Here is a 126,596-nt window from a genome sequence, read left to right as displayed (position 1 = left end):
AACAGACTGCGGAATAACCAAAACAGACAGAGATGAGATCCCAGTGGAGACAGAGAGGCAGGGCATCTGGGATTGTAGAGACCTGCCAGAAGGAAGAACCGACAACATTCCTTGACCTGACGCAGCGACATGGTTTATAGCCTCAGCTACCTCACCTTGGAACGCGCCCGCCATAACTGCAACCTCCACTTGAGCCAAATAGTCGTGCAGGGCATTTACTATGCTCTGTTGCATAGACTTATACCAGCTGCTTGCAATGCCTGTGCGAGCCTTACCTCTGACGTCTTCCACGTGATGGCATATGGCCGGCATGTGGCCTGCGGCACACTCCCGTCCCGTCCTAACTAACACCAGCATCCGGGGGTTAAATCTTTATAAATTAATAAATATAAATTAGTTTATTAATTTGTATAACATTTGGTTCATCAAATTAAAAAGTTATTAGTTTAAATTTTTAAAAATCTTGTAAAAAATTGAAAGTGGAGTTATGTTTAAATAAAAATGGTTTTTCTTAACATTATAAATATACAATTTAATTTTTTAAAACATTCACGGGCCACACAATCTTGGCCCTAGACTGAGCCTAACATCATATATCATTTCTAGTGAGAAGCAACCATCGTTGTGATGTCACGAAGCAACTGCCTAACATGTGTACTATATTTGTTTGCAGTTTCACTTCGAAGAAAATCTGCAAAAACATTAATCTCTCTTTGTTTTAGTTTCCTACGACTGCTTTTCAGAAGTTCAGCTATAATAATTAAACCGAATCGAAGGTGAGATGTTTCGAATCTAACCCCTGCCACAACAAATTCCACCATTCTAACAATATCTTTGACTATGTCCAATTCTTGAAGTCTTTTCTTGTGGTTCACATCTTTATAAACTTCAGAATCTTCAGCCTTTGCTAATGCTTCAATTAATTCCAATGCTCCGTTAAGTGCTTTACCAATACATGAATGTGCCTCTCCACGTGGGGAAGAAATTATATGTTGTTGATCACAACGAGAAATGCAAAGTATTACAAGTTTCACGAGAACATCCACATAATTGTCAAAAAGGAGCAAAGTGAACCTCCTCCACATCCACACTACTTCCAGGATCCCCGTCCCATTGTGGAGATCGTCATTTATGATTTCATCCCTCAAATTGTGGTGCCCTGACAATTTGAGAGTAATTTCGATGACACAAGGAACTATGGTTGTTTCCTTGTTTAGAAGAGGATAACTGATATTGTGATAAAACATTTGATAGTAAATTTTTAGGACCATGCTCTAGATTTTCAAATACCTATATTTTCCAAGATAAGATAGAATATGTACAAACGCCAATATTGATTCTTCAGGTATTGTCAGCAAATCCTCAAGTCTAAAGCCGACTATATCCACTATCCTTCTCACTTCTCTGCAAACTTCCTTCGTTTCTTCACTTAAAGAGTAGGAACACTGTAGCTGTGTATCGACCACCATGAACAAGTATTGGTATCCCCAGATTAACGAAAACAGTTCCTTGTTTGATTCCCTGTACTCGCAATAAAGACGGATCAAGTTGAGCTTCTGCCACACTGGATTCCAATCCACTTCTTTCTTATTTTCCTTCTCCTTCTGAGAAATATAACGATGACGGTACACCAAATCCTTCAGCAGACTTGTCATTTCAGTCTGGTTTAAGAGTTTAGTATAATCCAAAATTACCTGAAGCCCTGGGATTCTGTTTTTGGTGACGTATCGCTGCATCTCTTGTCTTAGCTCAATCTAGGGGATGACATTGTTGATGTGGAAGGGGTTGATGGCATCATGTTTCGTCACCAAAATTGTCTCCAATTTCCTACAGTTGTTGTCACCTGGGCAGGGTCTTCTGCAAGAAGGAGTCGAATGGGATCGTAGGCAAATTTTTGGAACACAAAATCTAAGTATTTTTCCATAACACCGTCTGAAGCCATTTTGCAATCCATTGGTGGATATGACAATGATTGGAGATGATGTAAATGATATGCAAATGATTAGCAGATCATCGGTGGTCGTTTTGATCAAACGGGTTTTTTAAATAAGGATATAAGGTATTAGCAGCATGTAAGTTCCACACACACACACACACACACACACATATATATATATATATATACTACCTCATACATAGTTGTTCACCATCGAGATGACACATAAGTTAAAAGAGGTGACAACATATCAATTAATGCCTCAAACTCATATATCATGTTTCTTTACTGCATTTAACTTGGACTACTTTGTCACATGCATTCATCTAAAATCATCTCATAAAACCACTAACAGAGTTAAGTCTGCTCATGTATAATTGTTACATGCAATTCATTCAATCATTCTCATGGCTAGGGAAACTTTCTCTCATATTCAAATAAATTACAACATGGGGGATAAGAAACCAACATACATAACATCCCACACATATGATTCCAACTAGATTAGAAGTAAGAGAATAACACTTGGAGAGTAGAGCACTACCACCCAACCATGAATCAAATCTGATTCCCCTCGAGTTAAGGTTCTTGCCATGGATCAACTACCTCAAATTGATCTATGCAATGTGTATTTAATACCCTCTTGCATGATATAGTTTCATTTAGTGGCGTCTCACTTTTAGTGGAATGTTTTATCCATTTGCCTAGGATTTTCTTAGAAAAACACACCTTTCTCTCCCACGAGGATTTTCCTCATAAAAGATTTCCTTTCTCTCCCGCACAACTTTTATGTTTTTTTATTGACAAATATTTATCTCTAATCCATCCAGCTTATCTAGAATTGAATCTAGAAGCTTTATCATGAAATATTTATCCTATCCCATTCCTCAATGGAATATGGCAAGAATCTCACCTCTTGGTGTCTTGCTTTTCCAAGTGATTAATTAATTTATTTATTTCATAAGGTATTTAATTTTCCTATTACACATCAAACCTAGCTTTTCTCAGCTTAGGTTTGCAAAGTTTGACCCACAAGGGAGTGGTGTTACATACTCCCCCCTTAAATTTACACCATCCTCGATGTATTACATCATCTTATACTGTATTTCCTTGTTCACAGGTAGTTGTCTTCTGAATCCATGGGCTCTCATGACCTTACCATCTGATGCAAATATTCTGATATATATATATATATATATATATATATATATATATATATATATATATATATATATATATATATATATATATATATATATATATATATATATATATATATATATATATATATATATATATATATATATATATATATATATATATATGTTACAAGGAGCACATATCCTTCCATTGCTACATGTAACATTTGTGTCAATCAATTTGTAAGTGTTTTTAGATGTAAAACTTAACTATGTTTACCACAATTAACATCATAATTGATATACAATACTACTATCTCAGTAGCTATGACTTATATTGACCACCATTTATTTTAGTTGAAGAAATGCATGCTCCCCCATTGCATTCTTCTAAGCCTTTGTGTTCTTTCCGAACACCTACTTCCTGCAGTTTCTCTGCATACAACAAGTCATCTGGTACATTTTCCAAATAAATATATATAAAATATCATAACAGGTTAGTTTACGCATAACCATCATAATCATATGTTCTTATCATAATCATAACCACATGTATACAAACTGCAATTAAACCACTGTTACTTATCCTTGAACCACTAGTTAGCTTCTTTCTTCTATACATACTCTAGGTTAGTTTCCATGCATACAACCACCCAATGTCTTCGTGCATACCTGCACATATTGCGTATACACACACAAAACTATATATGTCATATACCATCCTACAATACTTGCACTCATACTGGTACCATATGTATCGCTTGTACATAATACCATCTGTACCACTGGTAAACTATACCAATGTCCATAACATCACCTCCATGACATATATTTCCTCCACATGCTTCCAACCATGTTAGTATTATGCTGAAAATTCCTTTATCTATTTGTATTACCTTTAGGTAAGTGGAACAAACCGTGCTCAATTTATTCATAAGAGAATAAGGAATTTCATGGACTTGTTCCATTTCTGCAACCAGTTAAAAAGTTTAATGTCATAGTATTCAAGTACTTTTATTTAGCAAATCATTTTCGTGTTTCTTGTCATTGCAACACAATATCAGCATAATAGTATCCTAAAAGTAATCATGCATACTACAACTTTATCATACCCATAACTTTTAGTTTTGGGTTTAAATCAGTCACCTACACAAGGTTTTAACAACAATGGAATATGCCTTCTACTTAGTCATAAAGAAAACTATGATACTCAGTCAATCATAGATATTTGAACTCATCTTAGCTTGTCTTCAACTAAAAACAAAATTGGCTGGTACATAACAACTATTCCACACTTAAACAATTCATGTCATATGATTTACTATGGCTTTTTTGTACTTCTTCCAACACCTTGTTGGTTATGATGAATTTAGTGTAGGTATAAACTCCATTGAATAACCGGTAGGCACATGCATACATCTCCCATCTAAGATTTATAAGTGAAAGTTATAATATTCGCAAGTTCACATTCTTTATGTTATCTTATGTGTTATTTTACTACTAACATCAAATCTTTAGATTATCATGAGCAATAATTTTGCAAAACCTTTTTGGTTTACCAACTCTTTGTTTACTAATTCAGAGTCATGTTCTAAATCTAGTGTATAAAATCAGGTTGCTCAAATTTGTCTAAAGCACTAAGAACCGCCATATGTACTATGTTTATATAGAGTAGAAGCACACTATTTATTTTACTCTTATTACTTCTCACAAGAAGTACATTTGTCAGATCTCAATTCATTTTTCAAATTGGAAAGGTTCATGTTTGTGAGATGTTACTTGCAAAACCTCATCTGTATCTACATAAACATGTACATTAAGGTACACCTTTAAGCTGAAAAGTTTTACACATTAGTATTGAAGTGAATTGTTGAGAAGGTGCTCATAAGCTTAACACTATCTTTCTACTATCAACTAAGAAGCTCCAGGAATTTCTTCTAGATTTCCATTATGTACGTACGTTAGATGTACTTTTGGTGTCAGTCCATTGACCTTCTTATCATATCATTATGAATGTATGATGTCTTTTTTAATATGTATATAGTATGTTGCATTACATTTATGCACACAATTGACAATCTCATCCCTTACTTTAGGTCAAATTTTCATTTGATATCTAAGTTACGATATTGCTTTACTCAACTAGAATCCCATAGGTTCCAAGCTATGCATGTTAAATTATCTATACATCATTTCATAATAAGGTTTTGTTTCCACACTTAATGTGTAATTGGAATACTTTCTTATTAGAATGATTCATCCATCGGCCAACCATATCCAATGTGTGTTACATCATTACGTGCATTTTCATTGATCAAGACAACAACACTAAATTGAAAGACAATTTTACAATTCCTAGTCTTATATTGCATAGAGAGACCTATCTTTCATACCTCATCCTTTCTTAGGATATTTTAAGCATCTCTTTATTTTCTTAATTAGAACCCTTATAACTCATAATTTGATTTTGATATGGGTAGAATAAGATGATGACTTATTACTAAAGTACATCCATGAGTTTGTATTTAATTGCACTTTTCCCTTGCATAACAAACATGCAATCTCAGAATATGATTTTAGTTATGAGTAAAATGATATGTTGACGATATCATTACATCCACCAAATAACCATATCGTTAACATAGGTGTAATGATTAAATTTCCACTTTTCCTTTATACATAGACACTCACTTAGAGGTTTGTTTAATTATTTTTAAGAGAAATATAGTTTGATATTTGACCTTTATGGTATCTAACCATAATCTAATACACCACATATTCTTCACATACATAGTAAATTTCCACTTTGGTTTTATCCTAATTCAGTTTGTGAGAATTGTGATTCCTTCACGCATGAAGGCATATCCATGCAGCTCATTGCATCCCCACAATGAGTCCTACATGCAAGTCATACATGTAAATGTACAACTCAAGCAATCATATTCTTCTCATATATGCATTACTTGTTATCAAGATTTAATATTGCATTAATATGCTGGCCATTCCTTACCATGATTATCAATTATTTAACTATCCGGCTATGCATATTTGCAAGCATCTCTTTTCAATCATGATATAAAGTCATTGTTTCCTCATAAGAGCATTCAACCACAACTTAAGTTTTGAAAACTTTCACATTGTATAATAAAATTTTTAAGTTCCTTATCTATGAGGGGACACAATAAAAGTAACTTATTAACATTAATAAACATGTTAATTCTTCACTTTGGCACTGCTCTATGCATGCAAACATACCAGAGTAACTCCTGGTAACCATATACCGGATATGCTCCCCGTACGCATCATCTCATCCTCAATCTATAATCAAAGCCTATTTGCTAAAGGGTCTATATGATATTAGCAATAAGTGAAACATAAAAAATACTTATGTTCACCTTACGTATGACCACATTACATGCGAGACTTCTCAATGTATCAAATCAACATCACTCTCAAATCAAGGCAGCAATAACATTCTAAATCAACAAACCATGAACCACTCCTCATAGACATATGTAATGATTAGCAACATAGAACACCACTAGAATTTTTAATTCAATATTTTAATACCATAATCATACTTTTTTAAAATCAGCTCCATCAAAATTGTTTTAAACCACTTGTACATCATGGTATAGAGTTTTTTTGTGTTCCTAAAGCATTCAACAATACTTAGTTTCTAGAATTCTCATATAATTGTAATGATTGATACCTTCTCGTTTCCTCATCAAGCCTCACTATACCTCTTTCAAAATATCTTAAATCTATTTTTAAACATGAGATATGCTAAAAGTAAACTGGTGCACACGCTTATGCGCAGTTTACTTTCACCTCAGATGACCTCATGTCATTTAGTCTTGTACTATCTACTTAAAAATAATTTTCCATGCTAATTCAAAACAATATCTTTACACAAACTGTGACATGAGCACAATAATTCAAAACAGTATTGCAAACTGTGGTTTATACATGGAAAATTTAAAACATGTGCATCCTGCTCGCTCCCGCTCGAATTCCTCTACTAGGTCGAGGCACAAACACCCAAAATACAATAGATCCTGTTATGGAAAATTTATTATTACCATTCACTTGCTCCTAAGGTTCTGAACCATGAATGAAACGAACGAGGTAATATGTAATAAAATAAAATTGAAGGACGTGAGCGCGTTTACTCATCGTGTTGACAACAATAACGATGTGGTCCATTACATGCCCCAATAGTCTTGCCAAAACATAAGTTGAAATTGGAATTAAATAATATATTTTCCCACGCATCCTATGCCAACCAAGAAAAAATACCCAACAATAATGTAATGATGCAACAAAAAAGATGTCATGCATGCAGAAAACAACTCAAATTTAATTACCTTCTAAATTTCTATTTTTACGGGACCGAAGGTTTCCCGGGACATTGCCTATGTTCCCATTTTATTTTGGTGTGGTGGACAGAAAATAGGAGCATCTTCTCCACTTCTATAAGAATACGATGGAGGCGTTTAATCTTGGCCATTAATACGGCTTTTGCCAACTGTTTTTCTCCGTAAACCTATAAGGAAGCACCCGAGATCATGTCAAGGGAATGAAGGCACGATCAACATCATCTCACACTCACGGAGAAGAGTAAGTAGCCTCCTCCTTACTGATCATTCAATTTCCCTCAGCCACTTAATCTCCTTATGTTTTCACAACAATCATGCTTGACACACCACAATAAACAATCACACAGCTAGGGAACAATTTTAAAATTTTCAAGACAATCTGTGTGAGGATCAAGCTGGCTCACTTAGTTATGCGTAGCCTCAACGCATCGAATGATAGAGCACTTGGTTGAAGGTTGGGATAAACATCATCCTCTCTTCCGGATTTTATCCTGTCATGACTGTGTTTATCGCTTGTGATTTTACGGATAAGTTAATCCAACTAAGGGTGATGATGAGGAAAATCATCATCCCAACCCAATGCCTTCAACTCAGTGGATAGGTACTTACAGTCGACCAAAAGGAAAAAACCGAGCTAATTCACAGACAACAAAAGGAAACAACCGAGATATGACTTTTATTCCATCCCTCTATGTAAGGGTATCGTTTTTCTTTGTTGCCAAATCTATCTACCATTGCACGCCTCCTATTCGGTGGTAAATCAACTTGACATGCAGTGTTTAAAAATGGAAACATCAGTAGTGAGGATTTTTCTCCATTCAAGTAAAGGGTTGTTGCTTAACACTACCCATAAACCATGGGTCTAAATGGGCGAAGCTGTTGTAATCCATCTCTTTCCATTCAATTTCTGTTATTTCCCAGGTATATTCACAATGGGAAAAGCATATCAAAGTCCATGCACCTCACCTATTTCTTAGTCTCAACTATGAAGATTTTGAAGATGAGGAGATGTTTCATACTTCTTAGGCAGAGTTCAATTGAACAAAGATAGAATTTACATTTTTAGAATTAGATATTTACTCTTATAAAATCTGTTGATTTTCTTGTTTCAAGCCTTATCTTATTTCCTTTTAGTATTTATAGAGCCTTTTTCATTGGTGAAAAGCGTCGAGAAATGGTGAAGACTACATGTATTTTTAAATCAGTTTTGAAGTATCAACTTTTTTGAAGACCGATTTCAGTTTTAATGTGTTATAAGCTATGAGGTTTATGTAAGGAAATCATTTTAATTAATTAATGGATGCCTCTGGTATTTCTCTATAATTTTGTTGGCTTCATGTGTGATTTGTATTAAACGCCTACGTGTGTTTTGCGTTAAATGTTTTTACATGCAGAAGGGTATCGTTTTTTAACTTGTTGGGATCCTTCTCTAAGGATGAGATTTCACCAATGAAAATTGATGAGACCCAAAAATGTACAATTATTTGGGCTCATTCAACCTCCTAATTTGGCTTAGTCCACCATTCTCATTTGTTTATTGCATGTTTTTTATTATTTTTATGTTAATAGAGTGAATTTGGTTAGTCATTATGCCAACAAGTCTAATGGGTGCTTTGAGTAGCCTTTTTGGTCAACTTGGAGACAAAATTGAAGGTCTTAATGAGCACTTGGCAGCCAAATTCGTGGGAGAACAAGCTAGAGGATTTGTAGGAAGGTGTCCCTCTCATTTATGGGCCCTTACCTCGAATTCTCCACCATCAACTCGGAGTTCAAGGGCCACCGAATCAATCAACTCAAGGGCAGCCAAGCAAGTCAAGCTGGACTGCTGTTAACTACAAGTCTTGGGCAGGCAAGTCCCTAAATTTTAGGAGGACTGTTGGGTCCTCAAATTGTATAAATAAGAGGGCTTAAGACCTCATTTTAGCTGGTCATTTTTGGGATTAGCTAGTTAGTCAATTTGGTTAGTCATGTTGTAGCTCTGTTTTTGCTCTTTGTAAGCCAGTTTTGGCATGATGTTAGACTCTTGATTATTTAATAAAGGCAGACAGCTTTGGATCCAATTCTGAGTTTTTAAGGGAGCTATAGCTCTCAGGTTAGGGCCCAACCTGAGAGCAATAGACCTCATCTTCCTTGTATTGTTACTTGTTTCCTTGCAGCACTTTATTTCCTTTGTTTTGACATGCATTTAGAATTTACAGTCTGCTGATTTGATTTCTTTTATGTGATTGAGTAGGATTAGTTTACAGTTCAAGTGCTTTTAGTTGTTTGGATTAGAGGAGGAGGATTGTAATTCATTAGAGACAAAAAAGGGTTGATAGTGCACTCGCTGCCATCTCTGTGTAGAGATTGGGGGTGTGGGTTGTACCAACCACCAAAAACGCAGTTTTTTTACCTTTATGCAAGCTGCAACATAGTTATTTTAATTATAGATCCATGCATGCACTCTTTCTCCACTTTAGTTCTCTGTTCCTGAGCCATCACACGCCTCATTTCCATCCTACCTATTCACCCATACACTTCCTTCACTCTTCCATCACCCAAAACTCCAACCACAGACCTTCCTGTAGAAATCCCGAGACTTCCTGTAGGATCCCCTGCAGACATCCTGTAGAAGCCTGCAAACTCGGTTGCTGAGCATCTGAACGTGTGGAACTCCTGTGGAATGATGTTAGGGATCCCCTGGAACCTCTCCTAGCCCCCCTGACCTTTCCCAAGTTTTCCTTCCCTTCGCACCACCTCTGCACAACCAAACCCTAATAAGAACAAAATCATAATCACTCCATCCACTTAAGCAAAAATACAAAAACAATGTTCTTTTTAATGAAAATAGTTTGAGTTCATGCATTTCACATCATTAGAAGTAATGACATCATTTTTAGACATTTTCACTCTCACTATTGCATCATAGAGGTTAAACTAGTCAGATTAGGGTTTACTAGGGTTTCCATGTTTTGGTTGGCTTTCAGTTCATTTTTGCAAAGTAGATTAATTTCCTTTGAGATAGCCTTCGTCCATCATTTAGAAAGCTTCTTCTGAGAACATATAGAAGTTGGCTTGAGCCCTAGCGGACTTGTGCCAGCTGACCAAGTGACAGCTGCGACAAGAGCTAGTACTTGTGCATACAACACCGTCGCTTCCAAGTTTGTACGAACTACCGGGTTGATAAAATTAGAGATAGGAAGCCCCAGGAGTTGTAGCATTATTGCTACAATACTGGAGCCCACCATCTGTCACACGGAATCTGTCAAGGGTGCGGACACGACTGACCTTCCTAGAAGTCTAAGACATTCTAATGACAAACAAGACAAAATGGAGTGATCTTTCTCTAAATACACCTTTTACAACATGAAAACTACAAGTGTTTAGGCTTACCTTATTCCAAAACGCTGTTGTTGAAGTCCGTTCTTGACGATCCGGATGAGCTCCTCCTTCAAGTCAATTCCTGCAACCACAAACAATCAAACAATTACCAAGCACTTGCATTTCATATAATAAAACATATATTCAACATGCAGACCAAGGAACACATGAAATAACTCATTAACACAAGCTATTGAGAAAAATAAACCAGTTTGTATTAATAACGAAACAAAGAAACTCTTACAACCTGGCCTTGGTGTTGTGCAAATTCCTCCCAGGGTCCATCAAGGGTTTTCCTCTACTTTGACAAAGCTCACCCTCTCCCAAGTAGAATCAAGTGAAGACAATCTCTCCTCACAAAGGCTCTAATGGAAGACCTAAATCCTGCAGCATTTACCCAAAGAAAATGTATAGCTCCAACCTCCTCTCCTTCTGGCTCAATGCCTTCATTTATAGTGCTGTAAAGAGGTTATTCAGGTCCACTATCAATGGGATCATCCCCCTCTATGGGTGGGATAGCTCCCTTATTGATGGGATAAGTTCCCCCTTAATAGAGATACATGAACCAACTGGAGGCGCATCCATTTCATCAAACCGACCTCTAGAATGTTCTAGAAGTAACCACAAGTAACTTTTTCAAGATAAAACTCGCGCATTTTGCCTTTTACAGAGGGACGCACCTGTCCCTTAACATACAGAGCGTCTATGGACGCGGATTTTGTGAACATGGTCAGCGTCCCCGCAGGTAAGGCTAGAGAGAACCTGCGACCCCAGAGATAAACATGATTTTTACAAGACTTTCTCTCTTCTTTGAGTTTGAGATGGATAACAGAGGCATGAGACTTGCCTAAGAGGGTAGCATGACTTGTTGATTGGAGCCATACTAACTGTAAGTAGTCAAGGTGACATTTTTTAGTGTAACACCATCCTTTTGGCGTCGTTGCTGGGGAAGCGGCAGAGTATTGGTGATTGTTGCTATTCTTCTATTTTCTACTACAACCTTCTGCTCAGTAGTTTATTTCATTTCCATTATGCAATTTCATTTATGCAAAATTAGATTAGCATTTCTTGCTTTCATAGATTAGCATTTCAATTCCGCAATTTCATTTCTGCAAGCGTAGATTAGCATTTCAATTCCGCAAGCGTAGACTAGCATTTCCATTCCTGCAATTTCATTTGAGCAAAATAGATTAGTCCTTTCCTGCTTTCATTTCAATTCCGCATTTCCATTTTAGCAAGATAGTTAGTTGCAGTTCAATTTTTTCAGTTTTGCATGTAGAAGTAGAAAAAAAACAAAAATCAACCAAAAATATTTCATTTCATGTCTTGTAGGAGTAGAGATAAGTTAGAAAAATGATTGCACAACCCCCCACTGCTTCACACAGCCTTCGCTCTTCTTCGATGGCTGTGACTAAGAAGAACCCTTGGGTGGACATCAAGGCATATTTAAAGAACCTCTAGGGGAGAAGAAGAAGGAACCATTCCTCTGGAGCAAATGGCTACAAGCAGACATGTTGGGAGCAATCCCTTATCCAAAGATGAATTTGAAAATCAGATCGAAGGTTTCAAGAGTGATATGAGGCAGTTTCTTGCCATGCAACTGGATACCTTGCGGATCCAAAAGAAGCAAGAAGAAGCCAAGAGGGTTTTGGCCATTTTTTGTCCTAGGTGCACTCGAAAGCATCCTAGGAACGAATGTCCAATGCACTCTCTAGAAGTGTGTTTCATCTGTGAAGAATACCATCCTACAGATCAGTGCCCTTCCTTGCCCAGAATCAAAGCTGCATACCAGAGAGCCAAAGGAGCCACTGAATCACTCTGTTATATGAACCAAAGGAGGCCACATGGACCCATACCCTACCAGCAGGGAATGCAAGGTACATCCCAGACCTATTATGACCCCTATCAAACCACTTCCATACCCTATTGGGGTTCCCCTGCTCACCCTTCATGGTTCATATTCTCCTTGTTCCTTCACAGATCCATATTATGCCCTACCAGTTGCTCATTCATTTCACTCTTATGCTCAGCCACAGCCTCAGTGGAATGCACCTTATCAGGGGTGGAGGCCCTAGTACATCTCTCACCCCGCTCATTTTTCTCCACCACCTGCTCATCCACAACCATCGCCTCCTCCTCCACCAAGGCAACCCCAAATGCCTACCCAACCACAATGCCATCCATCTCCATCTCAATTTCACACCTCCACTCAACCACCCGTACCACCATTTCCAAAACCATGCAATGGAGTAGCTCAATCCAATTGCAAAGCTGAGGCACAACATGTGCAAATGACTCCTCTTGAGCTCAATGATCTTCACCATAGCCCAGGAAAAGCATTGCAAAAAAGAGATCATCTTGAAAGCATTGAAGGATCACATCCAGCAAAAGAAGATTCAGAAGAGGAGATCAAAGAACCATGGGCTGCACTCGATGAAGAGAAGAGATCAGAATCAGAGATCGAGAGAGTTTCCTCATGGTTACCATCAAATCCTCCATGTACTCAAGAGAAAGATCAGCAAAAAGAGGAAGATGAGAAGGTCATGATAGAAGGTGACATGAAGAATGATCCAAATCAGCAAAAGAACCAAGGATATCAAAGCTATATTGAGATATGGTTTCAGAAGGTCACTAAGTTGCAGCAATACTTTCTTCCTCGGCTTTGTTTGATCCCTTCAACGCCAGATCATTTGGTCTCTGAGATCTGGATACTTGTCCAAGCATGCATTTCGAGCCTTCACATCGTTTTTTCTCTAATCTCGATGTGCACATGGCTCCATTGGAAGTATTCTTATACTTGAAAATGATTTTGTTTTTCAAGTAGGGTAGGGTAGAAAAAAAAAAAACAAAAAAAAAAGAGAAAAAATGAAAATAAGAGAAAAATAAAAATCTAAGGTGAAAACCTCCTTGGAGGCGCCTTAGATTGGCTCATTGATTGAAAACCTCTATGAGGCGGTCAATGGGTTGAAAAAAAAAGAGAAAATAAAAGGGAATAAGATCTTTGGGTGAAAACCTCCCTTGGAGGCGCCCAGGGCAGACAATTAGGGTGAAAACCTCCATGAGGCGCCCTAGTTGTTTTTCAAAAAAAAAAAAAAAGAGAAAAAGAAAAAGAAAAATAAAACTAATTTCCATTGGCTAATTTCAGGTTGCAGCAAGGACGTTTCATGACAGGAGGAGCACTCAAATCAAGGTTAAAGGAATCTTTCTTGTGCCTTCTATAGGAAGCTCTGTATTTCTACAGGAAACATCCTGTAGAACCTTTGGACGAGCCAAATCCAATTTCAAAAGTGAATCTAATGGTGGGAATCGGTTGATTAGGCCTACAAGCACTTGTGTGTCCATCCCTTGCCTTCATCCATCATTTTTTCCACCTCCTTGTGCTTCTCATTGTGCTTCTACAGGAACTTCCTGTAGAAATTATGGGAAACTAGGCATGCATTTCAAAAAGTAGTTTGGCGAACATGGTAGCTTCCTCAAGGGTTCAGAAGTCCTCATGCAATCTTCCAACTCCTCCTCCATCATCTCCATACCTGCATCACAGCCAAAATTCATTTTGTCATACCATGCAAACACATGCAAAGTGCCTTGAAGCAAAAATCCATAGAGCAACATTTTTTTTTGCCATAACTTGAAAACCATGCATCCATTTGACAAACCGTTTTATGGGGAATTGTACAAGGTTGATGACAACAGGCCTGAGCAGTTTCATGCAATTCCGGTGCACGGTTTCCAAGAAATCAGCCTCCATCACCATCAGCCATTTTTGCATTTTCTCCATAACCGTACATCCGTTTCAAAACCTGTTTCATGGGGAGATGAACATGGGTGATTGTAACCTACCCAAGCAGTTTCAGCCGATTTCGATGCACGGTTTCCGAGAAATCGAGCTCTGAAATCTTCAACCATTTTCCATTTTTCTCGAAATCCGTGCATCCATTGCTCACGAATTTGCTATGGGAGATGCATAATGATGGTAAGAACATGCTCACTGAGTTTCAGATCAATCCGATCTACCGTTTCGGAGAAATGGCAAAAGGAAGTTCTGGTTTTGTGACCATGCAGCAGCAGCAGCTTGAATGGGCAGAGTTGAACGTGGAAACGATTGCATGCAGCTTAGATCCAGCCAGAGGACACCTGCACAAGGAAAAGCAATCAAAAATCATTAGCCAAGCCTCATGCAATCAAAGGATCCAAGCATGCAGCAGTAGAATCAGAGCATGCAGCAGCAAGAAGCTTCACAAGCAGCCGTTTGGCTTCAGGTACGTGACAAAACCTATTCCTCTATTGCATGAATCTAATTCAAGAACTGCATGAACGAATGGAGTGATGGAATTAAGCCACGAATTTAGGAAGGTTCACTTGATGTCCAGTTCTCTAGCAAGTCACGCAGCATGCATGGGTCAGCCATGCACGTGAAAGTAAAAAAACAGACAGTATGGGCAGTCTAACTCGAGTGCAACTGAATCGATGAGATTTCAAGCAGAGAAAAAATAGTGACCACTGCAGTTCATGATTGCAAAACAGTCGCATAAGCCAGCACACGTATGTGCCACCTCACTCCAGAAATCACGCAGACATCACTGAGCGCTCGGCTTAAATTCAAAGACCGTTAGTCAACTTGCACTTGCATCATGTTCACTCAAAGAATACATCCTCTGCTTCCACAAACGGCTTAATCTATCGTCCTCTGCTAAGTTTCCTACTTATTTTCGAATTTCTCTAGTGCATCAGGCTCACCCAAAGGCAGAATCACGTTCTACAGGAAACGGGTGAAGTCTTCTACAGGAAATACAGCATAGCCTTCTGGAGCAGTCTGACAGAGATGGAGGGTACACGACAAGGTGGGATGAATGAAAATCCAAGAGACAATGATGTTGGACACAACACAACTGTTATTGCATCTTTTCAAGAAAAACATGTTGATTCTGGACAGTCAAAACAGCCTATTTCAATTCCAATATTGGGAGAAATAAATGAAGATCATGCAGGGAGATGTGTAACAGAGGCTACTCAGCAGGATGTTTTGCAAGGACCATCAACATCCTCATTGGATGAGAATGGCAATGAAGACACAAGAAAATATGCTGCTGGGAAGGATGTCGTGATATCTAACTTGCAAGGGTGTCGAGGACCATTGGTGGATGAACGTATTGAGATTATGTCATGTGGTGAACTGAACTGTTGGACAAAAATGAAGAGTTTTGGCCAAAGATATCAGTCCTTCTAACAGTGAGGAAGAAGAGCAGAAAGGGGGAGAAGATGAAGGCTGCCACAGCCCAGCTGAAAAGAAAATCACCCACAGCCAAGCAGGACACAGTGAAGCTTGAAGAAAGGTAGGCTCAAAAATACCATTTCCATGCATGAGATTTTAAAGGGTGGTGAACTAGCTTGGTTGAAATAGGGACAATTAAATCCAGTCTGCCTGTGGGTCAAGAATGGTGGTTTGCTTGTGGGATACATGGAATTTCTTTCAAATCGCTGCATCACATTCTCTTCCAAGGTTCCTGTTAACAAATGCTCCACATGATAATGATAAACCACTGTAACGCTCACCTGTGCACATATAAACTACTTTTTTTCTTTTTGTGGCTGTTATATGGTTAGTGTGAAAAGTAGCTCTAAATCTATCACTGAAGAAATTACAAGCTCAGCATACCTGAAACGCAGTATCCCGGATGGACAAAGAAGACTGTGTATATAGTGTAGAAATAACAAGGGTTACATCTCGGCTCTATATTCATATCTGTCTAGACAGATCAAGATCTCAATGAAGCAGTGATGAATGATGATGAAAAATGTGACACTGTCACACAGGTATTCTCACCATGCCTAGCAGCACAGTTCAAGAAGAAGGCACCCTCAGCCACGTAGACCAAAATAGTTGACATAGGACCTTCTATAGGAAGTCTGGAAACGGAGCAACAAAGGGAGAAATCGCCTGAGATTTTGGCCAGGGAGGCGGTAGCAGTGCTAGATGCCCTAAGCACATCTCCAAGGCAAAAAGCGAAGCAAAAAAAAGGGAGCCTTCCATGTACTTTAAGGCAAGAAGGAGCATGTGGATAAAAGCTGGCAGACCCTAGCCACAGTCAAAGGAGCCAATTACAATTGAGGACACCACAGCTAAACAAAAGGAAGAGTCTCCTTCAAAGGGGTCCATCATCTATGAATGAGGAAGCTAAAAACCTTCACCTAGAGAGAAGCAAATCAAGGTGATGGACTCAAAGACTGCTTCTACAGGAAGACAGAGAACAATTAGCAGACTGTTTCTACAGGAAGACAGAGGACTGTTTCTACAGGAAGCCAGCGAACTGTTTCTACAGGAAGTTTGAAAATAGGGAAGCCAAAGGAGGAATCGGCCGAGATGTTAGCCAAAGAAGCCACCAGGGCCATCAAAGACGAGGAGAGAGATTGGTTGCTCAGAGGATGAGCAACACTTTCAGTAGGGGGGTGATGATGAGCCCCAAAAATGTACAATTATTTGGGCTCATTCAACCTCCTAATTTGGCTTAGTCCACCATTCTCATTTGTTTATTGCATGTTTTTGATTATTTTTATGTTAATAGAGTGAATTTGGTTAGTCATTATGCCAACAAGTCTAATGGGTGCTTTGAGTAGCCTTTTTGGTCAACTTGGAGACAAAATTGAAGGTCTTAATGAGCACTTGGCAGCCAAATTCGTGGGAGAACAAGCTATAGGATTTGTAGGAAGGTATCCCCCTCATTTATGGGCCCTTACCTCGAATTCTCCACCATCAGCTCGGAGTTCAAGGGCCACCGAATCAATCAGCTCAAGGGCAGCCAAGCAAGTCAAGTTGGACTGCTGTTAACTACAAGTCTTGGGCAGCCAAGTCCCTAAATTTTAGGAGGACTGTTGGGTCCTCAAATTGTATAAATAAGAGGGCTTAAGACCTCATTTCAGTTGGTCATTTTTGGGATTAGCTAGTTAGTCAATTTGGTTAGTCATGTTGTAGCTCTGTTTTTGCTCTTTGTAAGCCAGTTTTGGCATGATGTTAGACTCTTGATTATTTAATAAAGGCAGGCAGCTTTGGATCCAATTCTGAGTTTTTAAGGGAGCTATAGCTCTCAGGTTAGGGCCCAACCTGAGAGAAATAGACCTCCTCTTCCTTGTATTGTTACTTGTTTCCTTGCAGCACCTTATTTCCTTTGTTTTGACATGCATTTAGAATTTACAGTCTGCTGATTTGATTTCTTTTATGTGATTGAGTAGGATTAGTTTACAGTTCAAGTGCTTTTAGTTGTTTGGATTATAGGAGGAGGATTGTAATTCATTAGAGACAAAAAAGGGTTGATAGTGCACTCGTTTCCATCTCTGTGTAGAGATTGGGGGTGTGGGTTGTACCAACCACCAAAAACGCAGTTTTTTTACCTTTATGCAAGCTGCGACATAGTTATTTTAATTATAGATCCATGCATGCACTCTTTCTCCACTTTAGTTCTCTGTTCCTGAGCCATCACACGCCTCATTTCCATCCTACCTATTCACCCATACACTTCCTTCACTCCTCCATCACCCAAAACTCCAACCACAGACCTTCCTGTAGAAATCCCGAGACTTCCTGTAGGATCCCCTGCAGACATCCTGTAGAAGCCTGCAAACTCGGTTCTTGAGCATCTGAACGTGTGGAACTCCTGTGGAATGATGTTAGGGATCCCCTGGAACCTCTCCTAGCCCCCCTGACCTTTCCCAAGCTTTCCTTCCCTTCGCACCACCTCTGCACAACCAAACCCTAATAAGAACAAAATCATAATCACTCCATCCACTTAAGCAAAAATACAAAAACAATGTTCTTTTTAATAAAAATAGTTTGATTTCATGCATTTCACATCATTAGAAGTAATGACATCATTTGTAGACATTTGCACTCTCACTATTGCATCATAGAGGTTAAACTAGTCAGATTAGGGTTTACTAGGGTTTCCATGTTTTGGTTGGCTTTCAGTTCATTTTTGCAAAGTAGATTAATTTCCTTTGAGATAGCCTTCGTCCATCATTTAGAAAGCTTCTTCTGAGAACATATAGAAGTTGGCTTGAGCCCTAGCGGACTTGTGCCAGCTGACCAAGTGACAGCTGCGACAAGAGCTAGTACTTGTGCATACAGCACCGTCGCTTCCAAGTTTGTACGAACTACCGGGTTGATAAAATTAGAGATAGGAAGCCCCAGGAGTTGTAGCATTATTGCTACAATACTGGAGCCCACCAAAAATTACATGGTGAGATTTCAATTTTGATATTACTATATTAATCAATGCAAAAGTGTTTCTATGAAAAATTTGCATAGTATGTTTTGATAATTTAGTTAATGAGAGAGTCTTATATTTCATATTGAATGAGGTTTTATTTTGTAATATTCATCTCATTGATGGAGATTTGTTTTTGGTATTTAAAAACATTGGATGATTTTTTGGGATACAACTTCATGGAACTTTGGGACACCTCTTCATGGAATTTTTCCTCTAGATGGCATTGGATTGTTTGATGGAGGGTTTTGGTTGGGTGAACCTCCCTTCTCTTTGGATGATTGTGCTTCTTGATTTAGTGCTTTTCTCAAATATTCTTGCCTAATTGATCACCCCTTGGTTGAATTTAGTTGGTTATGGGGCACACTATCTCATTATGATGCGCTTTTGGTATATATACGTTTATGGAATTTGAGTTACATCTTGTTCTTATCTAGTGGTTATATCCCCACAAGTAATTAGATGATGGTATTTGCAAGTAGATGTTTAATGTTTTGTGGGGTTTTCTAGTGACATGCCCATAATGATGATGTATTATTATTGTCACTTGGAGGGGTGTTTTACATGTTCCTCTTATGTTGGATGTGTGGTGGGACATACTTCATTATTTGATGGGTCATAATTTCTACCGTCTCCTTCGCTTATGACCTTGATGTGGTTAGATGATATGTCTTGTCGTAGCGCACTTTGCATTTGTCCGACTTCCATATGTGACATGACTTAATATTCTAATATTCATTGGCCACATCACCTAGGTGGAAATTTGTTTGATAATGTGAAGTTCAGTGTGTATGCAATTGTTTCAAATATGAAGTTAGAATGGAAGGATAATACACACATATTTAATGGAGAAACCCCCTCCTACATGAGTTTGGTTAGTTTTTACCATGTTATAGTCCATTCTAGGTGTGTTGTAATTTCCTGAAGGAAGTTACAACTTCCTTGCCTATAACCCTCTACTACCCTTACAATTTTAAGATAACAGTACACCAAATCCTTCAGCAGACTTGTCATTTCTGTCTGCTTTAGGAGTTTAATATAATCCAGAATTACCTGAAGCCCTATGATTCTATTTCTCATGATGTATCATTGCATCTCTTGTCTTAGCTCACTCTTGGGGATGACATTGTTGATGTGGAAGGGGTGGTGGGTATATTGGTTGATGGCATCATGTTTCGTCACCCAAATTGTCTCGAGTGTCATGCGGTTGTATAGTAGTTGGGCATGGTCTTATGCATGCAGGAGTCAAATGGGATCATAGGTAAATTCTTGGAACACCACATCCAAATATTCTTCTGGAACACCTTCTGAAGTAATTTTGCAATCGATTAGAGGATATGATTAGCGGAGATTTAAATGATATGCAAATGATTAGTGGATCATTGGTGGTCGTTTTGATCCATAGGTTTCTTAAATAAGGATTTAAAGTATTAGCAGCGTGTAAGTTCCATATAAATTAATTTTTTCGGCTTCATGTGTGATTTGCGTTAAACACCTATGTGTGTTTTGTATTAAATATTTTTACATGTGGAAGGGTATCATTTTTTAACTTGTTGGGATCCTTCTCTCAGGATGAGATTTCATCAATCAAAATTACATGATGAGATTTCAATTTTGATATTACTATATTTATCAAGGCAGAAGTGTTTCTACAAAAAATTTGTATAATATGTTTTGATAATTTAGTTTATGCGAGAGTCTTATATTTCATATTGAATGAGATTTTATTTTGTAATATTCATGGGATTATGGAGATTTTTTTTTGTATTTAAAAACATTGGACAATTTTTTGGAATACATCTTCATGGACCTTTTGGATACATTTTCATTGACTTTTTCCTCTAGATGGGTGAACGTCCCTTCTCTTTGGATGATTGTGCTTGTTGATTTAGTGTTTTTCTCAAATATGCTTGCCTAATTGATCATCCCTTGGTTGTATTTAGTTGGTTATGGAGCATGCTATCTCATTATGATGTGTTTTTGATATATATATATATATATATATATATATATATATATATATATATATATATATATATATGTTTATGGAATTTGTGTTACATCTTGTTCTTATCTAGTGGTTATATACCCACAAGTAATTATATGATGGTATTTGCAAGCACATGTTTAATGTTTTGTGGGGTTTTCTAGTGACATGCCCATAATGATGATGTATTATTATTGTCACTAGGTGGGGTGCTCTACACGTTCCTCTTATGTTGGATGTGTGGTGGGACATACTTGATGATTTTATGGCTTATCATTTCTATCGTCTCCTTCTCTTATGACCTTGATGTGGTTAGATGATATGTGTTGTTGTAGTGCACTTTGCATTTGTCTGACTTCCATAGGTGACATGACTTAATATTCTAATATTCATTAGCCACATCACCTAGGTGGAAATTTATTTGATAATATTAGGTTCAATGTGTATGCACTTTCTTCCAATATGAAGTTAGAGTGGAAGGATACTACACACATATTTCGCACTGAAACCCCCTCCTATGATTTGGCCAGTTTTACCATGTTATAGTTCGTTCTTCGTGTGTTGTAATTTTAAACCTTGAAATGTAGAAGGTGCATTGGTAAGGCAAAAAGGCATGACCAAAAATTCATAGTGATCCTCATGAGTTATAAAAAAAAAATTTGAAATGTCTTTAGTATTCATTCTAATTTGATGATATCCTAAACGAAGATCCGACTTGGTGAAGTAAATTGCTCCAAGTGATTCATCCAATCATTCATCAATGACAGGAATGGGGAATTTATCCTTAATATTAATCTTGTTGAGCTCCCTATAATTCAGACGTATGCACCATGATCCATCCTTCTTGTGTACCAATTCCACTGGAGTAGAGAAAGAACTTTGAATAGGTTGAATTATACCAACCTCTAACATTTCTGCAACCATACATTCAATTTCACTCTTTTCGGCATATGTATATCTATAAGGCCTGATGTTTAGGGAAACACTTCTTGGAATCAGATGAATAACATGATTATGATCAAGAATAGGTGGGAGGCCTTTGGGAGTCTCAAATACCTTTGAATGATTTTCCAAAACGTTTTGGAGATCTTGATAAATAGATGATTTCGATGTGGGAACCTCTAGTGAACATAATTGTGCAATAACACCCCAGTGTTATTTCTTTAGAAGCTTTGTCACAATGTTAGAGATGATTATATTTCTTAGTTTCCCTTTGATACCACTTAATTCAACTTCCTTTCCTTCCCAAAAAAATTTCAAGAAAAGTTCTTGAAAATTAAAAGCTATCGTACCCAAAGATTGTAGCCATTGGACACCTAGTACAACATCTGCACCACCCATTGGAATGGAAAGCATTGAATTATTAAAGACATATTATCCCATGGATAGCTTGATGTTATGGCACTTTCGAGAGAAATTTATGGTTTGTCCATTTAAAACCATTACTTGACACTTTGGTTCTAGATACAAGAAGCAATTCAATTCCTTGGCTATCTTACAATGAAAAAAATTATGGGTACTACCTTAATCAATCAACACTCTTACCTTTTTATTCTTGATATCCCCTTCTATATTAAGAGTTTGAGGAGTGGTAATTCCTATCAATTCATTACAAGATATGATCAGATTCATTTCTTCTTTCTTTGGGATTGGTTCCTGGTGTATATCCTCTTATTTTGACATTTCTTGTTCCTCTTCTTGCTCCTCTTCCCCATATATGTAAATTAATTTGTTCCCAGCACACTTATGACCTTTAGTGTATTTTCTATCACAATTGTATCAAATCCCTTTTTCTCTTTTTTCTTCCAATTGTTGTGGTGTCAACCTTGTAGGTGGTGAAAGTTTAGGAGAAACAACACTTCCATCTTTATAGTTGTGAGTGGTAGGTTGTTGGGTTCCTATAATACTAGTGATTACCCCATTAATGTTGTAGTTGCACCCCTATTAATATTTTTGTGCCCCTATTATCCCCATATTGTTATTACTGTGCCCCATAGAATCCCTCTATTGTTATTTTTGTGGCTTTATATTATTATTGTTAGGTCGGTTGGGTTATATTGTGACTCCTTAGACTCCTATATATAGAAAGGAGGTTTTGTCATTTGAATCATCGAAGAATTGTTCATTTATGTAATGTAAAGGAGGTTTCCCCTCGAAGAGGCTGAATTCTAAGGCGTTGATCTATCTTTTCTATCTTTTCTTGAGCTGGTTTCATAACATTTGGTATCAGAGCTTTGGATTCTAGGGTTTCGCTGCTCCAAACAGGTCATCGTGGAATTTTCGCTATAGCTTTTTTTTCTACAACGTTTCAGAAGCTAAACAAAAAACCCATTTGAGAAGAAATCGCACTGAATCTCGGGTCTAAATTTCAGATCTTTTCGCGCTATATTTGCGGAGATATGAGTTGAGGAAGTTGGTCTTTTTGAAAACTCCTGAATTTCATTCCAAACAGGTGACCTGGGGAAATCGTCATAACTTTCTCTCCGAGCATCGGATTGAAATTTCATCAGAAGGTAAAGAAAGAGGATAGACTTTAGTTTCTTTTATATCTTTTGCAGAGCCAAAGGTCGAAACAGGGACACGTGGCATGTCGTACAAGTTCGCTCTACTGAACTGGTCTATAATCAGGTCACTGTGGGAGATTTGACATAACTCTTCCTTGGAGAATCCAATTGGGATCAGACTGCTGGCAATGGAAAGAGGACACAGAGGGCTACTATAATTCACAGTTTCAGTATTGGATGATCCAAAATTACAGAGATACATCAGAGGCAATATCGAGCTCCTACAAAGTGAAAAAAAGGTGTGTAGATTCTTTTAATTTTTTTCTTAAGATTGGTTTGAAAATTTATTTTGAAGGAATTCAAGGGACATAGTAGAGCATTATTATCGATAACAAATTCCCTGAGGAAAGAAAATGCAAACACCTAGTAAGCAACCTGAAAGCCCTAGCATGACTCATGAAGAAGAGGAAGAAATGCTACATGATATATCAAAATTACAAGAACAAGTGCAACAAATGTCACGCTCACAAAAGCTAACATAAGCTAAGATAAATGGCGTGGAATCTAAGATAAAGGGCATGGAATCTAATATGGATGATTTGAAGATAGATTTGAAGACAGATTTGAAGACAGACATGGCAGATTTGAAGACAGATTTGACAAATTTTCTACAAGAAATACTTACTAATGGTGAAAAGGTTGTAAAGGAAACTCATGATGTGAGCAAAAGAAATGTTAATCATGATTTAATAGACTCTAATGTGGGATCGAAGACCCACCATATTCCAAAAAACGATATGAGGAAGTTTGATGGCAAGGATCCCGCAACATGGATATTACAGATGGAGCAATTTTTCGATCTCAATAATGTGCAAAACACACAAAAGGTACGTATTGCAACTTTATATTTGGAACCAAATCAGTTTGTGTGGTATCAATGGCTTTTATCTCGTAAAAAAATTATCACTTGGGCAATTTTTACGGAAGAATTGACAGCACATTATGAGGATACAAAAAGCAACACTTTTTTTAGCCAATTGATAAGTCTCAAACAAAAGGGTTCAATAATGGAGCACATTGAGGAGTTCCAAAAATTGAACATAAGGGTAAAAGATATTCCAGAGAAGAATAGGATTTATTTGTTCATAGGTTCTTTAAAGGATAATATCCAACATGATGTTCGCCTTTGGGAACCTGATTCATTAAAGAAGGCATTCAGGTTAGCAAGAAAAATGGAAAGCAAAATTATGGCAACCAGGAAGCATACCACTCACAACTATAAAGATGGAAGTGTTGTTGCCTCTAGTCTTCCACAACCTATAAGTTTGACACCACAACAATTGGAAGAAAAAAGAGAAAAATGGATTTGTTACAGTTGTGATACCAAATACACTAAAGGTCATAAGTGTGCTCAGAAGAAATTATTCTACATAGATTGCGAAGAGGAAGAAGAAAAGGAGCAAGAAAGGTCAAAAGAAGAGGATATACTCCAAGAAAAAAGCCTAGATAAAGAAGAAATCAATCCGACCATATCTTGTAATGCATTGGCTGGAATTACCACTCCTCAAACCATCAAGATAGAAGGACAAATCAAGAAGAAAAAGGTAATAGTGTTGATTGATTCAGGAAGTACCCACAATTTTATTGATTGTAAGGTAGCAAAAGAATTGAATTGCTTCTTATATCCAGCACCAGAGTGTCAAGTGATGGTTGCAAATGGAGGAACAATAAATTGCTCTGGAAAGTGCCATAATATCAAGCTATTGATGGGAGAATATGTATTGACTAGCCCAATGCTTTCCATTCCAATGGGAGGTGTTGATGTTGTACTAGGAGTCCAATGGCTACAATCCTTGGGTACAATAGCTTTTAATTTTCAAGAACTTTTCGTGAAATTTTCTGTGGAAGGAAAGGAAGTTCAATTAAGGGGTATTGCAAGGAAACCAGGAAAGATAATAAGCTCTAACGGTATGACAAAGCTTCTAAAAAAGGAACAAAGGGGTGTAATTGCACAATTATGTTCACTAGATGTTTCCACATTGGAATCATCTATTTCTTCAGATCTCCAAAAAGTATTGAACAATCATTCCAAGGTATTTGAGACTCCCAAAGGTATCCCACCTATTCATGATCATGATCATGCTATTCATCTAATTCCAGGAAGTGTTCCTCCAAACATCAGGCCGTACAGATATCCCTATGCCCAAAAGAGTGAAATTGAACGTATGGTTGCAAAAATGCTAGAGGCTGGTATAATTCAACCAAGTCAAAGTTCTTTCTCTGCTCCAGTAGTATTAGTGCACAAGAAGGATGGATCATGGTGCATGTGTCCAGATTATAGGGAGCTCAACAAGCTCACTATTAAAGATAAGTTTCCCATTCCTGTCATTGATGAATTACTGGATGAATTGCATGGATCAATTTACTTCACCAGGTTGGATCTTCGTTCAGGATATCATCAAATCAGAATGAAGACTGAAGACATTCCGAAACAGTATTTAGAACTCATGAGGGTCATTATGAATTTTTGGTCATGCCTTTTGGCCTTACCAATGCACCTTCAACATTTCAAGGCTTGATGAATTCCATTTTCAAACCATTCCTTAGAAAATTTGTGTTAGTATTTTTTGATGATATACTAATCTACAGTAAGTCTTGGAAGGATCATGTTGAACATGTTGACAGGGTGCTACAACTATTGGAGGAGAAACAATTATATGCAAAAAGATCCAAATGTTTCTTTGGAGTACAAGAGGTGGAATATCTGGGTCATATTATATCTCATGAAGGAGTTAAGGTAGACCCTAGAAAAATTGAAGCCATTAAGGAATGGAAAATCCCCACATCCATAAAGCATCTGCGAGGATTTCTTAGGTTGACAGGATATTATTGCAAGTTTGTTAAGCATTATGGGAGAATAGCAGCACCTCTAACAACATTATTGAAGAAAGATGCATTTTCATGGACTCCAGAAGCAACAAAGGCCTTTGAACATCTTAAAGAGGCAATGTGCCAAGCATCGGTCTTAGCTACACTAGACTTCACAAAAACCTTTATTGTGGAATGTGATGCTTCAGGAAATGGAATTGGTGTTGTTTTAATGCAAGATGAAAGACCCATTGCTTTTGAAAGTCGTCCAATCACGGGAAAGTTTTTACACAAAGCTATTTCTGAGAAGGAAATGTTGGCAATACTCCATGCACTTAAGAAATGGCGACCCTACCTAATGGGAAGACACTTCAAGGTAAAAACAGATCATGATAGCCTTAAATACTTTTTAGAATAAAGATTATCCTCTGAAGAGCAACAAAATTGGGTCACAAAGATGTTGGGTTATGACTTTGAAATCATCTACAAAAAAGGGAAGCAAAATGTGGTGGAAGATGCACTCTCAAGAAAGGATGAGGACGTGGAAGCATTGTTGTGTACCATTTCTATTATCCAACCAGATTGGATAAATGAAGCAAGGGAGGAATGGAAGAATGAAAAAGAAGTGTGGGCACTTATTCGAAAGTTACAACAAGATTCCAGTATGTCAGATACATTTAGCTGGCAAAATGATTCTTTATGGTACAAAGATCGCTTATACCTCTATAAGAATTCCCAACTAAAACAAAAGATTCTTATGGAATTGCACACTTCTCCCTTAGGAGGGCACTCAGGATTTTTAAAAACTTACCACAGGGTTAAGAAGGAATTTTTTTGGGATGGCCTTAAATTGGATATTCAAAAGTTTTTAGTGGAATGTTTGGTTTGCCAATAAAATAAAGTTGAAACAATTAAGAGCCCGGGTCTATTACAACCTTTATCCATTCCAAGCCAACGTTGGGAGGAGGTTTCAATGGATTTTATCACAGGTTTACCCAAGTCTGAGGGAAAGAGTGTCATCATGGTGGTAGTTGACAGACTTACCAAGTATGCACACTTTTATGCATTATCACATCCATTTAAAGCCAGTACAGTATCTACTGCATTTATGGAAACAATTCAAAAGCTACATGGAAACCCAAAGATTATTGTGAGTGACACAGATCCCATTTTCACTGGAAATTTTTGGACAAAATTATTTTCTTGTCTTGGTACTCAGTTAGCTCATAGCTCATCTTATCATCCTCAATCTGATGGGAAAACTGAGATAGTAAACAAATGTTTGGAAGGATATCTTCGTTGCTTTGTATTGGATAAACAGGCACAATGGGTCAAATGGTTGCCTCTAGCTTAATGGTGGTATAACATTTCCTTCCATACAACAACAAAAATGACCTCATTTATGGCACTTTATGGATATCAGCCACCATCCATCACATCATATTTAAGAGAAAATTCTAAGGTTCAAGGAGTGGAACATCACATCGAACATCAACAACAAGTCCTCCAACTCTTAAAGGATAACCTCGTGTTGGCACAGAATAGAATGAAACAATAGGCAGATCAACATCACAGTTAAAGAAGTTTTGATGTAGGTGATTGGGTATTCCTACAGCTACAACCATATAAGCAAATGTCCCTCAAGCAAGCTAAGAAGGATAATAAATTATCACCAAAGTATTATGGTCTATACAAGGTGTTGCAAAAGATTGGTACTATGGCATACAAATTGGAGCTTCCTGCAACTTATCGATTGCACCCAGTTTTCCATGTTTCATGTTTAAAGAAGGTTATAGGTGACAAGCTCCCAGTTCAAACAATATTGCCAGAACTTGACGAGGAAGGAAAAATTATATTGGAACCGGAAGTAATCACAGAAACAAGAACTCGACAGCTACAAAATCGATCAATTTCAGAGTATCTTATCAAGTGGAAGAACTTATCTGCTGAAGATTCCACATGGGAGGATGAGAATTTTATACAGAAGCATCCAGAACTACTCAAGCATTGAGGAAAACACTTTTTTGAAGGAGAGGGGCATGTTGGGTCCCTATAATACTATTGATTACCCCATTAATATTGTAGCTTCACCCCTTATTAATATTGTTGTGCCCTTATTATCCCCATATTGTTATTACTGTGCCCCATAGAATCCCTCTATTGTTATTTTTGTGGTTTTATATTATTATTGTTAGGTCGGCTGGGTTATATTGTGACTTCGTAGACTCCTATATATAGAAAGGAGGTTTTGTCATTTGAATCATCAAAGAATTGTTCATTTATGTAATGTAAAGGAGGTTGCCCCCTCGAAAAGGCTGAATTCTAAGGCGTTGATCTATCTTTTCTATCTTTTCTTGAGCTGGTTTCATAACATAGGCTTCCTTGTTGCCATAATTTTGCTTCCCACTTTTCTTTCCAACCTGAATGCCTTCTCCAATGAATCAGGTTCCCAAAGGAAAACCTCATGGTTGATGTTATCCTTTAAAATCCCTATGAATACTTCAATCCTATGCTCCTCTGGAACATATTTTACCCTTATATTCAATTTTTGGAAATCTTCAATGTGCTCCATCATTGAACCATTTTGTTCGAGATTTATCAATTGGCTAAAAAATGTGTTTCTTTTTGTATCCTCATAATGTGCTATCATTTCTTGTGTAAAAATTCTCCAAGTGACAAATTGTTTACGAGAGAAAACCCATCAATACCATACAAACTGATTTGGTTCTAAATATAAAGTTGCAATGCGTACATTTTGTGTGTTTTGCACATTATGGAGATCATAATATTGCTCCATCTGTAGTATCCATGTTACATGATCCTTTTCCATCAAAACTCCTCATATCGATCTCTGGAACATGGTGGATCTTCAATCCAACCTTGGAGTTTATGAAATCATGATTAACATATCTTTTGTTCTCATCATGAGTTTCCTTTACTATCCTTTTGGAATTAGTAAGCATTTCTTGTATAAACTTTGTCAAATCCATCTTCAAATCTTCCATGTTGTTAGAAAATTATATATTACGGAGCAATGGAACACATAAAATATTGCAGAAATATAAACACAGAAAAACGCACAAAACAAGAGAGACACAGATATACGTGGTTCACCCAGTTTGGGCTACGTCCACCCCGAACAGCCAGTCCTTCCTTTCTATTATCCAGCAAAATGAAGAGACACAACCCACATCAAATCCGTTTTAATATCCTCTGTTTTCTCTCACAGTCTCACCTCTCTGTTTCTCGCTCACAGAATACACATCTATCACACAGCCTCAAATACAATACCCTCATACAAAGAGAGGGGTTGCCTTCTAGGGCAAAAAACCCTAAACTAAACATAATTTCTACCGTCAGATCATCCGCCTAATGAACGACCCAGATTGACTAGAAATTACTATACTTTTACAAGGCAATTTTACAGCTGTTTTTAGCTTCGGGGGCGCAGCTAACATTTTACGGGCGGCGTTGCCGCCCCCATTTCGAACTGGGGTCCTATGTGGCAATACCTTTGAATATAGAAGATAATCAGGCTCCACACCCAACAATCTCCCACTTGGAGACTGATTGTAGCAACTCCACCGCTGCTCCATTTGTTGGACAATGACTCCTCTTTGGACCTGGCTGTTTCTCATCTTCATCGTCATCCTTGAAGACCAACTGAAACTGAGCATATTCTCAGTTTCATCCTGGTTACAACTTTTGTTAGCATATCTGCAGGATTCTGGCTAGTGTGTATCTTTTCCAACTTCAACTCTCCATCTTCCAACACTGATTGTATGAAATGGTACTTGAGATGTATGTGTTTAGTCCTGGAATGAAATGCTGAGTTCTTTGCAAGATGAATGGAACTTTGGCTATCACTGTATAATGTGCCCATATCATGCTCCTTACCCAATTCACCCATAAACCTTTGTAACCAAATCATTTCTTTACTAGCCTCTGTAGTAGCAACATACTCTGCTTCTGTTGTTGAAAGTGCAACAACACTTTGGATTTTTGAAACCCAACTGACAGCTGTTCCTCCAACAGTAAATGCATATCCTGTAGTGCTCCTCCTGTTATCTCTATCACCTGCCATATCTGCATCAACATATCCTTGTAGGGAGATGTTTGAACCACCAAAGCATAATGCTTGATTTTTGGTACCTTTCAAATATCTGAGAATCCATTTCACTGCCATCCAATGTTCCTTTCCTGGATTGTTCATGTACCTGCTTACAACTCCCACTGCATGTGCAATATCAGGCCTTGTGCAGACCATTGCATACATTAAGCTTCCAACTACTGATGCATATGGAACTTTAGACATATAATCCATGTCTTCTTGGGTCTTTGGGCACATTTCCTTGCTAAGTTTGAAATGGCTAGCAAAAGGTGTACTAACTGGTTTTGCATTGTGCATGTTAAATCTTTTCAACACCTTTTGTATGTACTCATTCTGAGAAAATGTTATTTTATGATTTTTCCTGTCTCTAGTTATTCTCATACCAAGGATTTGTTTCGCAGCTCCCAAATCCTTCATTGCAAATGAATTTTCCAATTTTCTTTTGAGCACATTTATTTCTTGCATGTTAGATCCTGCAACAAGCATGTCATCTACATACAATAACAATATAATATAGTTGCCATCATTTTGCTTTTTCAAATAAACACAATGATCAGAGTGACATCTAGTATAACCTTGTTCAGACATAAACTTGTCAAATTTTAGATACCACTGCCTTGGAGCCTGTTTTAAGCCATACAAGCTCTTCTTCAACCTGCACACTAGTTTCTCCTTCCCTTTCACCTCATATCCTTGTGGCTGCTGCATATATATCTCTTCCTCCAAATCCCCATGGAGAAAGGCTGTCTTTACATCTAACTGCTCAAGATGCAAATCTTCAGCTGCTACAAGACTTAAAATAGTTCTAATTGAAGTCATTTTAACAACAGGAGAAAATATTTCATCAAAATCAATACCTTTCTTCTGTGCAAACCCCTTCACCACAAGTCTAGCTTTATACCTCTGTTTTCCTCCATCTTCTTCCTTCAGCCTGTAAACCCATTTATTCTTCAATGTAGTTTTTCCTACAGGCAACCTGACTAAATCCCAAGTCTGGTTATGCATTAAGGAGTCCATCTCTTCTTCCATAGCTACCTCCCACTTCTCCGTGCTTTCAACCTGCATTGCTTCTTCATAACATTCAGGTTCACCGGAATCAGTCAACAATAAATAATATAATGAAGGAGAGTATCGTTCAGGGGGTCTACCTATCCTGGTATATCTTCTAACACCACTTTTAGGTGTTTGGAGTGCCTGTTGCTGTTGTGGTGGTTGTTGTTGTTGTGGTTGTTGATTATTATTATTTTCAGGCACCTTTACTTTTTCAGTGATTTCATCAAGAACTGTGTATTCCTTGTTTTCCTTTTCCTGTTTCTTTTCCTGCAACTGATTCTTATACAAGACCTTTTCATTGAATATTACATCTCTTCTCCTAATGATTTTGTGATTTTCGTAATCACATAAGCGATAACCAAAATCATTAACACCATATCCAATAAAGGTACATTTCTTTGACTTTGCCTCAAGCTTTGTTCTATTTTCTTTATCAATATGGACAAAGGCCTCACAACCAAAAGGCTTTAAAATAGAGTAGTTTACCTTTTTACCTGTCCATGCTTCCTCTGGAACACCACCATCCAAGGAACTTGAAGGCCCTCTGTTTATTAGATAAACAGCAGTATCTACAACATCTGCCAAAACTGTAAAGGCAATCCTGCATGCAATCTCATGCACCTTGCACGCTCCATGATTGTTCTGTTCATCATTTCTGACACACCATTTTCTTGTGGTGTTCTTGGAACTGTCTTCTCTCTGCGAATTCCATGCTTTGAACAGTACCTATCAAACTCTTTGCTGCAATATTCACCTCCATTGTCTGATCTAAGACACTTCAATTTCTTTCCTGTCTCAATCTCAACCAAAGCTTTCCATTTCTTGAAAGTATCAAATACATCAGATTTATTCTTAATACAATAAATCCAAGTTTTTCTAGTTGCATCATCAATAAAAGTAACATAATAACGAGAGCCACCGAGAGATGATACCTGAGAAGGTCCCCATACGTCTGTATGCACAAGCTCTAATTTTTCGTTCTTCTTTTCTTTCCCAACTCTGAGAAATCTGACTCTCTTCTGTTTTCCATAAATGCAGTTCTCACAGAAGTCCAAATCAACATTCTTCAAACCCGGCAACAAGTTCCTTGAGTGAAGAATCTTCATCCCCTTTTCACTCATGTGTCCGAGCCTATGATGCCATAATGCTGCATCTGCTCCTCTGGAAGTTAAAGCATTAACAGAGTTAGAAATACCATTGCATAAATACAATGTACCAACATTTTCTCCTTTCGCTATTACCAGGGCTCCTTTAGTGACCTTCCAAGCTTTATCTGTGAAAGTTGTCACACAACCTTCACCGCCTAACTGCCCTGTTGAAATCAGATTTTTCTTTAGATCTGGAACATGCCTTACCTCCTTTAATAGCCATTGGTTTCCATTATGTTGTTTTACAAGAACCTTACTCATTCCAACGATTTTACAGGGTTTATCATCACCTAGACGAACTTGTCCAAAATCTCCTTGAACATAGTCATGAAAGTATTTCTTATCAGGTGTGGCATGGAATGAAGCCCCTGAATCTACCACCCAGGAATCAGTAATATTTTCGAAAGAAAGAATCAAAGCATCTTGTAACACCTCACCTGACACATTTGCTTCATGATTGTTTTCTTGTTGTGCATCTCCTTCTTTTCCCTTCCGAGATCTACAGTCTTTCTTTAGGTGTCCTTTCTTTCCACATTTCCAGCACACTATCCCCGATCTGGACTTGGATCTGCCTTTCCTTGATTTACTACGATATCATGAGCTCTTTCCTCTTTCCATTTTTCTTCCTCTAGACTCTGCACTCAAAGCATTTCCCGATGTCTCACCGGAGCTTTTCCGTCGCATTTCCTCGCTAATGATAGCACCGACAATATCATCAAACTTTAAAGTACTAGATCCAGAAACGGAGTTACTAATGGCCATTACCAAACCATTCCAACTTTCTGGTAATGAGCACAAGAATAACAGAGCTCTAACTTCATCATCAAAGTTTACCCCTACAGAACTTAACTGACTTGTAACTGTATTAAAATCATTTAAATGGTTTGCAACAGATCCACCTTCCGACATATTCATATTAAATAACCGTTTCATAAGAAATACCTTGTTTGAGGCCGAGGGTTTTTCATATAGTTTAGACAACGTCTGCATCAAACCCTCTGTCATGGTTTCCTTCGAAATGTTGAAGGCGACTGACGCAGCAAGGCACAACCGTATTGTTCCGAGTGCCTTTCTATCGAGAAGGTTTCATTCTTCATCTTTCATACCCGTCGGCATCTTTGTTTTTCCGCCCAATGGTAGGTATAGATCTTTCTGATACAGATAATATTCCATCTGCATCTTCCACAGCGAGAAGTTTTGGCCGTTAAATTTCTCGACCCTAAACTTACCATCTTCCGCCATTGCTCCCACTCGAACCAGGAACCCTTCTTTCCTACGATTTTATCAGCCAAATAGACCTTCGGCTCTGATACCAATTGTTAGAAAATTATATATTACGGAGCAATGGAACACATAAAATATTGCAGAAATATAAACATAGAAAAATGCACAAAACAAGAGAGACACAGATATACATGGTTCACCCAGTTTGGGCTACGTCCACCCTGAACAACCAGTCCTTCCTTTCTATTATCCAGCAAACTGAATAGACACAACCTACAGCAAATCCGCTGTCATATCCTCTGTTTTCTCTCACAGTCTCACCTCTCTGTTTCTCGCTCATAGAATACACATCTATCACACAGCCTCAAATACAATACCTTCATACAAAGAGAGGGGTTGCCTTCTAGGGAAAAAAACCCTAAACTAAACACAAGTTCTACCGTCAGATCATCCGCCTAATGAACGGCCCAGATTGACTAGAAATTACTATACTTTTACAAGGCAATTTTACAGTTGTTTTTAGCTTCGGGGGTGCTGCCCCCGAAACCCCCCGCCAGGGGGGGTCCCAAAGGTCGCAGCCGCCCCCCCTGGACCCCCCTTGCAGCGAACATTTTACGGGCAGCGTTGCCGCCCCCATTTCGAACTGGGTCCTATGTGGTGATACCTTTGAATATAGAAGATAATCAGGCTCCACACCCAACACATGTTTCCTTCAATTTTTTCTTTTGTACCATCCATCTTAGCTTCCACACCCTTTGAATTCCTTCAAACTAATTTTTCAACCAAACTTATGCAAAAATTTAAAAACCTACACACCTTTTTTCACTTTGTAGGAACTCGATATTGAACCTATTGTATCTTTGTAATTTCAAATCTCCAAGGTCTGAAATTGCATCTTGAAGTATCCCTATTATTCCTCTGTTCAACCCCACAATTTTAATCAAGATTGGATTCTCCAAGGAAGCATTATGCTAAATCTTCCACAATGACCTAATTATAGGTTAGTTCAGTAGATCGAAGTTGTACAAATTGTCACATGTCATTGTTTCTACCTTAGGATCTGAAACTAATACAAAAAAAAACTATAGGTTGTCCTCTTTCTGTAACATTTTATGAAATTTCAACCTAATTCCCAAGAGAACGTTATGATGATTTTTCCCAGGTCACCTGTTTGGGATGTAATTTGGGATCTTGCAAAATACCTAAATGTATTGGACCATATCTCCGTAACTATAGTGCAACAAGATCTGAAATTTGGGTCCAAGATTCATTAAGCATTTGTATAAAATGGGTTTTAATTTAAGAGTCTGAACCTTCATAGAAACAAACTTATAGTGAAAATTCCATGATGACCTATTTGTAATGGAATTCTAGATCTTGCAAAAAAACTAACATCCTCAGACCATATCTCTGAAACTATAGCGAGACACGATCTAAAATTGGACTCGGGTTTCAAAATGATATCGGCACAAATGGGCTTTTATTTTAGCTTTTTAAACATCGAAGAGAATCATTATATCAAAAATTCCACAATGACTTGTTTGGAGCAGCGAAAACCTAGAATCCAAAGCTCTAATACCAAATGTTATGAAACCAACTCACAAAAAGATAGAAAATATAGATCAACAACATCAAAATCAACCCCTTTGAGGGGGAACCTCCTTTACATTAGATAAATGAAAAAATCTTGAATGATACAAATGACAAGACCTCCTTTCTATATATAGGAGTCTAAGGGATCCCAATAAAATCAAAGCCTACATAACAATAATATTTTAGGCGCACAAAAATAAGAGTATCGGGCTTCTATGGGGAATAATAATAACAACATGGGGACTATATGGGAACAATAATAAAATAAGGGGTTTGCACTAATAACAATAAGGGGTTACACTAGTAGTATAGGGACCTAACATGCAATGTTATGTACAATGCGGTACAGATAGTATTGTTTGAATATCACATATGCAGTGCTGCTTATATATGGTGCTATGTACATGTTGGATATGCAGTTTTGTGTACATATCATATTGTGAGCATGATGGATATGCGGTGTTGTGTGCATGTTGTACATATGATACTATTTACATATGGCTTTGTGTGCATGACTGTACATGTGGTGTTGTGTGCATGTGGTGCTGTGTACATGTTTTACATGTGGTACCATGTGCAGGTGGTGTTGTGTGCATGTCTTGCATATGATGCTATGTACATGGGGTGTTGTGTACATGTCGTGGATGTGGTACTGCGTACATGTGGTATTGTGTACACGTTGTATAGGTGGTTCAGTGTACATGTTGTGTTGTGTGCATGTTGTGAATGTGGTGTCCTGTACATGTGATGGTGTACACATGTTGTGCATGTGGTGTGGTGCATAGGTGGTACTATGTACATGTTGTACATATGGTACTAGTGTACATGTGTTATTGTGTACATGTCATACATGTTATGTTGCAGGCATGCAGTACTATCTATGTGCATTATGTAGTCATGGTAGCATGACATGTGTATTTGTTGTTTTGTACTTTGTCTATGTATATGTATTGTGTTGTGTTTTACACTAGGTGTAGGTGTATGTGTTGTATGCCAGATATAGGTTCATGTATTGCATGATGTTGTATGTCATGTGTGGTTGTATGTGTGTGATGCAATGCACACATGTGTATCTTCACATAGTTGAGCAGAAGGCACTGGGTATTTATTGGGTGTGGCAACAAATTTGGTGTATGTACGTAATAAGAACAAAGATAGAAGTAAGGATTGATGAAGGATAAGTATCGGTGTTTTATTTCAGTTTTATTACGCATGTGATTTATTTTTTTTATCTATGATGATTGGGTTTTAATCTAACATGATGTGATATGTTTACGCATGATGATTTGGTCAAAGATACTAGTTTGACTTGTTGTGATAGGAAGTAAACATGATTGCAAGTGTACCTTATTGAAGTATTCAAGCTTCTGTGGTAGGATTTTTTTTATTAGAAAAGGAAGATCCACAGATGTAGAACTTTATGATTATGTTTCAGAGCCACTAACTGGTTCCATTGTCGATACTTTGATTGTATATGAAGAGCAGAGATGGAACATATAGTAGAAGTACAGGGAACTATAAAAGCCGACTAGAGGATGAAGTATATAATAAAATATGTGATAAAATAAAAATTTTAGGGTTAATGGGATAGTAAAATTAATATGAGGCTCTTTAGGATGAGAAAGGATATTAATAAATTAGTACATATAATATTTTTTTATAGGAAATTTATATTAATTTATAATTTATTACTAATAGGAAATTAATTTGTTATTGTAACATGATATTGGAGATTATTAATATTAAGGGATTTTGTTATTAAGCGATTGAAAGGGATTATTTTATATTATAATTAATATGGCAGACGTATATATAAGATTGATCATATGGATAAAACAAAATTAGCATGAAATATTTATACATAAGGAAGAAAAAGGGGTTGGGGGTGGGGGGGGGGGGGGGGGGGTGGGTAAGAGAAAAGAAATCAAGTGGGTGAGAAGGGCGGAAAGGGAGGAAGATGTGAAGAATGGCAAAGGAAAACTAAGAGTCAAAAAAAAAAATTATAGAGTGAGGGGAGCCAATTGTTATTAATTTCAAGGCCATTATATCTATTAATATTGTTAGGTGTTTCTTGATTTCAATAGCTTCTCTCATTTGACGCCTATAGTAATTGTTTTCTTTAGCTAATATCTTGGTGTCTTCTAGGGAAATGTGGTGTTTATAATTCTTTTCCTGTTCAGGTAATGAAAAATTTATTGTTCTTTTGTGTTTAATATTTGCACTGTGTGCTCTAATTCTGATTTTTAGAGAGCGACCAGTTTCACCAATATAACATTTCCCACAAGAGGAGTCAACTTTATAAACACCTTTGAATTGAAAATTATCTATGTTATCCTTAACTTAATTCATTGTTTGTCTAATAGTGGTGGTGGGTTTAAAGGAGGGCATGATATTTTTATGTTTTATAGACCCTAGCAATCTTATCAGTGGTTCCCTAGATGTAAGGAAGAATTGTAGTTTTCTCAAGTTCTTGAGTTTTAGTGTTGTTATTATCATGACTATCCATGGCCTTTTTGATGGAATTCAATATATATTTTCTATTGTAACCTATATTAGTAAAGACTTTAATCAAGTGGGTCTTCTCATTATATTTTTTATCTTCACCACAAATCTTGAAAGCCTTGGTGGCTAGGGTTTTGATGACACCTATATTTTGAGCAGGAAAATGATGATAATTAGCATGAAGGTGATTTTTTGTGTGGGTCTTTTTTCGGAAGACATTATGGTCTAAATAGCCATCAGGTTTTCTTATGGTAAGAATATCAAGAAAATGTATGTAACCATTTTCTTCAGTTTCCATGATGAATTGGATGTCCTTAGAGATGATTTAAAAACTTAGCAAGATCTTACTTCCCATGTTTCAAAACAACACTAGTAGCATCCACACATCTTTTCCAAATTTTTGGTTTCAAGTGGTAGGTGTTTAGGGCTAGGCTTTAAAAAATTTCCATATACGATTTTGCAACAACAAGAGAGAGGGGGAAACCCACTGCAACTCCATTGGTTTGTTCATAATATTCACCTTTAAAGCTGAAGAAAGAGGATCTAAGGCATACCTCAGCAGGCTTAGCCATCTCAGGTTCAACTACATCTCTAATCCATTGGATAGCTTTGTTAAGGGGGATTTTTATGAAAAGTGAAACAACATCAAAACTGATAATGCATTCTTCAGGATTGAATCTTTTATTTTTTAAGAATTTAACAAATTCACTAGAATCCTTGATCTGGATTTAAACAGGAATGCAAAAAATTACAAAGATAACCATAAATACAGAAATAATACTGAAATATGCTCACAAACATAAATGGAAATAAATTAGCTCGGGCGATAGTAGCTTATGTCTAAGGAGAGATGTCGTGGCTACATGGCTCTTAACTGTCTTACAATGAGGCTCGAAGGCCTATTTATTGTTGAGAAACAATAGAAAAACCTAAACATAAAAAACCCTAACCCTAGGGGATGAAGCGCCAAACTATGCGCCTCATTTTGGGTAAATTGGTACATCAACTTCCTGGGTCGTAACTTTGGCATACGATCTCCATTTGACCCACCAAATACCTCGTTAGAAAGATCTATCCAAGGAATAAAATTTTGGGAAGAGAAACATCTATCCATGGACCCATGTTTCTCTCAGGTTTCCAAAAAAATGTTGTTTACGACCTCAAAACAGCTCCAGAAGTCTAGGACCCGAAAAACTGCCAAAAATAGTAAATAGTGCTACAAATAAGGAAACTGAAATAGTGAAAGAGACAATGGTGCAGTTATAGGTGGAATTGGCGGGTGGCCACCAATACACCTGGATCATTCCTCCCCCCTTAGGAAGCAATGGTCCCCATTGCGTTGAGTTCCTCCATGGGATGAAGAAACTTCTGCTAAACTTGGTCCCTAGTGAGCCACTTGCCTTGGTGAAGGAGTTGGCTTGCTTTGACAACTCGATATAGTTGGATCTTCTACTGGTGAGTGTGATTGATCTGCGTCTCCATGATCCAATCAGTTGCAGCGTGTTCCATGAAATCTGGATTTAACTCTGTTAGTGTGAGTTGTTCTGCAATGTTGGATGTGTCTAGTAATAGTGGAAAGTATGGCCAAAGGCAGTCCAAATTAAAAACTAGGTGCAGGCCAAGGAATGGGGGAATGTTGAGCTCAAATTCATTATCTCCCACAGCCTTGGTAATGGTGTGAGGATCATATCAGAGTGTTCTGAGTTTCCATAGGCTTCAGTAAGGCTTTCCTTTTGCAAATGTAACCAGAGTTTGTCGCCCACCTGAAACTTGTGTGGCACCCGATGTTGATCATGTCACTGCTTGTACTTGGCATTTTATTTCTCCAGAATGTCATGGACCTGCTGGCAGATATGTTGGATGTGCTCAATGAATATTTTTTCCTTATCTGTTCCAGACTGAACATGATTCGAATCTACCTGAGCAGCTGTAAATGGCATGGCCACATCAATGGGACATAGTGGCTAGAATCCCCAGCCCACCTTAAAAGGGTTGTGGCTAGTCAAGCTGTGGAGATCTCAGTTATAGCTGTGTTGTGCACAGGGGAGGCTCTCATCCCATGTGCATGGATGCTTTGAGTTGTACATGTGAAGAACATGTATGATCATCCTATTGAAAACCTCTTTCTAGCCATCAGTTTCGGGATGGAAGGTTGTGGACTTAGTGAGTTTGGTGTCTAGCATCGACTAGAAACTAGACCAAAATGTACTGAGTAACTTGTTGTCTTGATATGAGATGATAGAATGTGGGATCCCAAAGTGTACCCACACTTTTTCAAAGAATATTTTAGTAGTGGCTTCTGTTGTGATATTCTTCTTGCAAGCTGCCATGATGGCCATGTTTCAGAACCTGTCGATGACCACAAAAACATGGTCATTTCCATGCTTAGTGGAAGGAAGGTCTAACATGTAATCCATGGATATGGATTCCCATGGTTGAATAAGGGTAGGCAGCGGAATATAGAGGCCTTGCTTATTGATGGTCGGTTTGGCAATGGCGCAGGCAGTGCAGGATCTGATGTACATTCTGACTTCCTGTCGAATATTCGGCCAATAGAAATACTTCTGCAGTACTGCCACCATTTTCTCTACCCTAAAATTCCCAGCAACCCGACTGTAGTGTGCTTCCCAAATTATATTGGCACGCTCGCTTGAAGGAACACAAAGGTGACCCAAGTGGCATAACATGGCATCCCAGAGGTGAAAATTTGGAACATGCTGACCCTCCAAGAGTGTCTGGTATGTGTGGCCAAATTATGGGTTGCTCTTGTAGATAAGTGGTCAATCAGAAGTCTCGTGCTCACAAGAGTTGAGCACGGTGGTTAACGCCATGATTTGTGGTTGATTGAGGCAATCTACAACATTATTGGTGCTGCCCTTCTTATACTTGGTGTTCACATGGAACTGTTGTAGGTATGTGGACCACTTCTAATGGCACTCATTCTCTAACTTCCCTTGCATATGTATGAACTACAGGGGCCAGTGGTCTGTGTTGATGACCATTTCCTTCCCCAAAATGTAATGCTTCCATTGTCAGTAGGCCTGCACAATGGAATACATCTCTTTGTCATAAGTGGGATACTTCCAAATTGTGTCTAAAAGTGTCTCACTATGATGTGCCTCTAGATTCCCATGTTGAGTAAGGACTACCCCAATAGCATAGTTAGAGACATCTATCTCAATCTCAAATGGTTGTTGCAAGTATGGTAATGCGAGAACTGGTGCCGAGCAGAGGCAATGTTTCAACTCTGTGAATGCCTTTTGTTGAGATTCAGACAAAAATAATTTTTCTTTCTCTCCTCCCTTGGTGAATTGACTCAAGGGCCAAGTGATATGAGAAAATTCTAACATGAACCTGCAGTAGAAGTTGGCAAGACCTAGAAAACTGCGGAGCTCTGTCAGAGTGGTTGGACATGGCCAATCCCAAATGACTTGGATCTTGGATGGATCCACATGCAGCCCCTATTCATCAATAATGTATCCCAGATATTGAACTCGAGTCATGCCAAAAGTGAATTTCTCCAAATTGGAAGATAACTTGTATTGCTATAGTGTTTGGAGAACCTGTCGGATGTGGTGGAGGTGCTCTTCCTAAATTTGGATAAAGATCAGGATGTCATCCAGGTATAACACTACAAATGAGTTGGTGAATGGCTGCAAGATGTCATCCATTATCCTCATGAAGGTTGTAGAAGCATTCGTCAACCCAAAAGGCATAACCAACCATTCGAAAAGGCCCTTCTTGGCTTTGAGGGCAGTCTTCCACACATTGGAGGGTTCGATTGGTACATGGTGATATCCTGACTTCAAATCAATCTTGCTGAAATATTTTTCCCCCTGCAGTTGGTCCAGAAGGTCATCAATCTATGGGATCAGGTACCTATTCCGAACAATGATCTTGTTCGGTGCCCAATAGTCAATACAAATTCTCCAAGTCCCATCCTTCTTTTATACCAACACGATTGGGCTCCCACAGGGTGATGAACTTGGTCGAATGTTACCTTTCTGCAACAGCTTCTGAATCTGCCTCTTGATTTCATCGTTCTCTAGAATGAAGCACAGATAGATTGGTCCATTGGGTAGCAACACACCTAGTGTTAGATTGATGGAGTGCTTGACCTGATAATGTAGAGGAACCCCTACGGGGTAGGTGAAAATGTCCTCGTACTCCTCCATGACCTTGTCCATCTGTAGTTGTCGTGTGGAGGGGCCATGTCTAGAGGTCATGGCCACTGTCTTCTTCTTTTCTTGAGGGCATATCATCAGGAAAACAACTTTTCCCATTTTGGAAATGAGCTTACTGCATTGTTTTGTAGTAACCAAAGAGATGGTGGTAGTGTTATGTGGAATTTTGCATCTATGGATAAACACAACTTCCCTAATTGGGTAGATACACTTAGAACAACAGAATTAAAGAGTTTAACCTTTTCTTATAGAAGATACATAAGACAAGGGACCTACTTGTTATCTTTCGCTTCCCTTTGTCTCCTTTGAATATCTCTCGTCGCTCCTTCTCGAACTGAATCCACTCGATCAATGCCTACAATCATAAATAGAGGACAAAAACCAACCAAAGCAAGAGACCTATCTACTATAAGTAAATGGAATCGAAAGCATTTACACATATAATCATCATACATGAAGACAAGAATATGGGAAAAGGTGTAAATAACTTTATTAATTAGAAGGAAGAGTTACAACCAAAGAAGTCCGATCCCATGTCACTCATCCAGCTTGAGTTCCATCCTTCATCACACCAAAAGAAAAACACTCCAGTAGCATAACAATACTTGCTTATAATCTAAACCCTCAAACCAATAGTATCTCCTTACAATTCTTCAAAGTCTAGCCCTTGATCACTATTATGAGTGCTCAATCTATAGGGAAATGGAGGTGGTTTTGTCATAAATTGGGCATTGAATGGCTTTCCAATTTGGGAGTTAGTTTCCATGGAGAAAGGGATGAGAGGATAGCAGGTTATTTGATTCATTACCCATCCAATTTCAAGCTCATAGGAGAGGATAAGAGGTGGGAATCTTCTAGAATGGTCTAGAATGTAGGAATATTCCCAAAACCCTATAAAGATTTTCCTCAATCTCGCCTAGCGCAGGTCAAAGTGGGCCTAGGTGCTCTGTAGAGTAGGCTTGAATGGGCATAAGTGCTCTGCAGTGCATTTACCCCTGACCAAGGCTGCACTGGTCCCTCAAGGAGTCATTTCAAGATGTCTTCAGGCCAGGAAACTCTCAGGAATGATGGCATTCAATGTGATGACTTGTCTAGGGCATTGTTGTGGGGAAAAGTATCCGATGCGGATGACCCTATCCCTACTCTAAAGGTGACAGTCTTTAGCAACAACTGAAAGTAAAGTTTTGATGATTTCCTTTATGAAAGTACAGAGAGAATGAAGAAAGATTAACCAACCTGGTGTCTTTCGCTTAGTCGATCCTTGTCCTCTCTCTTTGTCTCTTGTTCCCAGCTCTTTGCTCTCTTTGCCGGTCCAGCTACACACAGATCCTGCACAAAACAAGAGAGCAAACTACAAGATACATGTACTCATAACTGAAGCATGGATTAGGATGAATCAAATATACATGTAAATACAATACATCAATGCAATACAAGTATATAGGAGAACATGCAAAACTTTATTGATAGAAGTAACAGGGTTCTGAGAAGGTTACAACCAATGATGGCTCCAATCCAGCAGCACCTCCCCAGCAGCAAGAACTCTCCTCTTCACCTCTAGTAAAACAATCACCCAATAGCTCTAACTGTAAACCAACAGCACCTCCTTGCTTTACACAAAATTCCAGCCTCCTTAGACCTCATAGAAGAGCTCTATATATAGGAGAGAAGAAGAAAGGATGAGTCAGCTTGAGACTGACATGAAGCTGCCTTGTGTCCTCTCCCTCTTCAGTTAAACTTCAGTCCTTGAGTCCACTTGGAGATCCTTGCTTACACATGGTGATCAAGTACCTCTTACTCATCACAGGGCGAATCTCATGAACCAAGTGTCAGTTTGGAAGCTTCCTGGGCAGTTGACACCTTGCAGGATGACTGTGCCACTTGGCCAATCTCGCCCAGCGCAGGTAGCCTTCATTAATCTTGACTTCCAGCGCAGGTACAAGGAGGGACAGTTGCATTCCAGCGCAGAAGCTCAGTGGAGCAGCTGACATGATCCAAAATAAGCCTGTTTTGAAGTGTTTTCAGGTGGAGAACTGATTGGAAGTGTTGTTGTTTGATGACCTTGTTCTTTTAGGGGTAAGAAAAACATGTTTAGGGACTGAGGATCCCTGTAATTATCGACATTTCATGCTCCATGATGCGAGGCACAAAAATGTCTATAACAGTTGCCCCCTAAAGTATGAGGCCGTTTATCGGGTGAAATGCTTTATCTAGAGGGTCCGAAGTTCGTTCCAGTGCTGAGGAGGAGCCCTGTAATACAATACAATACAATACATTATTTTTCATTCTATTTTCATGATCTAGCTGAGGCGGGCATTCCCATGCTCAGCTTTTATAAATACATTTTGGTACATATGACAGACGATCGTCTGAAGGTAGACTGATAATTTTCTGCTGAAATTATCATCCTTTGAGTAGGATGATCATCTGCTGCAATGATGTACATGGCAAATGCTTTTATATTTCCTGAATATATATCGCAGCCCGGATGGATGAAACTAGATCCGGGGTCTTCAAACTCGTTCGATCTTCACTCTAAGTACAAGTCGATCCATGTGAGAATTGCGCTGAAGTCGAACATGGAAAGACATCGCTTGATTACCGGTCAATAATGAAAACCGTTAACAAGCGCGAGAGGAATCACCAATAATGACGATGACCCTCAAGGTACTGCAGTACAATTCACGTGGCGTGAATAAAGGACTTGGCGTCGAACGCCACGCAAAATCTTCTGGTCGAAGGTCATTGATGTATACCTGTCGCCGGAAGTGAGAAACTTGCCATTGAGGCATGCAAGCTTCAAAGTACTGATGGGGGTGTTCCTAGATCAACTTCTTGGATAATGAGCTGAAGTCGACAAGAAGCGATCCGTCAAAGGAGGGCCTTAATGAATCCCACATCAATGACACGGAACGGAGCTAATGATTTTAGTGGAGGTGAAAACAAACTGTGACATATGATTCAGGGTGGCGATCATGAATGGATGAAGGATAATGTATGGCAGTGGATGGGACACGGTTGACACTTTCAGAATGACCCCTCTTGAACATATAACGACACTGATGCGATGGATCGGTAGCATTACCCCAAATGTGGATGGTTTGGCGAGGACCATGGTGATGAGACCGGTGAATGAAACAACCCAACCCGATGTGGTACGGAGGAAAAGTGTCATGTTCAAGAGTGACTTGCTACCATTAAACTTTGATGTTCTCCCAATTTTTCCCCAGTCATTTCTGACCAGTACCTCTTTATTTTTGTCAAGCTTGAGGAGGATAACATATGCTTGTTCTATAACCTGCCCTTCGGGCAAGCCCATCGCTATGATTTAACGAGCCTAGCGATAGGGAAACTCGTTCTCGTCTAAAGACAAGTTTGTCGCTATTTAATCATTTTAACGAGTCTAACGACAAGGAAAACTCGGTCCTTTTCATTTTTAGAGAGTCTGAAAAGGTACAGAAAGTCAACTCCATGATTCCTTTTTCGTCATCTAATCCCTTAAGTCCGAAAAAGTATAAAACAATACAGAAGGGATGGCTGTTCGGTACTTTTACGAGCCGAACAAGACAAGCGCTCGATCTTTTTGTGCAATAATCCCTCAGGTCCAAAAAGATTAAAATCTAGAGGAGGGATAGCTTTCGGTCGTTTAACGAGCTAGAAGGCCAAAAACTCGGCAAACTTTTCATATTTTACGAGTCAGTGAAAAGAGCTCAAAGAAGACTCGTCTTTTGAGGAACGAGTGATAAACAGGGATAGCAACTGATTCCAGGTACAAATTGGAATTTTCCAATCACGGTAGTGTCACAAGGATGGCTAGGTGAAATCACTCTTCGCAGCTGTTCCTCAAAATAGGTAAACACACATATGGGGGTGAACGATCGGCCAAATGAAATGGAGGTGATGGATGAAAACACGACCAAGGCTTTTAAGGCTTATAAATTTACGATCGCAATGGTTATTTACCGAGATAGGTTCATTTTTTAATGAGCTTGAACTTTGGCGGAAAAACTCTGCTCACACTTTTCTATTTTTTAACGAGCATAAATTCCGTGGTAAAACTGCTCGATTCATGGTCAAATTTAATTTTTTACTTTTACTAGCTTTTCTCTTTTCAAATGTAGTACTTCATCTTCAATTGCTGCAACAAATTTTGTTAGAAATGGACAATATTTGCATGAAAACGAGATTATAACCCTAATATTTAACTTTAAACTGTGTAAAAAGTCATAAAAAGGGTTTTTTACCTCTCATTTACCATTTCATTTGCATTTTGCTTGTTGGAGCTCTGGAGGTGCCTCTTCTTCCTTGATTTTCACCAGCTGATTCCGGGAGATTCTGTGGACGATTTTCGGCGCCGTTTGGACCAGGTAGGAGCTAAACCTTAGCCCTTCACTTTCATGGTTTCCTTTTTCAGTTTCATGCATGTTTTTCAGGGTTTCTGAGCCCCAGGGGTTTCATCAGGGCGCCCTGGCATCAGCGCAGGTTCCCCTTTCGAAAATTGCGCTGTATTTCAGGCAGCCTTAAGGCAGACTGCCTTACAGCGCAAGGGGAAGCCTCTCTGCCTGCGCTGGGCCTAGAAAAGCTGACCTTGCATGTGTTTTTTGATGATTTTTTCGCCAGATTTTCATCAAAATCAGGAACTTACTCCTTCTCTTGTTTGCTTGCAGGGAACTTTGAACAAAATGTCCCTTACATGGCGAGAACGAGAACATGAAGCAGAGGACATGGTTGCACTCCATGACCCAGTCACGGTGAACGCGCTTCGGAACTGTGGCCTGCTGAAGTTCTTCCGTATCTCTAGCATGAGAGCACAGATTTCTTTACTGCAGTATATGCTTGATGCTTGGGATCCTGTTAACCAAGTATTCCAGATTAGGGGGAAGTCTTTCCCCTTGACCATAGAGGACATGTACTTCTTGACTGGGTTGTCAAGGCGGGGTGCCCCCATTTCTTTGTCAGGTACGGCTCGAGGGACTACTTCCACCAGAGACTATATCCGTCAGTATTGCCGGGAAGGTTCACAGCCGAGCAAAGACGGCAAGATCAACATCCGTGACATCACTGACAGGTCTCTCAGGTCCATTCTGTTTACTATTGGTAGGATGGCCGGTAGCGCAGCTTTACATGTTGCCAACAGATCTTATATGCAGCACGCCTTGGAGTGTCTCCAACCGAAAGTGTTTAACTGGTGTGATGCAGTACTTGTTCAGATGAAAAGTCAATTGACCAAGGTAAAGGACGGGGGGCTGAAGAACTTTGGATTTGGTTCTATTCTGACTGCCTTTGTCTTGGAGAAAATCCCATTGATGCAACCTCAGTACATCTTGCTTGATGTGCCTTCTCCGACCGAGCCACGCATGCAGAGGTGGGTTGACCATATGTCCCGGCATGCTGGTCAACCTCATATTACATTCACTGAGTCCTTCTTTAGGTGGTTCGAGCGTCAGGAGATGGCATTTTCTGAGTATCCATATGTGGGTATGGACTACCGAGGTGATCCGGACTTGGTGCTTCCGGATGGCGAGCAATGGGGCGCTATTGGTAAAATCTCTGACCATATCACTGTTTATTGTTTTTATTCATGATGTTTACTGTTCAAAACTGATCAAACTCTTGGGTGCATGCAGATGTTGGTCCTGTTCGTCCAGTAGCTCGTCCACGATCGCCAGTTGCTGCCCCAGCAGCAGAGCCTGCTAGGAGAGTTGTTATTCGCGACCTTGGTGATACTGAGATACTTGCAGCTGTGCAGGAGCAGGTTGAGAGCCTTACTCGTGGTCTTCCGGATGTACAGATTGACGAGTTACCTTTACAGTTGCAGCGGCACACTATTGGCGTGCCTAGACGATGGACTCGTCTCTTGCGCATGATCGCACAGACCGTGACGTACTTTCATGAGCACCACTAGGCTAGGGTGCCCCCTAGCATCTTTTTGAGTTCTAGGTCATATGACCAATTTTGTTTTGATTACAGCACATTATGTACAAACTATAAACAGCTTTATATATTTTGATTTTCGGAGTTTATTTCAGTTTATTTGTGATCCACTTACATAGCACCGATGCATCTCTTTTTATATATGTTGTAAATGTCTATCTAATACATAGTTTGCTAATGAATCTGTTAATGTGTTCAAGTTTCTGGAAATATGTTGGTATTGAATTGAATCAAACTCTCTTTCCAAAATCTTAACTCTTAGAAACATACGATAAATAGCTGGATTGCGGACTGAATATATACCAGTGAGTTGTAGTATCACAAGTTGTGAGTCTAGCCTGACAATTAGTCGGCGTATACCATGAGCGATGGTATCAGAGAGGAGTTCAATCAACGCACTATACTCAGCGATATTGTTCGTTGATCGTCCAATACACACACCTCTGAAACTCACTAACTCGCCGCTTGGATCAAAAATGGCCCAGGCTGCGGAGGACAAATTCCGCGTACTACGACTCGCTCCGTCGGCATATCCCACATATGTATCAGAATAATTCGACATCTGCAACAAACGAGAAGGGTGGATTACTAAACCGAAACAAACATTTTAGCGAAAACAAAATACAACAAAAGCACTCAGGTTACTATTTAGGCATAGTAACGCTTGAGGTACAACCCGTTACGGGGTTGCGCCAGTGGTATTCCGTCATAATCCATTAACTCGTAGGCTCCTTTTGCTAACACCCTTTTAACAATATAGGGACCCATCCATAAGGACTGAAATTTTCCTGCTCCTAATTTGTCGGATTCTTGGTCGTAAAGCAAAACCAAGTCACCCTCAGAGAAGTTGCGAGGTTTGACATTTTTGTCGAACTGTGCTTTGACTCGTTTCTTATGGGCCTCGTTCGCCAAAGCGGCGTCACGACGGTTTTCATCCAACTGGATCAATTCCAGGAAACGAGCCTCTTCTTCTGAGGTTCCGGGGAGGAGGTCAATTGCGAGTTTAAGAGACGAAATTTCGCACTGGATCGGTAAGACTGCCTCCAGGCCATACACCAATTGGAATGGTGTGAACCCAGTGGCGTTCTTTACCGAGGTTCGGTAAGCCCATAATGCTGAGTACAGGATTAGATGCCATCTTCTTTTGTGAACCCCGATCATCCTTTGCAACATACGCTTCAGGACCTTGTTGATTGCCTCAACTTGTCCGTTGGCTTGTGGATAATATGGGGTAGAGCTGTCGTGAGATAGCCCTAGTTTGGCAGCTAATTCAACCATCATGTGATTGCGAAAATGCGATCCATGATCTGTCACTATAGCTTGCGGAACGCCGAACCTGGCGACTACATGATTGAAAAAGAAAAGGGCAGCTGTTTCACCAGTGTTATCCAATGTAGGCATCGCCTCGGCCCATTTGGTAAAATAGTCAACAGCGACTATAATATACCCATGCCCCCCGGTCGAGGTGGGGTTACATTGCATGAAATCGATGCCCCACTTGGCGAAGGGCCCAACAGCAACTATCGGCTGTAAGGGTGCGGGTGGTCTTCTGGTTTTGCTATCAAAGATCTGACATGCATGGCAACTTCTGACAGCTATTATGCAATCTTTAAACATAGTTGGCCAGAAATATCCTGCTCGTAAGATTCTTTGTGCTGTTGCATATCCAGATTGATGCCCCCCGCACGCGCCTGAATGACAATCATTCAGGGCTTTTTCGGCCTCCTCATGGGTAAGGCACCTCCTCAGAACCGTATCGACGCCACGACGGTAAAGTGTATCACCGACGATCATGTAGTCTTTAGATTGGTATCGTATACGTTTCCGTTCCGAGTGTGAGGTATTAGGCCTAAATTTTTGGGTTTGGAGATAAACAATGATGTCTCCATACCACTCATCGCTTACTGATATCAGAAACAAATTTTCATCCACGATTGACTCTTCTGATGTTTCATCGTTGGACGACGATGGGAGATCGCATAATAATTCCGCGAAAACTAGAGCTTTCTTCGATTTGGATTTTACAAAATCTAAATCAAACTCTTGAAGGATGGCTATCCATTTTGAATATTTGCCCCCAAGCAACTGTCGCGACAGTATATATGTCATGGGATTGCAATCTGACAGAACGGTAGTTTTCCTAAAGAGGACATAATGTCGAAACCTTTGAATCGCTTGAACAGCAGCAAGCGCTAGTTTTTCAACATAGGAATATTTACTTTCTGTGTCATTTAAGTTTTTACTTAAATAATAAATAGGATGTTCAATTCCATCGACTTCTTGCACTAAGACCATCGCAATGGTCGTATCTGCTGCAGCTAGATACAGGTTAAAATCTCTTTGATAGTCCGGGGCGTACATTAATGATGCTCTTACTAGAGAATCTTTCAGAGCGTCAAAGGAAGCTTGCGCAACCTGGTCCCAGACAAAAGGTACATCCTTTTTCAAAAGACGAGTATAACCTTTGGCAAGTTCTGCGTAATTTGGAATGAACCTCCTCAGAAAGTTTGCTTTCCCTTGGAGTTTCTGAATCTGAAGCAAATTTGAAGGTGGAGGCAAATTAATGATTGCCTGAACCTTACAGGGGTCGAGACGAATCCCATCCTTAGAGACCACAAAGCCAAGTAAACGACCAGAACCGACGCAAAACACACACTTGTGCGGATTGAGTCTTATCTTGTAATGTCGGCAACGTAGAAATATTGCTCTCAAATGCCGCGGATGATCAGTCCGCTTCCGCGAATGAGCCGGAAGATCGTCGAGGTAAGGTTGAACAATGTTCTTGATGTCATGGAAGGCATAATTCATTGCCCTCTGAAACGTCGCCCCTGCGTTCTTTAAACCAAAGGGTAATTTTCGATAAGCGAATGTGCCCCACGGACAGATGAATGCAGTCTTAGACTGGTCCTGTGGGCGGATATTTATTTGATTATACCCGGAAAATCCATCCATAAAGGAAAAGATTTCACATCCGGCGCATTCATCAATTATCTGGTCGATGAAGGGTGTAGGGTAGTTGTCCTTTGGACAAGCTTTGTTTACATCCCTATAGTCGACGCACACTCTTATCGTCCCTTGTTTTTTCATAACAGGGACAATATTCGATACCCAATCGGTTAGAGGAACCGGGTAGATGAATCCAGCATGGAGAAGTTTTTCAACTTCTGCCTTAATGGCAGCGGCTTTCTTCGGATGTACCTGCCGAAGCCGTTGTCTTACTGGTTTGACATCAGGATACATTTTAATCTCATGTTCAACTATGCTCGAGTCAATGCCTGGCATTTCATCATATGACCATGCAAAGACATCTCTAAATTCGCGAAAGAGAGCACTATATATTTCCAGTTCTGAAGGGGAACAACTTTTGCCGACATGAATATTCTCAACAACATCAGATTTTGTCGAGATGTTTATGGCTATGGTTTCTTCAATATTGGATAGGTTTCTCTCTGAATCCACCGTATTTACAGTATTTGTTAGGAATTCAAACACTGAAGGGTGGTATAGGTCGTGATGAGTTTCTTCTTCACACTCTGGAAGAAGGGAACGATGGTGGTGATCATTCCATGGTGCCCCCTCAATCATCATTGATTGTAAGATTCCTTCGTCAGTCCCATGAACTTTTGACCATGGATCTAATGGGGTACCATATTCTTCGGACCTATCTACCCAAACGCTTGACGAGCGTTCATTTGGGCTCGCCTCCCATGCCTGAAACATTGATTGCTACAATATTTCAATAGGGCTAGGTGGCAATACCACTTGATGATCCATGACGACTTTGTCTTCTGCGACCTTCGATGAAGATACCATGTTGCATGTTGCTACAAACGGGATATTCCCTTCATGGAAAGGAGGTGGCAACGTGAAAGTTCCCATCATTGTGGGATCTTTTAGCAAGCCTACTCCTATATCTTTTATTGAATGGTCGCTCCCATGGATCAGGGGAATGCTTCCAGTAACTTGTGAACCATTAGGGAGGAAATTCTGTTGGTCGACGATCGTAATCCCTCCTTCAAACGGGAATGCGATCTTCCTAAAATATGTCGACACTACAGCTGCCATGGCATATATCCATGGTCTTCCCAGTAGGATGTTATAGTCAAGATTGCCATCAATGACTTCAACATCAATCTCCACTGTTTTTCCTCCTAGTTCAACCTTAAAGTTATTTAGGATACCGTACGGAGTGTACGACCTACCGTCAAATGCTTTCAATGTCGTCGAAGATCGCGACAAGGTTGGAGATCCAAGAGTTTTCCAGCAACTCATCGACATGATACATGTCGATGCGCCCTCATCAATAATCGTTCTATGAACAGTTTTGTTGAGTGCTTTCACTTGAATAAGGAAAGCTAATTGCGCTGGTAACTGAGGATCATATCCTTTGTGATCAAAGGATACAAGATTGGAATCTTTAGGATCCACTCCACCAATTGCTGATAACAATGCCTGTCTTTGGGATGGGCAATTTTGTAGTACCTCAAGAGTCGACATAGCAGATGGCGATTGGGCCAAATCCTCCACTATATTATAGTGTTGCGCCGCTCTGGCGCGAGGGTTGAATGTCGACTTGTGGACTACTCCCTTAGGCGGCTTTATTGTTAATTCATGCGTGAGGGGGGGTACAACTTCTGCCGAAGTTGTTGTCGAACTACTGGGTTGATCTTTCCCTTTGTCGTTCGACACCGGCGGATTCCCATAATCTTTATTCCTAGTCGAGATCAAAGCATCATTTTGCTTAGAAACCGACAACATAAGCACTTGAGACGGAGAAGCATTTCCACTATCAACCATATTTTGACCTGGGGTGGGAAATGGATCAGTCAACACAGCTGAAGTTTGGGAACTTTTAAAGAACCTCTTTAACTCAGCTTTGAACGGACAGTTCTTTGTCGAATGATTTTCATCGCATATTTGACATGGAGGAAATTGTTTCCCTTGCCCAGGAGGGTTTGAAGAAGTTTTTTGAGGGGATGACCCACCTTGTTTCTTCTTCTTCCCTTTGTTTTGTTTCTTCTTGCTTCCTGGTTGATTGGAGTTTTTGTCTTTATCCGTAGATACAGCATTTACCTCCGAAGCAAGAATCTCTTGATTTGCTTTTTGATTCGAAGTCTTACGGGCTTTCTTATTTGAATCCCTTGTCGACTTAGCGTTTGCAGTTCCAATCACGCCATCACCGGCATGAGAGTCACTATTCGATCCGGGAGGAGGAGGGATTGAAAATTCCGGTCTGGGGGCATCAGGTATCTTATCATAGAGCGTGCCCGACTGAGTATACACTAAGTCCAAATATTGAGCACGAGCAATCACTTGCTCTTCTGTTACGACACCTCCCTTGGCCACATCTTCTGTTATTGCCGGCAGAAGCGACTTTATAAACCACTCAGCTAATAGCTGATCTGGAACATAGGTTTTTACCATTCTGCGACGACGACGCCACTCATGTATATGATCAGATATATGTGTGGCTGTTGTCTGCTTGAAATTGGTCAAGATCTCTGTCCCAGTTTCGTACCTTATAGGTAACTGAAAGTGTGTTAAGAAAGTCGTGGCTAGGGAACTAAAATTGTCGAAAGAGGCTCTAGGTAATTCAATATACCATTTGGCCGCCGGACCAGTCAATGTCCTCTGGAAAAGACGAAGCCTTATCGAATCATCATTCAAGGTATTCGACGAACACCACAGATGGAATGTCATCACATGATTCGACGGGTCTTCGCCCGGATTTCCATTGAATTTAGGAATGTCCGAAGGAAGTTTGTGAGGAATCGCTGGCCACCAATGGGCATAGGCGATTGGATCGTTCGTCAATCGATGTAAATCTGGTAATTCTAAGGTCGCCACGAATGGCAACTGCTGATTCAGGTTTGGCGAGGCGTACCCAGGATATGATGGAATCGCCTGAGCAGTAGGTCTTTGCACACCAGTATAATGCAACTGATGTTGATATGACTGATATGGTTGGTGGGCTTGGCCACTGTAAAGTGGTTGGTTTAACCCATTCTGAATATAGGGTTGCCCACTATTTGCAAAGATCTGTTGCTCAGACCCCTGGTACACCTGTTGAAACTGAGGTTGTTGGTATTGCACCATCCATGGTTGTGAAGCCATGTTTTGTTGTGCGACACTAACCGACGGACCAAGATGCGGGGTTATGGTTCCCGTTTGTATCTGTGTCGTCCCGGCAGTTGGCGATTGTGGTTGTGTTGCAGGGTCAATAGGCTGTTGCATTACAACTTGGGGTTGACATACAACAGGCATCGATTGAACTTGCGACACGGTTACAATTGCTGGCGTCGTCGGGATACTAGACATAGGTACACATTGTTGCATGGAATATACAACTCTTGGTTGTTGGGGTAACATAGGTACCCAACCACTCGTCGTTACTTCAGTCAAACCTGAATGTGGTTGAAAACTGCCGTATGGGTATCCCCCCGAAAGGGGAAGTGAAAGGGCATATTGCCCCCCATACGGTAACAATCCGGAGCTCAAGGGTATAGATGGCCTTTGAGGACTGGATGGCCCAAACTGATTCCCAAAGGGATCAATTTGTCTAGTTTCAACATAAGAATTACCGGGTATTATACCGGAAGAACAAACTGGAACAGACCAAGTTGTCATAATAGTCCCTGGGTGGACTCCTTCTAGCTGATGAGAGCTAGTCGGGACGGCTGGTATGCCGGCAAACATCGTTGGATTGGCAGCAGGAACTTCTGCTGTCGCTGTGTCGTTTGGCACAGTTCTAGATGTCGACGGTTGTTCAGACATTTTAAGTCTATCCAATAAACTTCCTAACGATTCTTCAGGAACTTCTGGTGGCGATAGACAAACTTCTGATGCAGAAGGAAAAAGAGGGGTACCTACTCCAAAATGAATTGGAGTATTTGCTTGCTGGTCCTCTACGATTTCCTCTATTGCAATCAGACCAGGAGGAAGAGGAAGACCGTCAGGTCCGTAAAAGATTTCTGGTGCCGAAGAAGGGGTTGCTTCGACAGCGACAGTCGTTTGAACAACAAGACTCTGTGGACCGGTTTCAGATGGAACTGGTTCAGTTATGCAAGTACTTGTCTTCAGACTAGGATCAGTACAACTGTCCTTCTGTTGCTGTTGAACTTCTTCAATAGAGGCAGGGATTCCAGAAATATTGGGAGTGACCAGAATCTCAGATGTTGTTGGAACTTCCGTTCTAACTTTAAAAGGAGATTTTGACCTGGCCAAGCGAGTTCGCTTCGTCCGTACTACTCTCGGTTCCGGAGACAAAGGCGGTTGACTCGCAAGCCTCCCTGAACGACGGGGTTTTAATTGACTTTCCTCCACGGTTGCGGATTACTTGATCAACTAAAATACAAAAAGGGGAATTATGTTTCCGTATTGAATGAATTTTATTAGACGCTTTTAGACACAACTTTGCTTTTTCATGTTTTAAGAGTCGAGAAAAAGCTAAAGATGACTCTAGTCGCCTTCGATGTATTAACGAGCCCGAAGTGACAAATGCTCGGTTGGACCTTTTCAGTTATAGAGTTTGAAAAAGGCCAAAAGAAACTGCTCTGGAGATCTAGGCAGAGGGTGTGCCAAACCTTTCGCGAAACCACAGAATACGTTTTACGGTACGGGTGGTCGATCTTCGTGAATGCTGTGTTCACTGCATCGCGATCAGTAGGGCGGTCGACACGGCTTCCTAAGGATAAAGGATAATTGCCTATAGGGGTCTCCCAATATACGCGACGGTACGCGGGAGAACAAGTCCGTATTAGTGCTATCGTCCCTCAGGAGGAATCACCCACCTTCGTAGAGATCGACAGTCACTACGTTTAACGACGCCGGAACACGTCTCTACCTAGACCTCTACTGTGAGCGTTATGTTACAATGCATTTTTAGATTCATTCAATATATTTTAAGTTGATCTTGTTTATCAGTTTGTCTTTCAGGATCACCACGAGATGTATTGGTACAAATTCCTAAATGCAGCTAAAATGATAAGCAAGCTTTCACAATCTTTTTAGCTTTGAAAATCCTAACTACTGAGGGGAGAGAAAAACAATATCTTTCCACACAGAGCACAAAGCACAAACTAATGCACTTTCTCCTAGATCAGACACACAAACTTATCAAAAATGCAAATGCAAGATGCATGTATTTCTTTTCTTTTCCTTTAATGTTGATGTAGACAAAAGGAAAAACTGTTGTATGACTTTCGAATTCAATTTGAAGCGTAAACAAACAAGCTTTGTCTAAATGAAAAGACGCTCTACAAGTACTTGTTTCAACACTCAAAATATATGAATTCAAACCATAAAGTGAAAAACAAACAAACTCAAACAGCCATGAACAGTAATAAAACTAGCTCATAAGATCACAAAGACACTTTTACAGTTCAGGATCTAAGAGGTCACAGCTATACTGGTTCGCTTTTCACAATGGGAAACTGTAACTGAAACAGAAATACTGAAAGAACATTCACAGTTTCATCACACAACTGAGGCGGAATAATGTCAAGGAGAAGTGGTCTACAGCAAGTACAATGACCAGCAAGCAATCAGCTAAAACTCAGTGAAAACAGGGCTCAGACACAATGGGAAAACTGAGCAAGACAATGGCTAACTGGACCAGCGCAGGTTCTAGTCTGCCAGTTTGACTCTCAGCGCAGTTCCCGAAGGGAGCACCTGCATTGTAATGCAGACTGCCTGTGGACAGCCTGCACTGACTCACGAGAGTTTCGTCTACAAAGAATTCCGGGTGATAAAAAGCTCAAAAATGCACTGTTTTTGCTGAAATAAAAAGCTATAGGTCAAGTACAGGCTAAGGGATGATCAAGAGGATGAAGATCTATCACAAAGAGTAAAGAGTCTTTTGTAGATAAGCTCTTCAAATCTTGAATTTGCTCAGCAAATGAGCAAGAGTAGCAGTCCCTCTACTTCGCTTTTGATATAGTCAAAAGCTTTTCGATTTGGTACTCTTTTCTTCAAGAAATGAATAGCAAAATACTACAAACACCAACAAGATACTAGGCTCCCCAGCGGAGTCGCCAGTTTGTTGTGGGGAAAAGTATCCGATGCGGATGACCCTATCCCTACTCTAAAGGTGACAGTCTTTAGCAACAACTGAAAGTAAAGTTTTGATGATTTCCTTTATGAAAGTACAGAGAGAATGAAGAAAGATTAACCAACCTGGTGTCTTTCGCTTAGTCGATCCTTGTCCTCTCTCTTTGTCTCTTGTTACCAGCTCTTTGCTCTCTTTGCCGGTCCAGCTACACACAGATCCTGCACAAAACAAGAGAGCAAACTACAAGATACATGTACTCATAACTGAAGCATGGATTAGGATGAATCAAATATACATGTAAATACAATACATCAATGCAATACAAGTATATAGGAGAACATGCAAAACTTTATTGATAGAAGTAACAGGGTTCTGAGAAGGTTACAACCAATGATGGCTCCAATCCAGCAGCACCTCCCCAGCAGCAAGAACTCTCCTCTTCACCTCTAGTAAAACAATCACCCAATAGCTCTAACTGTAAACCAACAGCACCTCCTTGCTTTACACAAAATTCCAGCCTCCTTAGACCTCATAGAAGAGCTCTATATATAGGAGAGAAGAAGAAAGGATGAGTCAGCTTGAGACTGACATGAAGCTGCCTTGTGACCTCTCCCTCTTCAGTTAAACTTCAGTCCTTGAGTCCACTTGGAGATCCTTGCTTACACATGGTGATCAAGTACCTCTTACTCATCACAGGGCGAATCTCATGAACCAAGTGTCAGTTTGGAAGCTTCCTGGGCAGTTGACACCTTGCAGGATGACTGTGCCACTTGGCCAATCTCGCCCAGCGCAGGTAGCCTTCATTAATCTTGACTTCCAGCGCAGGTACAAGGAGGGACAGTTGCATTCCAGCGCAGAAGCTCAGTGGAGCAGCTGACATGATCCAAAATAAGCCTGTTTTGAAGTGTTTTCAGGTGGAGAACTGATTGGAAGTGCTGTTGTTTGATGACCTTGTTCTTTTAGGGGTAAGAACAACATGTTTAGGGACTGAGGATCCCTGTAATTATCGACATTTCATGCTCCATGATGCGAGGCACAAAAATGTCTATAACAGGCATGTAGCAACTGAATTAGGGGTTGATGAGCCCTAATAGTACTAATCTGAATGTTGAGATTGATGTGCCCAAATAGACCTATAACAGCTTCCCCCTAAAGCATGAAGTTGAAAATGATAATGTCGAGTGATATGCCTTACAATGTGATGAGGAGGTTCTGAAGCGGATGTTGACCTGCATCAATTACAATACATAATATCATGATATTTTGGATTTTTCATGAATCGTTGAGGGAAGGCATACCGATGCTCAGCATATAAAATTTTCATTACATGTACATAAATGAGATAGTTGTCTACATATATAGACCCATGATAGTATGACGATCTGTGTAAAGCCATTGTACAGATGATTTAGTACTCTCCTAAAATCGCAAACCGGATGGATGGAACTAGATCCAAGGTCTTCTATCTCTTTCAATCATTCACTTGAGTACAAGTCTAACCATGTGAATATGTGATCTAGAGTCGAACATAGGAGTACATTGTCTGATTACCAGCCAATGATGTAAGCTGTTAACATATGCGAGAGAAATCACCGATAATGATAATGATCCTCAAGGTACTACAACACATTCTGCGTGGTGTGAATGGATGTTTTGATTTCGAACATCATACAAAGACTTTTGGTCGAAGGCCAATGATGTCAACCTATCATCGGATGTGGGAAACATGCCATTGATGTATGCAAGTCTCAAGGTACTAGAAGGGTGTTTGTAAGTCAACTTCTTGGATAATGTGCTAACGTCGACAAGAAGTGACTTGTTGTAGGAGGGCATTGATGTATCCCACACCAATGACACGAAACGAGTGTAATGATTTTTGGAGATGTGACTGATGACACAAGGTTCAAGAATGGCAGTCATGAAAATGAAGGTTTATGAGTATTGCAAAGGATGAATTTAACTGAGTGACTTCTCTTGAACATGTCGGTGACACTTAATGAATTTGAAGCATTGACCCAAAACCAAAGTAATGGATGGTATGATAGACCATAGGTATGATAACCATCAAGCAGATAACCCAACAAAAGTAGTCATAGAGATGAAGTGAAAGTGTCATGTTCAAGAACGACCTGCTACCATAAAGTGGTTTACCCCTTTTCTGATTTTCCTCAGTCATTGTTGACCAGTACCTCTTTATTTTTTATCAATCTTAATGAGGATAACATATGCTTGTTGTATAATTCAACCCTTTGGGTGAATCCATCGCTATGTGATGTTTTAACAACTCTAGTGAAGGTGAAACTCAGCCTTGTCATGATGGACAAGTTTGTCACTATTTGATGTTTTAACGAGTTTAACGACAATGATAACTTGGTCCTTTTCATATTTAGAGAGTTTGAAAAGGGACAAAAAATAAACTTCACAATTTATTTTTTGTAGATGTGTCTCCCAAGTCCGAAAAAGCGTAAAATAATACGATAGGGAACCTATTTACCATGTACGATCAACATATTCCTTTTTCATAAACAATCTATCTCAGTCTGGAAAAGGGTTAAACTTATACTGAGTAGATGTCGTTTCCAATCCATTAACGAGCTGAAAAGGACAAGTGCTTGTAAATCTATTCATATTTCGAGAGTCTAAAAAGAGCTTAAAGAGGAATCCAAGGGGGTTCCTTTTTCGATGTTTAATAGAACTTGAAAAGTAGATAAATGTATGCTCTGTGGTCAAAGGTACAATTCATGGTCGTGCACTTCAAATTTAGTAAGTCATTTGTAAACGTGCTCAAAGAACCACCAAATGGACTAAACATACCTGTTTCATTGGTAAGAATAGGTAAAGACTAAGGTTTATTCATTTAATTATCATGAAATAAACATAAAACAAGAATTTACCATGTCATTTTCACCATTTGATATTTACCATTTAGTTTTGTGCTCTGAACCAATTTTTACCTTGAACTTTAACAGTTGATTGCGAGAGATTCTATGGATCATTTTTCATGCCGTTCATACCAGGTAGAAGATCTGCCCCTTATCTTTCTTTTCATGTCATTTTTTTGCAATTTCAAGCAAACTTTTAGGGTTTTAGGGTCCCTGGGGTTAGTATATTTTACCTTTGGATCAGTGTAGCCTTCCATACCAAAAACTGTGTTGTAGGGCACCAAAACAGAAGGGTACCTACTCTATAGGACATTGTCTCCTGACCTGGGTTGTGCTGCATGAGTTTCACAAATTTGTTTCATGTGTTTGACCCAAAATTTCTCTACTTTTTTGCATGAAATGGATCCTAACTAAGCTTATGGTTTGATTTGAGGGTTTGACCAAATTAGAATGGCTATTACTTGGTGGGAAAGAGAGCATGAAGAACAAGACATGGTTTCCCTAAATGATCTAGGTACTGTTGAGGCCCTCAAAGACTGTGGGTTACTCAAATACTTCAGGTTGACCGGGATGAGGAAACAATTAGAACTATTGCAGTTCTTAGTTCATGCATGGAATCCCACAGATCAGGATTTTCACATAGCAGACAAAGTGGTCCCTATTATGATCTATGTTGTTTACTTTCTTATCAGGTTGTCGAGACGTGGTGCCCCCATTTCTATTTTAGGATTTGTACGTGGAGGTGAATCAGTAAGGGACTACATTCGATAGTTTTGTCAGCCAGGTACAGAGCCTAGTAAGGGTGATAAAATAAACATCAGGGATGTACGTGATTTGCCTTTGCGAACAATCATTTTCACTATCACAAAGTTGGTAGGCAATGTGACACTTCATTTGGTCTTGAGCCAACTGTATTCAACTGTTTTTAAGTATGGGGGATTTACGCAGTGCATTATATTATATATCATTTTTGGGATTCAACTGCGTTAAGTAAGTCATTCAAACGTATGACCATTTCCATGAGAGGTAGTCGTAACTGACTAATTTCTCATGATTTTTGAATAGTTCACTTAGCACTCATTGCATCGGGTGATGCTCACAGGGGTGAAGAAGTGGGATTGAAACTAGTGAAATGTGGAGAACGAATCACATAGCATCAATCATCACTTCCGGGGCTTGCACCCAGTAACCAGGACTTCCCAGGAGGTCACCCATCCCAGAACTCCTCTGGCTCAAGCGCGCTTAACTGTGGAGTTTTTCCCACAATCAAGCCCACTTAGCTTGCTACCCCATTTGCAAAACCTTAGCAAGTATTGTGCCTCATGAACCATTCAAGTAGAGATCCCTTGACTCTTTTTGAATTTAAGTATGGGGGATTTACGTAGTGCATTATATTATATATCATTTTTGGGATTCAACTGCGTTAAGTAAGTCATTCAAACGTATGACCATTTCCATGAGAGGTAGTCGTAACTGACTAATTTCTCATGATTTTTGAATAGTTCACTTAGCACTCATTGCATCGGGTGATGCTCACAGGGGTGAAGAAGTGGGATTGAAACTAGTGAAATGTGGAGAACGAATCACATAGCATCAATCATCACTTTTGGGGCTTGCACCCGGTAACCAGGACTTCCCAGGAAGTCACCCATCCCAGAACTCCTCTGGCTCAAGCGCGCTTAACTGTGGAGTTTTTCCCACAATCAAGCCCACTTAGCTTGCTACCCCATTTTCAAAACCTTAGCAAGTATTGTGCCTCATGAACCATTCAAGTAGAGATCCCTTGACTCTTTTTGAATTTAAGTATGGGGGATTTACGCAGTGCATTATATTATATATCATTTTTGGGATTCAACTGCGTTAAGTAAGTCATTCAAACGTATGACCATTTCCATGAGAGGTAGTCGTAACTGACTAATTTCTCATGATTTTTGAATAGTTCACTTAGCACTCATTGCATCGGGTGATGCTCACAGGGGTGAAGAAGTGGGATTGAAACTAGTGAAATGTGGAGAACGAATCACATAGCATCAATCATCACTTCCGGGGCTTGCACCCGGTAACCAGGACTTCCCAGGAGGTCACCCATCCCAGAACTCCTCTGGCTCAAGCGCGCTTAACTGTGGAGTTTTTCCCACAATCAAGCCCACTTAGCTTGCTACCCCATTTGCAAAACCTTAGCAAGTATTGTGCCTAGTGGGAAAAACTAGGCACAATACTTCAATCCCACTTCTTCACCCCTGTGAGCATCACCCGATGCAATGAGTGCTAAGTGAACTATTCAAAAATCATGAGAAATTAGTCAGTTACGACTACCTCTCATGGAATTGGTCATACGTTTGAATGACTTACTTAACGCAGTTGAATCCCAAAAATGATATATAATGTATTCAACTGTATTCAACTGGTGTGAGGTCGTACTTTATTCAATGAAAGAGAATTTGACAAAGGTAAAAAGTGGTAAGATGAATAATTTTAGCTATGGATTGATCTTAATCGCTTTTATCTTAGAGAGAATTCCATTCATGCAACCTCGGCATGTAACACTGAGTATAGTTGGTCCTAGAGATCCACGGATGCAGAGGTGGGTCAAGTTGATGGCTAGACATGTGGTCAATCATCAATCACATTTTCTACTGCATTCTTCAGTTGGCTCAATCGACAACACATTGTCATCGCGGAGCATCCATACACAGGGATGGATTTTCATGGAGATCTAGATTTGATTTTACTAGTGGGTGCTCAATAGGGTGCTATAGGTAAATTATTTTGACCAAGTTTTTTTTATTTTCAAGTTTCTACATGTTTTTTTGTGTTTTTTTATGTTTCCAAGACTAAACTAAAATATTTCTCATGTATACAGATGTTGGTAATGTTCGACCTATGGGACATCAATAGGAAGTAGGTGGACCAATGTGGGGAAATGTCGAAAGAGCAATTATCCGGGATTTGGATTTGACTGAGACACTGGCCGAGTTGCAGGATCACATAGAGGGGTTAACCCTCGGTATTCCGAATTTCCGTACCGAGGAGTTACCTATGAGGTTGCAACACCATACTATTGGTGTTCCTAGGCATTGGATGAGGCTATTGCGCATGATAGCTTAGGTTGTGACCTATTATCATGAGCATCACTAGGTCTACTTCGGATGATTTTTGTATGCATTTTGAGTTTTGAGTTCAAATGACCAAAGATGCCTTCGACACAAATTTTGTAAAAACTTTAAAACATATATCTATTTTAACTTTCAAAGTTTTTATATATGGTTATGTGCAATCCTATTCAACTAATGACGTGAATCGAAAATTTTACTTTTATATATGTCGCAAAAGTTTGTTTAACACATAGTTCGCTAAAGAATTAGTTAATGTGTTAAAGTTTCTGGGAATATGTTGATATTGAATGTACTCAAAATGTCTTTCCAAAAGACTAACTCTAAGGAACATACAAGGAATAGTTAGGTTTCAGACGGTATAAACACTTGTAAGTTGTAGTATGACGAGTGGTGAGTCTAGCCTAATGATGATTCGGTGAATGCCAAGTGAAATGGCATCAAAGAGAAGTTCGATCAATGCACTATACTCGACGATATTATTCATAGAATGATTGACACAAATCCCTTGAAATCTCACTAACTCGCCACTTGGAGCGAAAATGGCCCATGCTGCAGAAGATAGGTTCTGCGTACTATGACTAGCACCATTGGTTCCAAATATTCCGACATTTGCAACAAATGCAAATAAGATTTCTAACCACATAAAAACTCTAAAAGACACACTACCACACACACATGTAATTAAAGCATATATTCAATGATTTTACTACACTCAAATAAGCATAGTAACGTTTGAGATATAACCCGTTTCGGGGCTGCGACAATGGAATTCCATCATAATCGAGCAACTCGTAGGCACCTTTTGCTATAACACGCTTGACAATGTAAGGGCCCATCCATAGTGGTTCAAATTTTTGCGCTCCTAGTTTATCATCTTCCTGATCATAAAGCAAGACCAGGTCTCCTTCTGAGAAAATGTGAGGCTTGACATTTCGGTGGTATTACGCCTTGATTCATTTCTTATGTGCTTCATTAGCCAATGTGGCTTCACGACGGGTTTCATCCAGATGGATGAGTTCTAAGAAACACACATCTTCATCAAAAGTGTCGAGTAACAGGTCAATTGCGAGTTTAAGAGATGAAATTTCACATTGTATCGGCAAGATTGCCTCTAGACCATACACCAATTGAAAGGGTGTGAATCGAGTTACATTCATTAACGAGGTTTTGGTATGCCCACAAAGAAGAGTATAGGATTAAATGCTAGTTTCGTTTATGAACCCCTATCATTCTTTGAAGCATTCGTTTAAGGACTTTGTTGATGGCCTCAACTTGTCCATTAGCTTGTGGATAATAAGGAGTAGAACTATCATGTGAAAGTCCTAACTTGGCAGTTAACTCGGTCATCATGTGATTGCAAAAATACAACCCATGATCTGTAAATTTAGTAGGTGGTACACCAAACCGGGCAACCAAGTGGTTGAAGAGGAAAAGTGTCGTCGTCTCAGCACTATTGTTTAATGTAGGCATCGCCTCGGTCCATTTTGTGAAATAGTCAATGAAGACTATAATGTACCCATGCCCCCCAGTAGAGTGAGGGTTACATGTCATGAAGTCAATACCCCATTTGAAAAATGGTCCAACATCGATGACAAGATGCAATGGTGTAGGTGCTAACCTAGCTTTACGGTCATAGATCTGGCATGCATGAAAACTTCTGACAACAATAATGTAATCTTTGAAAATGGTAGGCCAAAAGTAACCAGCACAGAGAATCCTTTGTGCGGTAGCATAACCAGATAAGTGGCTACCACAAGCACTTGAATGGCAATCATTCAAAACTTTCTCTGATTCCTCATGTGTGAGGCCCCTCCGTAAAATTGAATCGATACCATGACGGTAAAGAGTGCCACCAATGATCAGATAATCTTTGGCTTGGTATCGGATACATCGCTATTGTGAGTGAGAGGTATCAGGATGGAAAGTTTGGGTCTGGAGATAAATTAGTATATCTCCATACCACCGGTCATATAACGAAATTGGGAAAAGAGACTTATCCAAAATTGATGGTTCTGATGTTGAATCAATGGCAGTCGAGGGAAGGTCGCAAAGAAGCTCGGCGAAAAGTAGAGATTTCTTTGATTTGGATTCGATGAATTCCAAATCAAATACCTAGAAAATGACGATCCATTTTGAGTATTTCCCCCAAGCAATTGATGTTATATAATATATGTCATAGGGTTGCAATCCAAAATGACAATGGTCTTTCGGAGCAGGATATAATGGCGAAATCTCTGTATAGCTTGAACAACAACCAAAGCTAGACTTTCGACATAATAGTACTTAACTTTTGTATCATTGAGATTGCCACTCAAATAACATATCAGATGTTCAATCCCATCCTCTTATTGGACTAAAACCATTGCAATGGTTGTATCTATAATGGCGAGATACAGGAAGTAGTCATTTTGATAATCCGGGAATACATTAATGACACTCTAATCAAGGTACCTTTAGGAGCATCAAAGGAAGCTTGCGAAACTTGATCCCAATGGAAGGGTATCCCCTTTTTCAAAAGACGATTAAATCCTTTAGCCATTTAAGGATAATTGGGAATGAATCTCCATAGAAAGTTAGCCTTCCCTTGGAGTCTCTGTAGATGTAGCAAATTGGAAGGTGGAGGCAAATGAAGAATTGCCTGAACCTTAAGAGGGTCAAGTCAAATCCCTTCTTAGGCACTATGAAACCAAGCAATCGACCAGAACCAACACAAAACACACATTTGTGTGGATTGAGTCAAGTTTTTTAGTGTTGGCATAGTAAAAATATAGCTCTCAAATGCTGTTGGCGATCAGTTTGCTTTCGTGAAAGAGCAGGTAAGTCATCAAGGTATGGTTGGACACTCTATTTGATGTCATGGAAGGCATAATTCATTTCCCTCTGAAAATTGGCTCCGGAATTCTTCAAACCAAAAGGGAGTTTCCTGTAAGAGAATGTGCCCCATGGACAAATAAAAGAAGTTTTATATTGGTCCTCTGGGTAGATATTGATCTAATTATAGCTAGAAAGGCCATCCATAAGAGAAAATATTTCACATCAGACATATTCATCAATAATTTGGTCGATAAAGGGAGTGGGATAATTGTCTTTTGGACAAGCCTGATTAACATCCCTATAATGGATGCCCACTTGCATTGTCCCTTGTTTCTTCATTACAGAAACAATATTGGAAACCCAATCAGTAAGAGGAATAGGGTATATGAAACGAGTATGCAAAAGTTTTTCAAATTCTACTTCAATGGCAGTTACCTTCTTTGGATGAACAGGACAGAGGCATTGTCGCACTAGTTTGACATCAGGATACATTTTAATTTCATGTTCAACTGTACTAGAGTCAATACCTGGCATATCCTCATATGACCATGAAAATATATCTTCAAATTCACAAAAAAGAGCACAATAAATATCAAGTTCTGATGGAGAACACGATTTTCCAACATGAATGTTTTCTACAACTCTAGGTTTGGTCAAAATATTGATAGAAATAATTTATTCGATATTTGACACATTTTTCTCGGAATCTACTGTATCTATAAAAATAGAATTTGAAATAAAATCAACAACTGAAGGGTGATTAAGTTCATTTGAAAAATATTCTATGTAATCTGGAAGATGGGAACAATGATGATAATATTCCCATGGTTCTTCTTCCATCATCATTGATTGGATGATTCCCTCATCAGTAGAAAATATACGTGAAAAAGGATCAAAGGAAGTACCATATTCTAATGAATGATCTACCCATACAATTGGCAAAGATGGATTTGGGTTCACCGCACAAGCCACAAAGATTGATTGCTATGGAAGCTCAATGGGGCTTAGGGACATGATTTCATTACTAATATCAACTTTAGTACTATTGGTAATCTTCCTTAAATCAAATGAAGTGGAAGATATCATGTTGTAAGTCTCAACAATTGCAAATTCTGCCATGTGTGATGGTAACGGTAGCGAAAAAGTACCCATTAGGGAAGAACCCTTAAAGAGACCTACACCAATGTTTTGAAGAGGTATCAAGGGTTTGTGAACTAATGGAATGCTTCCAGTAGCCTGTGAACTAGAGGAGAAGAATGTGAGTTGATCAATAACTGTGATTCCACCTTTATGAGGGAATGCAATCATACGAAAGTATGTCGAACCCACAACAACCATAGCATATACCCACAGTCTTCCTAGAAAAATGTTGTATTCAAGGGGTCCATCAACGACCTCAACTTCAACAATTACTATTTTCCCCCCTAGTTCAATTTGCAGATTACTCAAAATTTCAGAAGGTGTATATGTGTGACTGTCAAAAGCTTTTAACATTGTTGGTGAACGTGACAAAGGAGGTGAGCCAAGTGTTTTCTAGAAATTCAATTAAATAATACAAGTAGATGCCCCCTCCTCAATAATGGTTCCGTGAATAAGTTCATTCAAGGCATTTACTTGAATTAGGAATGCTAATTGCGTAGGTAACTGTGGCATATAACCTGCATGGTTGAAAACCACAAGATTGGAATCCCTTGGATCGATTCCACCAATTGCTGACAACAAAGCCTGCTTTTAGGAGGGACAATTTTGAAGCTTCTCAAACATTGACATAGCAGAAGGTGATTGAGCCAAATCTTCTACTTGTTATAATTTTGTGATGCTCGAGCTCAAGTGTTAAATGTCAATTTATGTACTACTCCCTTAGGTGGTTTTATTGTTAACTATTGTGTAATTGGAGGTGGAATAGTTTTAGATGAAGCCGAAGTCGAAGGATTAGGTTGATCAGTGGCCTAGTTATTTAATGACGATGGTGGATTTCCATAATATTTATTACGTGTAGTCACAATAACATCATCTTTAGGCTTAGTTACAGATAGCATAAGCACTTGTGAAGTGGAAGCATGGTCTGTAGAAACCATATGTGTCTCCGGGTTCGGAAAAGGATTTGTCAACACTACAGATGTACTAGAAGTCTTAAGAAACTTTGAGAGTTCAAAGTGGTGAGGAAAATCTCGCGTAGAATGCTCATCATTACAAATTAAACATGGGTAATGAGTTTTCCTAGCCGTAGGAGAGGAATCACATGATTTCTCTTGGGGGGGATTATTTGGTTTCTTCTTGTTTTTCCCCTTCTTCTTGCTTCCTGGTTGCTTTTCATTCTTTCCTTTGTTAGATGACACAACATTAATTTTTGAAGAAAGAGTGTTATCAGATGAATTTGAAGTTTGATTCAAAATGGCAATTGTTTGACCACATGGTCTACCTACCGTTTGTGTGCTCGAAGAACCAATCACACTGTCACTGGCATGAGAGTCCTTACTCGATGGTTGTTATAGACATTTTTGTGCCTCGCAGCATGGAGCATGAAATGTCGATAATTACAGGGATCCTCAGTCCCTAAACATGTTGTTCTTACCCCTAGAAGAACAAGGTCAACAAACCACAACACTTCCTATCAGTTCTCCACCTGAAAACACTCAAAAACAGGCAATTTTAAGTTCATGTCAACTGCTCCACTGAGCATCTGCGCTGAATGTCAACTGTCCCACTCTATACCTGCACTGAAATGCAAAAGAGCTGAAGGCTACCTGCGCTGGGCGAGATTGGCCAAGTGGCACAGTCATTCTGCAAGGTGTCAGATGCCCAGGAAGCTTCCAGAAGACACTTGGATCAGCAAATTCGCCCTATGATGAGTAAGAGGTACTTGATCTCCAGGTGGAAGCAAGGATCTCCAAGTGGACTCAAGAACTGAAGTTTAACTGAAGAGAGAGAGGACACAAGGTAGCTTCATGTCAGTCTCAAGCTGACTCATCCTTTCTCCATTTACCCTATATATAGAGCTCTCTTATGAGGTCTAGGGAGGCTGGAATTTTGTGCAAGTAAGGAAGTGATGTTGGTTTACAGTTAGAGCTATTGGGTGATTGCTTTTAAAGAGGAGAAGAGGAGATTTCTTGCTGCTGGGGAGGCGCTACTGGATTGGAGCCATTTATGGTTGTAACCTTCTCAGAACCTTCTTTCTTCTATCAATAAAGCTTTGAAGTTCTCCTATATACTTGTATTGCATTGATGTATTGTTTTTACTTGTATATTTGATTCATTCTAATCCATGCATCAGTTATGAGTACATGTTTCTTGTAGTTTCCCTCTCTCGTTTTGCAGGATCTTTGTGTAGCTGGGCCGGCAAGAGAGCAAGGAGCTGGGAGCAAGAGGCAAAGAAGAGAAGACAGGATCGACAATAGCGAAAGACATTGGTTGGTCAATCTTTTCTTCCTTCTCTGTACTTTCATAAAGAAGAAACATCAAAGCTTTACTTTCTGTTGTTGCTAAGGAACTATCACCCTTAGAGTAGGGATAGGGTCATTCCGAGTCGGATACTTTTCCCCCCAACAAATTGGCGACTCCGCTGGGGAACCCTGTATCTTGTTGGTTAGTTGTGTTTCTTGCTATTCATCTCATAAACAAGGAGAGCACCAAATCGAACTGAAATTGAATCCTTCAATTGCAAAGTAGAGGGCAGCTGCTCTGGCTCAGTTTCTGAGCAAGTTTATGATTTGAAGAGCTGATCCACAAGGACGCTTGAGCTCTTTGTGATAGCTTTTCATCCTCTTGATCATCCCTTAGCTTGTACTTGACCTATAGCTTTTGATTTCAGCAAAAACTGTGAATTTTTGAGCTTTTTATGACCCGGAAACTGTTGTAAACGCAACTCTCGTTCATCAGTGCAGGCTGCCCAAAGGCAGTCTGCATTTCAGCGCAGGTAGTCCCTTCGGGAACTGCGCTGAATGTCAGTTTGACAGACCAGAGCCTGCGCTGAACCAGTTAGGCAGTGCCCTACTGAGGTTTCCTACTGAGTCTTGGCCCTGTTTTCACTGTTATTTTGCTGCTATTGCTGGTCATTGTACCTTGTTGTAAACCAACTATCCTTGACATTATTCCGCCTCAGTTGTGTGATGAAACTGTGATTGTTCTTTCAGTATTTCTTGTTTCATTTACAGTTTCCCATTGTGAAAAGCGAACTAGTCTAGCTGTGACCTCTTAGATCCAGAACTGTAAAAGTGTCTTAGTGGTCTTAAGAGCTAGTGTTATTGCTGTTCATAGCTGATTGAGTTTGTTTGTTTTTCATCTTATGGTTTGAATTCATACATTTTTAGTGTCGAAACAAGTACCTGTAAGGCGTCTTTTGATTTTAGACAAACTTGTTTGTTTACGCTTCAAATTGAATTCGAAATTATACAACAGTTTCCTTTTTGTCTTACATCAACATTAAGGAAAAAGAAAAGAAATACCTGCATCTTGCATTTGCATTTTTGATAAGTTTGCGTGATTGATCTAGGAGAAAGTGCATTAGTTTGTGCTTTATGATCTGTGTGAAAAGATGATGTCTTTCTTTTCCCTCAGTAGTTAGGACTTTCAAAGCTAAAAAGATTGTAAAGCTTGCTTATCATTTTAGCTGCATTTAGGAATTTGTATCAATACATCTCGTGGTGATCCTGAAAGACAAACTGCTAAACAAGATCAACTTAAAATATATTGAATGAATCTAAAAACGCTTTGTAACATAACGCTCACAGTAGAGGTCTAGGTAGAGACGTGTTCCGGCGTCGTTAAACGTAGTGACTGTCGATCTCTACGAAGGTGGGTGATTCCTCCTGAGGGACGATAGCACTAATACGGACTTGTGCTCCCGCGTACCGTCGCGTATATTGGGAGACCCCTATAGACATTTATCCTTTATCCTTAGGAAGCCGTGTCGGCTGCCCTACTGATCGCGATGCAGTGAACACAGCATTCACGAAGATCGACCACCCGTACCGTAAAACGTATTCTGTGGTTTCGCGAAAGGTTTGGCACACCCTCTGCCTAGATCTCCAGAGCAGTTTCTTTTGACCTTTTTCAAACTCTATAACTGAAAAAGTCCAACCGAGCATTTGTCACTTCGGGCTCGTTAATACATCGAAGGCGACTAGAGTCATCTTTAGCTTTTTCTCGACTCTTAAAACATGAAAAAGCAAGTTGTGTCTAAAAGCGTCTAATAAAATTCATTCAATACGGAAACATAATTCCCCTTTTTGTATTTTAGTTGATCAAGTAATCCGCAACCGTGGAGGAAAGTCAATTAAAACTCCGTCGTTCGATGAGACTCGCAAGTCAACCGTCTTTGTCTCCGGAATCGAGAGTAGTACGGACGAAGCGAACTCGCTTGACCGGGTCAAAATCTCCCATTAAAGTTAGAACAACAGTTCCAACAACATCTGAGATTCTGGTCACTCCTAGTATTTCTGGAATCCCTGCCTCTATTGAAGAAGTTCAACAGCCACAGAGGGACAGTTGCACTGATCCTGGTCTGAGAACAAGTACTTGCATAACTGAACCAGTTCCATCTGAAACTGGTCCACAGAGTCTTGTTACTCAAACAACTGTCGCTGTCGAAGCAACCCCTTCTTCGGCACCAAAAATCTTTTACGGACCTGACGGTCTTCCTCTTCCTCCTGGTCTGATTGGAATAGAGGAAATCATAGAGGACCAGCAAGCAAATACTCCAACTCATTTTGGAGTAGGCACCACTCTTTTTCCTTCTGCATCAGAAGTTTGTCCATCGCCAGGGGAAGTTCCTGTAGAATCGTTAGGCAGTTTATTGGATAGACTTAAAATGTCTGAGAAACCGTCAACATCTAGGACTGTGCCAAATGACACAGCGACAGCAGAAACTCCTGCTGTCACTCCAACGATGTTTTCCGGCATACCAGCTGTCCCGACTAGCTCTCAACAGCTAGAAGGAGTCCACCCAGGGACTATTACGACAACTTGGTCTGTTCCAGTTTGTTCTTCCGGTATAATACCCAGTAATTCTTATGTTGAAACTAGACAAATTGATCCATTTGGAGGTCAGTTTGGGCCATCCAGTCCTCAAAGGCAATCTATACCTTTGAGCTCCGGATTGTTACCGTATGGGGGGCAATATGCCCTTTCGCTTCCCCCTCCGTGGGGATACCCATACGGCAGTTTTCAACAACATTCAGGTTTGACTGAAGTAACGACGAGTGGTTGGGTACCTATGTTACCCCAACAACCGAGAGTTGTATATTCCATGCAACAATGTGTACCTATGTCTAGTATCCCGACGACGCCAGCAATTGTAACCGTGTCGCAAGTTCAATCGATGCCTGTTGTATGTCAACCCCAGGTTGTAATGCAACAACCCCTTGACCCTGCAACACAACCACAATTGCCAACTGCCGGGACGACACAGATACAAACGGGAACCATAAACCCGCATCTTGGTCCGTCGGTTAGTATCGCACAGCAAAACATGGCTTCGCAGCCATGGATGGTGCAATACCAACAACCTCAGTTTCAACAGGTGTACCAGGGATCTGAGCAACAGATCTTTGCGAATAGTGGGCAACCCTATATTCAGAACGGGTTAAATCAACCACTTTACAGTGGCCAAGCCCACCAGCCATATCAGTCATATCAACCTCAATTGCATTATGCTGGTATGCAAAGGCCTACTGCTCAGGCGATTCCATCGTATCCTGGGTACGCCTCGCCAAACCTAAATCAGCAGTTGCCATTCGTGGTGACTTTAGAATTACCAGATTTACATCGATTGACAAACGATCCAATCGCCTATGCCCATTGGTGGCCAGCGATTCCTCACAAACTTCCTTCGGACATTCCTAAATTCAATGGAAATCCTGGCGAAGACCCGTCGAATCATGTGATGACTTTTCATCTATGGTGTTCGTCGAATACCTTGAATGATGATTCGATAAGGCTTCGGGGGGAAAAGTATCCTACTCGGAATGACCCTATCCCTACTCTAAGGGTGATAGTTCCTTAGCAACAACAGAAAGTAAAGCTTTGATGTTTCTTCTTTATGAAAGTACAGAGAAGGAAGAAAAGATTGACCAACCGATGTCTTTCGCTATTGTCGATCCTGTCTTCTCTTCTTTGCCTCTTGCTCCCAGCTCCTTGCTCTCTTGTCGGCCCAGCTACACAAAGATCCTGCAAAACGAGAGAGGGAAACTACAAGAAACATGTACTCATAACTGATGCATGGATTAGAATGGATGAAATATACAAGTAAAAACAATACATCAATGCAATACAAGTATATAGGAGAACTTCAAAGCTTTATTGATAGAAGAAAAAAGGTTCTGAGAAGGTTACAACCATAAATGGCTCCAATCCAGCAGCGCCTCCCCAGCAGCAAGAAATCTCCTCTTCTCCTCTTTAAAAGCAATCACCCAATAGCTCTAACTGTAAACCAACAGCACTTCCTTACTTGCACAAAATTCCAGCCTCCCTAGACCTCATAAGAGAGCTCTATATATAGGGTAAATGGAGAAAGGATGAGTCAGCTTGAGACTGACATGAAGCTGCCTTGTGTCCTCTCTCTCTTCAGTTAAACTTCAGTTCTTGAGTCCACTTGGAGATCCTTGCTTCCACATGGAGATCAAGTACCTCTTACTCATCATAGGGCGAATTTGCTGATCCAAGTGTCTTCTGGAAGCTTCCTGGGCATCTGACACCTTGCAGAATGACTGTGCCACTTGGCCAATCTCGCCCAGCGCAGGTAGCCTTCAGCTCTTTTGCATTTCAGCGCAGGTACAGAGTGGGACAGTTGACATTCAGCGCAGATGCTCAGTGGAACAGTTGACATGAACTTAAAATTGCCTGTTTTTGAGTGTTTTCAGGTGGAGAACTGATAGGAAGTGCTGTGGTTTGCTGACCTTGTTCTTCTAGGGGTAAGAAAAACATGTTTAGGGACTGAGGATCCCTGTAATTATCGACATTTCATGCTCCATGCTGCGAGGCACAAAAATTTCTATAACAATGGTGGTGGAGGAATAATATAAGCTAGTCTGGGTGCATTTGGGATCTTTTCATAGAGCGTGTTAGACTGTGTATAAATCAAGTCCAAATATTTGGCACAAGCAACTACTTGCTCTTCAGTAACAACTCCACCTTTTGCCACATCCTTGGTGATAGATGGAAACAATGATTTTATAACACACTCACATAAAATCTAATCAAGAACAAAAGTTTTGACCATTCGACGACGACGACGCCACTCATGAATATGATTAGAGATATGAGTAGAAATACTCTGTTTAAAGTTCGTCAATTGTTTCGTCCCAGTTTCATATCGTATGGGTAACTGAAAGTGGGTTAAAAACATGGTAGCTAAGGATGTAAAGTTATCAAAAGAAGCTTGCCGTAACTCAATGTACCACTTCGCAGCCGGACTAGTAAGTGTTCTCTGGAAAAGACGTAGTCTAATTGAATCATCATTCAGGGAGTTTGATGAACACCATAAATGAAAAGCCATGACATGGTTGGACAGGACTTCTCTAGGGTTTTCATTGAATTTTAGAATATCAGAAGATAATTTATGAGGAATCATCGACCACCAAGATGCATAAAGAAATGGGTCATTGGTAAGCCGATTTAGATCTCGTAATTCAAGTGTTGCAACAAAAGGAAACTGTCTATTGAGGTTAGGTTGAGCATAACCAGGGTAAGATGGAATTGCCTGGGTAATAGGCCTTTGCATACCAGCATAAGGCATCTACTACTGGTAACCATGATAGGGGTAAGTTTGTTGAGCAAATATAGTATAAGGTGGTTGTTGAGCACTAGGATAAATTTTCTATTGTCTAAACCGAGCATAGGCTTATTCACCAAGACCAGGGTAAGTTTGGTATTTTTGGAATTGCTGTTGTTGATACTGTGGTTGCCATGGTTATTGGCCACCAATGTAAGCTTGATCAGGTTGTGAATACACTAAACCAGTGTAAGTCAGAGTCATTCCAGTAAAAGGTAAACTAGTTTGAGGTTGTTGGACTCTAGGCACAAATGGTTGTTGTAAAAACGCTTGAGAAGGTTGAATCTGTAAACCAGAAACTTGGGGGTCTGAGGTTGAAGGACCAACTTGAAAAGGTTGAGGTACAACTAACTGATCTTGTGATTGTGGTAAAGTTCTAACAACAGGCATAGTAGGTATGGATGAGACCAGTTGCATAGGTTGTGATGGATACACAAGCCTTGGTTGAATGTGTATTGTTGGCTTCCATTGACAAACAACCTTTCCAGCCTGACCTAAAGATGACAGCATACCGACATATGGTTTGCCCCCAGAAAATGGAGGATAAGGAGATTGAGCATATTGTTCTCCGTATGGGGGTAATCTAATGTAAAGTGGATACATTAGATGGTAATCAGATAAACAAGCTTGATATTGACTTGATGGGTCAAGCTGTTCAATATCCGTTAATGAAGATCGAGATAAAATTCATGTAGAGGACATGGGTGGAGACCAAGGGCTAGAAGCAGCACCTGAGTGGGTTCCAGATAAATAATGTTAACCTAGTGGGATGGATGAAACACCATACAAATGTGACCCAGGTGTCGTGGTAAACATCGAAGAGGCGGCGACATAAGATTATGTCGCAGCTGTAACAGATGGTACAATCTGGGATGTTGACTCTGCCATAACCAAATGTCCTAGTAAATTTCATAACGAATCAACGGGTGTCTGAAAGTAATCAGGATCAAAAGGAGTAGTAAAATGATGAGTATGAGGATAAAGATAAAGTGCAGGTCCAAAATGAGCTAGAGTTCTTGGTGTTTCTTCCTGAGGTTCCTCTTCAATCGAAATCAAACTAGGTGGAAGGATTTCACCGGCAGGTCCATAATAGATTTCCGGTATTCGTTCCCTAGGTAAAGGGGAAGTCTCAACAGTTATAGATGTCTGAGGATGAACCGGTCAATCATCTTTTGAAATGGTAACAACTTATGATTGTTCAACTTCAAGATCCAAGTGTTCTAGTAAAAGAACAAGAAGTTCAGGTTGGGTTTTTTGAACAACTTCTGGTTCAAAAGTAACTTTTGATTGAATGGTGACAGGTTCAGGATCAACTTTTGGTTGAACAGACTGAAGTTCAGAAGTAGTTTCTTGTTGAACAACTTTGGGTTGAGAATCAACTTCTTGTTGGACAACTTGGGTTACAATTTCACTAGGTTCACTTCTAATGTCCTCTGATAATTGTGGAGATTCCACTTCAGTAAATATGTACCAGTAATTGTAGGAGTAACTGGGGTCACAGTACTTATCAGTATAGGTGTTTCTCGTAATTTAGATGAAGAACCAGAAGTTTGTGATGTACTGGATTTAGTCAAATGAGACCACTTTTTCCGGATAGGTGTAGCTTCAGGCGGTAAAGGTAGTTTACTTGCTATCCTCTGTAAACGACAGGGTAAGGGTTGATGTTCCTCCATGATTGCTGATTAATTTTATTACAAAAAAGAAATAAACAAAAATGGATAAGCTAGGCAAAAGGATTACCAAGCAATTGTGAATTGCAGAATACCTCCTCGCGAACCGAGAAGTACGGGCAGACAATCTCCCTGAATGTTGTGTTCAGTGTATCACAGTGTAGAAGGCGGCCAACTCGGTTAACTAAGGATGGATAGAAACCTAATGTAGTCCTCCCATATATACCCGAAAGTACGTGGAGGCCCAAGCTGTGTTAGCATTGTTTAATACGAAACCACATAGTGAGAGCATTCCTTTATACTTTACATACTGTAATACCGCCCTATATACTCGAAGGTACATGGATGAGCTACGATATACTCACTTACGTGGAATGAAGTATCACACTTGGAATGTATCGCAAACAAGTTAGCTACAGCTACTATGCTTTACGACATCAGAACATGTCCCTAGCCTAGAACCTCTAAATGTTTTGTGTTAGGTGAAAATGCTCCATTAGGCTAATTGATATTACTTTTAAGTTGATCTTGCTTAAGAATTTTCCTTTCAAGTTGACCACATGATGTTTTCTGAAATTCCTATAATGAAACTAATATGATAAACGTTCTTTTCATTCAATTTGAACAATGAAAACCTTAGCTAATAGGGATAGAACAATCAGATTCTTTTAATCAAAGAGCATATAGCACATCTAATGTAATTTCCCTAAACTATTCTTACAATCACACACAAACTTTTCAATGAACGATGCAAGTTTTCTTTTCAATTCCCTTAATGTTCAAATGAACAAAAGGAAACTAATGCACATACAATCAATGAATATTTTTGCAAGAACGAATGCTTACAACAATTCATTTTCGAAAGAAATGAACACTTTATGACACTTTCTTTTTAGGAAATACTAATCGATATAAACTAACTTTGACAATGAATTGATAATGATAAATAAATCACTTAAGAAACACTAAAAAATCAAGGCCATAGTAGGGCTAGGAAAGGAAACGCAAATTAATTTCAGAGACAAAATAATCATTGATCTTTCAGCGAGCAAAAATAGAAGGAAATTTGGAAAAAACCAAGCGAGAGGTAGGATTTTTGACATAAGGAGGATTAGCGCAGCCCTAAATGAGAGATAGTGCACTTTAGAGAATTATCATCAAGACAAGGGTGCTTTTCAATGCACTGTGTTCAGACCAAGCCTGCGTTGGTTCTAGAGAGGCCATTCAAGGGACATTCAAGCACAATTTTGACCAAAAAACACTTCAAAAGGGTTGAAATAAGATCAATGGAGGCAATTAAAGTTTACTAGGGTGTACCAAGATGAAGATAAACTACCCGGAATGATGATCGCTTCCTAGTGGATTCGCCAATTTGTTATGTGGAATTTTGCATCTACTGATAAACACAACTTCCCTAAGTGGGTAGCTACATTTAGAACAACAGAATTAAAGAGTTTAACCTTTTCCTATAGAAGATAAATAAGACAAGGGACCTACTTGTAATCTTCCGCTTCCCTTTGTCTCCTTTGAATAGCTCCCGTCACTCCTCGAACTAAATCCGGTCGATCAGTACCTGCAATCATAAACAGAGGACAAAAACCAATCAAAGCAAGAGACCTATCTACTATAATTAAATGGAATCGAAAGAATTTACACATATAATCATCATAAATAAAAACAAGAATATGGGAAAAGTTGTAAACAACTTTATTAAGTAGAAGTAAGAATTACAACCAAAGAAGTCTGATTCCATGTCACTCATCCAGCTTGAGTTCCATCTTTCATCACACCAAAAGAAAAACACTCCAATAGCATAACAGTATTTGCTTATGATCTCAAACCTCAAACCAACAATATCTCCTTACAATTCTTCAAAGCCAAACCCTTGATCACTATGATGAGTGCTCAATTTATAGGGAAATGGAGGTGGTTTTGTCATAAATTGGCCATTGAATGGCTTTCCAAATTTGGAGTTAGTTTCCATGGGGGAAGGGATGAGAGGATAAGAATTTATGTGATTCATTAGCTATCCAATTTTGAGCTCATAGGGGAGGATAAGAGGTAGGAATCTTCTAGAATAGTATAGGATGTATGATTATTCTGAGAACCATATGAAGATTTCGTTCAATCTTGCCCAGCATAAGTCAAAGTGGGCCTAGGTGCTCTATAGAGTAGGCTTCAATGGGCCTAAGTGCTCTGCAGCATATTTACCCCTGATCAAGGCTATGCTAGTCCCTCAAGGACTCATTTCAAGATCTCTTCAGGCCAGGAAACTCTCAGGAATGATGGCATTCAATGTGATGACTTGTCTAGGGCATGTAGCAACTGAATTAGGGTTTGATGAGCCCTAATAGTAATGATATGAATGTTGGGAGTGATGTGCCCAAATAGACCTGTAACAGATAGGCGATGCTACCTCCTGTATCTTGTATAATGTATTTCCCAAAGTAACAATAACAACATGAGTCCTTGACCCATATACAACTTGTCCCTTCCACAAGTATGGTTGGCCTCATAATATATCACAAACATCAAGGGGAGCAACGTCACATAATACCTCATCCATGAAGGGGTTGATGTTGTATGGAAGGCGACACTTCTGGCTCATGTGAAGATCCCGTCCTTGGTTAAGCCACTTGATGGTGTACAGTTGTGGATGTGTTGTGGTCGGTAAGTCGAGCTGCTTCACAACCTCTGCTGAAGTGAGGTTCTTTTGGATCCCCCTGTTGATAATGAACTATAGCAGGGAGCCCTCTACCCACATCTGGGAGTGGAAAAGGCACTCCTCCTCCTCTAGATCTTCGGGTTCCTCCTTCTGGATCTTCGTGGTGGCAACAGTGGCATTGGGATCCGCATCAATAATCTGCTTCCCTTTATCATTCCCCTTATCTGGTTCTCACTAGAGTCTAAACATGCATCTAATTCCGAATACTTTAGCTCGGCCACCACTAACTGCTTGGCCTAATACTCATTTTTGTTATGAGTGGTGCTCTTATGGAACTCACACCACTTTCCCGTGTCTGTCTTTAGCTTCGCGGTGTTGTTCTTTTCTTGTGGCTTTGGCAGGTTGTCCTAGGCCACCTCGCGTTCGCTTTGTCCTTTGTTCAGTGGTTTGGTGGTGCCTTTCACTTACTTCAGATTTACAAATCCAAAGTCTCGCTTCTTCTGTTTAAACTTCTACTTGATCTTGATAGCATATCGATACGTCATGCTGAGTGAGGAGATGTCTAGGAACTTTGTCTATTCTTGGGGGTACCTGTGTAAGCAACCACATTATTTGAGTACCAAATGCAACTCAGAATCCTTGATACCAAACTTTGTGCGAAGGGTACGGAAAATATTGGTAAACTCTGGCATGTCCTAGTCCCTTCCCTGCCACAGGATGGTGCACTTTATGTATTTATCCTCATAGATTTTGAGAGGGTAGTACTGCTCCTTGATAGCATTGCGGAATCAATTCCAAGTGGGTGCGGCTAAAAAAAGTGAGGCCATACTTTCATCCTTCTGCTCCGAGTAGGTTTCCCACTAGTCCTTGACATGGGGAGTGACTTTGAGAAGAGCGAAAGTAATCTTTACCCAACCGGAAAAATCATGAACAGAAAAATACCGTTCTAGCAAATTTAACCATTTATTTACAGCGTCTACATGTATCTAACCCTCAAATATGGGAATGTTAAAGTTACCTTGTACCTTAAAGGGTGTGGCACTTCGAGACTAGCTGCTGGAAGTAGATGTATCGCCCCTGGGTAGTCGTTGAAGGATCTAGGAAAAGTTGTCCATCATCGCGTTCCTTTGTTGCTCAAGGTCCTCTTCGAGAAAGCTTTTGATTAAATCCTCTGTCCCCTCTTCTTTCTTTTCATCCACCATGGGAGGTCATTAGGATTTGTGAGGCTAGTCTTACAAAGGCTCGACTAGTTCAAGCCCTAACTCCTTATATCCCGATCTTGTTGGCGACATGCAAAGAAAAATAGAGAAAGAGTAGACCGCTCTCATACCACTGATCTAGATTTAAATAGGAACGCAACAAATTACAGAGATAACCATAAATACAAAGATACAACAGAAATAATACTTCATTTCATTAATGTAAAATATTGAAATATGTTTACAAACAGAAATGGAAATAAACTAGCTCAGACGATGTTAGCTTATCTCTGGGAAGTGATGTCATGGCTACATGCTTCTTAACTATCTTAGAATGAGGCTCGAAGGCCTATTTATTGTTGAGAAAAAATGGAAAACCATAAACATCTAAATCCCTAACCCTAGGAGATGAAGGGCAAAACTATGGGTTCGGTTTTGGGTAAATTGGTACATCAATTGTGTGAGGTCGTAACTTTGGCATATGATCTATGTTTTATGCGCACAATAGCTTGTTCGAAAGATCTATCTGAGAACTACAACTTTACAAAGAACAACATCGGTCCACGGACCCATGTTGCTACTAGGTTTCCAGAAAAAACGTCGTTTAGGACCTCTCGAAGTTGAGGACCCAAGAAACTCCCAAAAATAGTAAATTGTACTACAAATAAAGAAACTAAAAAATTGAAAGAAACAATGGTGGGGTTTAGGTGGAATTGGGGGGTGGCCACCAATATCCACCTCCATCAATCCCTAATATAAGAGTTAGTATGTCCAACTAAAGGGCTCAAAGCCTTTGCTAAAAATTTAGCTAGAAGATAGGTAGGAGAGGCAATAGTGTTTACTATAGGTCGTAAAGGAATGTCATTATTATGTATTTTCGGAGCACTGTATATCCTAAGGACTATTTCACCAACAGGGAATAATAATATTCTAAACCAATCATCAAGGTTAGATGCTTAAATAGCTTTTTGGACATCTTTGATAACATTTGTGATAAGGTTTCGAGAATTTTTGTTTGTAGCAGTTAGATGTTCCATCATTTTTTATTATAATCTTCACTGTTCAGTACCACCCCTTTATTAGCTTTCAAGGTAACAATTTGATTATTTTTAAGGCTTTTTAGTGAAAGGCATTCATCTTTGTTGATATTACTTTTAGGTGGTTTAGCTTTTCTCGGGATAACTGAGCAATCTTCTCTAATGCAATCTCTTTCTTCCTCAGGGAGATTCTGAATATCATCTTCAATGCTGCAGATAATCTCTTTAATGGGAATGAATTGTCGAGTAATAACAAAGTTAAGCCCTTTTTTGAGAACCTCATATTCAAGATTATTAAGAGGATGGCCAGAGAGATTAACAATTCTTCTCTCAGTTTTGGAGTTTTGATGCTCGATATCAATGACACCATGGTTAATGTTTTCAGTTACAGGGAGTTTCTTGTTAATTAAGGATTGTTTAGTAATATTAGTTTTCTTGTTGGAAGAGAATCTAGTAATTTTTGCGTGGTCTCACTCTCAGTATTACTGCGTTCATTGGTATAATGAATTCCTTAATTTAGTTTTGGAAACGCTGTCAATCAATAATTCCTAAAGAAAACTCGAAAGAATTTTTTTTTGCGTTCTCTTTATTATTAGTTTGATTAGTAGTAAGACAATTTGTACCAGCATAATTTTCTAAAGTTGGAATGGTTTCATTATTTCTAGATTTAAGAATGCAGTCTGATATATCATTGTTTGCGTGAATTTGGACAGACAGCTAATAATGAAAGGATTACCGATGGGAATTTTACAGATAATCGTATGCACTGTATCGACGCAGCTAAGTTGGTGGTTTGAAAGAGAATGTGGTTCACTGTTCGAATATTAGAGGGGAATTTGCAGTGGTATCACCATCAGGGCAAAATTTAGATTCATGCATTCGAAGTTTGGTGTTTGGTGATCAATTTCGTGGTTTGGTTTTTATAGAAACGTTAGCATCTATAATTTTCTAGAGGTTCCAATCGATTAATGAGGAACCCTTCATATGAATATTGAAAGCTTTGTTGGAAAGACTATCAAGGATACTACTGATTCTTTTAATTTCTTTACACAGAAGATGTTTTTGAAAGTTAAATTTATTACGGAGGTAGTGATGAACCTTAACGAATTTGGGAGTGATTTTTATATCCCTACAAGTTTTTAAGAATTCAATATCTGCTGCTCTTCTACCAATTTTCATTATAAGATTTTAGAGTGAGAAAAACCTCACTGCGAACACCCCTTCCATACTGGGTGAAAATTGCACTATTCAAGCTTCTGTGGTAGGAGTTTTTTTATTAGAAACGGAAGATCCACAGATGTAGACATTTCTTTGACGTTTCGGACCCCTAGCTGGTTCGATTGTCAAGACTTTGAGTGTGTATGAAGAGCAGAGAGGGAAAGGGAATATATAATAGAAGAACATGGAACTATAAACGTTGACTAGAGGCTGAAGTATATAATAAAATATGTAATAAGAGAATTTTTGTAGGGTTAATGGGATAAAAAAGTTAATATCAGCTTATATTGATAAATTATTACATATAATTTTTTTTTTTTGGAAAATTATATTAATATGTAATTATTGTTAATAGGAAACTAATTTATTATTGTAATAGGATATTGGAGATTATTAATATTAAAGGATTTTGATATTAAGGCATCTAGAGGGATTAATTTATATTAGGATATTGGAGATTATTAATATTAAAGGATTTTGATATTAAGGCATCTAGAGGGATTATTTTATATTATATTTAATATGATAAAAGTATATATAAGATTTGATCATATGGATTATTTTATATTATATTTAATATGACAAAAGTATATATAAGATTGATTATATGGATAAAATAAAGGTAGCATGAAATATTTATAGATAAGGAAGAAAAGGGTGGGGGAAGGGACCAGTGAGAGAAAAGAAATCAAGTGGGTGAGAAGGATTGAAATGGAGGAAGATGTGAAGAATGGGAAAGGAAAACTAAGAGTCAACAAAACTTTTTATAGAGTAAGATGAGCCAATTGTTATTAATTTCAAGGCCATTATCTCTATTAATATTGTTAGGATGTTTCTTTATTGCAATAGCTCCTCTCATTCTACGCCTATAGTAATTGTTTTCTTTAGATAATATCTTGGTGCCTTCTAGGCAAATGTGGTGTTTAGAATTCTTTGCATGTTCAGCTAATGCATAATTTCTTGTTCTTTCTTGTTCAATATTACTATGTTCTTTAATTCTGATTTTTAGAGAGGGACCAATTTCACAAATATAACATTTTGTTAATTTTTTATAACAATGGTATGTTTTGTGCTTAAGAGAAATTTACTTCAATTTTCTTATTAACCCAAAATCAATTTCCAGATTAGCAGTCATGTCAACATGATACTAAATGAAATATAGCATAAATAAAGTAGTAGAAGACAAGCCACGAGACGACACAAGATATGGCACTAGCCAGGGACAAACCCCAATGTGGGGAAACCCTTTGTTCAATTATTCTTATTATTCTTCAAAATTTTAGTAGAGAGAGAGTTCAATATGCAATATTCACTTTCCCAATCAAACTGAAATCTCTTCAAACAAACAATAGCAACAAAAAGCCCTAACCAAAAAGTCAATGCTCATCAACATGGAATAATTTGACCTCCATAATAGCTCATTCAAACCCAATCAAATCCGTCTCCAACAGTCAATCTGAATTAGCCCAAAAAAGTCTTGAAAAACTCAGTCAAACTTGGTCAACACTCACTCAAACCCTTTTGCACTCAACGCTTGTCAAACAATATAGATTGCCTCAATTTTTGTGCCTAGAAATGAGGCATGCCCAAACATAAATTATCCCACCAAAATCACATTCAAACAAGTTCAACATTGTTGATCAAACATTGGTCAAACTTCCCTGAAATTCTGTCAATGGTGAAACATAAAAATTGTCTTCTTCTTCGTACGTGTGGAGAGAGAGAGGAGCCCAAAATTCCGTACCCAGTCAAATGAGGAGAGATATATGTATGAGAAGATGAGTGATGTATAAATTAGGCAAAGGAACCTTCTATTTATATGCAAATGTTGAGGATGAATAGACGTGATTATTGGGCCTCTGAGCCTACATTAGTTTGTTGGGCCTCTGAGCCTACATTAGTTTGTTCATCGACCTTGAAAATTTGTCCATAAAGGAAATAAATTCATACCTCCATTTGCACATGTCAGAATGAGATGATTGTTGGGCTGTGGAAAAGGTATGTTTTATCCTTGTAATAACTTAAATTTATCATTTTCCTTTATGTGTTTATATTCGTTTTAGGAATAAATATAGAAGAAACTATCGAAGAAGCTCGATAAAATCAATCATTAATGAATTGGGTAAATCTGGGCATGAAAAACTAACTTTCCCTATCTCTATATGCATGAAGATAAATTGAACGATTGTTGTTCGAACGATAGAACAACAACGACCAAGAAAGGAAAAGGACAACATCTTGATTACAAAGGATAGTGGAAGACCAAGAGGATTAATTCTATTCTGTGATGAAATCAAATTGTTGGTTGTGAAATCGTGAGGATTCACTTTTAACCATTTATCTTTCCAAGGTTATATAAAGCCATCCAATGAAATGAACAACTAGTTAGAAAATTCAAGACTGTAACTATTCATTTTTTACATAGAGTATTTTCATTACTATGACGTTGTAACTGTATTATTAAGTTTAATGAAGAAGAATGTATTTTACCTATAATCGCATTTTGAGTGTCTTTCAATAGTGACTTTTGGAGACTTTGGGCCTGGTCTATAGGAGATATATTGCTTTAATTGTGTCATATTTATTTATGCTTATTCTTATAATTGTTTATTAATGTTAGTTCCTAAAATTAGAATTATTTCGATTGTTGTGAGTATGGATTATTATGATTTTCTTTTGCCGTTCAAACTAGATTTTAGAGCTTGTTGTGTTTTACATCTGCATGTTAATATTTACCTCATTGATCACGTTAGTTTAAGTATTCGATTGTTGGTCATTCTGAAGTAGTGTTACGAGAGTTCTCAAGCTTATGGTTGATTGCTTTCTGTGAGATGTTTGAATAGTTACATGTTGTTCATTTGCTTTAGATTTCCTTCGTTGAATGAATTATTGTATATAACAGTTAGATTTGCTAAGAGTGATTCCTTTTACTTGCATTCCAATTCAATTCTATGCATAATAGATTAAAGTAGATTTAAAAATACTTTAGAGATTTCTTTCAGGATTGTTTGGATTGTACTTTGAGAATTATAAATTATTGCAACGATTCTAAATCATTTCATTATGAATTACCCTCTGAATTCACTTGCATAGACAATGTTGAACACTCTTGAAATAAACAGACTTACCCTGTGTTGATGATTAATGTAGGTATTAATATTGCTTTTAGTAGTCAATTTAGTGCACCAACATTTTGGTGCCATTGTCGGGGAGAGTGTTTCAAAGTGATTTATTTTTATTTTGCTGTAAAATAATTGGGTTTTAAAAATGGGAGGTTGTTAAACACACATGGACAACAAAGACAATGTGAAAGATAAATCATGTGAGTACATTTTTTTATTAACAGGAGATGTACATTTATAATACAATGTTGTGACTCTTGGGTTTCAGATCCCAAGGTCTCTTGGACTCCTTTTGTCCATTCGACTTCCACACTAACCCACTTAGGATTAGGTGTCCAACATTCCCCCCCTTAATCCGAAGGGTTATGTATGAGTCCAAGAAGAGAGCTGTAATACAAAATGTGCAAAAATGCATGGCAGCACTAGGCTGAATGTGCTCTATGAAATGTTGGTATAAAGGGCAGTGGTTTAAGGATGACCACCAACACTGGAACGCTTAGTGCAGTTCCCGGAACTCTTCCAAAACTGGCAAGAAACTGAAGTTTTCTACTAGAGGAAGTGATCCTACTGTTTTAAATAGGGAAACCTTCAACCATAAAAGGGAGGTCTCACCCCGCATAAAAGGTAAAACTTCAACCTGAAAAGGGAAGTCTCAACCTCTGATGGTTTAAGGATAACCAACAACTCTGGAATGCTTAATGCAATTCCTTGAACTCTTCCAAAACTGGCAAGAAGCTGGTGTCTTCTGCTAGAGGAAGTGTTCTCAATCTGTGATGGTTTAAGGATGACCAACAACTCTCGAATGCTTAATGCAATTCCTGGAACTCTTCCAAAACTGGCAAGAAGCTAGTGTCTTCTGCTAGAGGAAGTGTTCTCAATCTGTTCACGGGCATCTTTGTCTCTGGCTACAACTTTGAAACTGGTGTGGCAGGTTGTGGCTCAGGCTCGCTTGATGTGACTTTGAAGCTTGTAGATGACCATCATTTCCCCCCATGTCAGATACAAGGTGAGAAGATGGAGAAAACTCAACTGCAAGAGTGTTCAATACTCTAGAACAAGTTCTGACATGTGATTGGAATATCTTCTTGGTTGTTGATGCCCATTGCCAAGAAGCGATCCATCCAAGATGAATCTTTGTTCTTGCAGGACGTTTGTTTCTGAAGCATCTGTGTGAAGAATGGCTGGTTTTATGACAGTGCTTACATGGATGAAGATCAAAATAGTGATCTTTCATATGGCCAACTCGATCACAGTGTTGGCATTTCAAGATCTGTTGTTTTTGTTGTTGTTGTTGTTGCTGTGGAAGAGGGGCAGAATCTGGAACAGCTGGAGGTGAACTGTCATGAGGAACAAGTGAACTGTCATGAATGAATCCAGCACTCTGAAACTGAATGGGCTTTGAGTAGTCTGGAATATGAAAGGACAAGTCCTTGTCATATCCAAGACCAGTTCTGTGCTTGTTGTGGACAAGCTGTTCCCAAGGTCTGATGATGGGCTTGGGAAGTGCAGACTGAGTTTCTGCGTCTGCATGTACAACTGCTGCTTTATTTGAATGAACTATAACATTATTAACATGCTGCTGATGGGTGGTTGTCTCAATGTTCTGAACAAAAACAGGTTCAGAATGGTGTCTATTTTGATGTAGCTCTTCTTGCTGTAGCTGTGATTCAAGCTGCAAAAAATCGATCTTTTCCTGTGCATTTTGTAGACATGTCTGAATTTCTGAGAGAGATCCTTTGCTGATTTGTAATGTGTCATCAACAGTAGATAATATCAGAGTTTTAAGGAACTGTAATACTTCACTGGTTCTGGCCATTTTTTCTTCAATGTCTAATTTACACCTTAAAAATCCTCCAAAATCCCACAAAAAAATGTCAGCTGCTGAATATCTACAAGTTACACAAGAAAGCCCTGTAGCTTAAAGGGAAAAAAAAACAACCAACAAGTTACTTCAAGAAATTTAGCAGCTGATAGTTCAAGGTATCTTCAATAAGTTGCTCAAGTTCTGCACCAATCAATTCTTCAAGTGCTTCACAATGTGCCCTAGGATGATACTCCAAGGTCTGCTCAAAATGGCTTTGAGAGGCTTTCTCAAGACTATTGTAAATTCTTCTTCAAGGCTTCATCAAGTGCCTTAAAGGATGTATCTATATTACCTCAAAATAGCTTCAACAAATGCTTCAATGATGCTCACCTACAGGACACAATTCAAGTTTCAAGGTACCTGATCCGAGCCTTAATACTTCATTGTTCTTGCAGGTCTTGTCCAAGATCCGAGCTCCTCAAATACCTCTCCACACACTGATCCAAGTGACTGTAATATAGTCCAAGCTCCTCACAACATAGGTCCAAGGTATATAGGACTGTTCTAAGGTTCTGAGCTTCACAACTGAGCTCCCACAGGCAGACTACCTGAGCCACCACAGATTTATATCTTCAGTTCTCCACAGGTTAGGTCTGAGACACAACTGCAATAAGTCCGAGATGTAATCTTCTTCACTGAATTCTTCACCGAAAATTGATGGTTGAAATGAAATGTCCCACAACAGCTTACTGTTTTGGGCGTTACAATCAAAAACAGATTCTGCAGAAGGAAGAATATGACTGAATTATTTCAGATGTCAGCGCCAGTACAATCTGAAGCAGAGAACTATTCACGTGGTTGTAATGGATGCAGCGGGCTTCTTCCAATTGAACCAACCACACAATGAATTCACCCACACTTTTTAACCTAGATCTAGATCTGGCTTCTCAGATTTCACCGGGTCTTTCTGCGCATCACACAACAGGTTCTGGGTTCTTTCGATGCGCTCTGCCACTGAAACACAACACATAAATTTTTAAGTGATATCACCACAACATTCAACAATGAACCGGGGAAGCAGAGAACTCTATCAACAACTCTAATCTCTGCCCACTGGCTCCCAGAGGATCCACGTGCCACACAGCCTCTTTAAAACGAACATCCCTGAGGAAACACAAACTAGAAACGAATCACCTGCCCATAGAAAACGAACCGTAAAGCTAAGCTCACCAAACAAGTTACAGTATTGAATGCAACAGAATACCGGTGCTCTTGCAATGCCCATAATCCGGAGGCGCACACATTGAAACCCAAAATATCCTCATCCCAAATGGAAAACTTCTGCCGCACACTGCAAGTCGTTCTGAACAGAAATTTCTCCAACTCAAATCCTTGTTCTTGTGGGAAAGCCTGAAAAGACAGGATTCCGCCAGATTTTTTTTGAAAGACAGCCGTAAACTTTAAAGATATCTTCCCTCGCCTAAAATGGAAGAGCCTTTGCCAAGCTATGAGCAGCAATTACAGAGTTTGCTTGGCACGCGAATTTTCTGGAGATCTTTGCATGTTCTGGACAAAATAGGAACGACCTCACTTCGTTGGAAGGAACGAGCTCCTTGCATGGATCAACACCACTCTGCAACTCTCCCTCTGCAAAGTTGAAGAGGCTGCTTCTGGAGCAGTTCAATGTCAACTTATGGATGCTGTACACCCTGGTGTGGTTCCCATGCACAAGGTCAATTTTGATGCAAAGACAGAGTATGAGATGATTCAAAATTACAAAGTGCTGCAGGACGTGTTCAACAAGCTGAAGATTAACAAGTACATTGATGTTAACAAACTAGTGAAGGGGCGCCCACTGGACAATCTAGAATTCATGAAATGGTTAAAGAGATACTGTGATTCGGTAAATGGTGGAGTCATGAATAGTTACAATGCACTTGAACGGAGAGAGTCTTGCAAAGGCGGAAGAGAAGTTAACAAGAAGGCAGCTCCAGTAAACCCTTCAAGCAAGGGCAGTGCACTGGGGTCTAAAACGGCCACAGTTGCTAGCTCTCGGAGAAATGATCCTTCAGTTACAGTTGCGAATGTAGGGACTAAACATTCCAGGACGGGGTCAAATGCTGCTAGCACTGGATATGTGTCTGCACCCTTCCAAACAACTTCAACTGAACCACCGTTTTATGGGTCTTCAACGCCCAACATTCCCCCTGTGACCCGGCACAGGTTCAGGTTCTAAACGAGCATATCATAGAGTTGAAGCTTTCAGTAGACAGCTTGGAGAAGGAAAGAGACTTTTACTTTGCAAAGCTGAGGGATATAGAAATACTTTGTCAAAATCCAGATGTTGAACCATTACCTATGGTTTCAGCAATACAGAGGATTCTATATGCTGCTGATGATAGCCCAGCTATAATTGCTGAGGCACAAGCAATAATATACAGGTCATCCAATCGATCTGATGAAAACGATGAGAACAAGGCAAGGAGAGAGATCAACAAACGTAAATCAGCAGGGACACCTGAGGTGGAAGATGCTGTGAAGTCCAGCCTTTCTCCTAGACAGCGACGGAACTCATGTGAAGACTCCAACAGTGCAGATATTTACCAAAGTACTTCGCCTTTGAAGATGCGTTAATCAGATGATAAAATAATTTCCTATCTGATTCATATCTGGAGGAATCCTATCAGCACTGGTATGATCCATGCGGAGAGACCTCTTGTTTCAAGAGTCAGGACTGTAAAAGACAGAGGGCACAGGTAAAGTATGGCACAAATAGTGCTGAGTGAAGGAGCGTTTCTCTGCGCATCAATGAAATGGGAGCAGACATGGACCAGAGGTGTTATAATTTCAGTTTAAAAATAACCAGGAACAGCAAGGTGGCTCTCCAGCTTCTCGTTGAGAGGATGGCGGATGCGTTGCGTTTGTAGACAGAAATGGCAGTATGGAGATAGTGTTATTATGAGGTCTGCAACATTTTGAATATGGAGTGGCTGGCAGTGCAACGTGTGCCTCAGATTTGGGCGCATTGATTTCCCAAGATTTCTGTACGCATAATTGAAGGGAACATTTTATGCAAATCAATCAACACAGATATGAAAAGCATATTTGAACTAATGAACCAGCACTCACGCCATACTACAGACTTCAATTTCAATGAGCAATATAAATTTATCCTAACAAATAATCACAAACCCACAAGCTTCATTAAGACATAGAAGCGTTGGTTTACACAGGCCACAAAAACAAGTGGCTTACGTAATATTGAGAAAGTTATGATCGTACTTGCTCTGATACCATGTTAAACACACATGGACCGCAAAGACAATGTGAAAGATAAATCATGTGAGTACATTTTTTTATTAACAGGAGATGTACATTTATAATACAATGTCGTGACTCTTGGGTTTCAGATCCCAAGGTCTCTTGGACTCCTTTTGTCCATTCGACTTCCACACTAACCCACTTAGGATTAGGTGTCCAACAAAGGTAAAAACCTGCGTAACCAACAAGTAAAGTTCTTTCTCATCAGCCCGCCTTTAAGCAAATGCATAGAAGCTAAATAGGAGTAGGGTTTTTTTTATGCATGACTAGGAATAAAAAGATAGAAAAAGATCACAACCCCCCACCTAAACCCACAAAACCGAAGGGATCAGTGAACCTTGGGAGATCAAATTTTATATATGAAATCATAAGAAACGTAGAATCGTAGGCATCAGTAGGACCCCAAAATATATCTAGAAAAATCCCTACTATAATCACTTAGGCAGAAGGCTCACCATCTATAGCCTATGCTGAGATTCACAGCCAAACCGGAGGATCTGAACAGAGCTTTCAGGTTACAAAAAAAATAGATTCTCATTCTTTACAAGAGGAAAAATCGTGCAATCTAAGAGAAAGAGAGGAAGAAACCAGTGGAACTGCTAATGTAGAGCCACAGTTATCTGAACTAGGATCTCTTGTGATCCCAGATGTGGGAAGTGCCATAAAAATATCTCGGATTGAGAATACTCCACTTACTCAAATAGCACCCCCTAAAGTCCCTGAAGGATATTGACACATTTTTGACCAAATGGTGAATCAACTACCTCAATGCCAGACCTCAACATTGGAATACCCCATAGTTGACCCAGTAGCCAATGTCCCTATGAAAGCCATTCCCTTGCAAAACCTCCCAACCTTTCATTGGATGACCACAGAGGATCTGGATGCTTTCTTATTCGAGTTTGACATCCTCTGCAGAGGATACGATTACACCACCGATCCTCAAAAGTTGAAGTTGTTACCTTTTGTTACACACCATTTTGTCATTGTCCCTGTACTCCCCATTCAACGATCCTGGAGGACCTCTATAGTGAACCCTATATGATTTCCCTTCATGAATAAACTCCCAATGTGTCCCTCTTCATGAGCAGAACAATTCCCTTTTGCATCATTTCCAAAAAATCTTATGTTTTTCCTAGTTTACAAGACCGGTGCTAATCACCCGTGTCCTCCTCGTGCTGATATGAAGGGATTATAACTGTCCCTAGCGCCAACCGGAGTGACTGAGCCTCGCTCCAGTCACACCGATCCTCTTTTGGAAATTTTTTTAAATAAGGAGCTGAAGCCTCCATCTCTAGAAGGTTTGTAACAGAAGTCCGGTAAATGGTTGGGACGGATGGAGTCGAGGAGACTAGTTTGGTCTCCTTTCCCCTATTAGGATGGAACTATCTCAAGAGATAATACCTTCTCCCTTAAGAAGAGGAACCATCTTCCTTCCATCCATGCTATATAAACCTCCCTTTTTCCCAAGCATAAGCTAGTTCTAATTAGGCTCTGGTTGAAGCTTTGATTGTGGAGTAATCTATTATCACTCATAATTTTCCTTAGAATTTATCGGAAGAAGGAAGAAACTAAGGTAACCACAAACCAATCTTTCAAGTATAGGCTCTAGCCAACCAATGACTCAGAGAGGGCTCTATCTATATGATTTAGCTTTGTTTGCTATGATTTTAGGCTAGTTCTTAATATTCATGGGGTTTTGGATTTAAGTTGAAGGTTGGGTGGTGGAATTATTGGAATAGATGGATAAAGCAAGGTCTTTAAGCCATTGGGCTATGGAGTCAATAAATGGATAGCAGAATTGGATCAATTCATTAAAGGGAATGTTCATAGGGTAGGCTAGCAAATCATTAGGTCGAATGGGTGAAATGATATTAACCAGGGTGAGAGAGCACTTAAGAATTCTCAGACTGGGGTTAGAATAAAGAACAGAGGATAATCATGAACAAAGGGCAATTAAGACTCCTTTGCTATTGATCACAAGGAACTACCTAAACTAAGGAACATTCAAGAATTCCTTAGCTTAGATTTGTGAAGAAAACATTCAGTGTGCATAACAATCAAAACAGAGTGCAACTAAATAATTTATGAGATATCATTCCATGTTATAGCATTCAGAATTTTAGAGATATAAGTAAGACTCTGGAAAAACTTAAAGAAAAATAACATTGAACGTGAGAAAATACTTATTTGAACTTTGCTTTACACAAGAATCTGGTGAACTATCTGACCTTTATTCCTTGATCCAGCTAGCTAGTCGAGTCATTGATACAATAGAATTTCAGACTTAAGAACAAGAAGTCTATAGAAATGTTTTGGAATCCACCCTACATACTTCGATTTGTGAAGCATTTATAGAAACATTATTACAAATATCTCAAAACAACTTGAGATTTAATCTAGGAAATATAAATATCTTCTTGCGAGAAGATAGAGACAACTATTAAATTGTTTCATTATGTCCCTTTTATTTGGTACTACTGGCTTTTATGGTTGGATTTGTCGCCTTTTATGCTGGCTTGTAGTTGTGGTGTTTCACGCTAGAATCTTCTTCAACTTTTACCTTTCATCTGATACTCTTTGACCCTGATGTGTTGTTTTTACCTGTTTATTTGGTTGTTCTGTTTTTACTGTGCAATAACCTTTGTTGTAAATTTATCATAGTAAATTAGTCATTGTCTCCCACCATTCTGCATCATGTAATTTTACATTCATAATCCTCCTATAGATCTCATGAGCTTCAGTATATTTGGCAAAATTAGGCTTGGTGAGGAATAAACGTTTGATCTCATGCTCCAGGAAAACAAGTTTTCAAATGTGTTGTACAAAACTTTTCCTGTTGGAAATGCTTTTATGGATGAAGAGCTGGCTTGTTCCTTAGCCAACTGTTTGAGTTTATTACCATAGTCCAACTGTTTCATGAGTTTTTCATTGATAACTAAAGGACTCGGTAGACCTTTCTCCCTTAAAATCTGGAATTTAGCCATGAACCTATCAATGGCTACCTACATATTATGGCACTTTTCTTCTAAATTAACCATAAAGTTCCTTTTGGAAAGGACCTTCCTTATTTCTAAAATGGTCTTAGTCCTATCTTCTATATTTAGCTCATGGAACTCATATCTATTCTTGTCGTTGAGGAAGTGGGTGAGTCTATTGGCATCCTCTGGCTTATCTCCCAACTCCTCCTTTACTTTCTGGATAGCTTCTATAGCTGTCTTTATTAACTCTTTCTACTCAAAAATAACTTGAATTGATGGCCAAATATCATTGACAGATTCAATTATATTGGCCCACAACATTTCCTTGGCTTCCCCAAGGGGTTTCTCCAGTGTTAAGTCTTTCTTTGAGACTTTGATTCTTCACTCATTCTTTGGGCTTTTTGTCCTTCTTCTTTCAGCTTAAGTTGGGAAAGTTTGTAGTCAGTTTCAAAGCTTGCAAACTTTTCTCTTAATCGGTTCATTTCAGTAGTGTGGATAGACATCTCTTCCATGGCTGTGACTAGTTCTGCTACTTTCTCTCCTGATGCACCTGCTGCTGATGTAGATTCTGTTGTCACTGGCAAGGCTGTTGCAAGTGGAGCTGTAGGTGCCAAAGATGTTGCTAATGTGGATGGCACTGCTGTGGAGACTGCAGGGATAACATTTGTTGAAGAAGTGGCCACATCCGCTTCTTTTAATTGGATTAAAGCATCCAATTCCTTTTCTGTCTCTTTTAGTTGATAATTCAACTTTAAGACTAAGTCCATAAGTTCTTCATGCTCCTACTGGGTTTCTAGGACTTTTAATGTTTGTGGATGCTATTGCTGATGTATTTTTAGTTATTTTGTCAGGCCAGGCAGTAACTCCTCGAAAAATAATTCGTTATATTCATTCTAGTTGGTCTTTATTATATACATGAGGGAAAGACTGTTCATTTCATCTCCCGGTGACTCTTCATATTTTGTATTATTTATTTATATCAGTTACACTTATTCACCCAATCCTCATGATTAGGTGTCAACATTCCCCCCCTTAATCTGAAGGGATGTTGGTGGGTCTAAGAATCGTTTTGAATCTTTCAAGTTTTTCTCTTCCAAGCGCTTTGGTGAAGATGTCTGCAATTTGCTCATTAATGGAACAATGGTGGAGATGGATTGTTTTGGCCTCAACATGATGTCGAATTAGATGATATTTAGTATTGATGTGCTTTGTTTGATCATCAAACTTTGGGTTCTTGGCCAACTTTATTCCTGAGGTATTGTCAATCATGAGTGGAGTTGATTGTACTTGTTTTACCTGCAAATCTCCAAGAATTTTTTCTGAGCCACACAATTTCTTTTGTTTCCTTAGCTGCTGCCACATATTTTGCCTTTGTTGTGGAATCCGTTGGAACTGATTGTTTGCATGATCTCCAGGAGATAGCTCCTGATCCAAGACTCATAGCATAACCTGAAGTAGCTACCCTAGTTTTTTTGTCTCCATCGAAGTCTGAATCGGAGCATCCAATTAAGCTGAAGTCATCCACCTGTGTATACTTGATTCCAAAGTCTTGAGTTCCCTTCAAGTACCTTAGAACTCTTTTTACAACAGACCAATGTCCCTCACAAGGCTTTTGCATAAACCTGGAGAGGATTCCTCTATACTTTGTTGCATCCTCAAATTATTTTCCTTCAATGGATGTGAACTTTAAGTTTTGTTCCATTGGAATAGTAAGAGGATTGCATTCTGTCATGCCAAACCTATTCAACAGTTCTCCAATGTACTTCTTTTGAGAAAGAAATATGGACTTCAGATGTTGAGTTACTTCAATACCAAGATAGTAATGAACATAACCCAAATCATTCATTTCAAAACCTTTCCTCAATTCCTTCTTTATGGATGCAATGTAGCTTTTACTGTTCCCTTTCATCAAAAGATAATCTACATATACCACAAGATATACAACTGTTTTGCCAACTTTCTTGACAAATAAAGTTGCATCATCAAGATCATTAGCTTTATACTTGTTCTTGTAGACCCACTTGCAGCCAATTGGTTTGGTTCCTAATGGAAGATCAACCAGCTTCCAAGTGCCATTCTTTATCAGGGCATCATACTCCTTTTGCATCGCTTCTTTCCATTCATCATGAGAAGCAACTTCTTTGAAGGAAGTTGGTTCGAAATCTGTAGACAAATTCAATTCACAATCATAAGAAGCATCCATATCAACAAGTGAATCAAAGTCATCTACATCACCTCGATTTTGTCGGTTTGAATTTCTAGTTCATGTCTTTCCAACCTCATCATGATGAACACTTTCAAGTGTCTTTGTCAGCCACTTTGGGGGACCTTTCTCAGATGGTCCAGGCTACTTCATTGATTGAGTTGGGACTGAATCAAGATTGAGTCTCCCAATTCTATCAATCACATCAATTAAAGTATCATCCGTTGTTGGAGTTTCATGTGGGGGAGAGAGTGCTTCAAAAGAAGATTACACAGGTTGATCTAGTATAGGAATCCCCCCTTCAAGATGTGGAATCTGATTATCAAATTCTTGAAATGATTTTGCATTCGCAAATCTATCCAAGCAATCAAGTTTCCTCTCAACAACATTGTCAGTTTTGGATGTTTCAAGAAAGATTAAATCTCTAGATACAACAAACTTTTTATTGAGTTCATCATAGAGACAGTATGCTTTGGAGGTGTTTGAATACCCCTGGAACCAAAGACTCTGAGATGCTTTACCGAAGGAATGTGCCCATACCACATTTCATAGGGAGTCTGATTTCTGATAGCATTAGATGGACATCTATTCTTCATATATATAGCACATAGAACTGCATCAGCCCAAAACATCAAGTTTACATTTTTGAAAAAAATCATGGAGTGCACCATATTTTGTCCTATAAGTTCTTTCAGCTACACCATTCTATTGGGGATTATAAGGCATAGTTGTTTGATGTTTGATCCCATGTTGGTGAAGATAGTTCAAATTCATTTGAAGTACATTCTTTTCCATTATCAGTGTGAATAGAGCCAATATGAGATTGTGCATCATTTTCAATCCATGTATGAAAGTTCTTGAATGTTTGAAAAGCAACAGATTTGTTCTTCAATAAATAAACCCAACACATTCTGGTGTAGTCATCAATAAATGTCATCATATATTTATTTCCATTTGCAGAAGGAACAGGCATTGGACTACATAAATCTGAATGAATGAGTTCAAGTTTTCTATGTTCTCTTGAATGTGAATCATGAAAATACTATTTGCTATGCTTTCCTAGAATACAAGCATCACATGGCTTAAGTTTCCTAGGAATTGTAGGCAAACCAGCAACACCATTTTTCTTCAACAAGCGGAGGCTGTCATAGTTCAAATGTCCAAATATAGCATGCCATAATAAACTTGATGGAAGTGTACCTTCTTCATAATGAGAGTTGTATGAGAAATTTTGTGGACGAGCAGAGGTACCCTGCAACTTGAGAAGCCTTTCTTCTTCTATCCCCCTCATGACAAGTGAGTGGTCAGATGCTTTTCTCACCTCAAGCTTGCCATCAAGCATATGAATGGAGTGACCTTTCTGTCGGATGTGGACCAAGGACAACAAGTTTCTCTTCAGCTGTGGGAGATATAGAACTTGATGCAGAAGAAAGTATGGAAGACTAGACAATTTAAACCTGATTGTGCGAAGCCCTGATGGCTTGAGTTTTGATTGCTCTGCAAAGTATACTACTCCATCAACATTGTTAGTAAATTATTCAAACAAATATTTTCTATGAGTCATGTGGCAAGTTTCTCCTGAATCAAGCAACCAATAATTTTTCCAAGAAGCGAGTGAAGCATTAAATAAGTCTTCATTTACTCCAATATTACAGTGTGCCACAACATGATGAGCAGACTTAGGTGATTTACCTTTGTCTATGTCATTAGTTTTACCTTTGGGTTGGTTTCTTTGCTGCTCAATTTTGTCCCAAGGTAATCTGCATGTGGAGGCATCATGTGATCCATTTCTTTTGCAGCATATACAGTGCAAATCTGACTTTTCTCCATGAGAGTGTCTGCCCCCTCGCCTCTGAAATATCTTCCTCTTCCTCTTCGACCACCTCTTCCTCTAGAAGAATCTTGGGCAAGATTATTTTCTTTATGAGTAAGGCACACAGCCTCTTCAGAAGATTCAGGGGCTATATTCTTTCCAAAAGCTTTCTCTCTTTCAGCAAATTTTTTCGCAAGAGATTCAAAGGTAATATCTTTGAGATTTCTATTTGCTTGCAATGACTCAAGATAATTGGAGTAAGTAGGATAAAGTGCCTTGAGAAAAGTGATAAGAGGAATATCCAATTCAACCTTAGTGGCTTTGATATCATGCATTATAGATTTTACTTCGGATGCAAGAGCAAGAGGATCATTATTTTGTAATTCAAGAGTGAAGAGTTTAATCATGAGTTGAACAACTTCAAGTGTAGAGTGTGAGTCATAGAGTTCTTTTAGCTTTTGTAAGGCTTCAAAAGTAGTTGAAAATGGCGAACATGGTGACTTCTTCATCTAAGGTAGGCTGTTCTGGCTCTTTGTCTCCATCTCCAACACATACTCCTTTCCACAACTCATTGAAAATGAGGTATGTTGTATCTTTCGGGACCACTCAGGATAGTTCTCCTTGCCAATGAGAACTACTCCCACAATAGATATGATTGAATGTATTGTAAAGTCTGTCAACGATTAACCAAAATCGATAAGACCAGAACAACGTTATACCATAGTCCCAAGATAGTGAAACAATGAAAAATGGCGTTATATATATACCATCATTTATGTATATGAAACACTGTATATGAAAACAACGTTATACTAGACAACGAAACAGTGTATATGACATTAGAAATGTATATACTTTTATTGCACATCTCCATCAATAAAATTAAACATAAATATTTGTCGCCATTATGAGTTTTGTATTCTTAAGGTATATATAATTCCAAAACTCTCAATGGAAACATTTACACATCACACCAATAAAATCAAACTTAAATATCAGCTTTCGAATGCTCCAATGTCAAATGACCACGCATAAAAGAAACGCAGTGTGAAGGGAGGCCACCATGTTTAACACAAGAGGAGCCTGGTTCGATATCAGGTATGGCCTCTGAGCCACGATCAAAAAACAAGACATTTGTTTACACCAAACCAGGATCATGATCCCCACTAACAACTATAATAATCATAATCCCTCGCCAATAATAGAACAATTAGAGCCACAGAAAATAATAACCAACGAAAATCAAGCTCCAAACACCATGGTTATCTCCTCCAAGAACCATAAGAGCCGCCATCACCACCTTAGCCACCAGCAATTCCATTCCAGCAAGTCGGACCAGTGATATCACCGAGTTTAACATTTGGAGGGCAGACTATTCAGAGAGAATAAAATGTAGATGACACTATATGGACATTGGAGCAGGCTTCAGGCAACTAACACCATAGATTATATGAGAGTTGGTTGCGTATTAGAGCAAGGAGCAGCATATATTGGGAGGAGGTGAGGTGTATGGAGGGGCGTACTGGAGAAACTTACTGAAGTAGTTGTAGTGTATTGGAGCGTTTACCACAACGTATTATATTGGACGATGGGCAACCTATTATATTGGAAACTGAATTCTGTTAGATGGGCAGCGTATTATATGGGAAACTGAATTCTATCAGATGGTCAGAGTATTATATGGGAAACTGAATTGGAGGATGGGAAGTGTATTACATTATACCATGTCAGAGAAGAGGTGTGAATTCTACAAAATAGGCAGAACATAGGCAGGAAACTGACACCAGGAGTTACACAAAAGCTAATTTTGGGAGTTGGCTCTGATACCATGTCAAACCAGGCATTAACTCCTCAAAAGATAATTCATTATATTCATTCAGGTTGGTCTTTATTATACACATGAGGGAGAGACTGTTCATTTCATCTCGTAGTGACTCTTCATATTTTCTATTATTTATTTACATCGGTTACACTTATTCACCCAATGCTGATGATTAGGTGTCAACATATTTCTTTAATGCAGCTATATCATTGTTCTTCTTTTTAATAAGTTGCTTTGTGGCTTTTATATCCTTGGGATCGTGTCCCAATTCAATCATTAAGTCCTCTAAGGACTTGATCCTAGTATCATTGGCCTGTGAGGAGGCCTTCTCTAACTGAAATTGTGCTGAAATGTTGTTTAAAGAGTTTTGTAGCTGATGAGCAGCTATGGCTTTACCTGTCAGGGTGGAGTATATCATTTCTCTAGCCTATTTGTGCAGTTCAATCTGGTCTATGGGATGAATATCCCTTGCCAACTCTTCAAATTCTACCTTTTTGAAATCAGATGTTGTCTTTGGCTGATGGGTTGTAGGTTTGATGAAAGACATCTGCAGCTTCCCCTCTTTAATTTCAAAGGCTGACATTAGCCTTGTTTGATTAGTAGTAGTCAACTTTAGGTACTGAACATAGGTTTGGGCCTTGAGCCTTTCGTTTCTTTCTTTGATTTCCTTATATCTTTCCTTTATGTCCTAGTCTCTATTAGTAGGCGTGCTGAATGAAGACACTTCCACACTAAGCTTCCTTTCTAAAATCTGAGTCTGTGATGTGGAAGGCTCTTGCATGCCTTAAGATGGAGTGGTAGGCCTGCTTCTATTTCTTTTTGTGTCTGTGACCTCAGTTGAGCCCTCTATATCCTCCTGTTCAGAGACAGGATTCATTTTCTTCCTTTTTGATTGGCTTGTTTCTGGCTAAGCATATGAGGTTTCTCTTGCTGGTGTAGTGGCCTCCTCCCTACTTCTCTTTAGTTTCTTCTCCTCATTTTGAGGAGTCTGCATAATTGGAGAGGTACTCATGGTTGTCTCTGGTTGGTCTAATTGCTTTGTTACCTACAGGAAAGAACTCTCATCAGGTTGTCTTTCTAGATCAATGAGAGTATTCTCTATGTCTACCCTGGTGCTATCTTGGTCCACTAGGGTAGCTTCCACGCATTCTGTTTGATTGGCATAGGCTCTATTTCAGGTATGGGATGGTGAATGAAAGGTCCTAGCTTGACCTTCGTCTCTTCTTGGTAATGAATTCCAAAGGGTCATATCTCCAAACAAAACTTCTTTGGAACTTCATGTTCTGCAATATCAAATCTGATTCTTTGCCTGCCTCCCTAAAATTGTAAGTGAAGGGACCTAATTGATCTTTGATTTTGAAATTGGCTTTATTCTTGGCATTGACGAAGTTTATTTCATTTGCATTGATGATATTCTAAGGCAAACAACCTCATGGGGGGGTATCTTGGCAACTTATATGGTGCAAGAATCGAACCATATATTTTGATTTCTGTATGGTTCTGATAAAGGTACTAGTCACCCACTTTGGTCTACTTGGAAAGTTCGAGGACTCTCTTTATTTCTAGACTTATTCTAGGAGGAGGGCTTCCAATCAACATTTCCATGACTGTGTTTACAAATAAATCAATTAAATCAGAATCAGAGTATGGAGACTGATATTGGTGGACCAATGGGGTCCAAAAGATGACTGACCTGGGCTGACCCTTGGTGTCCATCATCTAAAGGGTGAATGGGAACTTATGAGGTTGATAATACAAGAACATATGGTATAAAACTGAGGAATACTTGAAAACTCTTCCATTGCTCATTCTAAGAAATTGTTCATGCATCCTATCAGCTATAAATTAGGCATAGTCATCAATGACAACAGGAGGTTGTCTTGGAGTGTAGATGGACATGAAGGCAAGGATTAACTCATCAATGTATTCACTAGTGGTGTATCCCAAAATACAGGATATAATGGCTACAATGTTCTAGCCCCATGGGGAAAACTAGCAACTACATATGGAGGGGGATCCTTAGGGATGTGTTTTTCCTCTTTGATGAAGGTTTGGAACAATTGGGCTAATTTTTTAGAACTAAGCTTGGGATATTGGTCCAACAGGTCTCCAACTGAGAGGGTAGTTAGGTTTGGCCATGGATGGAGCTGCAAAATTCCATTAATGGACTCAGCAATGATGGTGAAAAGTATGGTTTTGTTTGGGGACATGACTCCTCTCTAACTAGGGATGTAATTGGCATGACAATAGTGGACAATCTCTGGGAAAATGTGGACTTGGGGGAACTGGTATTTGGGCCAATTTGAATCCCAAAGGCCAATCAAATCAGCATGGTTGAGGTATCTGTCCCTACTTTGGCAATGTACTTTGAGTAGGGACTCTAGGGCAATGGTATCTTTTATTTGGAAACCTTTATCAGCTAAAGGAAGGTGGTCCAGGTGTAAGTGAGGTGTAGAGATGGGCCTTACATCCATTGAAATTAGGGAAGCCATACTCAGTTCTTGTGGATTTGAGTGTGGGGTGTAATTCGGATTTTTTAGGGCGACAATAGTTTTGCAGATAGTTATGGCTCAAATTATAAAAATCAAAGTAAATTTGATATTTTTTACTTAATTAACGGTGCTATGAGGGTAAATTTACTTGGAATTTGACAATGGAGTTGGTTTTCCATGGTTAAATACCTAAAATTTGGCGAAATTGACTGTAAATGGAGGTTGATGGAGGCTGCAGAGGTCCGTACGGTTCAGGTATGGACTGATGAATGAGCTGGACTATCTGCAGTGTCTGTGGAGCAATGACAAAGGTCTGTGAGCAAATTCTTAGTTTGCAAGGGTTGCAACGACTTTCTGAGTTCTCAATAGCGAATGCGTGGAAAGAGTGAAAAGAGGGGTAATTGGGCTTATATAGGAAAAAACGTTAATTTTGGCGGGTTCATTAAATGATGAACAATGGGCAGTTTTTTCTGTTATACGGGAAGGTGGTTTAATGGGGTCATTGCACCGCTTTTGAGAGGGAAGTGGCTTTGAGGGGGGCTCACCCGATCTAGTCAAGCATGTGACACGTAGCATTCTGGGGGTCGGGGAAGGCCACCTTATCAGGTAGGTAAAGGACGGACATCGGGTGTGGTCGATATGATCATGAGTTGTTGGATGAGATGGAGGGATGATCAACAGTGGTCAGGAGATGGAGTTGCATGATGATTTACACATAAAGTTTTCTGGGGGGCCATGGGTCTAGTCACCGGCGGTATAGGATTAAATAAACACTTAATCTCATTGGGGGCGCCTTAATACATGATTAAGGACTGAGGGCAGGATTTTAATATATTTTGTGGGATATGGAGTAGTCATATATTTTATAACTAAACTAAGGGGTGGGGTTATTTTATATAAAGGAGTTAAATATATACGGGCTAATGGGTTTTTCGGGAATTTTATATATTTAATTAAAAATTTAATATGAGGTTAAATGAGCGGAAGGGGTATTGTACTTAGGTATAGAAAATATTATACACTTTCCATACATTTAGTACTTAGGAGGATGTAATTTGGTGGTTTTTGTTACATAAAATATGTTTATCATGGAGTTTTCCTAGGCAAAAAGAATTTAACCTTTAGGAAAAGGGGTTTTGTGAGGGGGATGAATGAATTGCAAGGGAATTTAACACCTTTCCTTCTTAAGTCATCAAGCAGAGGGTCCGGTCCCACCAAAAGTCAGAGAAATTCTCTGAGCCTTTTTGACTTAAAGAACTATAGGTATTTGTTATGAAAGGGAAGTTAGTGAGTGTCATAGGGGTTAAAATGAATGATGGGGATGTTAAATAAATCATATTTTGAACCATTTCCTTTGCTTTGTTTACCACTTATGCATATTTGAAATATGCATTTGGAACAATGACATAAGTGTTTTTTGTGTAATCACATGATATTTCTGCAACCTTTCTACTACTTACCCTACCATTTTTTCTTCACTTTATTTGGGTGCATATAGGCTAGCAAACCCTCATCAATATTTTTTTTCTTTACATAGCAAACTAACTAAATCTATCCTTATATCATCCAAGGGCTCATATTAAACTAATGAGCTCCTTTTATTCACTCTACTTATCTAATGATCTGCCAAGATTATACTGTTTGGTCAAATTTTATTTCTCTAACTATAAAAATAAAATTTAAAACATGAAATAGCCAAGTTTAAACAATTTGACTATCATGGATTGTGGCATGAGTAACAAGCTGCACACAATCATTTATTATGCATAAAAAGTAAATAGTAGTGGAATTTTGACTTGCACACTTTCATGGTCTCTTTTTGTCTTTTGGGGTTCATATATTTTCATTTTTTTGACCTTTTCATTCTTTTCTTCCTTTGAGTGTTCTTTTAGGACATACCCTCTTTACATTTTAAAATTTTTTAATATGGAAAACATTTGTAGAAAGCAAAGGTATGTACAATATTACAAGGCTTAACCTTAGTTATTCAAAATTATGACTCCTATTGGTATAGGAACCTAACATAATCAACAATTATTCATAGTTGTAGCTCTCTAGTTGTGTGTGAGGGAGAAGTGTTAATTTGGTTGTGTGCAGACTCAAGGGAAGAGCCTTAAAAATAACATTGTTGAGGCCAGCATGGAATGCTAACAGAAGTGTGTGGGAACACAGATTTATCAGAGGAGAAAAACAATGTCAAGACAATGGTTATAATATATTCTTCATTTAATATATATGCAACTATCGATTGAGTTCCTACATAATATGTCATCTCACATGTTTATGGCTTAATGTTTCTTGACTTGTTAAGTAGGTTGAATAAAATTTGTCTATTATCACGGTTGTTGTTTGTTGTTGTTTACTTGTTTTAGGTGCTCGAAGAAGGAAACAGGAGATAGTTGGAGTGAGGAAACAAGGTCATCACCAAAAGAGATAAGTGTCCTAAGAGGTAGACCCTCTTAATTGGTTCAAACCTAAGGAAATCTTCCATGGAATGTCATGTTTGTGGCTAGACCCGCTCTCAGGCTAGAGGAATTTTTTGTGTCTGCACTTAGAATTTTACTTCACCACATCTTCTACTCTAAAAGGAGCATCTTTGAGGTGGTTCATGGGTTTAGGTGGATGCATTATTAACTCTTGGGATGACATGAAAACTTATTTTCTCACAAAATATTAGGACTATTGTAGGACTAGGGAATTAAAAGATGAAATGTTTAAGATGTCTGCAAAGGATAATGAAACTCTAGAGGAATATGGTGAATGGTTTCACTACAATTTGCAGATATCCCCTCACTCCACATTACTAAAAGAAGTCTTGAAAGCCATCTTAAGTAAAGGAATGAAAGAATAATGGATAGAAACTCTAAATTTTATGGGAGAGGGGGACATTTCTCAAGAGGATTATGATGAAACTGTTCGCTTGTGCATCAAGTGTTTGCGAGGTAGCACATGCACTGGGTCAAGAAGCTGATATCTTATGACTAGAGGAAGCAAACCACACAGTGGAGGTGTAACAAGAATGTAAATCAGTAACCTCTTGGATGACTTCAAGATAGACATCCTACAGGCCAAACTGAAACAAGCCTTAGCAGAACAAAACTTGGCCGTTTTTTTTCCACGCTATCAGAAGAAGCACAACTAATGTGAGTGTCCATTGGACATGGTCTAGACATGCGATATCTGCACCAAGGACCATGCCACTGAGTAGTGTACATCACTCCTAGGGCTGAATGCAGTTTTTAAAGAAGTAGAAGAAGAACAGAACCAATATAATTAATGATACAACGTCGATAGTGGCAAGGCCAACCCACGGGTATGTCACAAGCAACATCTCAGTTCTTTCCTTCTTCGTCATTTAATCAATGACATAATTCCAGAGAAGCATGGCAAGGTCAATCACCTTTCTTGAATTGGGAGTCCCAACCATTTCCTATGTCACCTTGGCTGACTCCATCCTTTCTGGGTAATGGTTGGCCGAATTCTCCTTTTACTCCTTTTTGGCAAAGTAATCCATATCCATCCCAGTGACCTACCTCTACTTCACAAAATTCAAACTGGTCTCTAAATTGGCAACAACCTGTAGGGATAAGTAATATGCCTATGGGGATAGGTCCTTAAACTCAACCTACATTATCAGCCCCATATCCATTACAACAAGATCCTCATCCCCTTCTGTCCCCAAATACCATCTCAACTGAATCCAAACCCAAATAATATGTCCGTTCAGCTGATACAAATTGTTGAAAACTCAGACTATGAGTGTTGGAGAGGTAAATCCCCTCTACGGGTAGAGGCGATCCCTACTAGCCTAGCAAGGGTCTAGCAACAATCACACAATGCTGCTACGCATGTTCCTAGTTACAATTAAACAAGAGGTAAAGAGCACCTACTTGGATTCCTGCGCTGTCGTTTGACGAAGAGATGTTGCCTTCGCTCCTCCGCTTCGGCTGGTCACAATCCTCCGCGATCTCCGCGAACAGATACCTGCACACACGAAGAGGAAACAAACACAAGCGTGAAATCTAGTAAAAGCAACCATACATCAGTCAGAAAAGATGTAATTCACATTTAACCATTGCATAGACAAATGAGAATGGAACAATAATAGCAGTCATCTATTATTAATCAGAATAGAGAAGAGTACAACCAAATGTTCTGACGTCGGTAACCTTCTCAAGAGGGGCCAGTCAGCATGTGTCTCAAGCATTCACCTTTGAGGATGATTCTCCCAAGACAAACAACTCTCTCTCCCACACAAATAGCACAAAACAACCTTCCCTAAGCAATCAATCACTTCCACACCTAGCACACCACACCTATAGCAGCAATCTGAGCACTACAAGCTCTGTACAATCCAAGCTATTCCAAGCTAAGTCTAACTAGCTGCTCATGGTAATGGTGGAAGTTTATATAGGAGAAGGAGTCTCCTAAAAGGGTGGAAGGATGAGCTTATCTTTGAGGGAAACGGTTGCAAAGGGTCGAACAGTCATGCCATAGAAAGGAGTCGACATTCACAAAGCTAACAACCAAGCCTGGAGTTATCTGGAAGGCTGGTTGTTTGAACGAATTCGCCCAAACTGGATCAGCGCGGATAATGAGGAAACTGTCGCGCTGTCGGCGCATCTCAATAACTGGGACAGTCATGTCAGCGCGGAAGCACACGGGAAAGGCGCGATGTTCACCAGCGCGGGAAAGGGATGTTCTTTCGCGCTGGCAGCGCACGGAATGCACTATGGAGCGCCGGTCATCGCGGGTATTTTTCAAACAGACGCGCTGATGCATAAAACTTTGGAAAAATGGGTTTTTTGGGCTAGTTCAGAAGGCATGAAGCTTAGTGATGGACACAGCAGGGTGACTGACAGGAAGGCAGTGACAAATTACTGTGTAACAGATGCCCCCTAAAGCATGAAGACCGAGAGAGTGGGAGGGGTGAAATGCTTTACAACACACGCCAAACTGGAACACCACCAGGAAGGACCGAAATATCTCTGATAATCAAGTACATGCAGTCTAGGCATGGGCGCAGCCATCCAAAAGACATGCGAAAAGGTCTGTGGAATGGACGCAGCCACCCAGCTAAAAAGACCATAATAATGACAAGGTATGGTCGCAGCCATCCATGAAGACTCAGGTATGGGCGCAGCCATCCATCAATGAGTCATGTAATGATCATCCACAAAATCGCAACCTGGCCCACAACAAACACGGATCCAGGGTCTTGCGCTCTGTCCCGATCCGAACAAAGTACAAGTTCAAACATGTGAATATATGAGTCGAAGTCGAACATGCATGAACATCGTCTGATTACCAGTCAATGGTGAAAACTGTTAACAGACGCGAGAGGTACCACCAATAATGACAATGGCCCTCAAGGTACTATAGGTACAATCCGCGGTATGTGAATCAATGAGCTGGTGTCGAACATCCACGGAATCATACGATCGGAGGCCAATGATGAAAACCTCTCGTCGAACACGAAGAACCTGCCATTGAGGCATGCAGGCTCTAAGGCACCTGAAGGGAGTCTCTAAGTCGCCTTCCCGGATAATGAGCTGAAGTCGACAGGAAGTGACCTTGATCGAAGGTGGGCCATAATGTTTCCCACATCATCGACGTGAGACAGAGAAAAAATGATTTGTGTGAGATAGCAGATGAGGTTGTATTATTGCAGAGGTCAACTTCTCTTGAACATATCGGCGGCACCGTAGCGGGTTTGGCAGTATTTGACATCAAATGAGCAGAGGGTATAGTGATGATGGCAATGGGCAGATGAGAGGTCGAATAGGATAACCCAAACCCACGGAGGCCAGTGAAAAGCAAGATGAGATGGTCCCACCCAGACACGAAGCAGAAGAGTGCCATGTTCAAGAGCGACATACTGCCGACACGACTAAGATTACGGTTCCATTTTCCCCACCATTTCTGGCAGGTACCCCAGTTATTTTTGGATGACAAGCTTGACGGGGATAGCATATGCTTGAAGAACGTCATTGCGACAATATCCGATGTCATCAAGTGTTTAGTGAGCCTGACAAAGGAAAAACTCGGCGCATTTTCTTGTTTAGAGAGCCTGAAAAGACAGCAGAAAAGAAGACTCCAGGGGGGTCCTTTTTCGTACAGTTGTGTCTCTCGAGCCCGAAAAAGTGTAAAACAATGCTCGAAAGAACCGCCCGACCATTACGATCGAGGAGTACTTTTCGTAAATAGTGCTTTTGACCCGAAAAAGTAAAAAAGCGGTCGAAAACACGTCGTTTTAGAGCCGATAACGAGTTCGAAACGACAAAAACCCGGCAATCTTTTTAGTTTAAACGGTCAAAAAAAAAAAAAAAAAAGCTTTAAAGGCGACCGCCTCTCATTTCTTTAACGAGTCGAGAGGGGGACTCGGCAATCTTTTCATCTTTAAACGGTCAGAAAAGAGCTGAAAGCAGACCTCCATTTTTATTCTCTTTAACGAGTCAAAAAGGGAAAAATACTCGGCAATCTTTTCACATTTTACGAGTCAAAAAAGAGCTTAAAGGCGACTCGTCCTAGAGGAACGAGTGGTATAAAGGGTAGCAACTGGTTCTGATAATGGTGGAACTGTTCAAAACATGTAATGGTTAAGAGGCTGGCTAATAAAACCACTCATCGCTGCGGTTCCTCAGGAAAGGATAAACAACCAAGTGAGAGCATATGATCGGCCAAAGAGATGGTAGTAATGGAATGAAACAACCAAGGCTCATCTAGCAGAATTCAGCGGATAAAAATGGCAATCACGAGATGTAAATCGGGTATGGGTTCATTTTTTACACAAGCTTGAACCGTGGAGAACTCTGCTCGGATTCGGTTTCATGTTTACACAAGCTTGAAACGAAAAACTATGCTTGTTATAAGTTCGCATGCCCCCAGCATAATGACGCAAATCGAGGTACATGCCCCCCAAGCTTCATTGCATTCGACAAAGTGGATGGAATGAAGGTTCACTTTCGAGATCTTGGAAAGACTCGACTGGGATTTGACGAGATCTTAATCAAAGACTCGATCTGAAAAGGGAGTTGTTTCATTTTTTTTTTTAATGAGGTTGACACAGTAAAAGAACTATCCTCATAACCCTTGTTGCATTTTTTAACGAGGTCGCCACAAGATCAAAACTATCCTCGGACACCTAGTTGCATTTTTTAAGGAGCTTGACACAAGATCAGGAACTATGCTCCACTCCTTGTTTCGTTTCTTAACGAGGTCGACACAAGATCAGAACTATCCTCGGGACTGATCCAGTTTCATTTTTTAAGGAGCTTGACACCGGAAAGGAACTATGCTCCAACCAGTCCCAATTTCATTTTTTAGGGAGCTTGACATAGGAAAGTGAACTATGCTCCGCCCGAACTTCATCATAATGAACAGGAAGTCGGGGCTTCCAAGAGTGGCGCTCCCGGTGGGAGGTCAATATCTCGGAAGTCAGGACCCAATGCCCCCAGGACAGTATGCACGACGGCGACATTGCTGGATATAGGCACGGGGGAGGTGGCCACATAGTTGATTTGCGGCGAGGCAGATGCAACTTGTGGATGAAAGCCAGGAGGGAAGGACGAGTGCGCCGGAGGGGCTTGTGGACGAACGAACGATAATTGATCGAACGTCACGATTCTTCCATCGTGTGGAAAACAAACCACACGGAAAAGTGAAGAAACAAGGGCTCCCATGGCATACACATAATCACGACCAAGGAGAAGACTGAAGTCTAAAGAACCTTGGGTAACCGAGACGTCTATATAGACGGTCTTGCCTCCCAAAGTAATAGGAAACTTCGGGAGGATCCCTAATGGCTGACTCGTTCCTCCGTCAAACGCAGTGAGATGCGGTGCGACAAGTACAAGCGATGGGGAACCCAAAGCTCGCCAAGTAGTAACGGGCATAAGACTAACCGATGCTCCTTCGTCTAACACAGTGCCAGGCAGCGCCTTATTGCAAGCATAGGCAGTGACCCAGAAAGGCATGTGGGATGGAAGGGGAGGGGTAGTCAAACGACTCCAATCAAAAGAAATGACCGAACTACTTGGTGGGGGAACCATATGGTTGCCCCCCTGCTCGGAAAGAACCGAATCTAAATTCTCCGGAGAGGTTTCAATAGGAGAACCTTTATCAAGCTCAGGAGAATCTGAGGAGACGAGAAGAACATGAGAATTTTGCTCTTCCGAAACAGAGTGCTTGAGAGGAGGTGAACTCGAATCAACACCCTTTCCGACCAACGACGGGTCTGGAACAGGTTGGGAACAGCCAAGTTCGGGAAGAGGGGCTTGGACAAAAGGGGGATCTGAAGCGATCTCTTTGTCAGCAGGGGCGCGATCTTCAGTTGTAGAAAGGCGTTGATAACCAGCGGGAAATGGATTCGGAGGAGCAGCAAGACTTTCCAACACAGCAGAGGCTTTATCCATGAGTGGACAAAGGTGAAGGGGATGTTTGCCTTCACAAAGTCGACAGGGGATTCGAAACTTCCCTTTCTCCTTACCATTCCCAACTGATGAGGTAGCATCGCCATGATCATTAGTGGACGATGAAGGGCAGGCTGGATCGTGGGACCAAACTTCTAATACCCTGGGAATGCCAGGACAATCACGAAGCAGATGGTCCTCCCTGCATAATCGACAAGGAAACTTAAACTTCCGCGGAGGAGCAGAAGGTGACCCGACTTCAGGTGTACTGGAGTGGATAGCTGGACTTGAGAGGGGGACTGTGTGTGTAGGCTCTCCCTTAGGGGACTTCTTCTTCTTGGTCTTCCTCTTCTTCTTCTTAGCCACCTGGTTACTCACATCGAGAATTTCACCAGGCGAAGTACAAGAGGACGACGTAGAAGTAGGCGTCGAAGGGGAGAGATCCACCTTAGGATCAACATGATGTTGTTCAGGTGGAGGGACTGATGGACTAACAGCCGATACGGTAGGAACCAAAGAGGTTGAAAACAACCAAACAGGCAACCCAACAGTTAACCCTGGTAGGGACAACGTCGCCATATATGGAGCACCAACATTCCCAAGAGGAGGGGATTGTCCTGGATTCCCATCAGAGGGGGAACCTGGGTTAGTGAATCCCGGAAAAGTTTCCATAGCAAATGAAAACGAAACCTACTCAAACTAACGCACACAAGATCTAACCAGGAAATGTTATCGCGGCCGAATAAATTTTTAAGACATTGGAATTAGACTTGACCTTTTCATGTTTCAAGAGTCGAGAAAAGGACGAAAAGATGACTCCAGTCTCCTTCGAATGTTTAATGAGCATGAAGTGACAAGACGCTCACAGGCACCTTTTCATTTAGGGAGTCCGAAAAGGATCAAAAGTGACTGCTCTGGAGATTCTAGGTATAGGGTTTACCAAGCGACCCGTAAAACTGCTTATACACCTCAGCAATCGTATGAGAGCCAAGGACTTTCCGTACTGCAGTCAATCTTCCCGAATGTTGTGTTCAGTGCGTTACGGTTCACAAGGCGGCAGACTCGGCTTCCTATGGATAAAGGATAAAAGCCTAGTGGGGTCTCCCTATATACGCGACGGTACGTGGGAGCGCAGTCCGTGTTAGACCACTATCGAGTCACAGAAGGAGGAATCACCCAACCTAATGTGAAACAATAGTGACTATGTTTAAAGACGTCGGAACACGTCTCTAACCTAGACCTCTAGATGTTTGCGTTTAGTTCCAATGCGTTTTTAGATTCATTCGGTTCATTTTATAGTTGATCTTGAAATTAAGTTTCGATTTCAGGCCTTATCGTATGTTCTCTCACAATTACCTAGATGCAAACTACATGCCAAAGAAAACCATTTTGTTCGATGAATTCTAGCTATGAAAGGGTAAAGAGATTTTGATCAAACAAAACGGATACAAACAATCAAACGACCTAATGCAGCTGAAAGCAAGGAAAGGAAACTTTTTCTTTTGAAAATGCAAATCAATGAAACATTCTTTTCCTTTTCAATTTTTAAAAGCAAAGCCACTAGTTTGATTTTCTTTCAGTGACACAAAGCATCTAAAATAATTTGGAGGAACCGGAACACCAAGTAAACTACTTAATGAAGGCACACAAAGTTCCCAAAACATTCAACCAAAGCTTCCAAATCAAAGGAAAACAAAGGTCTGCACGAGCCGTGTGATCTAGGCTCTGTAAGACAAGCAAGGATTGCAAGCAAGGAGGAAGCGAAAAGAAACCACTCGGAAACACAATCCAAAACACTCCAACAATCACTGAACAAGTGCATGAACAGATCTGAACTTGGCTGGTCGAACAAACAAACAAGCTCCCTACGGTAGGCTTGACACACACGCAGCCTCTAGATGTCCTAGAGTTAGAGCGCGAAATCAATAGAAAAAGGCAAACACCCGAAGGACGAGAGTCACAACCAGTCAACTAGAGACACAACACAATCCAGCAATTGCAAAAGTGATGGTGGGAACACGAACCAAGCAGCGAAAGCAAGAAAGGGAAGGTATTTGCAAACTTAAAACCGAGCAAAAACGAAACCTTATGGAAACAAGCTCCGCAATCAAGCAGTTCAGAGTTCAAACAATGAAAAACAAGTCATCAGACAGGAGGAGAGAAGAAGGGAAAGTCACAGCAAGAGGTTCAGGAGGCCAATTTGGTCAAAAATGAGTTTTACAGGATCAGCGCGGGTAGCCTTCAGCAACTCGGCGCTGACAGGGGGAGGCCTGTAGCAACTTTGCGACGTCAGCGCGGAAAGACAGGAATAAAGCGCGCTGTCTCGGAAAAACGAGGTCAGCGCGGAAAGAAAACACACAGACGCGATGACAAGAAACACAAAGAAGCGGAGGCGCGATGCCAGCGCGGAAGGACACGAATAAAGCGCGCTGTCTCTGAAAAACGAGGTCAGCGCGACTGTTAGACGTACAGGCACGATGGAAAGAAAACCAAAGAACAGGAACGCGATGTCAGCGCGACTGTTTGGAATTAAAACGCGCTGAGCGCAAAAAACAAGCAAGGCCAAACAAAAAACTTCCCAAACCAAAGCAAGAGCTTTTTAACAATAAAGATGCTTCCCAGAAACGCCCAGAAAGTTCATAAGCAAAAAAGACAATCCCAAAAACTCGAAAAGAGATCAATCAAAGCCAAACACAAAAGTGGACTCAAGAGACAAAAAGGCTGATCCCCAGCGGAGTCGCCAAATTGTTGGAGAGGTAAATCCCCTCTACGGGTAGAGGCGATCCCTACTAGCCCAGCAAGGGTCTAGCAACAATCACACAATGCTGCTACGCATGTTCCTAGTTACAATTAAACAAGAGGTAAAGAGCACCTACTTGGATTCCTGCGCTGTCGTTTGACGAAGAGATGTTGCCTTCGCTCCTCCGCTTCGGCTGGTCACAATCCTCCGCGATCTCCGCGAACAGATACCTGCACACACGAAGAGGAAACAAACACAAGCGTGAAATCTAGTAAAAGCAACCATACATCAGTCAGAAAAAGATGTAATTCACATTTAACCATTGCATAGACAAATGAGAATGGAACAATAATAGCAGTCATCTATTATTAATCAGAATAGAGAAGAGTCCAACCAAATGTTCTGATGTCGGTAACCTTCTCAAGAGGGGCCAGTCAGCATGTGTCTCAAGCATTCACCTTTGAGGATGATTCTCCCAAGACAAACAACTCTCTCTCCCACACAAATAGCACAAAACAACCTTCCCTAAGCAATCAATCACTTCCACACCTAGCACACCACACCTATAGCAGCAATCTGAGCACTACAAGCTCTGTACAATCCAAGCTATTCCAAGCTAAGTCTAACTAGCTACTCATGGTAATGGTGGAAGTTTATATAGGAGAAGGAGTCTCCTAAAAGGGTGGAAGGATGAGCTTATCTTTGAGGGAAACAGTTGCAAAGGGTCGAACAGTCATGCCATAGAAAGGAGTCGACATTCACAAAGCTAACAACCAAGCCTGGAGTTATCTGGAAGGCTGGTTGTTTGAACGAATTCACCCAAACTGGATCAGCGCGGATAATGAGGAAATTGTTGCGCTGTCGGCGCATCTCAATAACTGGGACAGTCATGTCAGCGCGGAAGCACACGGGAAAGGCGCGATGTTCACCAGCGCGGGAAAGGGATGTTCTTCCGCGCTGGCAGAGCACGGAATGCACTATGGAGCGCCGGTCATCGCGGGTATTTTTCAAACAGACGCGCTGATGCATAAAACTTTGGAAAAATGGGTTTTTTGGGCTAGTTCAGAAGGCATGAAGCTTAGTGATGGACACAGCAGGGTGACTGACAGGAAGGCAGTGACAAATTACTGTGTAACAATGAGGTTGAAACAAATGAATGCAATGAACTTACACTGAGGTCAGGACGCATTATGACTCCTGAGGGAGACAGAGACCAACTGCCAATTGAGTTAGAAACCCTACTTGTACATACACCATCGACTGTGACTGACACAAATAAAATAATGAGAATATATAGTTGAGCATAAAGATCCTGAAAAACTCATTGTTACTTCTCCCTTGTTCCCAGAAAGATTAAAAATACCTAAACTAGTTGTTTATTCAGACTTTAATCTCGTAGGGGAACTGAAAAATATTTTATTAAAAGTCCTCTCCTCCAGGCCATCCAAGATATTCTTGTTTATGCTAAAACAATTAAAGAACTATGTGTGAAAAAGCTTGTGAGGAAAGTAAAATCTCCACCCACTATTCACATTGTAGGGACCTTATATGATTTTCTCCTGGGTGGGGAAACATTGATAAAATCTGAATATCCTAGGAATCCCATAGTTAGAGTCCAAATATATCACCGCTCCTTTCCAAACACATTAGTTGACTTAGGTCAGCCATTAACATCTTAACAGCGAAAACCGATAAGACACTTGGTATCATAGCTCTGGAACCAACAATCACCCTGATAGAACTTGTTGATGGTTCGATGGTAATACCATAGGGAAATTTATAAGATATTACGGTTTCTTTTGATTCATGGGAGTACCCAGTAGATTTTCTCGTCATAAACCCAAAAATTCGATTAGATGGACACCCTTTAATTTTGGGCCAACCTTGGCTGGCAACAGTTGATGCTTACATAGGTTGCCGAGAGGGCAACATGACCATTGCTAAGGGGGAAGCTGTAAAAAATCTTGTTTTATATCCTCCTACCTAACCAAGTCCACCCATTGTGAAAATACATAAACAACTACCCTCACACCTAGAAGAAATCATTCGTTCACCACTTACAATAGCAGAGGCGCTTGAGTTCAAGAATAAGACTAAAGATGATGTAATCAATAACTTTATCAATCATCCAGCAACTACGAATAATGTCAAATGTAAAATTTTAAAAGAAATTCTTGACAATGAAGACTTGGAAGACCCTTTGAAAGATACTAATGATCAACATATCCTGACAACTGTCGTTCAAAATAGCAACCCTCTTGAAATTGAACCAAGAAAGATTTTAAACATTAATGATAGTCTCGACAGTGACCAACAACAAAAGCTCGTACAAGTTCTGAAAAAATATAAATGGTCTTTTTCTTGGGACTATCCAGACATGAAGGGCATAGACCCACAAATATGTACGCATCATATCTACACTGAAAATGATGCTCATCCTATCCGGCAACCTTAGCAGAGATTGAATCTGCATCTCAAATATATTGTAAAAGAAGAACTACATAAGTTGTTGGATGTGAATTTCATTTATCCCATTTCGGATAAAAAGTGGGTCTCTCTGCTTGTAGTTTTTCCTAAGAAAAATGGGAAGTGGCACATCTGTGTGTATTATATGGAATTGAACAAGACCACACAAAAGGATCACCTCCCTCTTCCATTTATTGATCAAGTCCTTGATACACTGGTAGGAAAACAATTTTTTTCCTTTCTGGATGGCTTCAGCGTGTCTGAAGACCAAGACAAAACCACCTTTGCCTACCCATGGGGTACATTCACTTACAGAGTCTTACCATCTGGCTTATGTAATGCCCCAGCTACATTTCAAAGGGCCATACTTAGTATTTTTGCTGATCTTATAAATGAAGGACTTGAAGCTTACATGGATGAATTTACCCCATATGGGGATGACTTTGATCAAGCACTATAGACATTAGAGAAGGTCCTTGAACGATGCATCGCCACCAGGTTGTGTTTAAGCAATGTCAAGTGTCACATGATGATGATAAAAGGCGTAATCCTAGGACACTACATTTTTTGCAGCTGGGATACAGGTAATTCTCCTACTACCTACACCCTGTACTCAAACAAAGGTACGTAGCTTCCTTGGATATGCAAGTTATTATCATAGGTTTATCAAAAAACAAATCACAAATTGGTGTGCCTTTGTATGCTTTAACAAGAAATGTTGACTTTAAATGGTCTGATAAATGTGACACAACTTTTCTAGATTTGAAGAAATTAGTTTCGACGGCACCAGTATTGTGTGGACCCAACTAGGAGCTGCCATTTCACATCTCTATGAATGTGTCAGATGGAGCAATAGGCGTTGTCCTTGCCCAAGAGGAGGACAGAAAGCCTTATGTTATTTTTTATATCAGCAAAAGTCTTACTGTTGTTGAACTTAATTATACAATGACCGAAAATGAATTCTTAGCTATCATTTATGCCATAAACAAATTCAGACATTATATAATTGGCTATCAAGTTTTTCTATATACTAATCATTCTGACATGAGATACTTAGCTAAAAAACCCATTACAAATGGTTGAGTGACTCGTTGGTTGTTACTTTTGCAAGAGTTTGATATCACCATTAAAGACTGTCCAAGGAAGGAAAACCTAGTCACATATTTTTTGTCTCGGGTTCCAAAGATAAATAGTCCATTGGTAGTAGAAAACCAGTTTCCAAATGAACACTTTTTTCTGTAGTAGTTAAAATTCCATGGTATGCATATGTACCAAACTATTTGGTTGTAGGAAAGCTGCCCAGACACCTGATAGAAAGGGAAAGGAAATAGATTGTCCAGCGTAGTGCTCGATTTTCTTGGATTGGCAGATAACTTTTTCATATAGTGTCTGGTATGTGCATATGCAAATGCATTTGTGAAGATGAAATCTACGACATCCTGAAGGCTTGCCATGACAAGCCCTATGGAGGACACTTCGAAGATCACAGAACTGGGCATAAGGTACTACATATTGGCTATTATTGGCCCACTATTCTTAAAAATGCTAAGATATATGTCCAAGCTTGTGATAGCTTCCAAAGGATGGGTCGTCCTAGTCAATCTGATGAAATGTCACTGCAACCCAAATTGGTAATAGAACCTTTCGAAAGATGGGAATTAGATTTTGTTGGTCCATTTCATTCGCCATCAAACCAAAAATCCTACATACTTCTTGCTATAGACTATGTAACAAAGTGGGTAGCAACAATAGATTTGCCAAGAGATACAAAAGAAGTTGTAATTAATTCCCTTTTTGGGTTATTTATGCGGTATGGTTTACCTATGGAAGTGATAACAGATGGAGGGGGGGAATTTGTAGGACATAATATTGCAACCACTCTATGAAACCACCATGTCCAACATAGAGTCACTTCCCCATATCACCTGCAGGTGAACAGCCAGGTTGAAAGTACCAATAAGGTCATCAAAGCAATTGTGACCAAGACAATTTCGACACATCAGTGGGACTGGGCAGCTATACTGCCAGAGGCCTTGTGGGCCTATGACACAACTTGGCGAAATACTATTGGATATTCTCCGTACTAACTTGTATTTGGTAAAGAACCTATCTTTCCTATTGAATTTGAAATAAAGAATCTCAGAACACCCTACGAAGTGGTAGTGGATCTAAAGGAGGCCCAAACTAAACGACTTCAGCAAATACATGAATTGGATGAGGCTCAACTACTTGCTCTACAACGCACCACAATTATTTAGTAACAAAGGGAAAAATGGCACGATAGTCTTATTAAAAAGAAGAAGTTTGAGAAAGGAGACTACGTCCTTCTCTATGATTCCAGATTCCAAGACTTTCCGGGCAAGTTACAAACAAGGTGGCTTGGCCCTTATGAAATTCAAGAGGTACACAACAATGGCACTCTCACTCTGACTACCATTGATAAGTCTGGCCATTCTTTCAGGGTGAATGGACATCGGGTGCATCTTTATCACAAACCACTCACCCATACAACACATACCCAACAATTAAATATTTGTGAGTCATCTTATCCATGAAGTGTGCGATAAATCATAAATCAAGGATCTATGTCACCCTCAACAAAATTGGTCCACAAAATACATATCAATCTATACACCCTAATGGATAATAGGATGAGGTTGTGGAAGAAATTGCAATAATACAAGTTTTGAAATTTGTCCACATTTTGATTTGTGTTTTTCTAGTCCATGATTACGTTGACTCTCCCTTTTATATGTTTATAGATTAGGGAGAAGGTGATATGCTTGATGCGGTGAAAGCATTATTTTTCTTGTCTTGGCAATTTTAACAAAGGGTCATCCAAAACCTTGTACCAATACAAATCACCTTGAGTAATGCTTGTGACGATGGATAATTTATAACTTCTCTAGAGGAAATCATTCAAGTAATAAGATTCATAAGAAGTATTAATCATGAATATATGGTCAAATATAGTGCAAGCGTGGATCAATTCGTTCTATTAAGTATTTGTGCATAGGGAGTCCAATTGAGTAAATAAGATCTATGAATTTTTTTGTTCAAGTAAAAGGGTCATTGTGTTGTTTAGATGGGGTGTTGGGATCAATCAATAGTGACTGAGAAAATTTCCTGAATCAAATTTTATAACTTTTATTTTGTCTTGATCTTTGTTCTAATTTGATGCCACAATAGTATAGTAAAAAAATTGTGATGGTTCAAGTGCATAGTAGAATGACAATGCACATTAGAACCTGAGTGTGTACCTCAAAGATGGAATTGATTGAAATCTAAGATCAATTTGTTGTTGGAAAAAAGTGCATATTATAAGTTGAGCATACACCTGTACATAAAAATCTCCTCTATAATGCTTTATGAAAATATTTGTGTGTGATCTAATTGTGGTATGGTGAGTATCTTGTGTATTAAGATCTAAGCTATAAGGTAATTGTGAGATTGATTTAAATAATAGTCATAGTGTGGTTTGGGTCCACACTAAATACATTTATGTATTTGGCAGTTTGAGTGAGATGCATCGATTAGTGCTTGTTTTACATGGTTGGTGCATAAGTGTAGTGGAGTGCGAGTGACATCCTAAGTTATTTGTAAGAGCTTGTTTAGTTCTAGATTGAGATTAATGCAATTATAAGTTGGTCATAAGGTAGACCAAAGGAACATTAATTGAATTTGAGAAAGAAACTTGAGGACATGAATTTTCATGATTGAAATTTCAGTGATGATGATGATGCAATGAGATAATAGTTGATGATTAGCAGTGGTTAAGTAAGAGGGCAATTAGAATATTGCATGATTCTTGAGAATGTTGAGTGTTGTTGCATTCAGATCATTATCCTTGGTATGGGAGCCCAAAAATTCTTATTGGCATCTTAAAATTATAAGGGTAGTAGAGGGTTCTAGACAAGGAAGTTGTACCGTGCTTAAGGAGTTTTTCACCTCCTTCCACTAGTAGTTGGTACATCATTAGGGGTTGTAGATCCTTTTATTATTAACTGTTAAAACTAGAATTTGTAGCTTCCTTCCATATAAAAATAACTTTTTTAATATAAATTATGTATTCCTTTCATGTGATATGATTAGTTAATGATATATGATACTAAACTGTAAGAACAAATGAAAAATTGTTTCACCCCCATCTCAATATTTCTGACAGTTTTCTATATAAAACATTTCCCAGGTTATTCCTTGTGTCAAATTTGTTTATGATATTTGATTTTGTTGTTCTCTATTTGTTTGTGAGATTTGATTTTATTTTCTCTATTTTCTACATATATTCTAATTTGCATGCATATGCAATTAATAGTAATCTACATACCCAAAAATCTAAAGAGAGATAAACCATAATAATGCATATTTTGGATTTTTAAATATAGTTTTATTAGATCTATTGTGTTGAACTATCTAGCATAATATCCATAGTAATTTATGGATTATCGGGTTTATGAACTCTTTTAGTTAAGTTGTTGGTCACAACCCTCTTATTTGTCATATGACCAAGTGTTAGGGCTAAAGACTCCAAACTACAAATTTCGAAAGGTTGTGATACATTAACCTTGAATTATTTCTAGCAAGGCGTAATGGTAGAGACAACTCTTAACCTATCTTGATAGTTGATCAAGACATTAATAAGGAATTAAAGCCACGAAGAAGACTTTTAATAACATAGAGTTCTTCCCTAGACTATAGAAGAGTCCAAGATTTTCCATTCCATAATCCTTTAGAAGGCTTCTCTTTGAATAGGCATATGAGGCAAACGTACATAGTTTACCACTTCTAAGGTATTCATAACTCTTCTCCCAACTAGAGAAACCTTCCAACTACTCATTAATATATGAAGGTATACATTAATAATTTTAAATCCTCCTTTTTCCCTAGTAAATACTAATCACCTTCACTTCATGGCCACTTAAGTTGTTCATTAGACTCCCAACCAACTTAAGAGTTCCCCAATGACCTCTACAACACTTTGCATAAGATGTTATGTGAATATTCTTTTCATCCAAGTCCTCACCCTATCATCTAGGTTGTTGCTATAATTTTAAAACACTAATAAGACTTTCTAACTCTATAGCATACATAGCCACTTATAGCCTAACTAAAATAGACAAGATAACCAATTAACCTTCCTGAGATCTCTTTACAGCCAACCAAATATCAAGGATATCCAAGAGACTGAGTGGCTAACATCCGTAGTCTTATTAGGCAAGCTTCTTATTTGGTCTAGAATTGTAACAACCAAGACATAAACAATAACCAAGACTATAGGTTTATATGTGCTATTATCCTAAGGCATGTCATAAGAGAACACAAAGATACATGAAGGCATATGAGTATTACATAGCTATGACAACCATTAAAAATAGATTTTATACCCTACTATCTCATAAAAAATCAACATAGAGGGCATGAAATCTAGTCAACAAGAAAGCTCATAGATATATAGTTGGTGATTATCTTTTTTGCTTCAAAAAAATATAATTTGCATTACAAGTTCAATGTCCTCACGGGAAATTGTATTATTACAATAAAAAGCTACCTACAACTTATGAAGGGTGAGCCATGTTCCACCCCACCATAGGCTCAATTGCACTACAAGCTCTCTTACAATTGGCCACCCCAGAGGTAGACCATTAAGCCATGAGGAAAGTTCTTACTTAGCAACATGGGGTAGAGTCATCGACATTATTCTCCCAATCCAATTAGCTCATCAGTCATTTTTCTTTCTACTCTATTCATGCACTCCAACAAGTGCTAGTATTTTCTTTTCTCTACACCTTCGTTTAGTCCTCTTTGATTTGCGCCTTCTTGATTCATCATGCTTCTCCATTTGAATGACCATATCTCTAAATGTTCCTTCTTAATTTCTCATTATTTTAGCATACCCCCATTTTGGCTTCCCTTCCTCCTCATTCCTTCTCATGGTTCATATCAAGGTTTCATCTCTTCATCAACCATAATTAAATTATAATTACAATCTATCCAAGTGTTTTTCCCATTTACATTTACACACCCATAGGAGGATCAATAATATAATTAATTGCAATTACAATATTAGGAGGGAGTTAAGTGCTAGGGATACTACATCATCCAACCTCTCCAACAATAAAAAATCATGTAATCCATGGAGACTATGCCCAATAGAGGATTACACCGAATAAAAACTCAAATAACATCTAAATAACCCCTGCAAGTGTGAACAACTACCAAGTGAGGTAGGTTGTTCAAGCAATTAACCTCCAATGCAATAAAATGAATTAATTCAACCATTGAATGGTCAAATAAACCTCAACATGTGTGCACAAAGTTTAATGCTCAGCAAAAAGATAACCAACATCCCAATTATCACCAACCAATTAAATCAACATGAACACATGTGCTAATGAGTTACCGAGGAGGTGGGTGGTGTCTCCAGTAAGTGTTGTACTATGTAAATAAGCTAGATATCCTATCAAAACCCATCATGATAAGAACATAATGAAAAAATAGAAGCTCCACCTAGGTTTAAAATTACAACACACCAAGAACGAACTATAACATGGTAAATTTTACCAAATCATAGGAGGGGGTTTCTCCACGAAATATGTTTGTAGTAGCCTTCCACTCTAACTTCATATTGGAAGCAAGTGCATACACACTGAACCTAACATTATCAAACAAATTTCCACCTATGTGATGTGGCCAATGAATATTAGAATATTAAGTCATGTCACCTATGGAAGTTCGAAAAATGCAAAGTGCACTATGACAACGCATATCATCTAACCACATCAAGGTCATAAGAGAAGGAGATGACAAAAATGATAACCCATCCAACCATAAAGTATGTCCCACCACACATCCAACATAAGAGGAACATGTAAAACACCCCTCCTAGTGACAATAATAATGCATCATCATTATGGCCATGTCACTAGAAAACACCACAAAACATTAAACATCTACTTGCAAATACCATCATCTAATTACTTGTGGGGATATAACCACTAGATAAGAACAAGATGTAACACAAATTACATAAACATATATATACGAAAAACACATCATAATGAGATAGCATGCTCCATAACCAACTAAATACAACCAAGGGGTGACCAATTAGGCAAGCATATTTGAAAATAACACTAAATCAACAAGCACAATCATCCAAAGAGAAGCAAGGTTCACCCAACCAAAATGCTCGATCAAACAATCCAATGCCATCTAGAGGAAAAGATCCATGAATATGTATCCAAAAAATCGTCCAATATTTTAAATACCAAAAAAAAAATCCCCATCAATCCGATGAATATTACAAAATAAAACCTCATTCAATATGAAATATAAGGGTTATTTTATGAGATTGTATTTCTTTAATGCTCCTTTCTTAAAATTATTAGTTGTTTGGGAGAGAAAAAAAAACACTCTGCAACCCTAATGGTGAGGCAGCGATGAGTTAGGAGGTGATTTGAAGAAATACAATATGTAGCAAGAGACAGACCTAGACACTAAGAATGAGAGGAGAATGACAGAGGAGGAGAGGGGGGAGATATCCCCTCCTATTGAGATGCGAAGGCAGGGGAAGATAAGAATACTAGTAAGCAGGCGGGAGAAACAAGAAAAATAGGACCAATCCTTGGAGCAAGATGGCAAGCAGGAAGCAAAGGCAAATGTTTACCGTGTGTGACGGAGAAACCAAGATTCATAATCCTGATGAAAAAACTAGAGTGATACAGAAGTTATATGAAATACCATGTGCTCATATGCAAGTTCATTGGAGTTTGGCCGATGGAAAAGGACCTCACGAAGTGGATTCACCAAAAATGGAAACCCTGAGGCCACATCGAGCTAAAGTTGGGAGCAAGAGGCTTATTCACGGTAATATTCTCAAACTTGCAAGATAAAGAAAAAGTTTTTGAGAACGGCCCATACTTTCATTATGATGATGGATTGTTCATGAGATACTGGGAAGAATGTTATGACCTAGACAAGGAAAAATTCCTGGCAACCCCAGTGTAGGTTAGGTTATTTGGCCTTCCAATGGACTTCTAGGACTTGGAGATTTTACACGGCATAGGAAACATGATAGGAAGTTTTGTCAAAATAGCAGAAATGACAAAAAAAGGTAGATACATCTCATACACTAGAATTTTTGTTTACATGAATTTAGCTGACCCTATTCTACATACAGTAGAATTAGAGTATTGTGAAGAGGTCTAGCAGCAAACCCTCAACTATGAACATATTCCATTCAGATGTAAAAGATGTCATGAGTATGGACATCATTTTAAGGAATTCCCACCCAATATAGAAGAAGAGGAGCACAGACATAAACAACAAAGGAAAAACCAAGAAGACAAGGAAGGGTTTCAATATGTAAAAGGTAAAAGAAGACAAACAAGAGAGAATACCAGCAGGGGAAATAAAGAACAACAAGCCCAACCCAACAATACAAGTAGCTTTGAAGTACTACAAGAAGAAGAAGAAGACAACAACGCAACCCAAACAATGGACTATCAGGGGGGAAAAGGAAATGAAAGCAGCATAAACCAAGGTAAACCAAAACCCAAGTGGAAAGCCTAGAGTGAGCTAACAGAGAAGGAGGAAAAGGAAGAGAGGGCAAACATGGATAACACAATAATGGAAATAGATACAAGTAGAGGAGAAGAACTAAGCTTAGAAGAAGAGGTGCTGAGGAAACTACTAAATGAATGGAGACACCTGGATGAACGATTCATTCTAGAAGAGAAAAACGATTATACAGAGAAACATTTCAACAGTACCAAGTGAAATAGGGACAAGGGAAAATAGAGATGGAAGAATAACTAGGCCTACAACAGGACAACAGTCAAGACCACCATATAAAATCAAAAGGCAGGAAGAAAAGAGTTCGAAGGAACCTACAGTAATCAATACAGATCATAGGAGAAATGCTAGTAAATATAGGGAGGGTAGTACTACTATCGGCGGTATTCCACAAAATTAACCAAGCAACCCAATGATAATCACATCTTGGAATATAAGAGGCCTTAATAGTAAAGGAAAATAGAGGCACTTAGCAGAAAGGCTAAGAAAATAAAAACCTCAACTAATGTTGATACAGGAAACAATCAGGAAGTAAAATGGAGGAATCCTAAATAAAATAAAACAGAAATGTGAATGCATGTCAATAGATGCAAAAGGCAGTGTGGGAGGTATAACAATACTATGGAACCCTACAGAGATTACTGTATATTACTGGATAGGCATGAAAAGATTCCTCACTGGACGATTCTGGCTAATCGGAAACAGAGAATGGTTTCTATTCTTTGTATTATACAACCCTCATATCCCAACGGAAAGGGGATTTTTCCTCCTTCAATTACAACAACTTGGAAAACTCCACGAGGAGAAACTGTGGATGATAGTAGGGGACTTTAACTGGACAACATCAATAGAGGAGAAGAAAGGAGGTCTACAAAGAGAAGCGCTAGAGATGGAGAGGTTCAGGGACCTTCAAGAATAACTAAAATTGGTAGATATTCCAACCATAAATGGAAAATACACATGGAACAATCAAAGGGGAGGGAGCAGACGGATAACATCCAGGTTAGATAGATTCCTAGCAACAGAACACTTCATTGGAAAATATATTTTCTATGAAGAAACAATCCTCCCGTGTTTATGAATCATCAGAATCAAAATAGACCCTTTAGGTTTGAGGCATTCTGGGTAAGAGGACCCACCTTTATCGATAAAATGAAGAATTGGTCGAAAGGGACTGAGATTGTGATGGAAGGAAGAAACCAAATCCACACCTTCCAACTCTTACTAAAAGACCTAAAAGGGAGGATAAAGCAATGGAATAGAGAAGAATTTGGAAACATACAGAAGGAATAAGAAACACTTCAGATAAAGATGAAACAAATACAGCAGAAAATCATAGAGGAAGGAAGAAGCAAAGAGCTGGCAGAAGAGGAGGGACTAGTGCTAAATAACTTAGAAGAAAGGAGAAAACAAGAGGAAATCCTTTGGAAACAAAAGTCAAGAATCCAATGGCTAAAAGGAGAAAGAAACACAAAATTCTTCCATAAAGCAATGGTACAACATAAACAACAAAACAAAATTTTCTCCCTAAAGGACCAGCAAGGCAATAGGTTAACACAGAAGGACGAAATGGAGAATCTATTGGTTCAGCATTTTAAAGGGCTCCTGACAGAACCAAATATCACAAGGGAGGACAACATTCACAAAATTAGTCAACATGTCCCCAAACTAGTAAGTAGAGATAAGAATTTGTCTCTCCTAAGAGTAATAATGAAAGCAAAGGTGGAGGAGGTAATAAAAAATATGTCAAAGAATAAAAGCACATGGACCTGATGGATTCACTTCAGAATTCTTCCAAGCTATGTTGAACTTCATGAGCAAAGACATAGTGAATGTAGTAGAGGAATCCAAATGCACCAAAAGAATGCATCCGGCCCTGAACGCCACATTTCTAGCCCTGATACCAAAGACAGAGCACTCAAAAGAACCACAAGGATTCCGACCTATAGCTCTCTGCAATGTTATATATAAAATATTAGCTACAATAATAGTGAACCGACTGAACCCAATACTACCTGGGTTGATATACCAAGAGAAGATAGGGTTTCTCAAAGGCAAAACAGATGGCATAGTGGTGGCACAAGAAGCAATACACTCATTGAAAAATTCAAAAACCAAAGGGATGTTGATAAAATTAGACTTAGCTAAAGCTTATGATAGACTAAATTGGGGATACCTCCAAAGAGTCCTAAAGGCATTCAGCTTCGATGAAAGAAGGATAAGTTGGGTAATGTCAATAATTACCAC

General features: G+C 39.3%; 1 pseudogene; it reads left to right on the top strand.

Moving 5' to 3' along the window:
- Nucleotides 1-15,636: 15,636 nt before the first annotated feature.
- On the top strand, nt 15,637-90,168 carry LOC149256729 (microtubule-associated protein RP/EB family member 1B pseudogene; annotated as a pseudogene).
- Nucleotides 90,169-126,596: the final 36,428 nt, after the last annotated feature.

This window comes from Pinus tabuliformis, chromosome 7, assembly GCF_031772625.1.
Source record: "Pinus tabuliformis cultivar Carrire ecotype Pingquan chromosome 7, CPIR1, whole genome shotgun sequence".
In the NCBI taxonomy this organism is placed as follows: domain Eukaryota; kingdom Viridiplantae; phylum Streptophyta; class Pinopsida; order Pinales; family Pinaceae; genus Pinus; species Pinus tabuliformis.
Note: the sequence above shows the minus strand (reverse complement) of the source record. Positions and strands in the feature narration are given on the sequence as shown.